Below are 144179 nucleotides of genomic sequence, written 5' to 3'. Positions count from 1 at the left end.
GTCAAGAACATTATAGAGGGGGCAGACAGATCTTCCTTGGACTGATTATGATAATAATTGCTGCCATTTATTAAGCATGTACCTCATGCCAGGTGTTCTGTGATGCCTGTGACATATCATCCAAGTTCCATCATCTTTCATCCTGACTCGTCCAATGGTCTCCTGACTGATCTTCCTGTTTCTAAACTTGTCTTCCTGTAGCCTCTTTTTCACATTACAGCCACAAACATAATCTTTTTAAAGGCAAAAATCAGATCATGCTACTTCTTAAAATCCTTCAGCAACTTCTCACAGTCCTCAAGTAAGTTTACCTTTTCACCATGACCTACAAGGCTCTATGCCATCTGGCCCATGTGTCTCCCTCTGACCCCGTTCTGTACCACTCTGGCTTTCCAGTACTCAGATGCCACTGTGTCAGCTCAGATCCTTTGCTCTGGTTCTCTCTGACTGTCAAGTCCTTCCCATAGCTTTCTGGGTGGGCATTCATCTCATTCTTCTTCCCTCAACTGATATATCACATCGACAAGTAAAGCAAGTCCAGCCCTTCTCTCCATGAAATTAGAGATTTTGTCAGTCTTGTCCATCACTGGACCCATCCCCTAAGTATGACTAGCACATGGAAGCTCCCAACTGTTTTGCATAGTGGGAGGACTTTATGCTGGGTTTGTATTCCAACAGACTAAGAGACTTGCAAACCATGTGATTCTGGGAAAGTCACTTAACTGGCCTATTCCTCAGTCTTCTCATCTGTGAAATTAGACTAATACTAATAATTCCTGTCTTGTAGGGTTGTTGTAAGAATTAAATTATTCACATGAAACATTTAAAACAGTGCTTTGCATGCACTATGCAATCATCAATGTTAGCTCTATTCACCTGTTAAATTTTTTCTCTAGTCCAGTAATTTTGAGAGTGTGGTTTCCAGACTAGAAGCACTAACATCACTTAGGAATTTCTTGACAATGAAAATTTTGCTCCCTGCCCTCCAACACTGAGTCAGAAACTCTAGGGTTGCGGGTCAGAAAGCTGTAGTTCAACAAACACTGTAGGTGACTCTGATGCCTGCTAACGTCTGCTGTCATCATCCATGCAGTTCTCCTCAGACTGTTGGTAGGATTAAACAGACAAATCTGTAAAAGGGCCTTAACATGATAACCTGATAAATGGTAAATTTTTGATAAAATGTAGCTGCTATTCTTGTAATATGATAGCTTTTTCCCCCCCAAATCTAGAGAATCTGCAGTTAAAGGGCAAGGGTTTTGTCTATATTTTTACTTCTGAATCTTCAGTTCCTGGATGACTATCTACCACATTTTAGATGAGTGATTAGATGATTAATGAATATCCAGTGAGATGCTGCCTAGAGGCAAATGTAACAAAGCTTAGGTCTTTGTGTGTCTTAGCAATAGTTTTCCTAACTTTTCTTATTACAATTTAGAGGGCAAGAGGGTAAATTTGCATGAGATTTCTCAAGAATTCTTGGAAGAGAATAAGTTCCAATTCTTGTCCTCAGGATTCAGACTAAGGAAGACTGGTTCGGGACAATCAAGGTTGCCAAATGGCAGGCTAAACGTGAGGGAGTAAGAGGCACCAAAATAAAAGGAAATCTAGCCTATTGACCATCCTTTGATGCAAGAAACTAAGTGTTCATGTCCTCTCATGATCTGTGGCAGGTGCTGAAACCCTTCCTAAACCTGCTTATTCCAGTGCACTGTTCGAGCTTGGGAAACAATGGCCTTATTAGTTAGAAAAGCTATACCTTCAGAACTCAAGACTGAGTCAGGAACTTGAAACTTTCATAGCAGGGCTAGAGCCCCTGCGCAGCCAGAAGCCTGGGACCCACGCAGGACACTCAGGAGGTGTTTGCTGCAAGTCATGGTGAAAGTTCCCTGCTGTGCATGTGGAACTGCATGACCCCACCAATGTGGACAACTGGTCCTCTCCTTAGGTTCAGACACATGGCTCTTCCTTGGGCTTACCCTCTCCTTGAATAAAAGTCACGAGTATGGTCCAACCAGAGTGAAGGCCTCACTGAGCATTCTTGCTGGCATCAAGCTCAACAAACCAACAGGAGAATTTTAATAATGCAGAACCATTATTAAGTTGCCTATAGTAAGCGGTTTCTTCATTTGAAATAGCCCAGTATGCAATTTCTGTTAGAGACTGCATTTTAAAATCTTAGCATGGACTTCTAGAAATTACTCCAGAAGCCAGATTTCACGATCTTCAGGAACAAGTCTACCCTGAACACTGAGAAACAGTGGCACACAGAGCTGGAGCAACTGGAGGCAGGTGGGGAGTAGATGTCCTGTCAATGTGGGGTTTATAAAAAATATAGGGAATTTCAACCAAATGCCTTATTGATTTCAACTTATGTCCTTCTCCTGAGCTCAGAATATCTAAATTCTTTCTCTGTGAAGAGTGGTCTGGGGATTAGACCAACAGTCTGGCATTACCTGGGAGCTTGTTACAAATGCAGGGCCTCAGACCCCACCCTAGACCAACTGAAATAAAGTACTCAGTTTAGTAAGATCCCTGGGTGGCTACATGCACACTAGAATCTGAGAGGATCTGTTCTAGGCCAGCACTTCTCACTGTCAGTTGCACTGGAGAATCACCTGGGGAACTTTTCAAATTCCTATGCCCAGGCCACTCTAGACTGATTAAATTAAAATCCCCAGATGGGTTCCAGGCATCTTTTTTCCCTTAAAGTATGCCAGACGATTTAGATGATTTCAGTATGTGGCTAAGATTGAGAACCATTTTTCTGAATTAAGAATTCCTCCCGCTTTTATACTATCTGTAAAATTATTGTGATTCACATGCTATATCTGTGACAAGAGAAACGTCACCCATTATTTCAGAACCTTGTTGATACAAAACGAAGTATATAAGATAAACACATATACTCTGTTGTATCTACTTTGTCTATTTCATATAAACTGTAACTTTTCACTTTTATTTTTATATAAAAAGAAAAATAAACAAATACAAAACATTATTTCAGCAAATGTAATGTGTAAATGTTCTCAAGGACTACATTCTTGTGTTGTTGGTTGTACAAAAATATATTGAATGGCTAAAAGTTGATCATTGCTATTTTTCAGGTAACATCACTGTGTTCTTTCCACCTGAACATGGCTGCTGTGGGCATTTTTCCACTCTAACTCCACTCCTGAATAGACACCCAGCTGAAAAGCGCTGAATAAAAATTTACTTACAACCATTGTAGTTCACTGAAGGGATGTAGCTTAGTTGCTAAAATGTCAGATGCATCCCCGTAAGTGGGTGGCTTTTAAAAATCTCCCCCGCATACTTACCTTCCTTCTACCCAGCAATTGCATTAATAGGTGCTTTTAAAAGGTGGCTGGTCCTCTCAAGATGTTGGCTTCTTTTAAAATTCTTTTAATCAAGACCTGCCTCTAATGCTCTTCATTTACTTTCTTAAGTGAAAGTATAACATGAAAGCCAATTCCATGCCACTGGGGGTGAAAAATAACTGCTACAGGGGCTGGACCGAAACAGAGACCTAGTGCCTCCTCTTTGAAGTGTGGCCACCTGTGAGCTCCTATTGATCTTGGGCAGCCAAGCTTCAAAGGGAAAAGGCTGCATTTCTCCCCCACCTGGCCACTGTGTGTTATAACACTTTTGAGTCAGCAGGGGCTACTTTCAAGTTAAAATTTGGATTAAAAAGCTAAATTGTGAGTGGTGAATAGCTCATAAGGTAGCTTTTAAAACAGAAATCTGATTTGAGATTTGCTCAGCAGTATCTTCTCCACCTTCTTCTTTTGCCCTCTTGTCACCCTCAGTATTTCAAAGGTCAGGCTTCTTTTAAATTAGTTTCTGAATCAGAATTTAATGAAGTCACTAACATGAAGGTGAATAGTTGATAGATATAGAGCAATCAGGAAACTGAAAGGCCAAAATAGCTTCCCACCTACATCTGTTGACCTTGTAATGAAAAAAGGAAAGTTGGTGGAGAAGCTGAACTTTTTTCTCACTTTACTGCTGGCTGCAATGGGAATGGTGATTTATTTATAGATATAAAACAAAACTGGACTGCTGAATTTTGTGATTCTACATATTTACTAAAGTATATGTATTGAGACTGTTTCTAAGGCATGTTATAACCCTAAAGGATTCCCAACTCGTTACCAGGTCTGTTTAGTATGTGATAGTTGAAGGAGAGGAAAGTGTAATAAGAAAAGACTGCAATATTAAGGTTTAGTAGGTGAAAATACTTTGCTTTGAATTCACTGAGATTAGTATATAGCTAAGAGCAAAAGACTACTATCTTACATCTGTAATAGTAGCATTTTTCTTTAAATTGTATTATTATGTTAAACACATTTTAAAATATGTATCCATTAAGAAAATACTAACCTTTTAAGTTTTTATTTCCATTTTAAGCCTCAGAAAATGACTGTTCTCATGTAACTATGATTTGAATGGATTTTTTTTTCCTCTGGATGTATACCTTAACCACAGAGATTGTGTATCTGGTATAACATCAAAGTTCCCCGACTTGGTCACTCGGAGGTCCCCAATTAGAAGAGTCCAGATCAGCTTTAGATAAAACCAGAATAACCCTGAAGACTTGGTTCAAATCAGTGGCCAGAAACAAGTCAAAATTGTATACAAATCTATAATCTGGTTCCAAGATTAATCATAATTTCTTCTACTTTTTCATTAGAAAAGTGGACAAAATCACCTGAAATTGTTTGTGTTCTACAATAGGGCAGCTGCTATTCAGAGTTGGGGAGATTATAGCTCTAGATGAAAACATGGGAGATAAGTGGAAAAATTAGACAAAGGAAATACGTAGAAATCTCGCACTCACTTTTGAGTGATGGCAAGATACAAATGATAGAAGCTACCAGAAGCTGTACTATTATGCAATTTATGCAATTTGCAATTATTTATATACTTAACTTATCTATAGACAAAAAGCACTCTTACATTTTGCACTTTTTATACACAAAATGTTAATAAGAGTCTGCACTTTTCGAAGGGGAAGAACTGTCAATTTTATGCTGTGGAAGTAACATTTTACTTTTGCCAACACTAGCAAACTGCAAACTATGAAACAAAGACCTCATTTTTTTTTTTAACATTTTAGAGTTATATGGCAATACAGGGTTTTGCTTAGTCTCTGATAATAGAAATAATGTCAGCTATGCATTTGATATGCACAAGTAACATTTACATGAAAGTTCTGCACTGTTGCTGCAAGGAGGCTTGCTCCTGATTCTGTGTGATAGGGTAAATGACTGCCCGTGTACTTTTCTGATTAAAGATCTTGGCAGGACAGACACAGAAGAAGGCCAACCCTCTGCCAGTATTCCTTTAATCTGTGATCCTCTATTTATTGCTTTTATTTATTTGAACTACCATCTATGACAAGTATTGTAATTGTGAAACGTACTGCTGCCTGAAACATAAAAATAAATTTTTTTTGCAATCACTTATTGGATGACTATTTTTCCCCAGTGATTAAGATTTAGGGTATTTTTTGTGAGGTAAACACTGCTAGTTATCAAATATCTTACTTATCGGAAAACGAACCATAAGTTCATGAAATATAGAAGATACTGAATTTATGCGCTGATTTTATTTTAAGAGCCAACATTTCAAAGCTTAAAATATTTGTATTAAGTAGAAGACTCTTACAGAAAAAAAATCTAAGAAAAACTTCTGACAAAGGAGATAGAATTCTCACTAACTACACGGTACACTAAAGTACAAAACATTGCTTAAAATACATTGCAGTTGCAAGTGATGGGTCACTACTAAAACCTCCTTTAGCAAATATGAAAAATTAAGAGGCCCCCAGAGGAAGGACTGAAAAATGTAGTTGAGGATGAACATACATCACCTCCCACATGTCTTTATTTTGTTTAGACTGAAATTCTCATTAGACATTTTTGAAAACCACAAAACTTATGCACTAGAAAATTATCTTAAGTAATGATTTAGTAAAAAAAAATCTATGAGCACTAAAGCATAGAGAAATTATAATTACAGAATAATTTGGTTATTTCAGTGATGCACATAAGAAAGCCAATCTTTTTTCTTCATATTCATATCCAGGGTGGTATTTCTTTATAATCCAGGGAAATGAGTGTGACACACAAAATATTTATTCACAATTAGAAATTATTTTCTTCTCTTAATAATGCCTGCTCATTATACATAGCTGAAGGGCTACTTCTCAGTTTAAAAGAGGTTGTAAAAAATAAGCACTACGGTTTCAAAAATAGATGATGCTTTATGTTGCTGCACAGGAGCACCATACATCTTTCATCTGATTTGAAGAAAAATGAAAATGATTTAATCTCACAGTGTATGATTGTTATTAAATGTAAGAGTAATATTGTTACATTACAAATACTTTATTTTCTATATACTTTTTTTTAATCCCAGAAGATAGGAGAATAAAACATTAAATTAGCAGTTTTTCTTCTTACTGTCCTACTAGCAAGCACGTAGCAAATGACAAGGGACTTATTTGCTTTTTCTCTTCATTCTCCTAAGAAACATGATCTAAGGAGAAAAAAGACTCTATAAGTGGGGTCTAATAATTCTTTGAAGGTAGGAAGGACAGACAGAAAATCTATTCCAAATAGGAAGTACCCATCACTGTTGCTGGGGTCCAAATAAACATGAATAACAGCTAGAAATAACTTGAGATAATATTCCCCCAGCACCAAATTTCCACTTAAGCAGCATATCAATATTATAACCACCAAACACAGAAGCCACATCTCTTGTTCAAGGTTCTGATCACCAGCCTGACCTTTGATTCTGCTGAGGGAGTTGAGCAGAGGTTGTAATCTGCTTTGTGTTGGATGCAGGGTGAAGACCATGATGGTTCCCCAAATGAAACACAGAGCTTGACGCACATGAGATTTATAGAACTTTAGCAATAATTCCACAACTCCCAGGTTGGAGAATGTTGATTGCCCAACTTACTAAGTAAAATTAATGCATACTTTGTTCATCTTTGTTACTCATATAATTTTTAGCTTCAGCAACTGGGATACTTTTTATTTATATGTTCCAACAAAAAGTATAAAAAGATCTTATAATAGATTTTCATATTTTTGATCTTCTTTAAAATTTCTGCCATGTGCTTACTTATTTGATGAGCCAAAAATGGGAGGGGGTGGGAGAGAGAAGAGTTTAATATATTGTATTTAATAGGATCTTCACCTCCTTTTTATGTATATGTTTATCATTCTTAGCTCTAAAATATGTTTGATGCTTTCTTTGAAAGATAAAAATAAAACTGAGATAAAAAGATGACCTTTACTATTTTTCAGTCATAATCCTTGAGTTACATTAAAACAACAAATAAATATTGAACACCAATACAGCTTTTTTCATAAGACAAATCTCACACAGACAAGGTTTTATGGGGCATATACAGCAAGCATATCTAACCCACTCTAGAGATTTAAGGAAATAATTTTGGTGAAAATGATGTTTAAGCTGAGAGATGAAACTGTAACAAATCTTAACCAGGCAAAATTGAGAAAGGCAACAGGACTTGTTTGAGTGGAAACCAAAGGAGGAAATGAGCAAATCAAGTCTTACTATTTTTGTTTTTTTGGTCAAATTTTTCCAATTTTCCTCATCTTATTCTCCACATTGACTCCGATCCCTTTTGTTTCCTGTTCTGTTCAGAATTTTATAAAGCAATTTTTAATATTCATCAATAATAGCTTAATTAAGTCTAACATTTTCTGGATTATTTAGGCCTAATTATTCCTCAGGTATATTGAATTTTAATTATCTTATGTTCAAAATTCTAGTAATTGGAAAATTATGCTGCAGCTGGGTCACTATTTTGCACAGATATAACACAGCACAAGTGATGAAGTCACTAACTAAAAATGATAAAAGCAGACACATTCCTCCAGCTAAAAATGGACTTTCCCCACACCTGAATTTGCTACCCATAAACACTGGATACTGAGTATCGACCATTTCTAGTCTCCACTGCCAGGTTAAATACTCTTAATCATAAAAGAATCGACTAATGCTATGTTTCTCCCGGTTCCTTCTATCTCATCTGAAAAGTGAAGCTCCAGTATCACTCTCCCAAAACGTATTCCCCTCTCAAAAAAACTTCAGAAACATGAATACGGAAATCACGTCCGGTAATTTCGTCTTCTCCCAGGGACAACTGCCTCAAAATCCCTGGAAACTGGATTACTTTAAACTGGAATCTGTTTAGAAGCAAGACTCAAAAGTGTGACTGAAGTCTTTAATATATTATATATGGGGGGGGGAGATAAAGAAGCATATACCATGAATCTTTGGCTATCAGATTGACAAGCCACCTTAAAGGCTCTGTTTGTCACGGGATCGTGATATTCTTAAAAATGCTATGGATGTTCGTCAGAGAAGGAAGTCCCTGGTCATCAACACAAATACCAAGATCATCCACAGCGCCTTTTGAAACCGTTCTTAACTTTTCAGGGGGCCAAGGGCATCTGTTTAAATCTTATTACAGCTCTGAGCCCTCCCAGGGAGCAGCTCCCAAGTTTTTACTGTAGGAAAGTCTTGGGGGGAGCGACCTTATTGGGATGAGGGGCTGATGAGCCGTGGGGCAGGCTGATGAACGAGTGAGGTCGAGCTCTCCAGACTCTTCCTGGGCGCCAACAGTGGCCCTTTGACCTGAAAAACGTACAGACCCACGCAATTTTCCAAACAGCATCAAGGAGGTTGAAAACCATTAAGCAATCTTACCTTTACGGTCGCAGCCTCGGGAAGAAACAAGCATTTCCAGCAATCCAACAGGCCCAATTTTCGGGCGCACACCGCCATGTTTCTGTGGCAGCTGCGCGTTATTTCAGGGCCGAAGGGGATAGTCTTAGCCCCCTTTTTCCGGATGGCGAAGTAAAATGGGTGGGCGCGGCGGGGGGGGGGGGTGCTTCTTCCGCTTTGCAGTCCAAAATCCAGCTTCCGCCATGTGGGGCTGGTAACCCGTACACGGCCAGCAGCGAGAGGCGCTTTTTGCGGGAAAGCAGCAGGGAAACGTCTGGAAAGCGGAGGCGGGGGTGCGGCGCATGCGCCTTTCCCAGGGACGCTCGGGGCGCAGGCCCGAAGGCCTTTCCCGGCTCGCGGCTCGCGCGTGTGGGTCTCCTGGCAGAAGGAGCCGCTGAGGGGGCACTTTCTCCCCTCCGACATCCTCTGGCCGCACCCTAAGGCAGCTGCCCCCTTTCCTCCCTCGCCTTTCTGGCCTCTAGCATCACCCAGCGTCTCCCAGCGCCGCAGCCAAGAGCCAGGCCTGGGTCCCTCAGCTGCCCTCGACGGCGTCCTTTCACTGCGCTCCGCTGTCACCACAGCACGGTAAGTCTGGCGTGTGCACCTAATGGCACCCGGGCTTTGTTACAACGTACACGGGACTGTGTTGCCTGGCGCGCTTAGCACTGGGCCAGGTACATCCACAGGTGTTCAGTAAGACAATTTAAAGAAAAAAATGGATAAATGCAGGTTACCGGCAAGGAAACATCACTCCTTCCCAAACAAACACAAACAAAAACTCAGTACCCACCACAGGGATAATAGGGAGAGGGCAGGTGGAGGGAAATGTGATGGGAGAGAACTAGGGAGAAAGACTGAAAAAGCCAGTGAGAGAGGAACAAAATACGCTTTACTTCATCAGCTGAACATGTTCTGTTCCTTTTGCTCCTCTGACACCAGGCTCTCACCCTTTTCTTTTTCTTCTAATCATTTCTGTGTTCGTCATATAACACAGTTCACCATCTAAGATGCTATTCTCATTCCTAGGTAAATGTGTAATAGTATCTCCTATCCTGATAACACATCACAGGGTGAGTGTACGTAAGTTGAAGTTACTTCTTATCCAATTTGGGTTTTTATATACAGAATAGGAATTATTAATAATGATGATTTCCAATAGTGATGGAAACGATGAAAACAATTGGAAATTGAAAATGCAAGGATTTATAAATCTACCTTAAACACTTACTGGAGCAATAATAGTCATCCTTATTATTAACAGACTTCGCGTGTTTGCATTTTTTACCATCGTGTGTAAGCAGACAGCTAAGATGACACGTGCTTGAAAAAGAAGGTTACGTAACAGAACAGCAACGGAGGGACTCCCCGTGTGTGTTTGTGTGTGTGTGTGTGTGTGTGCTGATTTGAGATTTTTCATAATGCTCATGAGATTTTTCATAAAGCCTCAGAAGTGCTTTTCTTATCAAATTCTCTCTCCTCTTCATCAGTTTCAAAGTCCACACACTTTGTCATCCACAACATCATCCATTATCCATTTTTCTGCCAGGCTGAGAAAACACTGAAGGATGAAAACACTTTGGACTGACATTGGGAGAGCTAAATAACACCCCAACCAGGCAGGTGTCTGGGGACTTGATTTCTTCCTGGGGTGTAAGTGACTGATGCCACGCTGTGCGGTAGATTGATAGAGAGAGATAAGGGGGCAGAGTCACCTACTTCCCACCAATCTATTTCAAAGGTGACTGGACCTTCACGACCCTGGAAAGGACGTTTCTGTTTTTTCTTTCTTTCTGTTTTGATAGGAGGCTGTTTAAATATTAGTGAAGAGAACTGTTGGAAACATTTAGTGGGATACAAAAGAAACAGTCTTAAAACGAACACACTGATTTAGTTGAGTGTGGAGAGCCTACAACAGTCAGCTTTTGGTAGGTAGAAAATAAAATGTGATGTTTCTGTGAAGCCTGGCCAAGTGGAATTTGCCCTAATTGAACAAGAATGTATAGTAATCATTTCTGTTTTCAAAGTAACCACTGTAGAGCAGCACGTGAAATCAAACAAATGTGTTTAAATTTGCCGACATTTTCAGGCTTATTTACCCCATATTGAATAATGCAAAAGAAAATCTTACAAGAGGTACCGTGATATTTGAGTTGATGTCAAGTCTGTCATGAAATATTTTATGAAAATTGTTCATTTTAAAATGGAAAGTGAAAGCCCCTGTGACTTTGAAGTTCCCAGGTATTTGATGTTTTGTTTGTATCTTCTTAAAAGATAGTTTCAAATTAAAAAGCAGAACTGCATCTGACCAAGAAAGGCATTGCAGCTTGACTGTTACTCTTCAGTTTGTAATCATATTAAAACAATTCCTTCTTACTGAGAGTCAGAGCAAAGTGACTGTTGAATATTTCTTTCGGTTCAATAATAGAGTCTCTCCAGGAAACAACAAAAAAGACAAATCAATACACCAAAATGGTGCAAATAATTTTCCTTTGAATAGCAGGCAATAACACAAAATGTCTGAATTCTGACAGACTCTCAAGTTATTAAAGGGATTTTATGTCAAACAGTTTATATTGTATATCATTTGGAGAGCGCTACAAAATTCAAAGGTGTAGTCAGGAAAGGAATATCAAATGTAATACCATCCAACTTTCAGCCCACCGCTTCTGATAGTAATATTAACCCAGCCTTTCTGAGAGGACGTTGTTTGTTTTTCTAATTTAGATAAAGGGAAGATGAACATTGGAGTAAAGTTTAGCTATATAAATAAATCTTTTAATGTTCTAATAATGCTGATGAAAAAGCTATTTTCTAAAATTATTTTTATGGAAGTGGCTGATACTTGGTACACTTTTATAGCCTTCCTCCCCTAAAGAGAGTGAAACAACAGAAGTTTAACTTTAAAATATTGAGCCAAATGTCATTGGAAAAAATAAGTAAATCTACTACAATTCTAGAATATATTGAATATGGTTTGGAAACTGTTGATATGTAATTCAGTAATTCATTTGATTCCAACCTGTTACTGTTAACCTTTTTACAAGTCTAAAAAACAGGGTTCAATATACATATTGCAAGCCGTTTTCCTGCTGTTGTAGTCTGAGGAGTACATGTTGAGTTTGGGTGGAGATGAACAGGGAGTGAGTGGGCATTTACTGTGATAAGAGCTGGCTTTTAACCTGCCTCTGTTTTGTGTTACTGATGTGTAATTACAGGCTGTTTTTATTTTTTAAAATCAACCGAACAGATCATCTATTAGTGTTTGAAAGCTTATAAACTAACTGTAAAGTTAATTATTTGGGTCCAACTTGATTAATTGGAACATCATTATAGGCCATTTGTTTTGGCACCAAATAAGGTCTCTCTTTCTCATCTCTCTCTCTCTCCTCCCTCCCTTCTATCCTCTTATTCCTTTATTCTGTATCTTCTTTTTCCCTTCCTTCTTCCTCTCCCTTCCACTTCCCCTTTCCTCTTCCTCCTCTTTTTTTTTTTTTAATTATTCTGTCTGTGTCTCTTTCTCATGTGACATTACTCAGAACTCAGATATGGAGAGAAGAACACAACCAGAGTGATGGTCCTGAATACTTTCCCAAATCTAAAGTTGCCAGATTAATCTAAATTCATGTAAATTTTAAATATATCCGTTTCTTTATTAGGGTCATTTCAGTCACAGAAAAGGAGTTACTTAGTTTTTAAAATGTCCATTGGTAGAGAGAAAGATTTCTTCCAGCTTTCTTTTCACGTTTTCGTTTCCCCAAGGAAGACTAGCCTTACGAGATTCACATGTCCCTTTGTTTTTCTTGTACTATTTTAATACTGTTTCTCTTATGTCCTGAAGTTAAGATTGAAATATCTCTACTTTGTCAAAATTTATTTGACTTCCTTCATATCATTCCACACTATAGAATCATCTTCAATATTTGTTTTCAAAGGACAAGAACAATTCAGAGTAATAAATCTAATTCTGCCAAAATCTACTTCAGCTGCAAAGCCAAAACATACTCTTGCTCCATGATTTCTGGTTCTCACTCCATTGTGCTGATCTAATCGCATGTTCATTTTCTTTCATCATCCAAATCTCTGCATCAATTTACGTTTTTACATGCAGTTACTTCATTATACAGTTCTTATATATCCTCCTTCTCTTCCCTTTAAAAAATATTTGATTTAGGTAACATATACTGTCCACCTCTGAAGAACCTTAATCCCAAAAGTGGTTTCAAGTTTTTTTTTCTTTGAAAAAAAAAGATGACAAAACATATATGCACATTGTGTGTTATATTTGAGTGCATGGGATTCAGGGTACCACCAAATAATCCTAACAAAAAGAGTGTTAAAATGGCTCTCTGGTGACAAAAATTAACTGGGTTAAACAGTTTATTCCTTATAATTTTCTTCTTCAACTTGTGATATGTTGTGGGACAATTCTGCATGGGTCCCTTTTGTTTCTGTACATCTTGCAAGAAGGGGGTGGGCACTGACTGCCCTTTGTCCCAGACGATCTTTTATGTGATATTTTTATAGAGAAGAGGCTTATGGGGGAGTTAGTGTTTCCCTCTGAAGCAAATAACAGATTTTCTTAAAGCCCTGTTAGATAGATAGAGATGATCATCTCTTTCTAGAAAAAGAGATAACTACTCACTGTTCAGTATAAAATTATTCAGGTTACCTAAGCTCAGAGCTCTTCTCCTGTCATACAAGGCAGGGACCATATGGCGCAATTCATGTCGCCTTGTGAGAGCTGGAGATCAGAAAAATGGTACAACTGCTGATACTTTGGTACTGCAGTTGCAATAAACTAACCTTTATCTCTGCCTCAGGAGTCTCATATCATCTGCCAGCATCCGTGAGGCTTGGCAGACTAACTGACCTCTCAGAGATTTGTTGATGGTTTTTTGGCAACATAGATGATATGCTTATAGGGACCTGCTTTTCAAAATAGGAAAGATGTGGACCTCGTGGGCTAAGTAATGGGATTGGAATAAAATTCACGGGGCTCAATAGTGACATGTTGACAAAACTGTCTAGTCAACTGGGCAATAAATGGTCCTCTACTGGTGTGTCGGTTGATGAGGAAGAATTGGGGAGGTGGTTGCAAGATGAGTAACAGAAAGCTGGTTCAAATACAGATGCCCAAACGCTGTCTGAATGTTGCTAAGTGTCCTCTCAGCTGTGGGGTGGGAGAGGACTTCCTTACCAACCTGGCTACCAGTCAGCCTCAGGTCTGCCCCATCACAACAACTGATACTAAGATTTGTTGAGAGTGGGGGAGAGCAGATGTGTCCAACCCTCTTAAGAAAACAGTTGCAGAGATGTGCACCCACACAGGTGAAACAAGGGATATTCATGACCTCTGTTGCAGAAGCTGAGCAGATCATTAGAATCTTGGCTGGTTTGCTTGGGAGATGAAGAAGCCAGGCGCATACGACTTGTTAAGAAGGGTGGTAACAGCAGAGCTGTCTTACAGCTCAGCCCCTCTTACAGTCTATGCTGCCAACCTTAAATTCATCAGGCCTCAGGGTTTTTTTGCAGTGGATCCTGGCTGCTATAGGAGAACTTTGACACTTTCAGGACAATTCCATGACAGAGATACGTTCCCTTGGCAATTCACAGGTAGGACATTGACTAGTATATGGACTCATACTGCCATGGTTGAGTTTACAATGCTAATAAAGGTGACCCCCTAGAAAATAAGAAACTGACTCAGAGGAATGTAGATAAACTAATTCAATCAGCCTTGCTCTCCTGGAAAACTTCCGAGAGTAGAAGCAGCCCAAATTTAAGTTTTGTGGGTGAGAGAAACAAAGATGAAGTGTTAAAATGGTATCAGAAAAAAAATAAAAAAAGAAAAGAAAGAAATTAGGTGAATATTGCAAGGCTAGAATTCCTTAGGCTAAAAGAACTTTCATATGAAGGGAAAAATAATAAAAAGTCACTCTTCCTACTGAGAAAACTTTAAAGATACTATTCTTGTAGTAACAGTGGATGCCAAGGATTAAGATGGTCTCCTAAAAGAAGTTGCCACTATGCCTGAATCAGTAATACAAACATCATGGGCCTAACCAGAAAGCAATGTGAGTGCTGAGATAGGAGATCCCAAAATTGATAGGATTGGTAATAATGACCTTGTTACCCTAGATAAGGCTTTGGATGAGCTGAGAACATCAATAGTTTGTTTAGTTGAGTCAAAAGTCACTGTCATGCAACTCGCAACTGGAAGTAAACACAAAGCCTTTCTTTTTGGTTCAGAGTCCCTCTCTTTCTGTGTCCTTGGTTTTCTCTGTTCTTGTACCCTAAACTTGTGCACCCATACTCTGGAACACTAAATATATTTTAGACCTTCTAACTCTTTGTCTATACTTCTTAAACTCTTTCTTGTGTTTTCTACCCATTTTTTCTCTCTGTGCTCCTTTCAGAATTCTTTTGGCTCAGGCTCCATTTCACTGATTCTCTCTTTCTGGTGACTAACCTGGTGCCACACTCATTCATTGAGTTTTAAATTTCAGTTGTTATAATTTTCACCTCAATAACTCTAATTCTCTTTCAATACTGTAATATAAAAAATAATTTTCTGTTACATGCTGATCCCTTATTTTTAAAAAATCTAATAATGAAGTAAGGCTGTTTTATCTTTTCTTCTTTTTTTTTTTTTTTTTTAATAATCTGCATCTAAATTTGTAATCCAAACTCTTTTGTTCTGTTTCTGTCTTCTGTTGTTTCGGATAGACTTTATACATGTTTCCTTATTATCTCCCTAGCTTGGTTATTTTAGAGTTTGAGTTTATTGTCATAAAAATTTTCTTGCAAGCATCCACAGAGGGCTAAAATAGAGATGGTGTCTCCAGAAGGTGCACATTCGTTTTCTTCCCAGCTGTCATTGGCACGAACAGTCCAGATCATGTTAAATTAAATTGCAATTTGTGATTATTTGGGGGCAGTTTAATGAGACAAGTGGATCTCTAGGAGGATTATGTCTGTTTACAGTCAGTCAAGGATGACTCCTTCCCTACTCCCTTGCAAAGAGATGGAAGCTTTACTTTAGGTTCATCTTACTTTAACAGTGTAGCCTTTAATGTCCCAAATTAATGTTGTAGATTCTCCAGTCAAAGTCCTCACCCTGGGTGTCCCTAGGTTTTTCGGAACCCGTCCAGGCCACAGCTTGATTTAGTCAGAGCAAATGCTTTATGGCAAAGTGGGTTAGAGTCTTCCTCTTCTCTCTTGTCCCTAGATTGCAGGCTGGGAATTCCTTAATATTTCATCAAATCTGTGTTGCGTTCATGAAGATTATTCTTTTATTCTATCCTTTATTTTTAGTTAGCTTTAGTAGAAGGTTGGTGAAAACAATCCACTTTTACTGGAAAGTGGTGATCAGAGATGTGAATATTTTTACTACCACAACTAATTTGATTGCATAATTGTCAGAGAACATGGTCTATATGAAGGCTTTATTTATGGTCTAATACATAGTTATTTCTGGTAATATTTAACTTGTTTATCAAAAAGTAGCTTGTTCTTTAAGTGAAATGTATTTATAAAATAACCTTGTTAAAATGGTGAGAAAATGTTCAAACATGATTTGACTTTTGCTAAAATAATTAAGAAGGAAGATATTTCAGTAAGGAACTCAGCAAAACATTTTCAACCATGATTTTTAGATAAAGCCACTGTATTACTAAACATTGCTGTTTACAGATTCTTGCCTTGATGAGTAGATTCAATCACAATATTATTTTGTTAAACAGAAAGTATTTCTTTACTGTCCAGTGTGTTTTTGGCACTTTATGAGGGGATGAAAGCTATGGGAAAGTATTTCACATAGTCCTGATCTTCTGAGAATAGACAGTTGGCTAAAAAACTTCAAATTTCTAAAAATTAACGAATTGCTATAGAATATAATGCCTAATAGTGCATAGCAATTTCCAGGATGACTGCTATAAGACATGAGTTCTAGAAATTTAATTAATGCTGGAGAATTTAAACAAATTATTATGGATTAAATAAATTGGGCCTCAAAATGCTTAGACTTTGGGAGCAGGCAGAAGAGAGAGTAGTCAGAGAAAGGGGAGATAAGGAGCAATTTACCTCAACTTCCTCTTAAAAATAATGTAATTGAATATCTATGCAGTTATGTTTGCTGAAAAGCCCCTGAGCTTGCATGTTATTAGAATAATAAGAAAATAGTTTGCTGAAAATATTTTATTTTCTCTAAAGTATAATACATAATAAATTTCTTTAATAGATTATTTTTATTACTATATCAGTTACTGATCATTAATAACTTATTAACATTTGGTTTAATCAAACAAATGTTGTTAAGCATGGAGCCACATGTCATATTATTAAGTCCTTATCTGCTAAAATTTTTGGACTGCTTTAATTTTTTAAACTTTGCTCCTTATTCCAAGTATATTTTATTTAAAATATCTTACAATGAAAAAAATAGAAATGCAACTTAACGGATGATTAAAATTCAAGAACCTTGTTAGAAATAAATATATCTAGGGACTATTTGTAGCACTACTAAACTTACAGGCTTTATTTTCTGCCACCCTTCATTTGTCTTATGGAGCTAAACTACGTCTACATAAAAATACCCAAGATTTCAGTGAACAATAAAGAAGGGTATAATATTTTTCACACACTCAAGGTTGAGGAAGAAGAGGTCCTAATTCTAACCTGAAGAGTTTTCTTGCTATGTTGACAGTCAAGCTGGCTGAAGGTGACTAATCTTCACCACCGTTGAAAGTAATTATTTTTGACTGGAATGATTGAGAAAGCTCTTGAATTGCTAGAGTCTTTAGTGGGAAAAAACTGCAGAATAGGAAAGAATTGAGAAGAACTCAAAATGATGTGGTGTAATCTTTGTTTCACATTTTCAAAGAGTTATAGTAATTGTAATGTCTCTTATTATTAGGAGTGAGTTTCTTTTTTTTTTAAATCAACTTTATTTTTTAGGACAGTTTAAAGAAAAATTGAGAAGATAGTACAGAGCATTCCCATATACCGCACATCCAGTTTCACTTATTGTTAACATCTTATGTTATCATGATACATTTGTTACATCTAATGAACCAATACCGACCTTGTTGTTAACTAAAGTCTGTATCATTCAGTGTCCCTTAGTTTTACCTAAGGTCCCTTTTCTGTTCCAGGGCACCATTCATGATACTAAAGTGTAATTTGTTGTCATCTCTTTAGAGTCCTTGTGGCTGTAACAGTTCCTCAGAATTTCCTGGTTTTTGGTTGCCAGTTTTGTGGAGTACTGGTCAGGCATTCTGTAGGATGTTCCTCTGTTGGAATTTGGTGTTTTTCTAATGATGAGATTGGGGTTACAGGGTTTTAGGAGTAAGACCACAGATATAAAGTGTCATTTTCATCACATTGTTATCAATAATACATACTGTTAACATGATTTATCACTGTTGTTGTTGACCTTGATCACCTGGCAGAGGTCAGGTTTCTCCTCTGTAAAGTTACTAACCCCTCTCTCCGTACCATACTCACTGGAAGGAAGTCATGATGCACAGCCTACACTTAGGGAGTAGGAAGTTATGTTCTTTTCCTCTAGGGCAGAATGTCTCTTAAATTGTTTGTAATTCCTCTGCATGGAAATTTTGTTTCTTCTTTCCTTTCCATTTATTTATTCAACCATTTATTATTATTCATATGGACTTACAGTTATTTATTTTATACTTTGAGTTTTAATTCAAATACTACTTTGTGTATTTTATTTATCAAGTTGTTCCTGTTGGGTCCACTGAGAGCTCTTTCAGTGAGCTCCTGTGTCCTTTTGATATATGCTCATCACTGTGAGGTTTTTCTGAGGATTTCCTTACTTTTGGGCTCTACAAGATGCTTCAGACTTATCTTGTCTGTTTCTTGCCCCGGTCCTAGAATTAGCTATTTATGTAAGGTTTGCTGGTTTCTTTTTTGAGAAAGGTTTTTGAAACCAGGATCTGTGTGCTAGGTATGCTCGTTGTTACTGTGATGTCATTGGTTTCAGGCCCTCTTAGTTGACAGAACAAAAAATATACATGTGTGTACTAACCTGTGTATATACACATATCTGTAAATATTTCTGTTTGTAACCATCTATATATTAAGCCAAATATGAGTTCATCCTGATGTCTCCTAGTCTGTTACCACATGGATCAGTATAACCTTCTTCCTTGCTTATGTGTAAATTCCTGCTTGCACAGTAAGAAATCTGATTCTCACCATCCACATTCATTTATATAATTGTTCAATTCCAGTATACATGTAGAGCAGTATTATAATTGTGAACTTGTGCCTCCAGGGAAAACAACTTTAACAAATAGAAGGCAGTGTTATGTTTCCTTCTGCCTTCAAAGAATGCACTCATTTCCAGCTATGTATATCATCAACTTCCCCTGCCCCCAACTCCCTTAGTGTGATTTGTTCATATTTTGTAAAAATACAAGATTCTCTGATAACGGTCTGCAGTCCTTTCTGAGATTCACCAATCTCCTAAAGGATTTTTGATATGTTAAGTTTCACTCTGTCTATAAAGTTCCGTGAGAATTGACCAATGTGCAATACCGTGTATCCACCAATGCAGTATCACAGGGAATAATTTCACCAGTGTGAGAAATCCTCTGTGCTTTATTTATTCAACACTTCTCCACCAAACTCCTGGTAATCATTGATCTCAGTTTATAATTTTGCCTTTTTCAGAATGTCATAGAACTGGACTCATCAATATGATACGTTTTTCAGATTAATTTCTTTCACTTAGCATTATACATGTAAGTTTCCTTCATGTCTTTTCATGGCTTGATAGCTCTTTTTTTCTAATTGCTGAATAATATTCCACTATGTAGATGTACACAGTTTGTTTACCCATTGATATTGGTTGCCTCCAGTGTTTGAAATTATGAATAAAGCTACTATAAACCTTCACATACATTTTTTTTGTGGACATATGTTTTCACATCAGTATGTAGGAGTATGTAGGAGTGTGACTGCTAAGTCATATGGTTAAGACAATAATGTTGAATAGATTTGGAAAGAAGAGACATGCTTGACTTATTCCCAGTATTAAGGGAGAACATCCAGTTTCTCACCAGTAAGTATAATGATATTAAATGACAATTTGTTGTTGTTGTTAGTTTCTTTTTTAATAAATGTCCATCAAGTTCAGGACTTTTCATTTTATTCCTTCTATTCCTACTTTGCTGAGAGTATTTATCATGATTGGGTGTTTAATGTTGGCCACTGATTTGTCTATATCAATTGATGTGGTCATATGATTTTCTTTTTTTAGCCTGTTGATGTAGTGGGTTACATTATTTGATTTTCAAGGATTGAATCAGCCTTGCATACCTGAAATAAACCCTTCTTGATTGTGGTGTATAATTCTTTTTATTTATCATTGGATTTTTTGTTAATATTTTGTTTAAAATTTCTATGTTCATGAGAGATACTGGTCTGTAGTTTTCTTTTCCAGTTATGTCCCTGTCTCTTTTTTTCTTTTCTTTTCTTTTCTTTTCTTTTCTTTTCTTTTCTTTTCTTTTCTTTTCTTTTCTTTGTTTTCTTCCTTCCTTCCTTCCTCTTTCTTTCTTTCTTTCTCTCTTCCTTTCTTTCCTTTCTTCCTTCCTTCCTTCCTTCCTTCCTTCCTTCCTTCCCTCCCTCCCTCCCTCCCTTCTTTCGTTCTTTCATTCTTTCCTTTTTTTGTATTAGGGTAATGCTAGCCTCATAGATAAGTTAGGAAGTGTTCCCTCAGTTCCTATTTTCTGGATTAAATTTTTGGGGAACTGACAACTTCTTCCTTAAATATTTTGTAGAATCTGCTAGTGAAACCAACTGGCCTGCTCTTTTCTATTTTGGAAGGTGATTAATTATTAATCTAATTTCCTTAATAGGTATCTGTCTATTCAGTTTATCTGTTTCTCCTTGTAGTTGTATTGATTGATTGTGCCTGTCAAATAGTTGGTCCACTATATTTAAGTTATATTTGTAGGCATAGACTTTTTCATAGTATTTCTGTATTATCCTTTTAATGTTCATGAGGTTAGTAGTGATAACTGCTCTTTCATTTTTTTGATATTGACATTTTTTGTTTTTGCTACTTTTTTCTTGGTTAGCCTTGCTAGAGGTTGTATTATTTTCTCTGTAACAAGGTACCTCAAAATCAGTATGGCTTAGCACAATTTAAATATATTGTCTCACTGTTCTGGAAGCCAAAATCTGAAATCGAGGTGCAGTAGAGCCAGGCTGTCTCTGGAAGTGCTGGAGAAGGGTTTGTTCTTGGCCTCTCTCCTAGCCTCTGATAGTTTCTTGGCATGTGGTAGCAAAGCTCCTATCTTCCCATGTCATTTTCTCTATATAAATGTCTGTGTGCAAGTTTTCCCTATTTATAAGGACATCATTCATACTGTATAAGGGCTTACCCTACTCCAGTATAACCTCATCTTAACAAATTACATCTGCATTGACCCTATTTCCACGTAAGTTCACATTCTGAAGTACTGGAAGTTAGGACTTCAACTATGAATTTTGGTGTGGTGGGGCAGAGGGTGGGAGTTGGAGGGCAGACAGTTCAGCCCATAATAGAAGTTTATCAATTTTATTGAACTTTTCAAAGAACTACACTTTGAGTTTGTTTATTTTTTCCTACTGTTTTCTCATTTTCAATTTTATTGATTTCTGCTCCGTTTTTATTTTTCTTCTTTACGTCTGCTTTCTTTAGTTTAAGAAGGCTTACATTATTCTTATATTTCTAGTTTCCTAAGATTTAATAATTTATCTTTCATATTTTCTAGTGTATACATTTAATACCATTTATTTCACTCTAAACCCTACTTTTGCTGCATTCCACAAATTTTGATAAGTATTACTTTCATTTTAATTTAATTAAAATATTTAAAATTTTATTTTGAGACTTCTTCTTTGACCCATATGTTATTTAGAAGTGTGCTGTTTAATCTCCAAATATTTGGGAATTTTTAAGCTATTTTTTCTGTTATTGTGTTCTATTTTAATTTCAAGTGGTTGAGAACACAATTTTCATGATTTCTCTTCTTTTAAATTATTAATATCTGTTTTGTGGTCCAGCATGTGACCTGTATTGGTGAATGTTTCATGTGAGGTGGAGAAACATATGTATTCTGCTCTTGTGGGATGGAATATTCTATAAACATCTATTATATCAAGGTAATTGAGTGTACTTTTCAGATCTACTATGTGTTTACTGATTTTCTGCCTGCCTAATCTATCAATTACTGGAAGAGGGGTATTGAAGTCTCCTAAAACAGTAGACTTGTCTATTTCTCCTTACAGTTCTATCATTTTTGCCTCATATATTTTGATGCTTTGTTTCTAGGTGCATACACCTTATGAATTAATAATATCTTCTTGGAGAATTGCCATCTTCATCATTACATAATATTTCTCTTAATCCCTGATAATTTTCCTTGCTCTGAAGTTTGTTTTGTCACAAATTAATGTAGTTACTGCACCTTTTCCTGATTATTGTTAACATAATATAACTTACTCTATCTGTTAATTTTTAACCAATTCAAATCTTTATATTTAAAGTCGATTTTTGTACAGGTACACATTACTACATGTAAAATAGATAAACAACAAGGACCTACTGTATAGCATAGGAAACTATATTCAATTTCCTGTAATAACATATAATGGAAAAGAATATGAAATATATACATATATGTATATGTATAACTATCACTTTGCTGTACACCTGAAACTAACATTAAAAATCAAATACACTTTAATAGAAAACAAAATTTAAAAGAAAGAAAGAGGGGTTTTATAGACAATATATAGTTGAGTCTTTTTCTTTTATCCATTCTGACAATCTCCATCTTGTGATTAGTATATTTAGAACATTCATATTTAAAATGACTGTGATATAACTTGATTAATATCTAATATGTTTGTAACTGTTTTCTATTTGTTAAAATTATTCTTTGCTTCTGTTTTATTCTATTTTTCTTCCTTCTCTGGTTTTAATTGAGCATTTTATGTGATTCATTTTATCTCTTCTCTTAGCATATTGATTGCACTTCCTTTAAAATTTTTTTTAGTCATTGCCCTAGAGTTTGAAATATCCATTTACAACTAATTCAGTCCATTCTGAAATAATGTTATATCACTTCCTAGGTAGGACAAATACCTCATAACAGAGTATTCTCAATCCCCAACCCCATATACCTTAAGAAATTGCTGATACCCATTTTACTTATACACATGCTATGATCACTCAATATATTGTTATTATTATACTTTAAACAAAGAGTTATCTTTTAACATGTCTTACAGAGCAGATCCAGGGGTGGGGATTTTTCTTGGCTCCTCATCATGAGAACCTGGTGGGATTCCTGAAGGTAACCGCCCCCCCTCCATGTGTTTGGCTCCTGTGACTGTGGCCCCCCAGTAGTTTCTCACTCTCATACTTAATCTCTAGCAAATTGTCTCCAGCAATTACAATTTAAGTATTCCTACTAATTTATGATTTCTGCTCCAAATAAGCAAATCTTGGCTATTATTCACCCATCTCTCCAGATTTTCTGGTGGCTGGTGATTTGCCTTGCAATCTCAGTTCTTTGATAGGTTTAAGAAGAGCTATTGGTTTTTGGTTTGTTCAGATTTTCACTGGCTATCAGAATGGCAGTTACAATTTTTAAGCCATTTACATGTCAGAGCTGAAACTGAACGTCTCTTGCTTCACTTTTTAACTGATTTTCTTTCACATATACTGTGGTAAAAAGAATCTATGTGTTCTCCTAGAACAGTCTACTCAAGCAATACAAATAAAAGCAAGAATAAACAAATGGGACCTAATGAAACTTACAAGCTTCTGCACAGCAAAGGAAACCATAAGTAAAACAAAAAGACAACGTACAGAATGGGAGAAAATTTTTGCAAATGAAACTGACAAAGGCTTGATCTCCAGAATATATAAGCAGCTCATATGACTTAATAAGAAAAATGCAAACAACCCAATCCAAAAATAGGCAGAAGACCTAAACAAGCAATTCTCCAAGGAGGACAGACAAATGATCAATAGGCACATGAAAAAATGCTCAATATCACTAATTATCAGAGAAATGCAAATCAAAACTACAATGAGGTATCACCTCACACCAGTCAGAATGGCCATCATTCAAAAATCCACAAATGACAAATACTGGAGAGGCTGTGGAGAAAAGGGCACCCTCCTACACTGCTGGTGGGAATGCAGTTTGGTGCAGCCACTATGGAAAACAGTATGGAGATTCCTCAAAAGACTAGGAATAGACTTACCATATGACCCAGGAATCCCACTCCTGGGCTTGTATCCAGAAGGAAATCTACTTCAGGATGACACTTGCATCCCAATGTTCATAGCAGCACTATTTACAATAGCCAAAACATGGAAACAGCCTAAATGTCCATCAATGGATGACTAGATAAAGAAGAGGTGGTATATTTATACAATGGAATACTATTCAGCCATAAAAACTGACAACATAACGCCATTTGCAGCAACATGGATGCTCCTGGAGAATGTCATTCTAAGTGAAGTAAGCCAGAAAGAGAAAGAAAAATACCATATGAGATCACTCATATGTGGAATCTTAAAAAAAAAAAACAAACAAAGCATAAATACAAAACAGAAATAGACTCATAGATATACAAATACAAACTTGTGGTTGCTAAGGGGGCAGGGTATGGGAAGGAATAGACTGGAATTTCAAAATTGTAGAATAGATAAACAAGATTATACTGTATAGCACAGGGAAATACATACAAGATCTTATGGTAGCCCATAGAGAAAAAAATGTGACAATGAATATATATATGTTCATGTATGACTGAAAAATTGTGCTGAACACTGGAATTTGACACAACATTGTAAAATGATTATAAATCAATAAAAAATGTTAAAAAAAAGAATCTGTGTGTGTGCAGGATAAACTTTTTGTTGATGAGATAAATCAACTAAATTATCAGAGATTTTCTTAGCAAATGATGAGCTTGGAAAGGAAGATTGGTTTAATTCATGTGAATTTTACTAGTATTTTTTTTTATTAGAAAACAAATGCTCAGAACTTGAGTCATTCAGAAGGCTATAACTATATTGATTTAAATAAATTAGTTAGAATGTATAAATATGTTGCTCAACAGGCCCTGTTATTCTTGCTGGTCAGTAGAGTGTTACCAGGAAACTCAGCGAGCAGTTCCTGCCTCCCTGAGAAGTTATTAGCTCTATTTTTCAGGGAACTAACAGGGCTTTGTTTATATCTTTATAGTAGCACTCAAATCAATCTACTATAATTATCTCTTTGTATATATTTTCCCTATGAAAATAAGTTCTTTGAAGATATGGATCATATGTCCTTTTTATTTTTGTATTTCCAGCACTTAGCATATTTCCTGGCCCATCATAAGTGCTCAAGAAATGTCTCTTAATTGATTGAATGAATAAATTAATGAATGAAAAATGTTTTCCATATAATCATACTGTGAGGGTTATTCTTTAGGAAATTTTAATGCAAAATTTGAATACATTTGTATTATTTTGGTGTTTCTAGTCTGAAAGTTGTCCACTGAAATGTTGGTGTGCATATTACTGTTTCTTAACTGCATTATCTCAGCTATGTCCAAAATATCAAAATGTTTATTATCTTTTTAAGACAGAAAGCATGTGCTTTTAGAAAAAGAAATCTTATATTCTCAAAAGCTTGATTAAGTTTATCAATGTTAGCATTTATTTGTTGGTGTTACTATTTTTGTGACTTCTGTGTCACTTAGCACTGCTTTAGTACATTAGTGGTAATTAAACCTTTCTGTGGTTTCTGAGTGGGAAACTAGCAATAAAATATTATTAAAGAAAAATTCTTTGTTGTTCTGCCAACAAAGGTATCACGGAGGGCAAATGGTGTCAATAGGGAACTGGGATTAGCAAGAAAGAGACCAAAAGGTCTAGAGGCTCTAAAGAGGGGCTTCATTCATTATCTCTTGCTGCACGATAGTACATTCAGAAACATGTTGTTGTCCACATCCTGTAAGAGCAGATTTATCTTTCAGTGGTAGACTGTGTTTAAAAAGTTCATAACGTTGATGGATCAAAGCTATAATGCTAATTTGCAAATACAAAATAATGATCATAAAGACAGGAATTAGAAAACTTACATATACTGAAGTATTAATGTTTCCATATATATGTCTACCTACTTGGGACACTTGTCCAGAGAACTGCTTGGTGAACACAGTGTCCTAACAAAGAAGACTAGTGTATTACTTTGTTAGGGCTGCTGTCCAATTTAGTGGCTTAAAACAGTGTATTCTTTCACAGTTCTGGAGTCTAGAAACTTGAAATAAAGGTATAGGCAGGGCCACCCTCTCTGTAGGCTCTAGGGGAAGATTCTTCCTTGCCTCCTCTTAGCTTCTAGTGTTTGGCAATTCTTGATACTCCTTGGTTTGTAGATGCATCCCTGACGTTTGCCCAGTTGTTACGTGGAGTTCTTTCTGTTTGTTTCTGGGTCAAAATTTCCCTTTTCTTATAAGGAAATCAGTGATATTAGGGATAGAACCCAACCTAATCCAGTATGATCTCGTTTTAACTTGATTACATCAGCAAGAACCCTATTTTCACATATGATCACGTTCACAGGCAATACAAATTTGGGGGCCACCATTCAACTCAGTACAGGAAGTTAGATAAATCCAGTTATTTAATGGCTCTAGGATAAGATAGGTTAGTAGCTTGATACAAACATCTACAACTAAGGACCATTTTGTCAAAAAGGCAAGACATTTTAAGTCATTTTAGGACATTTCAAGGGTATGACGACTCAGCCATTTCAACAATCTGGCTGACTTTGCCTCAAGCGTCAGAATATTTGGGAATGTTTGGACATCAGTGCCAAACTTTATCTTCCTCTCACTCTTTTTTGAGGCTTTCCAGGCTGTCCAATGCCCTACTTGATAGATTGATGTTTTCTCTAGATGTGTTAATAAATCCCTTCAGTTTTTCTGAGGAGTTTTCCCCTGCTGAACCAGTAGTCCTCTATTTTGCCATCCCTGCTGGGATCTATTATTTTTTATTTAGAAACTTCAGTCTATCAGCTAATTGAATTTCCTTGGGTGTAATGGGTGGCAGTGGGGATGTTGGCTACCATATGGTGGTATTTACCACCATAATAACCACAAAAATAACAAAATAGTATTCATTTATTGAGAACTTAGGGCTATAGGACACATCTCATTTAAGACGCATAGGTGTTTGATTTATAACAAATGAACACAGGATAACTTAGCAAATATCATTTCCCTATTTTACATATGAAAAAAATGAAACTTCTAAGTAATTTGCTGACCATTTGTTAGCTAGTAAGTAGTGGATTAGAAACAAGTTTGTCTTTATTACTCCAAAGTTCTACTTTGATACAGTAACCCCAAACTAGTAACCAGTAGATGTGCTGGGATGATTGCTGAGTCTGCTTTTCCTCTGAATTTTAAACAACATAACGTTTTGAAATGATTATATATGTTTGCCTCCAAAGCAGAGTATTACATTTTAGCTTATGTGAACAGATAACATGTTTCCTGGAGAACGTTTTCTAGAACTGTTGTTTTTTGAACCACACTCTGGGAAACACTACTTTGCAAGCTTCTGATCAGCATCTACTGTGTTTTTCTCCTTCTGTACTCTTGTCACAACTTCCTTACAGACAACATGTTTTCATTACCAAAACATTTTCTCTCATTCATCTTCTGCAAAGCCGTGAGAGCTGAGTTTACTAAACACTGACCTGCTCTAAGAGTCTGTTAAGACAGTGAAAATAACTGTTAGAAAGGTCCCGTTTATAATGATGTCATCTGGAAAAGGTAGCACAGAAATGAATCAATTGATATAGTTGTATCCATTAACCAGTTGCTTGACTTGGCTTGCCAAAGAGTTGGCGCAGCCCTGTTGGAGAAGAGCACCCCGAGTGGTGCAGGTGTTGGCATGGGACGGGTTAGTGCAGGTGTTGGCATTTACTGATGTGGGCTTTGGGACAGGCTGAGCCTACTGCAAAAAATCATGTAGATTAGTGTTGGGACAGTATTTGGTTGGAGGATGTGTTCATTTCCTAGGGCTGCTCTAATACCACAGACAGCTTGGCTTAAAACAACAGAAATCTGTTCTCTCACTGTTCTGGAGGCCAGAAGCCTGAAACTAGCAGATTTGTGTTCCGCCTTCAGCAGCTCTGTGATCTCTCCTGAAGGTTCTAGGAGAGAATCTTTTCTTGCTTATTCCAGCTTCTAGTAGCTCCAGGAGTTTCTTAGTTTTCATGACTTTATAACTTCAATCTCTGCCTCCATCTGCGTACCACGTCTTCTTTTTCTCTGTGTGTCTCTCCTTTGTGTGTCATGTAAGGACACTCTTATTGGATTTTGGGTCCAATAATCCAGGGTGCTCTCGTCTCAACAGCTTTAACTTAATTAGGACATCTACAGAGTCTTTTTCCAAATAATGTCACGTTTACAGGTCCCAGGGATTAGAACATAAAACATAGAACATAGGCCTTTTGGAGACCTTTGTTTAACCCACTACAGAGGGTAAGGGTAGCACATATTTCACTTAATTACAAATGTTTCCTAAGGCTAACGTGGCCACTATATCCATGAAAATTTCAGGCTAAACAAAACAAAACAAAAAATGATGATTTGATCTAATCACTCAAATAAAACTTATTAAGGCTCGGAATTGCGTGGGGAAAGGTAGAAATCTGAACAGTATTGAGATCTCTTAAGAAAGGAAATGAGGTGACTAGTTGGAGGATTATGAACAGTGTGTGCTACTACAGCTTCTACGTGATATTATTTGCTCATTTTGCTCCCTTTTTTGTCATAGTATATGTAGGAACTTATATCTATGTTTCTTTCTACTAGGAGATCCAGTTTCATATCCAGCTATCATGAATGTGAGTACAATCAACACTACCACAAGCTTGCAGAAACATGATTTATTTTTTCTTGGAATGATAGTATATTTAATAGTGTATTTATAGAATTGTTTCTTATCCTATATTTTATACTTTTCAATTTTGCTAAATGTTATAAAGTATTCTCTGATTCATGAATCCACATGGCTCTTCACTTTTGTTACCATAATGTTAGTCAAAATGTATTGTAGTTTCATGTCCCTGGCAGATAGTGAATGGGCAGTAAATATTTTTTGTATTAATAAATATTGAGAAATAAAGACAAAATGTGACTGAATAGTTTATCTAAAAGTCATATGTCTTTATTCATGGTAAAAATGCACCTGTATCATTTTAGTCCTAGTCTGTTACTGTAATTGTTAATAAATGAATTGAGAATATCATTAGTATGTTATATATTGTCAGTGTGTTTAAATGCACTGACACCTGGTGAAGAATAAAAGGGTAATTAAATAATACATGTTGAGGATATGGTGGATAATAAATATGACAAATATTTATTGATTCATTATTCCAAGCAAAGCCTTATGCTATAATCTCTGAAAGGAGGAGTTGGGAAAGGAAACAAAGGAGAATTTTTGTGGTAGCAGATTGCTAAGGTGGCTTCCAATGATCCCTGTCTCCCGTGTTCACAGGGTTGTGTAATCTCTTCCCACCTGGTCTGTGTGAATAAGAGAATGTGGTAGATCCTGTCTTTCATGAGACTGGGTTATGAAAAGAACATGGCTTCCCTCTTGGCTATATTCCCCCTCTCTCTTTCAGCAGCTTGCTCATGGTGACGCTCCTTTTATCATGAGCTGTCCTGTGTAGAGGTACACATGGTAAGGAATTGAGGCCTCCAACTAGTGAGGAATTAAACCAGCACAGGTAATAACTTCAGATGGCCAGAGCCCTGACGGGCAGCTCTGTTGAACCTCCAGGAGACACACTGAGGTAGGCTCCCAGTTAAGCCACTGCCAGATGCCTGACTCTCAAAAACTGGGTGAAACAATAAACTTTGTTTTAAGCTGCTAAGTTTGAGGGTAATTTGTCATGCAGCAATAGGCAAATAGTGGAATTTTCATGATAATGAAAAGGCAGTTGTGAATGTCTGATACCGACACATGTAACAAGATAACTACCAGTAGCTGCATAAATCCTAGGTTCTAAACAAGTGGCCTGCAAAATAAGTCCTGAGGAAAAATATGATGTTCAGCTCTGTTGTAAGGGAAGGCTTTGTAAAGAGAGAAGAATTGAGCCAGGTAAGGTTTGCATGGATCTTCTAAAACATGTGCATAAATCAGCGCACAGCAGCTAGAGGTGAATTTTACGTATGCTTTGTGGAGACCATTGCATCACTTTATTACTGAGGCACAGTAATCTATGCCATCTCTCATGCATTCCCCCAGGTAATTAGTTTTCAGGACTGTTGCTGGGTGGCGTATTCAACTCTTGCTGCTTTGCAGCACTCTGGGAAATGTGTGAACTATAGGACATATAGTTCTACCAGAAAGTTATACTAAGAGATTTAATCCACAGAAAATAGATAGCATGTATAATCCAATATTAGAAATGTAAATTGTGTAGTGAAACTGAGAACTCCATGGGGACTGTGGTCCCCCTCGCCTGTTGACTTCTCTTATGGCACGTAATGCTTCCTTTTCTTGCACGGATAGAGGAGACTTTAGGGTTTAGCATTCTTGACCTTTCTGGAATGTTTAACTGCCCATGCAGAATCTTGAAAGAGGCTGGAATTTCCGTTTTGTTGTTTCTTGAATTGAAGTGCCACCTTTCTTTACACACTGAGCTAATAATGTCAGTTCTGCCCCGTAGGTAACACCAGTCTGATCTCTTCACAGCCTGGAAAATCCTCTTTGCTCTAAATGTAGCCTGTCCTAGCACACCTTATACTCAAGCCATGAGAATCCTGCTGCCAGGAAAATCATTAGGAAGTTATATCTTTCTGCAGTGGTGCAGAAAGAAGATGGGGTGGGAGGAGGTAAGATGTAGTATTGATCCTTTTACTTGGAAACAGGCATCTTGTTTTCAGGCATTCTCCGGGTCCTGTTCTCTTTCGGCCAGAAGATTGATCTATGGTCCAATTAGATCTTCTAGGAACTGCTCTCTGTCAATTAGAGCTGTCTTCTCAGAGTCATAGTAAAATATTATGACACTGTATTGGGTTTGTAGGTAAAAGTCACAAAGCTCTCCAAACTTCTGTTAGAAGGAACTGAATTCACTAGTAAAACCCTGTATAAATGAATTTCTCTAAATTATATTTAGAATAGTTGAGGTATGCATTGTCAGTTAGACAGTGTAATTAACATGGGCACCTAGTCTAGATATTCCAAGATAATATATATATATATATATTACAGATAATCCTGTAAACCGTGAGGAATATATTTTCTTTATAAACTTTCAAAGGCATTTTTTCCAATTTATTGAATTCTCCAGTTTTGATGATGAACGTGTAAATAAAGCATGTGCATGCCCATCTGTTGTCTCTGGTGTTTGGTTCACTGTTGTGTCACCTACTTAGCTGGGATGGTGTTTCACTTCTCTGCCTGTGCTGCTCTACTAGAGAAGGGGAAGGAGAGGGAGAGGGGGAAGGATACAAAGAGAAACAGGAGGGAGGGAGGGATACAGAGAGACAGACAGAAAGGAGGAGGAGAAGGAGGAAGAGGAGGGGAGAAAGAAGAGAGGGAGAGAGTGCTTTAGAATGTATGAAAGAAAAAGCATATTGATGAGATGATTGGATATTTTTAAATGGATCTCCTATTAAATAGTACAATACTCCACAAACTAAGTTCCATTAGAAATCATAGAGATAATTGAATAAACGCTTCCTAACTTTAATAATCATCATGTTCTTTATTGGTGCTTGTTAAGAATTAATCAGCACATCAGTGCTGGGAGAAGTTTTAGAGGTACATTTGACATCCTGAAAAATCCTTTTCATCCATTAGGGTCCTTCCAATTTCAACAAAAAAAAAAAAGACGGGGCAAAAAGCAGTATCTTGCTACCATTAGAGGATGGAGGAGGGCTCTTCTGCCCTCTTTTTGGCTTCCTATAAAAGCGCTTAAAGCCTTCAGTCTCATTTTTCCATTCACTAGTAGACGGTATTTCAAAGCCCCCGCTCAGGGAATTGCCGAGGAAATAGCCGCCTAGCAGGGGGAAAAGAAGCTCACTGGTTAGTGTGGCATAAACATTTCTGTTTAGCAAAAGTAATTGTTTGGTCTCTGCATTTGTCTGCATGGTTATCTTGCACTTGACTCGTTGCTTTGTGGCTGGAGCTTGTCATCCTGGCTCTCAGCCAGGGCACTCATTACCTCTATTTAGGCGTCCTGTGTACATCCCGGGAAATGCTAAATGCCCCAGCTTCTTTGTGTGCCTTTGTTTATCCATGAGGCAGCACTCAGTATAGAATAATTTATAGGAGGCGAAGAGAGAGAAAGTCCTTCCACATCCTTCAAAAAATGAAATTAGTATACTGTGGGAGAAAAACACATGATACAGTTCTAATATGTGTTCTTGACAATTGGTCTTTTCTTTTCATGAAGGATATTCTAGAAGTGCTTTGAGTCTGCCATCCATTTTCCATTTCTCATTTGCTGGTCTTTTATTTCTTTCATCTGTATGCTCCCCTTCCCACAGATTCCTCCCTTCTCATCACCCATCTTCCATCTTTCAGTGAGACAGCATTCTACCAAGCTCTCCTTTTTTTTTTTTTTTTTTCCATTTAAACAGGACTATGTCAAGAAACTTAAGCTCCAGATCTGGCTTGGCTCAATATTACGATCAAAAGTGAGACCTCCTAGATTAAAGCTCTATTTTTCAAATATAGTACAGGATTTCTCCCAGGACAATTATGACATGCACACTGATGGCTTCTGTTTATATATACCTATGAAATTCTATGCAATTGCAGTGACTAAATTAAGCATCTTGTGTGCAAAAACACAAGCTTCATTTTTAATGTCATGTCAACTAGGAAGGCCAAATATATTTCAAATCACTGAAATAGTTTATTAAATAGATACCAGGATGCATTACATGAATTTCCCCCGTCCTGTAGCCTCATCTTTGCTAAAGAGGTCAAAAAAAGTTTCAGATTTTATACATTTCCCTAAACTTGATAGAAAACAAGAAAGAAATCAAAATAGGATCAAAATAGCTTCAGCTTGTTAAGGACCTCTGTTATTGGTTGAAGTGTTTCTATACATTATCTTTTGCACAAGATTTAATCAAGATTTTATACATTCCTTTGTTCTGACATGACTCAGTAATTAACATGTTTTATGACTCATCTATTTTAGCTGACCACAATATGGAAAAAGAGGTGTATTTTGACTTTTCATAGTTTGGATTTCACAACTGATAACCTTCTCCAAGTTTTCTAAAAAGAACCCAAGAAATCTCTGCTTAGTATCCTGTAGCTTTGTGTAGTTGCTACTAAGGAGAAACAAAATATAAATTAAAAGAACATATTTGTGTATCTGTCTTTTTGATTACATTTTCTAGACGTCTAGAACCATTTATACACATATTTTTGATAGCTCATTGAGGACAATGAATAAGTATATGAAGTAAATGCGCAATAATTAATTGCAGTTTTGTTTCCATCTGTTTATTTGTCCTGGATAGGCAAGATAAATTTATTGGCTGCGTTGTTTCTAACCTGTTAAACACAAAGGGGAGTTGTAGAATCATTGTTTCTTTTTGCTCAGCCTTCCTTGGGATCTATAGCTTCTTTATAGGTGATGAGCTGATAATTTCCAGCTTATTTTTTAGCTCTTCTTTTTCATGCTCCTTCGATAATTCATAGTGTAAACCAAACTCTGAATAGTTGACTTGGGAAGGATTTGTGCGTGTGTGTCTGTATCCTGGGCATTTTCTTTGCTCTATATCTTGCACTTATTTCCCTATGAGAAATTGGGAGGCCAGCTTGCTTTATGTGCTTCTGAAAGCCTGGCATTGTGAGCCTCCTTTGTACATAATAACTGCAGGTGCTTTCTGGCGCAGAAATGATCCTGTGATCTGATAGCTGTTTTTCACATTCTGTGATCATGGCCAGTTCACAGAATACAACAAAGGTGGAAGATTTTTGTTTTCCCCTGGGTTGCCTAAAGTTACAGTGCTGATCTCTTGACCCTTAATTTCAGCAAGTTTGATTGCTCAGGAAACCCTAGTGTGCATATTTGGAGCTGGTGTGGCATTTTGCTGTTGAGTTGATTGTCAATATCCTAACATGCTCATAGTATTTAGAAGAAGGGAGAGAGAATCTTTTGTGTAATTGTCTTGCATTTTAAAGAGTTGAATGCAACCAGTGTCACAAACTACTACTTGGCCTTGTCTAGTGGAATACCTTAGGCCTGCTGATGTATTTCGGCAAATGATTGCTGTGATTAGTGTCACTGCTTTTCCTCCTTGTGAAGTATAACACTGCCCGCCCTAAGGCTACAAGGTCACAAGAGAAATGCAGTCAGTCATCATTGGAATGAAGCCAGTACACAAATTCCGATTTTTCAAAAATGAAATTATTTTAATAAAGGATTTTTTAATAAATAATGCAACGTGTTATCAAAAATTGCTAATCTTGCTTCATTACTAATCTCGTGCCACATTAAAATGAATTGGTTTTACTAAGTATTTTAATTGTTTCCCCTTCTGATTTTCATTTCCTTACTCAATCATCAGCATCTCTCATCAGCCCAAGTTTAAAATATTCTCTGTCCTTATTCATCCCATGGAAATTGATCAGGTATTTAAACTATGAATTAGTTTCTCCATAATAACCAGACTTGATTCTACTTGCAAATCATTTAATTGAAGACCCATGTTAATTTTTGCCTTGCTAAATGCTACCTTGTTCTTGATTCCTGCTTTGTTTCTCAAAAGGTGACTTAGCTGATGGAGTCAAATGCCTTTTAACCACTAGAGGGAAACATACCAATCTACTATGAGCAATGCAGTGTCTTCAAATGGCAAATATCCTCCTGAAACTGCAGGTCCTGCAGTTTGTTTTGTGTTGCTCTTTTCCCTCTGAATATTGACAGCATTAGAATGAGGAATAAGCAAAGGATATATATTGATTAAAAATTTAGTGGTGATAATTTCCTTGTTATTGAATAATTTGGGACCTATTCCTTGCTGTGGTAAGTTTATTTTTGAAGTGAATAAATATCCCCAGGTCACTAAGGACATGCTTCTATGATGCAAGCATTGCCTCGCATAATGTATCTGGAAAGCAGTGTTCTTTAAATGTTGATGTACTCTACTCAAACAAAACATATGGAGTGAGTAAACAAGCATTTACTGAGTGTTGCTTCATCATTACAGGGAAACATATCTTTCAGACAATCGAGATTGTTTGCATCCTAGAGTCATGATGTTAAAAGCACTTGTGCAGATTGTCCTTAGTATTGTTCTGGCCCATCCATACTTTATTTCTTGAATTTATTATTTTTTCATATTATCTGTTTTATTTCATTACTTATGCTCCAGGGCTCTTGATATGAACCTAGTGGTTGTAACAATAGGCTTCATAGCAGTTACACAGTTCCATCTCCTTTTCTTATAGCTTTATGCAAATTTGAAGCAGGAATTTTGGTAGATCAGGTAAAACACTGAAGGTTGGGGCTTTTCATACCGATGCCAGATGAATGGATTTTAGGAACCCCATACAAATACCAAGCTGATTCTATGACATTGAGTAGCTGTCAAAAGCGAAGATACTGAAACAGGTGAAAGCAGTTAGGGAAACTGTGGACATGTGGAATATTTGAATAATGTATGAAGTATTCCTACATGTGTCAAAACCAAACACTTTTCAAACCATATTGCAAAATGTCTTGTTTTACTTGTTTTTAATGTGAAGAAACAGTGCAAGGCGTTTATGGACTGTTTTATTCAATCTCAGTTTGTTTCTGTATCAGTGCACCTAGGAGAATAGTCAGGCAACTCATTCAAGCAGAACATTAGGCACCTATTGCTTTTGTCTGCCCAGTGTTCTGTCTTTTTCCATGTCCAGGCAAACTCACTCTCCCATTCAACATGGTTGCAGGAGAGCTTCCTTTCTTTTGGCCATAATTGTAAGCATAGGCATTGGCAATTCACCAGAGTTGGCTCTGGGCGCATCACTGAAGCTTGGCCAAGTTCTCCCCCTGGTAATCTTGCTATGGATATCAAGACAGAGAAGGGATGGAGCAGAGATGCAGAAGGAATGGTAACTCTAATGATACTGGAAACCCTGTTAATCAACTGCACCCGTGTTCTCCATGCATAAGACCTGAATATATGTAAATACATTTGCATTTTGGATCAAGCTTGTTTCAGTTGGATTTCTCTTACTTGTGATTAAAGGAGTCACATGCTGGTAGGAAGCAAATTTCCACTGAGAACTTCTCTACTGTGAACAGGCAAAGGAGATTTTTCAATAGGCAACTATCTTTCTTGTTTAAAAGTAGAGTGCAGATTTCTGTTGAAAAACATGGTTGCCTTCTATATGCAGCTAAATTTTCTCTAGTTCACTAGGGCTCATTCCAGGACTCTGGGTATCCAGAGAGGAAAGGGAATGAGAATTCCCCCAGGGAGAGAAATGAAAGTATGGTTAGTTCTGAACAGAAATTTTTTTCACCTTCTACCACCTCTAACCTCTTACACGTTGGAACAGAAAGTAGAACACGGAGTCATAGTAGATTTGAAAGGTCTTCTCCCCACTCATCTATCCCTTTCTACATTCAACCATTATTCTCTGAGCTGTGCTGCTATTGGCAGGCCCTGTTCTAGCACCTAGGGGTGCAGAGAAGTTTTATGTTTTATTTTATTTTTTCCTGAGGCCTGAAAGAGGAAGTTAGGAGTTTATAAGGTGAAGAGTTAGGTGAGATACCATCTAACTGTGTATTCAGCCTACAAAGAGGAACACAATTTGTGGCCCAGCCATGGAGCTGAGATCAACATTAGTTTAGGCTCCAGTGGGTTCAGTGTGTATTTGATTCATCTATAGTATTTTTAAGATTTTTTTATTGTATAAAATACTTAATATGAGACCTATCCTCCCAACAGATTTTTAAGAGTAAATACAGTATTAATATCTATAGGCACAATTCTGTACAGTGATCTGTAGAACTTAATCATCTTACGTGCCTGAAATTTTATACCTCTTGATTAGCAGCTCCCCATTACCCACTCCCCCAGGCCCCTGGTAACTATCCTTTTATTCTTTGCATCTGTGAATCTGACTGTTTTAGATACCTCAGATAAGTGAGATCATGCAGTATTTGTCCTTCTGTAACTGACTTATTTCACTTAGCACAATGTCCCCAAGTTCATCCATGTTGTCGTTGTCATATAACTGCGGGATCTCCTTCTTTTTTAAGGCTGAATAATATTTCTTTGTATGTACATGCCACATTTAAAAAATCCATTTACCTGTTGATGGACATCTAGGTTGTTTCCACATGTTGGCTATTGTAAATAGTGCTGCAGTGAATATGGGAATACTAATATATCTTCAGTGTTTTGATTTTAGTTTCTTTGAATGTATACCCAGGAGTTGGATTGCTGGATTATATAGTAGTTCTATTTTTAAGTTATTGAAGAAACTCCCTACTGTTTTCCATAGCAGATACACCATTTTGCATTAACACCAACAGTGTCCAAGAGTTCAAAATTCTCCATATTCTAACACCTGTTGTCTTTCTTTAAATGAGGGCCATCCTAACAGTGTGAGGGATAGCTTCGTGGTTTTGATTTGTATTTCCCTGATGCCTAGTAAAGTTGAGCATCTTTGTGTATACCTGCTGGCCATTTCTATGTCTCCTTTGGAGAAATATCCATTTAAGTCCTTAGCTCATTTATTAATCAAGAATTAATCTGTTATCAGGTCAAAGATGTTCCTATATATTTTGCAAACATACATTTTGCAAATATTTTCTCCTGTTCCATATGTTGCTTTTTCTTCTATTGATTGTTCACTTTGCTTTGAAGAAGCTTTTTAGTTTGATGTAATTGTCTAACTTTGCTTTTGTTGCTTGTGATTTTGGAGTCATATCCATGAAGTTATCACCAAAACCATTGTCATGAAGCTTTTCCCCTATGTTTTCTTCCAGGGGTTTTTATAGTTTCAGGTCTCTATTTCATTATGAGTTGTTTTCATATATTAAGTAAGAGTTCAGTTTCATTCTTTTGCATATGAATATCTAGTTTTTCTAACATTATTTGTTGAAGACACTATCTTTCCCCATTGCATATTCTTGGCATCCTTGTTGAAGATCAGTTGAATGTGTAAGTACAGGTTTGTTTCTGGGTACTTTCATATGATACTGATAAAGAATTAGAAAAGTGATCTAATCTATATATTTTTGTCAAGAAAATATAGAATGGGCTTCCATTTTTTTGAACTTTACAAAGTCCAACACATTGCAATCACTCTTTTTCTTCTTTAAGGAATGCTAGTTGGTGGGTATGATTCCTTTACCATTTGCCTCTAATCCTTTGTGGCTTACTTAATTTGATCATTTGTTTATTGGATTTTATTCATAATGCAGCCCATCTTCCAATTCTCTCATTTATTATTTCTGTTTCACTTGAAACCCATGAAATAACTTTTACACTAAAGATATTATAATTTTTTAATTGGCTTGGATATAACAGGGCATGTGCTTTTTCAAAGTTGATACTTGTTCATTTGAGCTTGCAGTAACTTCTTTTATGGTTAGCACTGCAGAAACATCTTTATAATTTTCTCAGTGCAGTGTAGTACAGTAGAACTGTCTAAAATCATGTCATTGCTCAATGTAGTCTCTGACAGCCATATGTTGCTAATGGCTGTCATATTGGAAAGAATAGATCTAGGATATATGATCATTTAAAAAATGCTCTATGTGTGCTTACAAATAGGATAATTGTTGGATTTGGGTTTGTATATATATACAATCAAGTTTACGAACAGTGTGATTTATATCTTTTATAGCCCTATAAATTTGTTTTCTGCTTGACCTGTCAGTTACCTGATAGAGTTGAATTTTAATTCCATATGGTGAAGTTTTCTATTTCTTGCTGTAACTATGCCAACATTTTATCTATACTTAACTTGTTATGTTATTTCATGAATCAATGTTGTAATATTTGTTTTTCTATTAAACCCACATTTTATCATTATATATTTCTATCCTCTTTGTGATTAATAATGTGTTTTTTTCCTTAAAGTACATTTATATGATAATAATATGGTGAAATAATTCTTTTTTCTTTTGGATCTAATTTTTTTATTTTACTTTCAACCATAATATATTCATTCATCTTAAGTGTGTCTCTTTTAAACCCTCCTATTTATTGAGCTCAATGTTATGTATGAATTCATTTCTACTATAGTGTTTTATACTTTCTATCTGTCCTGTTTTTTCTCTGCTTCTTTTACATTTCACTGTTCTTCCTTTTTATGGATTAACTGAATTTTTAGTTACTTTTTTTGCACTCAGGGTAGAATTATACACACTATTTTTATAGGGTAAATACCTGAAAAATATTAATATACAAATCTTACTTTAATCATGATGAAGATAAATCAATTACCAGACCTTCCTTTTGAATGATCCAAAGTCATGAAAGGCCTTCTCTTTGATTAAATATCTTCTTCATTTTTACATTGTTGTCCAGTATAGTAGTTTTATTGGTGTTGTAACATCACAAAATACATATTGTCATTATTTTACATATTGTTGATTCTTGTTTCGATGCTCTAACTTATTTGCTTATTTACTTTCAGACATTCATTCTGTAATTACTTTTCTTGTTAAAATACAGCTTTTATTAATGATATGTTAGTGATAAAATACCATTTTTTTAAATAATATATATTTAGTACTTATCCTCTAATGAAAATGAAAGGTAGTTGGTGGATGATTATTTCCTCTTAACACCTTGAAAATAATTTTCATTGACTTTGAAGGAAACTTACTTTCTTTTTGGAAGCTTTGAGCTCTTCTTTTTGTTTTTGGTGGTCCATAGTGTTACCAGACAGGTCTTGTTACAATATTTTATTTTCTTTTTTCTACTTGCTTCTAGTTTACATATGTCCTGACTGATTATTCATTTCTTTCACTTAGTATTGAAAGATCTTAGGCTTTATAACATTGAGAATATATCCCCTTTATTCTTTCTATTTAATTATTTTAATTCCTATTTGATTTTGTTGTATTTTATTTTATCCCTTTAGTTTATTAATATATTTTCAAATATTTCACTACTTAGTCTTTCTGTGTTGTATTCTAGTTGATTCCACAGATGTCGTTTCCATATCACAAATTCTCTTTAACTTTAGTCTAAACAGCTGTTTATCTGATCCACTGAATTTTTCTATATTGATATTTATTTCTAAAGCTTCTGTTTGGTTCTTTGAAAATGTGCCTGTTTTTCCCAGTGGTATGTGCTTTCTTGCTCACTTAAGTACATATTTTTTCCTATTAAGCATACTAAGCATACAGTTTTATATTCAAGGTCCTGGAATTCAAATATCTGCAGTCATGAGGATTGAGAATCTGCTTTTATTCAATTGATTTTCCCCACTTCTTCACTGTGACTTGTTTTCTTAGGTATTTTGTAATTTTGGATTGTGAATTCAAGTTTGATTGAGTTTATGTTTGGGAATACCAAGACTTGTTTTGAGGGCATATCCATTCCAGGAAGAATGTGAGTTTCTTTCTGTCAAGTGTACAGAAACTCTACCAATTCAGGATCAATTTAATTTAAATTAATGTTTTTCTTGAGGTCTCTAAGACCAACATTCACATAGAATATATTAAAAGCTAGCTAGCATCTGTGTGAGAGCAAGCCTGGGGTTATAAAGTCTTAGAGGAAACTTTCTCAGATAGAGAAAGTAAATCTCCCTTTGCTCACAAGTGATATTTTATCCAATATTCTTTTTCCCTAAAGGTGTATACTTTCAAGGGTCCTGGCTTTATGCAGAAGCCTCTGTCACAATTCCTCAAATTATGGGAATGAAGGGCTTATTTCCTGACCCCAAGCAGCCATGAAACTCAAAGCTCTAAATTTCTGATATCAGCAAACACCCCTTGGTCATTGTGACTTGAGAATCTATTTATCACTGTGCAATTACACTTTATGTTTGGTTCCTGTGGAGTTTTCTTTCTGTTTCGTGAGTACAAATATACACTTGCATAATATTTTGTAATGCTTTATTTAGAGTTTCTAGGTGCTTTGTGTTAGGAAGATTTTACAGAATATCTAATCTAGGTTGCAGAACTTCCTATATTTAAAAAACAATACTTTATCTAATTTATTCTTAGTAGCTAGAGGATATACTGTAGCTATATGGATTTCTCCCTTTCTATAAATATTCCAGTCTGATTTAATTGTAAGCTTCTCTGAGGAAAAGAATAAACTTAAATTTTCTATCACTCCAAATAAAACAATGATTAGATGAAAAAGAGAAATAGCTTATAGTCTTCATTTAGAATACTACCAAACACATACATATTTTATTCAGAAAATTGATATATATATATATGTATGTATATATACTTATTTGTATACAACTATTGAAAAAAGCAGAAAAGGTCCATATATTCCCTAAACATAGGTACCTCTTCTGCTAGAAAGGTTTTAGGCAAATATAAAGGCAAGTTATATTCTTCTGAAGTTACTTACTCCTGTTATTTCATAAAACCTGCTTCATATGTTCTACTTTTGTCACATATCCTCTTATCATTGATTATCATTTGTAATAGAGATATTATTTTGTTATATGTTAAATTATGTCTCTGCTTTTGGCCTACATTAATAGTGGTATGCCACATCAATTTCTGCTTTGGTTTAGTTGTTAAGTTATACTGTCTGTTAGAGGCAAACAAAATTGTTAACCATCATGGTGCTCCTGAAATCTGATTGGTTAATTACAATGAAGCTTATTTTCTTGTGAGTTAATATCTGACACTATATATTTCAAAATATATACTTCTGGTGAAATATCACAACAAATTACCCTAAAAAGGATCAAACATTCACAAATTTGATATTATTCTCTATATAAATGATTATCAACTTAGTAAGGCATTTCATGTGAAATTATAACAAATTAAGACTAAAACAGGATGCAGCATAATCATAAGCAACAAACACTGCCGTGTTGTATGTATGTACCTCAATTTCACTAATGTTAAAATCTAAACACAAATGTTTTGAAATCAGGGAAGTACAGTAAATGATTCCCATGGTATACTGTATAAGCAAATTAGAGACATGTTCACATCCAGTGATAGTATCCTATAGCCCAGAGGTAAAGTGGGAGGGTTTTCACCTTTGTTGAGTGAGATTTTTCACATATGATGCTGTAAGGTAGGAATGTAAAGACGTTTACATACTTGTTCTAATTCTGGTGACTAGTCATAGTGCCTGGAGTTAATTGTTTGTGGAGGGTTTTGCACTGAATCCAGACTCAAGAAAGAAGAGCTCCCTGGTCATAGATGCACAACAGAGGACTGATGGCATGAATACTACAGGTTTGCCGCTTATGTCTCCAGGAATTGCCTGTTCACTTTATGGTAAAACTAATTCTTCTACATCTTCCATATGCCCAGTTGAACAGTGAGAGTTGCCTGATTTTCCATATAAAAGGATAGCAAAGTGTCCTTATTCTTGTACTGGAACTATTCTAGCCCTCCCAGAGATTTGCATAAGGCGTCCAGTTACACTCCATGGTGAACACCCATGGAATTTGTTTGTTAGGACTAGAAGAGAAGGGACATTGCGTTTGACTCTGGACCATGCTGACTACTAGGTAGTAATCACAGTATAATTCAGGGAAGAAGGACTTGTTTCCCCTGCTTATTCCTATACCTCCCTAAATCCCAAAGAGAAAATCAAATTTAATGCTTGTAATTAATATTAATGTGCACTAGGCCATAATTTTATGAGGTTGGCTGTGACATGGCTTACATGGCTTCGTTTTAAAAAAGGTGAAACTACTAAAGTAACTTAAATCAATATTGATCCTGAGTAGAAACTAAATTGAAGCTTATATGCTATTGGGAAAAATAATTAAAAATTAGATTAATTTTTATGCCTTTGGAAAAGACATAAATCTCTTGTACTACTGTGAGACAATGACATGTGGGAAGATATAAATCAAGAAGGAACAATACTAGCCAGTGCAGTTTCATTTAATGTAACAGAAACAAGAATGACGATGATTATTGATTCTGGCAAATGACATAGCCTCTTATAGATTACTCCATGTGCCTATCTTAAATTTTATGCTAAACTAGAGGTGAAATATTTAGCTCATTTATTCAGAAATTATTTAGTACCTTTAATGTGACAGGCACTGTGCCAGTCTCTGAAAACACAGAGATGATTAAAAAACAATTTCAACCTAAAACAGTTCATAGATTAGCTGGCAAGACAGATGGGGAAATTACATTAAAGCAAAGTAGTGATGGAAGTATGGAGGTTCCTTTTAAAAATTACAGTGTGCAGGTAAGCCTAGGGGAGCGGGGGAAGCTTTTACAGCAGAAGCTTTGATCAAAGGACACATAAAATTAAAAAGCAACTCAATTTAAATGAGTTTAAAGGGAAGAAATATAAAAATTTTAATGTTATATAAATGAACACTAGGGAACACTAGGAAACTTAAACGGAAATTGGCCTCATTCATACATTTGAGGGTGAGAGGTTGGGGAGCACATGAGTGAGTGAGTATGCAGAGGAAGGGAGGAACAAATAGATATAAAACTTAGAAGAAGGAAAAGTGGGGAAGGAAAGAAGACACTATTTTTAGTCGGGAGTGAGTCTGGGCTCCACACCTGCCTTTCAGTGTTCAGAGTAGCTTGTTTGCATCATCACTTTTACTCTTGGATCTGCATGAAGTTAGTGCCCTCATCACTCCTCTTGGTGAACAGTCTTTGATCTTGCCTTTTTTTCCTGCATGAAAAGTAGAACATATCTCATATTCTTAATTATAAGTTGAATAATATTTGGAATCCTAAGACTTGCTCTTAAAATTCTTCATTATATTGGCACAGATTTGGCTCTGTTACTCCTCTGAAGCTCTGCTACAGACAGATGGGTCTCTTCATTGTTCTCTGCGCATGTTTTTGATTATTTGAGGCTTATGTCTATGTCCTGCATGGGAAGTCTTTTTGAGGACTTTGCTATTCCCAGAACCCATGTGCTAGACTTTTTCAGATTACTGTGGACTGGTAATTCAGATTACTTTCACTAATGAGGACTTTATAGAAAAGCATGGACAGGGAAGAGAGGCAGAAAGAAATCTCAGCAGATTCAGAACCAGAGCTCATTGATAACTAAGACTTGCAGGATGTAATGGCAGCAACTCAGCCTGGGAAGATCTCAGATAGCAAAGCAGCAATGTTGTTGGTTTGTGTCCTGAGAAATGGGTGTCCCTAATTTACTGTCCCACCATTGTCCTGCCTATGTTTCTTCTTGACTCTTGATTCTGTTTTTCTCAACATCATGCCTCTTTTTTCTTTATTTTCTGAATCACTATTTTTACTTACTTCTCTCTTTTTTGTATTTTTTCTATTTTGCATCACACTTTTATATACTGACTCTTCTTATAATATCACAATAAAACTCTTCCAGAGAGAAGATTTGATTGAGTTCATACATCACCATCAAGAATACAGTAATTTGGGGTACTGTCTTAAGTTCTGTAAGACTTTGACTCAAGTACTATAGGTTTTTAAACATCCATGGCCAAAATAGTGAGGTTATGGTAATAAGTAAAAATGCTTGATGTAAGGAAATACCTACCATAAGGAGGGACTTTGAGAGTAGCAAGTGTTCAGACTTTACTTTTGTCTAGATTTCAAACCCTATGTATATCACTAATTTGGCAAATTAATTACAAATCATTTTATGATATCAGCTCTCCTCTTCTTGGCTGTAGATCAACTTTTATAATATTACATCATTTTTATAGGTTTAGGTCTTGTTTTTTTAAACTAAATTTTAGGATCTTTGAGGGCAGAGAATTTTAAAATTTTAGTATGCGTTGTGACTGGGACCTGGTGACGTCTTCACACTCAGTGGGTTGCATTACGGGAGAGGAATTCAGAAAAAACTTTTATAAGGAAGCTGCTGGCAAAACGGCTCAACATTTGCCCCAGAGGGAGACATTATCTTTATTATCCTGGACAGCAAAAAATTCTTCTCTCTTCCCTAGAGAAAGATGGGATTTTTTTTTAACTTCCAAGGCTGTTACTATACAAACATTCCTAAAAAGGTAATTAATCCAGAACACAAGCTGCCACAGCCTTTGCTCAAAAGATTTGCAGAAATATGAGGCCTATGGAACATTCTTTCCCAAGATGAGATAGATAATTTGAAGCCCTAAGTTATGGATGGGAAACTGTATTTCAGAACATTTAAGAGACCAATTGTATATCAAACAACTTGTGAGGAGCAGAGGAGCAGAGAGGTACCTTGACCTTGTGTCCTGTGACTCCAGGACTTTTCACTTGATCATGTCTCTTAGATTGATACTACTGACTGCTAACAGAGGTGCTGGTAATCTAGCCCTCATCTCCTTCTCTGGTATATCACATATATTTAGAAATCAGAAGTTGTTTCTACATTAGCTGTAGGCCCAGTCATCAAGAATGTACTGTTTTTGATGGTTTTGGGTTGCTTCTAAGTACCAGTGTTGTACCTTAAACAAATGAGGACGATCACTTTACGCAGCCATTGTAAACAGAGACCTAAATGAACCTTCCCGTGTCTGTGTAACTAAAATGAAGAATTTGGCCTTTCTTGTTAAAAGCGTACTGATTTTCTCAAAATCACTTTTTTTTTTTTTAAAGGCAGACATTGACTTTATTCCAATTAGAACTGAAGGTTACAAGTGTTAATCCATCGATGTCACAAGACCCAGGGTTCATACTGGGGAGGACTTCTGACACATGTATTTGTAGTCATTTCTCATGTAAAATATAGCAGAGTGTTTTTGGAGAGAAAAATGTGCCTGGATTATTTCAGCAACATAATTGACTGTTTTTATGTGTGTCATGGCATTTCTTAAAACTTTGGCTGGAATTGTGGCATTTCACATCACAGGAAAGGAAATAAAGCTGTGTTGTAGTTTGCTTACATCAGTATGTAGAAAAAAATTCCAATTTCAAAGGAGCAAGGGTTTTTTTCCTTGTAGAAGCAGGGGTCTGGGTAACATTTTCATTTCCTGTCTCTTTGACTTCCAGTGCTCCCCTTCAAAAAGTTCTGAATACAGAAAGCAGAACTTGCCTCCAGCGCAAAACCAGAGCCCACTTTTATTACTGTTGTTGTTTCAGGGCTCCTGGATCTCATGCTGAACCTTAAAATCCTATTCGCAGCCCAGCTGCCAGCACGCTGTGAGCGGGGCCGTGAAAAGTGGAAGAAATAACAGGCTTCACCGTGCAATCAAGTAGTTCCCTACTGAAACCATATGTCATGCATGGAATCCGGGAGACTTGGAAAGTCTTGAAAAACTGTGGTACCACTAGTGCTCCTAATGGGACTTAGTGATGGGCAAGTGCCTGTCAAAGGGCTTAGAAAAATAGAAATAACTGAGCAAAAGGACAGCTGTCATTGGCTTAGAGAAATGATCAAAGTAATCATCCTCAATGGATTCAATTATTAAGTGATTATACCTTCTGTCTGTGAAATGCCTCTTGACCCCAGCAATCAAATGCTAAATGCCGAGTGCTAAAGAGTGCTAAAGAAGGGACAAACACCCTTACTAGTGATCTAGCTCTGTGTCAGAGTAACAATCAAATCATTTTCATAACCACTATAATGAAATTCTTCCTCTCCCACCAAATGTTGTTTTTAAAAGGTAGTATATCAGGGTGGTTAAGTGCAAAGGCTTTGGAATCAAGGAGAATCAGGATGAAATTTTCACTCTGTTCCTTCTAGTTATGTGGGCTTGGAAAACGGTGCTCTGAGTCATAACTTCTCATTTGGCAAATGGGAAATAATGATACTTACCTATAGTTTTGTTTTAATGATTAAATAAGAAAAATAGTAGGCACAGCATTCTACAGGGTCAGGCATACAGAAATATTCAGTAAACAGTGCTATTAATAATTACAGGAAGAAGTGCAACTGTTTTTAAATATTGCATGTGACAATTTTCTTAAAGGAATAAAAATCTATATATATAAGCTACTTAAACTCAGTATCTTGAGTGTTCATTAAAATCTGACAACTACCTAGTTATGTTTTTTGTGTGACAGAAAAATATCTTACCCCTTACTTCATCTAAGGATAGTTTAAATTAGTGCTAACTTAATAGAATTTATTAGCTTTAAGTGACCCTAATATTTATCTCTATTTTCCTTTTTTAGTGTATTTTTAAAGTGTGTGGAAGATATGAAATTATTTGTAAATTTGAACTTTTGAAAGTAATGGTCATAATACTCAGTGTGAAATGAAAATTGTCTTTTGTGTCAATGATAATTTCTAAATAATCAAAGTTTATCTTGTATTATGGGTAAGAATGAAAACAAATTCAAATGTGTAGTCTTGGTTAAACTATTAATCTTTTTGAATTGTAATTGTGATTACTGTACCAGCATTTAAGTACACGGATAAAGATACAAATTTCATTCTTTTTTTTATGTTTTATAGAAATTTATATAAAGCAAACAAGTTTTCATAATACACACCCACACATACACTTGGATTTTTTTGAAACTGAATCTATACTTCAGGCAATTTAAACCTGTAATTGGATTGTGTTTTAAAGAGTTATTTTGAAAAAATCCATTATTGGGATTTTAGAACCCATTTTCTCTTTGAAATAATGCTATAAATTATACTGGAACTCCCTGACCAGCTCTGAAAAGTCTTTTAACCTATCATGTTTCTAAAATATTGTGTTAGCTGAACCATTCTGAATATATCTGACCATTATACAACAGTTTTTGATAGGAAAATACTTCCTAATCCTCTGTTTTAGACATGGAAATGTACTTTTTTTTTTCTTTTGGACATGGATATTGTTCCCACAGCTGTGAGTCACTGTTTGGAGACTAAGGTGAATTATTATATTAATGTTTTATGTATAATATAATACTATATATAAAAATAAATTATAAAAATAAAATATATAATGGATTATTTTACATGTCTGTTATATATTATATTAAAATCTACTTTCTGCATTTATGATTATATAGAGAAGACAACAAGGAGCTGTTGCCTCTGTGAGTTAAGCCTTATAGGGCTTCAATAGTCAGCCAACACTGTTTTTGCCAGTCATTCTTAAGAATGGATCGTACATTCATTAGGAAGATTGATGTCAAACCAAAACCAAGTTCATTTTACATATGATTGCTTGGTGCACAGAGAAGTGACATGAGTATTATGTCATTTCAAGAAGTATTTGGAAATGGCATTCTATCCCACCCTGGTGAGTAAGATGTTTAAGTATGAATGGGTGAGAGACCCACGATGTAGATTCACAGACGTGTGAACAGCTGGTTTAGTAAGAGGTGATTAGGGATTTGGTTTCTGCCTCGAAATAAGGAGCTGGTAATGTGCCATCTCCCAGTACTTTTCAATAATTGCATCAATAACTTGGGTGAAACACATAGTATCCACTTTGCAAATAAAGAAAAATTCAAAAAGATGCCCAACAAAATGCACATTCCAAACTACGTTGGAAATGAATGAAAAAGGGTGAATTTTTCACTAGAATAAATGTAAATTCTTTCATGTAGATTCAGTGAATATACTGTTTAAGTATTAATATTCTTTGTACCAGAGCAATCTGTCTTGGTGACATTACAGGTGAAAAAGTGTGATGATTTTAATCGATCAGTTAATATATGTCCAATATTATTCCAGACTGGGCTGCACCCTCCTCATTTACCTACACCAGGTATATGTGAGGCTAGAGTAGCTGTTGGCCGTCCCATTAGACCAAAAGGTACTTAAGGAAGAGACTTTTATTTTTCTTGTAAATGCAACATTAGTCCAATATGTGGTAGATCTTCAGTGAATATCTATAATGAATGAACTGAATTCATGATGTGGTTAATAAAATGGTAAGTATATTCTTAGGCAAGATTAATAGACTTATAATGCCAAGACCATGAAAAATTATGATTCAATAAATTGATCACTGAGTGCATCTTGAATATTTAGCTCTAAGCAAAACATTTAAAAATAGAGTTGACCAAATACACATTTAAAGTACAAAGATCAAGAGAGCAAGGGGGCTAAAATTATATTTTATGAGAAGGAAGAAATAAACAAAATGATTCTGATAACAAGAAAAACATCTGTAAATATTTTCAGGATTCTCTTATAGAGTAGATGGACAGATTTATGTTGTCCCCAGAGGCCAGACCAACCCAATGAGCACATGAATAATGGACTGTGGCCTCACGAGGGAGCTTTCCAGAGAGTGCCATAGTCTACAAATAAAATATGCTGCCTCAGAGGTGGTCAATTCTTGTTTTTTGGAAGTATTTAACTGGATAACATCCGTCAGGATGCAGCAGAGGGAACTTCTCAGTGTGTATGGATCTCAAAGGATTTTTTATCCCCAGCTGCCTGTTCTTTTTGTCTACAGTTGCTCTCAGCAAGAGCTATGCCTTCTTCAAGATGGTAAATGTGCAGTAACTCTTGGTTGAATGAAAGGAATGGAGTGCCTGCAGAAAGAACTTTCTGTGAAAGGATTTCAAACTCATTCCTGATATATGGTTTGGATGGTTTTCTTTCTCTTTTTTCTCCTCCTGCTCCTCTCTCCCTCTTCTCCCGCCTCCTGTTACTGTTGAATGTTGTCATTCTTTCCCTCCTCCCTGCCCCACTTCTCCTCCTTGTTTCTTCCTCCTCCTCTTTCTTCTTTGCCCTGTTCCTCTTTCTCCTCCTCCTCTTCCTTTTATCCTCTCCCCTATTTACTCCTCCTCCTCTTCTTGGTAAATGTCAGTTATAAAGAGAAATAATACCTAGTGCTTTCTTCCAGGGGTGTAGTTTTAACTAGTAGTTTTGTTAGATCGTATTTTCTGTTATTTTTCTATCAATTTACATACCTTGTGAGATAAGATGTCTAGTTAAACTCGTTTAGTCCATCAAAGCCTCACGTTGGGAAGTGTTGCTATTTCTAAGAGTAGAAATAACACAATTTGGAGATTGTGATACACACTTATAAAATCCCAGGGCATTGCAGAAAATATTCATAAGAAAAAAAAAGGAATGGCCGGTTATCAAATATAGTATGAATTTTTGAAATATATTGAAGTATTATTGATGAAATTGTGAGTGCTTTGAAACCCGTGTAAATGAAACCAGCAGATTTGGTATTCCTGATTCATTCATATGGCTATGAAATGATAAGTGATTTTTTATTCTTTTCAAAACTATAGACATCAAGATGCTGTGCAGCTGTGCTAACATGGCAGTCAGCAGCCATGTGTGGTTATTGAGCTCTTCAGGTGTGGCTAGTCTGACTTAGGATATGCCGTCAGTGTAAAAATACAGTTCTAAACACTTAATACTAAAAAAAGGAATATAAAGTATATTGATACTTTAACATATTGATTATATGTTGAAATGATAATATTTTGAATCTATTAAGTTAAAAACAGTAATAAAATTACTTTCACCTTTTTTTTCACTTTCTATAATGTGGCTACTAAAAAGTTTCATCACATAGGTGGTTAGGATTTTTGGCTCACATTATATTTCTGTTGCATAATTCTGATCTATAATGAACTGAAATTAAACTTTCACAGAATCTTAGAATCTTAGTTTTGGAACTTGATGGGAACTTAGCTTGATCAGCCATAAAATAATGAGCATTCAGAGACATCAAAATAAAGTTAGTAGCTAAAATGGGAATAGTATCAGCCTGCATATACCTATACAGGACTCTTTTTGAGCACCCATTAGATACTTGTCCAAATCTTCTGAATGCATGTAAGCATGACCTCTAACTCCTCATCATTTAAAAAAAATTATGTGCCTTGCTCAATGAGGTCTAAGTACTTTTTTCTGTTTTTTATTGTTGTTGGAGTAATTTATATTTGGCTTCTATTATAATCTGACAATGCAGTAGTGAGCTCACCATATTCTTATTTCATGAGGATGGCATAAATGTACTATTCTCTTTTTCTCCCTCATAAAGATTATTTCGGCATCAGTATTTCCATAGGGAGCCACAAACATAATGTGTATCAGCTCCAATTCAACAGGCCTTGCTCTGTTTGCTATCAGCTCTCTTTTCCTCAATTGCCCTCCAAACAGAAACAACAGCAGAAATGCCTACTGGCACCAGGAATCTTCCTTTGGCAATCACGTTCCCCAAAAGAAGATGACGTTAAACAGAAACTGCAAAAAGCGAGTGCCTAAACTCTGCAGACAATTTCTACCAAGCAGAGCCTAAACTTACCAGAACAGTGGTTACAATGCTCTGCTCTCTTCTCTTCAATCTTTACATCCCCATTCCCTTCCCAAAGTGTTCCTTCATAGCTTGAGTACAAATTGTAAATATTTCATGATATTTGATTTCATCTAAAGTACTTGGGAACAAAAGTTTGAATGAGATCCTGAGGGCCTAGATTTTTTTTTTTTTTTCAAATAGCTACAGTAAAACAATAATAGAGCCATTCTGCCACCTTAGAAAACGGCCTGGAGGAAAAAGGCCTAGGAAGATCATTTTACTGGTTAGACATGAAGCCCAAAAGGAACGGTAACTTCATAAATTATTCTGTGGGTATTGCTGAAGTAATTCTTCAGAGTTAGGCATTCTAGTGAATCTGCAGTTGCACAGGCAAAGGAAGTTGAGAGCTGGGACAAAAACCTGAATAATTTAGGCCTCTTGGAAGCTTATGCTAAATTCTAGAAAATAAAATTCCTATAATTAGAGTAATTGCATTGTCAGTGTATAAAATCTGCAAATAAAATTTTCTGCATAGAAGGTGAATTCTCCCTTTTGCTTGGTTTACATACAAGATACAAGAAACTGCCTCTAGTATATTAACTTCTGCCAAAAATAGTAATTGGACAAAGTAAATAGGGTTTGCTAAATAGTAAATAGTACCCCCAAAATTGAAAACCATTGTTTGATTAGCCATTTTATTATTTGTGATTTATCTCCTTTCAAAAAGGAGGGCAGTGGTTGATCGATTAACCTGTATCTGGGTGCATAGATAAAGCCTTTTTCAATTTGTTTAAAAAGTGTAAATAGTACTCTTTGGCACACCGAAAAAAAAAAACAACCCAAAAAACTCAGTCCATGTAGTTTTTCAAAAGGGTTTACTTTATCCCAGGGTACTTCCAGTATAGCCTAGGGAAAGTGGACCTGTTCCAATTCTGATGTGCTTTTTTCTAATTCTGTTGTATAAACTTGCAGAGAAGATAAATGGTATCTCTTCAGAGATAAAATATTAAAACACAATAACCTATATATTATTGAAAAATTATTGCATTCCTATCAGTGAGTTATTCAGATCCTCTAGAAGACTACTTACTATCAAATGTATTTTAACTAGAGCGCACTATTTAAACCACAAAAAGCCTCTTATAAAACACACACCAAAATGAAAAGTTGTTTATCTTAAGCAGTAGAAATTATGCTGTGTGCCTAGATAATCAAGTTTACTTCTTCTCTTGGTACAGGGATATTCCCAGACTTTCTTCAGGTTGGGTGAGATGATGTGACTACATGCTGGCCACTCTAACTTGGGTGGGAGTTATGCATGCCACTTCTAGACCTGGTCACATAAAATCCCACATGCAGTCCCCAACTTGGTCTCTTTTCCCACATCTTCCAACTGCAAAATTCACAGGGAAATTAGGAAACCTGATGGGATAGCTGAACCACTATATAGAAAGAATCTCTGCCCCGAATCAACATGTTGTCATCTTGTTGCCAGACATTGTATTTAGATTGAGATATAAATAAGAAATAAACTTTTATTGTGTTCTCTGTTATTGTATTTAGTCAATTCTAACCAGTATATCTTGTTTATAAAAAATATTCTGATTATAGATTACTTGCTGCTTGGAAGATACAGTTGTCAAGTCGTCACTCAGTGGGGATGCTTAAAGACCATTGGAAAAGCTCAGAACTTTATATCTGGCTTTACAAAAGTGATCTCTTAAGCACAGAGCAAAATAGAAAATAGCTCATCTTCTGCTTGAATAAATAGAAATATGAACACAAATTAGCATAAATGAGTATTTTGCTAAAATGTATACTTTTCCCAGCTTTATTAAGATATAATTGACATTGTGAAAAGTAAGATGTACAATATGTTGATTTGATATATTTATATATTTAAAAATGATTACCACTATAGTGTTAACTAACACCTACATCACATTGCATAATTACCATTTCATTTTGGTGATGAAAACACTTAAAATCTACTCTCTTGGCAACTTTCCAGTATATAATACAGTTTTATTAACAATCACTATGCTGTACATTAAATCCCCAGAACTTACTCACCTTATAGCTGGAAGTTTGCACTCTTTTACCGTGCACTCTTTTACCAACATCTCTCTTCCTCCCTCCCCACCCCAGCCCCTGGTAATCACCATTTTAGTCTCCATTTCTATGAGTTTGCCTTTTTATGATTCCACATATAAGTGAAAACATACAGTGTCTATCTCTCTCTGTCTGACTGATTTCATTTGGGCAAGATGTTCTTCTTTCTCATGGCTGAACAATATTCATACACACACACACACACACACACACACACACACAACCTCTTCTTTATCCATTCATTTGGACAGACAGGTTGTTTCCATGTTTTAGCTATTAAGAATAATTCTGCAATGAACATGGGAATACAGATGTAGCTTTGGTATTCTGTTTTCATTTCCCTTAAATATTACAGAAGTGGAGTTGATAGTTCCTGTGGTTCTATTTTCAACTTTTTGAGGAGACTCCATAATGTTTTCTATGATGGTGGCACCAATTTACATTCCCACCAACAGTGTACAGTGATTCTCTTTTTTCCACATTCTCATCAGTGTTTATTATCTCTTGACTTTTTAATGATAGCCATTCTAACAGTTGAGAGGTAGTATCTTGTTATGGTTTTGATTTGCATTTCCCTAGTGATTAGTGATGTTGAGCATCTTTTCATGTACCTGTTGGCCATTTGTGTGTCTTCTTTGTACAAATGTCTATTCAGTTCTTCTGCTACATATTGGAAATATGAAAATTGACAAGGCCTTTGTTCTTATGGCACTTACTGTGTTGTATCCCCAAAAAAAGAGACCCAATAAATGTAATAGTAAGTAAACTGCTGTGAAAAAGTTTGGAGTGTCCTAAAAAATTAAAAACGCAGCAACCATTCATTCAGCAATCCCACTCCTCATTATTTACCTAAAATAATTGAAATCAGGATCACAAAGAGATATCAGAATTCCAGTGTTCATTGCAGCACTAGTCACAATAGCTAAGATGTGGAAACAATCTAAATATCCATTGATGGATGAATGGATAAAGAGAATGAGGTTTATAATACAATGGAATAATTTTCAGCCTCAAGAAAGGAGGAAATTCTGCAATGTGCAACAACATAGATGAAATTTGCTAAGTGAAATAAGCCAGTCACAGAAGGATAATAAATACTGCATGATTCCACTTATCTGACAAATCTAAAATATTCAAATTCTTAGAATCAGAAGTTGAAATGTTGGTTACCAGGTACTAGAGGGAAGAGAAAATGGGATTTACTGATCAATGAGCATAAAGTTTCAGTTAGGTAAGATGAGTAAACTCTAGAGATCTTCTGTACAATATATTATCTAGTAAACAATACTATATTATACAGTTAAAATTTTTTCAAGAGGATAGATGTTGTGTTCATTGTTCTTACCACAGGAAAATAAAGTATTTTTAAAAAGAAAGCATAAAAACAAAAGGTGAGCAAATTCAAATTTTTCTGCCTTTCTTGTTAATATATAGTGCTGGGAGAATTGATTAATCATATGTAAATACATTAACAGAGATTCTTACTTCACACCATACATGAAAATATATAACAAGTAGATTAAAATTTAAATAGAAAAAATTATAAAACTTTTTGAATACAATGTAGGAGAACATCTTTGTCTTTTCTGTGTAGGAAATATTTTTACTTCAGTAAAATTAAGAATTCTTTCCATTTAAAGACATCATAAAAATTAATAATATACAATAAACTGATAAGATATTTGCACCCTATATAACTGACAAAGGGTTAGCATATAGAGCACTGCCAAGTCAATGTAACTCAAACAAAGAACCCAGCAGAAACAGCCTTGAGTAGTTATTTCACACAAGGTGAAACTCAATAAAAGGAAGAAATAATCAGTCAGCCTGAAAGGAGTTCATACCACTGGCTGGTGCCGGGTTTTTGTGAGTGCTGCCCTAGGTAACCTCTGCATCGCCTGGCTCTAGTGACCTGTGGGGCTTGTGCTTGTGGGTTCCACAGGACTGTAACCAAAGGAGAAAATAATTCATAAACAGCTACCGCCCCCTGGGCACAAGAGACAAAATAGGAACTTGGTCTTTCTGTGAGGGAGGCCATTAGCTACTAATCATGGCTGTGACCTGTAGGCAGGCTTCTAATTAAACCGTCATCTAGGGCCTGACTGTAATCCTTTGCAGAGACAGAAGAGGACAGGAGCCATCTACAGATTAACCCTTTGCCGCCTTCCAGAGTGCCAGTGTCTCTGGAGGGGAGCTCTGCGTTCGTCTGCTATCCTGATTTGTCCGCCTGGAGCCCTGGTTTTTGCTGTTGCCGCCAAGGAGATGCCCCTTGATCAGCAGGCTCTGGCGGCTGAGGGGGCTGGGCTTGCATTTCTGGGTCCCAGGGGGCATGGAAATCAGAGAGAGAGTTCTTGTAGGCTCCCACCCTGAGGCCACTACACAGACGGCTGACTGGAGCACACTCCCCAGTCTTTCTATGAAGGAGGCCTCTTTGTCTTGGAGATTCAGCCTGAGGGCAGGCTTCAGGTCTAGCCCCGGGCTGTGGAGCTGCACTCAAGGAATGTAGTCTCTGGACACTATCTTGGTGATCTCCCCCTGCCACATCTTGGCTTGAGAAAGAAAAAAAGAAAGGAGGAAGGAAGGAAGGGAAGAAAGAAAAGGAGGGCGGAAGGGAGGAAGAACTCTGGCATATTCTTGGAGTGGTTTACTAGTCAATAAAATAATGGATTAATTTCAACTGTAAGAAGCAACATGGCTGGAACTAAACTATAATGTTGAACATAAAAAGCCAGTCACTAAAAACTGTAAGCAGAAAGATTCCATTTATATAAAGTAAAAAACTATGTACAAGTAAACAGTATATATTAATTAATACAAGTATAGGTGGAAAAACTATAAGGGAAAACACAGAAATGATTTATACCAAGTGTAAGAGTATGCATACTTGGAAGAGGGAGATACGGGGATCACTTTGGGGAGGGACCCACAAGCCATATAAAAGGGAACTATAATATCCTTTTTTCTTAAACAGTGTAGTGAGTCAGTGGCTTTTTATGGCATTTGGTCATATATCTACACACACACACACACACACACACACAAATACTTTTATCAACTTAACATTCAGTAACTATAATTTTTAAAAGAAAAAGCGTAATTGTACCTTCTAAATAGTTCTTCTGTTAGGATCCTGTTTCATTGCTCCATGGTTTTATCTCTCAAGTGTAAATTGCCTCTGACATCAAGAAGCAGCATGGCATCGTGGCAACCTGGGATAACAAAGCCATAGAGAGACCTTGGCAGTGGATTATGGGCATTTCAGCACAATCAGGTGTCTACATGAGCTAGTTATACTTTCTAAAGTAACTCAATCTAGGGAAAGGATAATTTAAAGTCTTAAAATGACAATATACAAACTTGAAATATTCATTTTTTGGTATCTCCTTTAAAAAGTTTGATACGGGTTGGACTAATGAGTTGATATAGGATAGGAACAGCTTTGCTACTGGTACTTTCAAAGTAAGCTTGATTTTTCTCTTATCCTCTAGGCATCTATGATGAATCATAGATGTTGAAGATCATTAAGTTTACAATTACAGAATAATTTTCAAATGCTCTCAAACTAATAGGCTGACACAAGAAATGCAATTGGGTCCTAGTAAAAAGAAGGTACTTTATTTGTTCTAATCTCTCAAACAGGCTACTCACCTGTTTAATTTTAACAGGAATCAATGACTTGACTTCTTCATGAATTCTAGAATGTGGAAAATTTATCTGACTTCAAAAGCATGGTGAAAATCAATTTTGAATTTTCCCTTAGATCAGGTGAATGTATTACATAGACACTGAAGACACATCTATCTGTCTTTTTTTTTTTCCCCCTGACTTAACCCAACTGAAAAACAAGCAAGTTAATTAAATTCTGAGTTGGGCAGTGAAAGAGAGGCTCCTGTGGTATCGAGGATTATATGAAGCTCTTTCTTTTTCTTTGGGAGCCTTGGGGAAGTAGAAACCCTTCTATGTTAGCAACTTTTCCTTTAACTATTCCTTACATTACTTACAAGGTCGAATCATTTATCCATGAACAGTATTTGATCTGGAACTCTATTTGCTCAGTGTCTCCAAATGCATCGCAGCCACAAACACTATGTATTGCTGATAATGATACTGGCATATTTAAAATTATGCTGTTTGAATGTGCAACATTATTTTTAACCCCCAGCCTTGCAGGTAAATCAAGATTAAATTTCCCTTCCATTAGATTGAATTTATAATTAGCCCCAGTAAGTATAGCCTTGCTTAACATTGTCACATATCATTGGGAAAATATGGCTTTGGAGAAGGGTTGGGAGCCTATGTTTTAAGGCAAAAAATGGATTTGGAGACATGTTATAAAGTAAATGTAGAATATATCATAGGATATAACCATTTCATGTTAGTTGCTAACTTTGCATCACCACCACCCTCCAGCAATATTTAGGTAGTTGTAGTGGGAGGCCAGGATAAGAAAAGGATTTTCCTCTGTCCTGTGTATTTAGGTTGCAGAGACGAAACTACATCTTTATGATAGTAGCCAAAAAGCTACTCACTGACTAACAATCTAAAATATTTTTCCTGGAAAATATTTCAAATTCCTTAATACACATTAGCCCAATTTTTTAGTTCAAGCCACTTTGACATTTTAGATTATGCTGATTTTGGTTTGTTTCTTAAGAATTTTTCAAATAGGGTTTAGGAAAAAAGTTATGCTGAGAGCAGAGTAATGATGAAAACATGGAGTTTTTAAAAAAAATTGCTTTAATTTTGCATCACATGATTTTTAGATGAAAATCCAGATGCCATGGGTTAAGGAAAAAACTGACTTTGTAATAATGTCGTTAAAAAAATTAAAGTACTCTCTTCTCTTCAGTAAGAATATGCCAAATTGCCTACAGGACTGATTTCCTGAGAAGTTTTCAAAGCTTGATTAATCTTGTCCCATCTTAAAAGTTATGTTTGATTTGTTATATTTGTTAAATAATTTTCACAGTTGTTAATGAAAATATGCATTAGTCACGCGTGTGTTTACCACTGGAAAGAGTGATAGTAACTCAAAGACTTTTCCCCATTCTCTCTTAGATGAACGAGTGTAACTGGATTTAGATTTTGACTGAACCTATTGTAAGTAGCACTCTAAGCCTGGAGACAATTAGGTAAAAGTCAAAAAAAAAAGATTTTTAAACATGATTAACTACTGACAGACTAGTAGACTAAAAACCAAGCCAAACACTGCAGCATATTTTGTCATACAAGTCTATTATTCTAAGTCAACAAAAAAATGTTTTATCATATTGATTTTATTGTGAGTAGGAGCCACAATCACTTAAAGACTCCCAGTTGGGAGCATTATAGTTAATGTTGGGCTCATGAGGATGTGAGAGTGATTGCATTTCTTGGGCTTCTTTGTTTTGCTAGAACTGTGTCAGCTTAATAATGGTTCTATACAGTTCATTTTTTTACTGTCAGGTAATGACTTAGATAATCATTTAATTCTTCAAGTTTCTTATGCAAGATATTTATTCGTGATAACACAAACATTACATTGGTTCTTGTTTACTTGTAGTGCATGGTACTTGGTGATAATCATGTAAGGAAACAGATGACAAATGACTTAATCAAGGAAAACAGATTATTTCAGGGTTCTTAAAACTGTGTGTTATGTATACATATGTGTGTGCATATGAAATCAAGTTCATTAACTAGTTTCCAAAGATAATGTATGACCAGCACATACTTTTTACACAATTATGTCTAACATTAAACTATTCCTAAATCAATTAGGTTATAAATAATAAAGCTTTAATGAGAAAGAGATAAATTATGATGACTCAAAGTGCTGTGATATTTTAGTCTACTACCCTAAATTTTCAGAAACAAAAATCTCTCTTAAACGTTTATCAAACCGAAGCAGGCTCCCCTAACTTTCTAAATTCCAAATGTAAGGCTGCTCCTAGCAACAAGACTTTCCTTATTTGACCCATATACTGAGTCTTACTGTTTCTCTACAAGAACTTTTTTAAAGATGTGGTTTGTTATTGTAGCATTTTTTACAATGAAACTATACTTGAACAGTTCCAAACTGTACACACTGTATGAAACCTCTCCTCTCAATGAGTCTCTTATCTCTGTGTGGAATTTTATATCTTGCAGTGTCCTATAAATAGAGTTTAAATTCACTCTTAAAAAAAAGTCCCATTCTTCAGAGTGCTTTTAATGTACTAAGGATATTGGTAAAGCAAGAACTTCTATACGGATTCTTTTGTGTAGAAGAGTCTCTTTAAATAGTAAATTCCAATGTTTTGAAACAAGGTAGAAGCATTAAAAGATAGAAAAAATACTGGAATTCATTTTGCTGTTAAACTATTGTTTGTCCAGCATTGAAGGGACTATTTTATTAGATCATCCTTTTTATTTTAATAACTGCTGATTATATATGTACGCTAATAATTTTGTTCAATAAATACAAAGAGTGTTGGCACAAATGCCTTTGTTATCAATATTATCAACTAACAGTGCCTTTAATGCCCTTTTGTCCCTTTGCCACATTAAGATGCATGTTAATATATGCATAGGTATGTAAATGAATGCCATTATAGGAACGTCAGTAAGTGGTTTTGTAGTTTAAATCTTTTAAAAATATTCTGCTCCTGGCATAGCTCAATGACAGCTAAAATCTTGGTATCTCCCAAGAGACTGGCAAATTTTCATATAAGCTGATAGCAGATTCTCCCTTCTTAGGCCCTTTGTTTTCCTCAGAAACATTTTACATTGAAATACAAATCATATAGGGAAAATGCTGTATGAGTTCAAACAGTCACAAATTCTTATGAGCCTTCATCAAATTCATTGTTAAAATTTGTAATTTTCTAAAAGTATGGAGACTAACATTTAGATATGATTAGTAAGGCAACAAAAAGAACTATCTGCATCCAAATGTATTTAGGCTTCACTTCTTCACATGTCTGATATATGTATTTTTAAAAAACCATGTCAGTCTGAAAAAACATGAGAAATATCACTGGATTCAAATGAGGGTTTTATTCTGTTAACACTTAGCCGTGTGTCAGTAACAATGTTCTCCAGCCTCCTCAGGCCATCGTTTTCTCATCTGTAAAATGAGAGACTCATACTCAACAATTTCTTAAATCTCTTCTGGCTGAAATCATCGTCTAATTCTGAATTTTGTGTTCGCTGGTTGTAATACTCAATTGGACTAAGGACTAGATATTTTGCTTAATATATAATGATAATATCACTTCATACCCCAGCATGAAGTTTGACATCAAGAAACAGTTAAGTGGTTTCCAGCAGTTGACATTTTGAAAAGACAAATGTAAATTACTAACTAACAAAGGAATCGACCTGACTGTGAAGCTGACTGATTCACAGCATATATTTAATAAAGTTTGAATGAAGGCTTCTGTTACTCTGTTTCACAAACAACACAGACTGAGAGTTTTCATGCCCTGAGGCCCTCATGTTTAGCAAAGGGGTTCCAGGGCTGCCTTACCCGGTAAAGCCCAGACTGGGCAGTAGATTCTGGGATGCGCCCAGCCTCAACCAGAGAAACTCCATCTTTATTTGTTCCTCACAACAGCGTTCTGCATTCAGTTTTATGTGAAGAGTGCTAAGGATCCTGAGTAAAAAGTGAATTGATGTTTAGAAATTATTTCTGTAGCCAGTATCCCAGTCAGGTGAGTGAGAAAGCCTTTGCTGGGAGTGTGTTGCTTCATGCATTGGTGACCACCTTTGTTGATATTCTTTGAACTAATTTTATTTACCTTTTAGCCATGAATTTAGTGAAGATATCCAGGGCATCTATCCAACCGTGCCCAAGACATAACTCTAGGAAGGGAATCGCAGAAGTATGGGCTGGAGAATCAGTATCCCAGCAGCTCTCAGGCAGTGTGGACTACATCTAGTAAGATGAGGTTTAATGAAGCCATATTTAAAGTTTTGTTTTTCAGATTAAAAATACAAAATTAAAAACAGATTATTAAGAGAACCTAATAGTACCAGTAGACAATGAAAGAGACTTAACAGCAGCACTATTAAAGCAAACTGCAGGACTGCCCTATCTATAAGGTTGCTAAACCCCTAGCCTCTAAGGGAAAAGGTAAACACCAGCTGCCAGTGTTTTGGTTATACAACAAGAGGGCCTGGGCAGGTAGAACCCTATTTTCTGGATTGGTTCCATCCATGCTTTTCCCCTGAAGTCAGGATATATCTTGCTAGTAACTGGTTGCTTCTTAAAGTTGTTGTTGCTGTTGTTGTTTTCAGTTGGAAAATGCCTCTGGCTACCCAGCACTTTATGAGTTCAATATTAAAGGACTTGAATTGGTCTGCTTGCCTCCAAACACACATCTCTGATTCAGTCTCTAGATCAGGGGGTCTTAGGGACCATTAGAGCTCATTGTAGTACTCTGTGCAAAGGACTGTCCACACTATGGAAGAGAACCCCAGCAGAGAGAACATCATGAAAATCTGGAAAGATTACACTATTGAAAATGTCATTGTTGTTTTAGAAAAAGATACGAAAACCATCAAGCTCCAAACAATAAATTCCTGCTGGAGAAAGCTGTGTCCAGATGTGCATGACTTCACTGGATTTATCACAAAGCCAATCAAGGAAATTGTGAAAGAGACTGTGGATATGGGAAGAAAAAAAAAAAGAAGTGGAAGGTTAAGGGTTTTAAGATACAGATCTTGAAGAAATTCAAGACTAATCGACACTACGCCAGAAGAATTAACCAAAGACGACTTGGTGGTAGAAATGAGTGCTTCTGAACCAGTGCCAGATGAGGAGGAAGAAGACATGGAGGAAACAGAGCCAGAAAGAAAAAAAATGGTATTAGACAATCTGGCAGAAGGGTTCTGATTATTTAAGATTGCTTTTGACTTCTTTTATGATATGGACTCTTCAATGATATGGGCACTGAAACTAAAGCAAACAGTGGAAGGATTGGTACCATATAGAAGCATTTTTAATGAAATGAAAAAGCTAGGAAGTTAGAAATTATAATGTATTTCCTTAAATTTACACTGAGGATACCTCCCTCTCCTACCTCCTGTCTACCTTGTCCACCCCTGAGACAGCAAGACCAGCCTCTCCTCTTTTCTCCTCCTGTACAGACTACTCAGACATCCTCCACTTAATGAATGTTAAATAATCATCATGCCACAGTGGTATAAATAAACATCAGTGAAAGTGCAGTATCTAAGCATGATGGTGGGGAAAATCTTGTCAGAAACACTTAGAACATACTATTTCTTTCCAGGAACAAGACTTTAGGAGAAATATTGATATGATAAAAACAGAACTCTATTTAAATTTACACAATCAGGCTGATGAAGGGATCAGACACCACCAAACCATTCTAGAGATCAGGGTATTTATTTTTTCCCAGGGCACATATTATAACTTTCTTTAAATATTTTCAGGTTTGACCTAGAAATAGAAAATAGAATTGTTCTATGTAACTATGGGGTTGGACTTCACCAAACACATTAAAATATCATGCAAAGTGAAAATACTGCCCTTCATACAAAGAAGATATTTTTAATATTCAGAACTTAATAACAATAAAACACATTTTCAGAAAGATTGGGTTCCCATCTTGGAAACAGGTGAAGTTGGAAAGTCATTGTACATAATATTTAAAGCAATTTATTATTCTGAAATTTATGATACTATAAAATATTTTATTAGATTTCAAAATTTATGTATTTTTGCCTACCACCTCAAAGAATTAGGAAACTTTTCCAATGTTTATTGAGAAAAATTACATCGAAATTTCATCATTCAATAGAATTGGGCAAACTTTTTCAGTAAACATGCATTGCCATTAAGAAATATTTGGAAAACTAATGACTAATTTGTATGACACTGAAGATTACTACTTTTTGAAGCCAGTAATTAGAGTAAGCAAAACCCTCATCACCAAATGTCCAAATATTATCATTGCCATGGAAGCGGGACTGATGAAAATGGTGCAAACCTCTGTCTTCATTCTTGAGAACTACAGCTCATTTGCATCTAGTGGGGAACTTTGTGAAGGAGTGGGATCACCTATCATACCCAGTCATTTTTTCCTGAGCACTGGAAGTGGTTCTCACCACTGTAACTAAGGCTCATAGAATCACATTTCCCACATGTTAAGGACCTGAAAAGTATTTTATGAATAAAAGAGTTCAGAACATCTACACTCTTGACATTAATCCTTGAAATTAGATTCTGTACTAAAATGAGGGTGACCAAGGAATATATATATATGAAACATATAACATCCCTTTTAAATTTCCCACTCCACTCACCCAAAGAAGTGTTTCTGTGTGAAATATGAGTTTTATATAACTTTCATGAGGCAACATGGTGGGTGGGACAGGCAGAATCATCTCTCCCCTCCCTGCCCTAGCAAAGATGCCCATATGCTAATAACTGGAACCTGGAAGTATGCATGTTACATGGCAAAGAGATTTAAAATCGCAGGTGGAATTAAAGTTGTCAATCAGATGACCTTAAAGAGATCCTCCTTGATTATTTGGGTGGGCTCAAAGGTTCTTATGAGTGAAAGAGGGAGGCAGAAGAGTCAGGGTCAGTATTTGAGAAATACTCCATTGACCGTTGCTGGCTTTGAAGTTGAAGGAAGAGAGCCATGAGCCAAGGAATGCAGGAAGCCTTCAGTGATGAAAACACAAGGCAATGGACCCTCCTTTGGAGCCTCCAGGAAGGAGCATAGACCTGCTGACACTGATTTTCGCCCAGTGAGATCCGTGTCAAACTTCTGACCTCTAGCTCTGTGAGTTAATAAATTTGTGTCTTTTTGAGCTCCTAATTTTGTGGCAATTTGTTACAGGAGCTATTGGAAACAGTGCAGTGGGTAGTAAAAGCAGTGACTTAGAGGTTTTTTTCCTTTCTTTCTCCCACTTTGATTTTTTTCTAAGAGTCTCTCTTAAGTATTTTGCCGTAGCCTTTTTACCAGTGATTCACTTGACAGCAAGAGAATGTTTTACAGCATGGATTGTCTACTAAACAACCTAATCAAAATATTATTAAACAATTACACTGCAGTAGGCTGTTTAATGAAGTGTTTTCAATGTGGTTTGAACACTAAAAACAGTGTTAAGCAGCTTTGTGCTCTGTGTATCAAAGAGCTTGTAGTAATGTGAGTCGACTAAGAGCCAAATAAATCTTGAAGCACCTTTGACAGACAATATACTTGTGCCAGTCTAAATCTTGTCAGGTATTGTTATTGTGCATGAAAATGGGGGAGGGGAATCCCATAAGACTATCAAGAACCTCCACGTCCTGTATATCATGTTAAACTCGCTGATAACTAGGGACTTTCCAAGCTTCCTCCCAGCTGATGACTTGTCTGTTGGCTTGATCTGAATTTGAATCTGAGTATAAATTTAAAAGAAGAGTCTAGAGTTAAGCCAAATACTCTTGAACTGCTCTCTATGACAGTGTCTAATTTAGAAGCACTGGTCCTCCTGATGGATTGAAAACAAAAAAACCTTTTAGAATTGAGGAAATGAAGTATAATATGATTAATGAGTAAATCTAAATGAAAACTAATGCAGATATACTTGAAGATACAGTAACAGTGTTGCTTTGACGGGTTTTTAAATGGAAAATTTCCATCTGGCCAATTACATTTTCTTTCTTCTGTGCTTCCTTTCTAAAAGGTTCCAGGTCAGAAAGCCTTGTTGTTGTGTTCTGTTCATCAAAAAGATCAAATATGAATTTAAAAATAAGCACAATACTGAACACTATTGATAGTCACAGACAAATAGAAGTAGGGGTTGAACTGAAAGTTCATTCAAGTGGCTTTGAAATTATGAACTAAATTTCTCTTTACTCTGGTTCTTCTGTTTCCCTGGTAGTTAGTTCTCTTTATGGACAAGAAACTATATTAGTGTTGTTACCCCAGAGACAAAAAACAAAAAGTCCTTTCTGATTGAAAGGCACTTTCTCTCTCTTGTAGTTGTTCTGAGGATAGTGACTCCTTAAGGAGATGACAGTTTAGGAATATGGTTTGAGGACATAATTGGATTATAGATCTTGGGGACTGAAAGTTCTTCCCTCAGGAGCGATACAGACTGGTGCTGTCCTTTTCTCATATTGCCTCATTACCACACTCCAGCCCATCAGAAGAGATTTGCCTACATCCTTTACATTTTCTGCATCCACTGGTTCTCCATCAAAATGGTGGCCACCACAACCACTCCCTGCAATTTATTTGCTATGTAACAGTAACAGGAAATAACTGCGTGGAGCTGTCAGTTCTCTCTGTTTGGCCCTCTTGATTCCTCTCTTATGAGATGTTACAGCCCACTCTGCGGCTCTCCAGACATTCATCTCCACCTGTCATGGTCTCTGTTTCCACTTCTATTGCCTGTCGTCTTCATGCGGAGGTATTTTGTTAAGTGGGATGAAGTCCCATTAGCTGTGATTATCAGAAGTGGACAAGAGAAGTTGAAGGCAGTGGATGACACGTGATTTCAATTTTACTCTCCTCTAATTCATATCTATCAAGCAGATCTTCGAGTGTTATCCACTCAGCATTCTCCAGATTGAGTCATTTTCCCTAATAGGCTCAGTTCTGCTGATGTTTCTCTAAGTTTAGATGATTATTGAGGATCGAGGATCCAATTGTTAATGTGTAAGAGCTTTCTGTTTTGAGACTAGTGGAGAAAATTTTTGTGTATTTTTCAAATCGGATGGCAAACTCTTCCTATTATCCTCCATATCCGTCGGGCTCAACTTTGCTTTTTTAAGTAAATGTTAAGTTATGAATCCAGTAACACTTTCACAGCTTCTATTAGTAATGGGAAAGCTATTAGAAGAATCAGATTATTCAAATATCCTTTGATGTTTCACAGAAACAAAAAAACAGCTTATTACTAAATCTGAGAATTCAAGCTATCTACCTAAGCATGCTCAGTAGTATCATCTTTCTAGAAGAAAATCAAAAGAAACCAGCAAATTTATTTTTAAATGAAAAATAAACATATGTTACCAGATGCTGAGGTCTGATATATTTTGTTTAGGTTTAAAAATATTTACTATTGCTCTAAGGGACTCAATATTTACAAGTTCTTAAAATATATAATATAAAACATAATTAAGGAATGCCAAAAACTGAATGTTTCTTTTATGTGTATATTAACTAAATGCAATTAGGGCTTGGCGATAATAGGGTGTCTTTTAATTGCTCCTTCTTCGCAGAATTTGGTACTCCATGAAATCACAACCCAAAGAAAAGCTTCTTGATTCCCAATCAAATATTTTATTTAAAGTTTTCCATGTATACATATAATTTCCTTTATTGTTACACAGCTAGTCAGCGTGTGGGCTACACTTGAAGACAAGCAGAATTCTCCTCACTTTATGGAAATGATAATGTGTTTAAAACTAAAGATATCATTACACTGTAATGAAATTCCATTGATCTCTGATCTATTCCTGATTACGAACCAAAAAAAAAAACTATGTTAATTTGAGTAAATTTATTTTATATATTTGAGCCTTAGTTTCTTTATCTGTAAGATGATTTGTTTAGAATTGCCCATTCCCTATGTCACTTCTAGCCAGAATATTCCAGTACTTTTGTTAAAGGAAATTAGAAATGGGGATGACACTTTAAAATATATTAATAGAAAACAAGAAAGATAAGCTATTCTTTAAAATAAATAATTACTTTTACTTAATCATTTTTTGTGTATTCATATGTTAAATGGAGTACAACCCTAAATACATAAATTGCAAATTTTTTGTAAATTGTGTACTGTAGATTGAGTTCTTTGTAATATAGTATGATGACATATTATAGCTAATGAATAATTACTACCAAGACTGCAGAGTCAGTGGTAAATTCAACATTCCAGAAATGGCTTGGATTAACTTGGATAATAAGGCTACTACTCTGCAATTAAAATCTTGTTTAGGGCTTCATAAATCTTGTCATATCCCTAACTTATATAGTGAAAATTTGTTTTAGGCTGTGAAGGTTAGGATTAAATCTTTTAAAAATGTATTTTGCTATAAAATCAAAATGTCTCAGTTTTGTCTCTCTCTAAGTATATATTTGCTTTTAACATACAACTTTAGGAACACTTTTAATTTACAGACCTCTTTGAGAAACCACCAGTTTTCTTAATGAATTTATAGATTTCCTTTCTCAACTCTCTATGGAATCACATGGCCTATTAATCTTAGGTGATTTTAGTATCCATATTGACAATGTTGAAGATGGGTTTGGTGTAAATGTTATTTTCCTCTTTAATTCTCTTGGCTTCACTTAGCCCATCTTGCAAATGACTCTGTCATGTGAGGGACAGACCATTTTCAACATTTACATCCGCTCACATTAACTGAGTGCTATTTACAAGTAAGACTCTCTTCAGTGCTCTACAAGTTCCCCTCATTTTATGCATTGTATTTATCCTTGCAGTTTCAAGTAGGTTTATTTCTTTAGCATAGAATATTTATTATTCATTTGATTTCACAAAAGCCCATCTCACTTATTGACATTTCAGTCCGAAATAATGGTTAGTTTTCCATGCCGTCCACCCTGATTTGTTGATAATCCCCATTGTGCATTCTAACAGGGATGCAGTATTTCTCACTCAGCACCTTTGCTTTGGGAAGAAAGCTCAAGTCATTTCTAATGCTATAGGTATTTATGCAATTATGTGCTTTAAATTTGCCTAGCCAAATAGAGCATTTTGTTGGTAGCTATTAAACTATTATCAATTTGACATTTCAACTTTCTAATAGAATAATAGAGATGTGCTTGAATTGTCAGGAGAAATGGCAACATTTTATGTTAATTTTTTATTACAGTGTACTTGTTTCTACATAAGAAAGGTCTCTTACATCCATTTATTAAGGGGTGTGTGTGTGTGTGTGTGATTTCTTTTCCACATGTAATTATGGGCTCATAAGTTTGAAGAATTTTCAGTGGTTCTGTTCCATGCCCACAATAGAAGTCCTGATGGATGAAAACATAATTTATTGGGTGACTGATACTCATTTTAAGGGAAAAAAAGTCTTGATATTAATACAAGTTAATCCTTGCTAATCATTATTGTTAGTAACTTTTTCCATTTCAAAAACTCCTTAATTAACATTTACAACCACCATTGTCCCTTTATTGTTTTATTTATATTATTCTTAAGGTTCTTCTTAAGATGTAGAGAACAAGTAAAGATTCTAAGTCCTATTTCTTTATCAAGTATTATCATCTTAATACTACAAATGGAAAATTCAGAATATTCAGGTTCTATTCTTGTTTTTCCTTCCAGTACAATTTCTAATGTACTAATGCTGTGGAAATGCTTGATTTTTATTTGATATGAAGTATTAGTTCATTTATATGTATTTGAATAATGTGATAATACTTTCTATTTATAATAAAGATCATTTCCCCCTGGAGACTGCAGGATGAAGTTCAGTTTTCTCATTTACCCTTACAATATCTCGTTGATGTTAGGGACTAATTTTTATTATCTCTATTGATTGGAAAATGTAGTGCTTATTATTACTAATACTGTGTACAGAAACAAAATGACTGTCTTACATAGGCAAGTCTTTAGGATTGAAAATGAGACATTTTTGTGATGACAGTTAACTGAGAATGTAAAATGTATATTTGTTAGAGTTCTCCAGAGAAACACAACCAATAGGAGATCTCTTTCTCTCTGTCTCTGAATATATGGAGAGAGAGAGAGAGAGAGACAGACAGAGACAGAAAGAGAGAGAAAAATTTATTTAAGGAATTGGCCCACGTGACTGTGGGAGCTGACAAGTCCAAATTAGGAAGGGCATTAGGACGGGCTTGGAAACTCAGGTGGGAGTTGATGTTGCAGTCTTGAATCTGAATTCTGCTGGGCAGCAGGCTGGAATTTCAGGCAGGATTTCTATGTTGCCATCTTGAGAGAATTCCTCTTCTTTGAGAAACCTCAGTCTTTGCTCTTAGGGCCTTTAACTGATCAGATGAGGCCCACCCACATTATGGAGGGTAATCTACTTCACTCAAAGTATAACTGATTTAAATGTTAATCCCATCTAAAATATACCTTCACAGGAACATCTGGACTTTCATGGAAAAAAAATATTTTTCAGTACTTGACTAAACAACCGGGCATCATAGCCCAGTCAAGTTGATGAATAAAATAAACAATCACAGTATGATAAGTTGTAAATTATATTTTCAACTTTGTGATGTGTTTGGCATATTCATATGGTCTTTACAATTAATTGAATAATGTTCTTAAAATGTCTATATGGTATGCATCTTTACATTTATGCTATATTACTGTGAATGTATGGTTAAAATGCATGTATATTTGTGAATTTGTAAGGTCTCCCTTATCCATGCAAAACGTGTGACTGCCATTTTCTCAGTCCTGGTCATCTAATGCACAGTTTTTGAAAACCCGGTCCTCTACTAGGAATAGGAGTGACTGTAGTTAGTAAAACGGATGCAGTCTTGTATTCATAGACCCTGTGGCTTGACATTCAAATTCAGAGTAGTTGCTTATATAAACATGTCTGTGATTCACTCCTAGAGACTTTTTTGAAGACTGGTCACATTCTAGGCACTACGAGGTTAATGTGTTTGGGTATGACCAAAATAAGTATCTTAAATATGTTTTTTAGGTTGTATTAAATAAGCAGCATCGAGAAGGGAATAGATGTGTTTATTTAACAAATAATTAGAATCTGTGTCCCATAGTTGTGGTCTTCTTTAATCATCAGGCTCTCCTTTTATTAGCAGATGTTTTAACCAAGGATAATTAGACAAAGCATCCTTCCTGATTTTTTATGTATGTATATCTCCTGTGTCTTAGCCCTAAGTTATCTGTTTCTTGGACCATACTAAGAGCTTTGCTGCTTTACCACTCATATGTCTGGACTGCTTCTGCGTTCTTTGGGTCTGCTTACTACCCTACCACAAAAAAACACCAGCCTTGATGGTTATTGCTGCATTTACTGTCCTTACTCTGCTGTCCCTGGGCTTCCATATGTTTGTGTATTGCCTTTCACTCTGACCTTTTCAGAACTTTACTAACTACTGCACTCGCAGTCAAGAAAGGTACAGGTTAAATAATTAAGGGTATAGTTCTGGTTTTGGTCACATCGAATAGTGCTCTCAGCATCCTCTGTTTTCCTTCTCTCCTACTCTCTGTAACTAAGGGGATGAATTTCAATTAATACTGGGGCAAAATAGAATCATCAGTACATGGAAAAGTACTCAGCTTCATTAGTTATCAAGAAATCACCCTTCCCACCCCCACTAGGATGGCTGTGATCAACAAGATGAGAGTGGGCAGCAATTGAAACCCGCAGACACAGTTGATGAACATGTAGAATGGTGCAGCTGCTTGGACGAAGTCCGGCAGATCCTCAAAAGAGCAGACAGAGTTGCCGTATCATCCAGCAAGTCTATTGCTAGGTGTATACCCAAAAGAATTGTGGACATATGTTTACAAAACAAAACAAAACAGAACAAAACTCTTATATGTAAACATGGGAGCATCATTTATAATGGCCAAAAATAGAACCAATCCGAATCCCACCAATTGATGAATGGATAAATAAAATACAGTATATCCATACTGGAGTAATATTTAGTGGAAAAAAATAAAAACAGTCCTGATAACTCACAGGCCATGAACAGACACCTTGAAAAACATAATAAACGAAAGAAACCATCACGAAAGACCAGATATTGTACAGGTCCATTTATGTAGACTATTCATTTAAAGGCAAATCCTTAGAGATAGAAAGTAAATTAGTGTTTGCCAGAGAAAGGGGGTGAGGGTGAATGGAGAGTGATCAGTAATGAGTATGGAGTTTCTTTTTGTGGTGATGGTTGCACAATTCTACAAATATACTAAAAACCATTGAAGTTAAGTGTACACTTCAAATAGGTGCTTTATATGGTATGTGATTTCTTAATAAAGCTGTTCCAAGAAAAAGAGCTATAGCACTTCGGATGTGGTGTAAGAAACTTACAGTAGTAGACTTCCCCTTCTCTCCTCCTGACCTGGTGATACTACTGTCATATATCTTATTTATACATGTTATAATCCCTGTATTTTTTAGTGAAAGATGTAAAAATAAATGAAAGGTTACCTATGTAAGCTGATTTCATTTTAATCACCATCAATTTCTTGCTGTCTATCTGAGCCCATTCAGGCTACTGTGGTAAAAATATTATAGATTGGGTGGCTTATAAATAGGAGAAATTTATTTCTCACAGTTTTGGAGGCTGAGAGTCCAAGCTCAGGGTGCCAGCATGGTGAGGTGAGGGCCCAGTTCCAGGTGGCATACCTCTTCTTGTATTTTGCAGTGGTGGAAGCAGCAAAGGTGCTCTCTTAGGCCTCTTTAAAACAAGCACTATTCCATCCATGAGGGCCTGTCCTCGTGACCTAGTCACGTCCCAAAGTGTCCACCTCCTAATGCCTAACCTTGACCATTAGTTGTCAACACATGAATTTGGAGGGAACACAGACATTCAATCTACAGCATCATTCATTATACATTCTACAGAGACACAAAAAGCCCTTTTCAAAAATTTTTATTTTATTTTTTTATTGAAGTATAGTCGATTTACAATGCTGTTTTAATTTCTGGTGTACAGCATGGTGATTCATTTATACAGATATATATTGGAGAGAACACAGACACAGAATATATTAATTCAAGTGAAACATATCCTTTTTTAGCCTCCATTGTAGCCTCATTTTTAAGGCAGCTACAAACCTGAGCATGATAGCCTTTTAATCCATAAAACAAAAATCAGCAAAAATACAGGTAAAGCCCTTAGATTGTATCTAGAACAATTTCTGCATAGAGTGATAACTCTGCCTTGTGACAATGGTTTGACAGTAGGATTACTCCTTACTGCTTTACTTGCCATTTGAATTGTCTTTGTCATTCATTTATAACAATGAGGTTGACTTAAATATTTAGTTTTCAGAGAGCCAAGAAGGTAATTGTCAATTATAGCCTTTGTTGAATTGTTAGTTGCATGATTTTAATTGATCAGACAAATGCCTTTTCAATGAAGATGTTGAGCAAAGACAGAATGGTTGGTTAAGCACCTTCTTAAGGGAACAGTAGATTCCTGGAAGCTCTTCTGCTGATTTTCTTTTTTCTTTTTTTTTCTTAACATTTTTTATTGATTTATAATCATTTTACAATGTTGTGTCAAATTCCAGTGTTCAGCACAATTTTTCAGTCATTCATGGACATATACACACTCATTGTCACATTTTTTTCTCTGTGATTTATCATAACATTTTGTGTATATTTCCTTGTGCTATACAGTGTAATCGTGTTTATCTATTCTACAATTTTGAAATCCCAGTCTATCCCTTCCCACCCTCTACCCCCCTGGTAACCACAAGTCTGTATTCTCTGTCCATGAGTCTATTTCTGTCCTGTATTTATGCTTTGTTTTTGTTTGTTTGTTTGTTTTTGTTTTTGTTTTTTAGATTCCACATATGAGCGATCTCATATGGTATTTTTCTTTCTCTTTCTGGCTTACTTCACTTAGAATGACATTCTCCAGGAGCATCCATGTTGCTGCAAATGGCATTATGTTGTCGGTTTTTATGGCTGAGTAGTATTCCATTGTATAAATATACCACCTCTTCTTTATCCAGTCACCTGTTGATGGACATTTAGGCTGTTTCCATGTTTTGGCTATTGTAAATAGTGCTGCTATGAACATTGGGGTGCAGGTGTCATCCTGAAGTAGATTTCCTTCTGGATACAAGCCCAGGAGTGGGATTCCTGGGTCATATGGTAAGTCTATTCCTAGTCTTTTGAGGAATCTCCACACTGTTTTCCATAGTGGCTGCACCAAACTGCATTCCCACCAGCAGTGTAGGAGGGTTCCCCTTTCTCCACAGTCTCTCCAGCATTTGTCCTTTGTGGATTTTTGAATGACGGCCATTCTGACTGGTGTGAGGTGATACCTCATTGTAGTTTTGATTTGCATTTCTCTGGTAATTAGTGATATTGAGCATTTTTTCATGTGCCTTTTGGTCATTTGTATATCTTCCTTGGAGTGTTGCTTGTTTAGGTCTTCTGCCCATTTTTGGATTGGGTTGTTTATTTTTTTCTTATTGAGTCATATGAGCTGCTTATATATTCTGGAAATCAAACCTTTATCGGTTTCATTTGCAAAAATTTTCTCCCATTCCGTAGGTTTTCTTCTTGTTTTACTTCTGGTTTCCTTTGCTGTGCAGAAGCTTGTAAGTTTCATTAGGTCCCATTTGTTTATTCTTGCTTTTATTTCTTCTAGGAGAAAATTTTTGAAATGTATGTCAGATAATGTTTTGCCTCTGTTTTCCTCTAGGAGGTTTATTGTATCTTGTCTTATGTTTAAGTCTTTAATCCATTTTGAGTTGATTTTTGTATATGGTGTAAGGGAGTGTTCTAGCTTCATTGTTTTACATGCTGCTGTCCAGTTTTCCCAACACCATTTGCTGAAGAGACTGTCTTTATTCCATTGTATATATTCTTGCCTCCTTTGTAGAAGATGAGTTGACCAAAAGTTTGTGGGTTCATTTCTGGGCTCTCTATTCTGTTCCATTGGTCTATATGTCTGTTTTGGTACCAATACCATGCTGTCTTGATGACTGTAGCTCTATAGTATTGTCTGAAGTTTGGGAGAGTTATTCCTCCAGCCTCTTTCTTTCTCTTCAGTAATGCTTTGGCAATTCTAGGTCTTTGATGGTTCCATATAAATTTTATTATGATTTGTTCTAGTTCTGTGAAATATGTCCTGGGTAATTGGATAGGAATTGCATTAAGTCTGTAGATTGCCTTGGGCAGTGTGACCATTTTAACAATACTGATTCTTCTCCCCTTTAAAATAGCACCCAAAGTAATAAAATATCTGGGAATAAATCTAACCAAGGAGGTGAAAGAATTATACACAGAAAACTATAAACCATTGATGAAGGAAATTAAAGAAGACTTTAAAAAATGGAAAGATATTCCATGCTCCTGGATTGGAAGAATCTTCTGCTGATTTTCCAACACTCACTAGATCATCTGGCCAGGACTGGATGCTTCTCAGGTTATCCTTATCATCGTTTCTGACACCACTGAGCGCTGATTAGTATGTATTGTGAGGAAGGCACTGTGGCAATACTTTCAGAGTTATGTGTAAATTAAGTGGTGCTCTGACCACCCAAAATATAGCCTATAGATAATAGTTGATCAAAGTTTCACATAAACTATCTATAAACCAATAAAAATTCAACTCATAATAATGTATGAATTTTTCCACTATCTGTTTATATTTGACCTCAAATGCTATAAAATTGATATGCTTACATATATAATTGTGAGAAAGGTTATCTGTACAAGAAAAAAAGAATCTTGTATTTTTTCTTATTTTTCTAGTAACAAATAACAATTGTTGTTTTTCACTTTTTTTCAATATGCAAATATGGAAGACCAAAAAATATCACTTTATTCAACAAAAACTAACTACATTACAAGAGATAACATATGTGTGAATGTATATGCCTATATATAGTAGTTGATTAGTATTTGCTGAATCCACTAGACAGAGTCTAATACAATATCTCAAACAATGTCTGGCATATAACAGGTACTAATTTTTAAAAAATCAATATAAAAAGAATAATTATCTTCCAGGAAATAATGATTTTTATATTATTAGACTGAATATTAATTTTTACCTTCAGATTGTCAGTGATCATTGATACAATTATAACAATATTCTGATTTTGGTTTTCTCAGAAGTATGATATGAGCTCTAAAGAAATAAAAAAGAAAATACTTTAGAAGTAGAGCTAGTAGCATAGCATTAATATTTGAAATGGGATGTTCTTAGTTTTCCTCCAGTGCTACGGTACAATATACTCATTTTTCCTTGAATGAACTTAATGAAATTCTGTAGTATGAATTAAAAATTTGTTTTTTATAACTCTCAAGATATGATACAGAAGTCATAGATCTTCCCATATCTAAATCATAATTATTTAGCTTCCTATAATGGTAACTTCCTAATGATTAGAATAAGAGCTGACCCTGTGATGAATATTTCCATATCTTCAGCAAACCTGTGGTCAAGGACATAGTGGTCCATTTGTTATTCAGTGAATTTCCATGTGGCATATCCTTTAAACACCTGTGAAAATATCCATTTTTTTTCCAGAGGAGCTTACAGATTTTCTTTGCCAGACAAGGATCACAACACATCTCATCCCGTTTTCCTTATATCTTAGCTACTGGGATAGCGCAATGGACTGAATTGTGACCTCCCAAAATTTATGTTGGAGCCCTAACCCCCAACTCAATGTGACTATATTTGGAGATAAGGCCTTTAGGGAGGTAAAGTTAAATGGGTCATAAGGGTAGGGCCGAAATCCAATAAGGTTGGTGTCCTTATAAGAGTCACCAGAGCAGTCTCTCCCTCTTTGTCTCTCTCTCCCTCCCTCTCTACGAGCATACAGAGGAAAGGCCACATAAAGATGCATACAGAAGGTGACTGTCCATAAGTCAAGAAGAGGGACTTCACCCGGAGCTGAATCTGCTGTCACCTTGATCTGGTACATCTAGCCTCCAAAATTATAAGAAAGTAACACTTCTGTTGTGTAAATACATCAGGGTATTTTGTCATGACCACCCAAACTGACTAGTACATTGTAGTCACATGGAATTTAGACCTCACCTTTGGTTCTTGGCACCATCATTTCTTCTTTCTAAATGTTCTCTATCCCATTTTACATGTATTTTTTTTTAAATGTCCTTTCTCTATGTGTGTGTGTGTGTGTGTGTGTGTGTGTGTGTTTGAATGGTATAAACCACTTAGTAGGGATGGGTAGGAGATTTTTGTGTGGCCCTAAATCTTCCCTGTTTTATCTGTAGGAGTAATAATAGTTCTCATAATATGGGGTGTTTGTGAGACTGGAGATAATCATAAAAAGCACTCTCTGGCTGGGACAAAGTAAATATTATACTAGGTTGGTATTTTAGCAGTTGTTTGGCAAAAATAATGTAGTATTTCAAGTCATCATTCTTACTAGCTTCTATGATTGAATTTACAATGTAAAAATATATTTTGGACAAAAATCCAATCCATCTTGAATTTTATCTGTTTTCTGTTTGATATGTTTTACACCAAAATTCTTCTTATGAAGATGAGCGTAGATGATGCCCTTTCTCTCCCACATATACACACATACACCTTAACGCTTGAGAAGAAAGGTATCTTTATGTTAAAATCAAGCATTTTGGAACCAGAATGCCTACATTTGAAATACATCTCTACTGTTTTCTAGCTATGTGAGATTGCTTAATGTCTCCATCTCAGTTTTAAACTAAAGGAGGGATAATAAATAGTACTTGCCTCTTTGGGAGTACTAAATGAATTAATACCTTCAACATACTTTGCAGTACCTAACTTACAACAAGCACAAGAAACATTAGTTACTCTTTGCAAGTAAAAGTCCTGAGATCTTTTTATGTACTTGGCTCTGGAAGGCATTTAGTTCATTTACTTCTGACTAAATTTCATTAAACTGAGTGAATAACACACTGTTTTAAAAAGTGGAAGTTCCCTTTTGCAGGAGTTACTGACGAAACGTATTTTATTTATGAACTCGAAGGACAAAAATAATTTTATTCTAATGCATATCTGCGATACTGCCAACTTGTAATGTTTGCTAATGAATTATTCCAGAATAATGAAAAATACACAGCAAGGGCCTTGGTCTTTGCCAAATTCCCAAGGAAAGCATTTTGAGATCTTTCTATCTGTGCAAGTATTCAGTGTAAGGGCATTTGCCCTGCCTCACCCTAATTGAGGCTCTGTTGTAGTGCATTTTCTAAGTGTGACTATGTTGGCCCTCCTTGATTATGTTAAATGAATTCCAGTCATCCCTCTGGCCTTAATGTTACTTACTGAAAAGAGAGTGACCTAATGGTTATAGTGAATTGTGTTTAATTGCACTTATTACAGTGCTTGTATATAATTTGCAATTACTGAGGGGTTTTTATTGTTGTTATTGTTTTTGTTGCTTCTGGCAATTTAAGGAACAGGCTCGCCATGTGAAATGACATCGAATTGTCCAGATGTTATTTTCTGTCTGGATGTGGGGATAGCGGAAAGTAGGTAAAGACGGGGGTAGAAAAGATTCAGTGAACAGTAAGAAGAAAAAAACTGACTGTCAGAAAATTTTACTGTGGTTACCTGTAATAAGACAAAGTTGATGACAATGATGCTTATTTGGGGGAAAAAGTACAGATAAGGCAATGAATTGTTCAATAATAGTCAAATACAGTGGCTTCCTATCTGCACATGCATTTAGGTGAAAACTGCTGAATGTAACTATTTTAAAACACTGAAAATTAAAAAAAAGTTTAATTTTCTTTTAAACATCTAAGAAAAGTTATTATAAATATAGAGCCATCACCATACCACAACTACCATCAATGCCAGTGGTGAATTGACTATTTTATGAAAGATGCAATGTGAAATTTGCAGAATAACAAGAAGCAAGATAAACATGATAGCACTGTTCTTTGGGAATTTCGGCCGCCAGAGATAGCTGTTTTCAGGTGAAGTGGCCAGATATCTTCAGACTGTGACTGAGAGACAAAGGGAAGAAATCTTCACCCACAAATGTCTTCAAGCTTTTGAATAATCCTTGAAGCTGTAGGGTAGTAGGAGTTCTGTTCTCTTGCATTGGAAGGTCAGAAATACTTGTCAGTTGTTGAAAAACTGGTGGGTTTCTCAAGGGCCACTCTTTCCAAGAGAATCCCTCAAGGATTTTCCCAAAATGGTAAAAGGTATAGATGTTTTTCTTAGGTAATTAAAATAGAGCAAGTTAGTAGTTTCCTAAATTTTAATGGTAATGACACATTTGTACTCACAAACTTTGTAGACTCCTTTGTATTTGTTACAAAATTTCTTTCTGAAAACTCAACTCTTCACCATGGCTGTCCATTTCATAATTTCCCCCTGTGGTAGAATGTCTCTAGTGCTATTAGGTCATTGAATTCAGGTGTAAGTTCTGGCACATAGGATTTGGGCTAGAACCATGGAAAACTCCAGTGAAGCTACCTCTACTTAGACTCTATATTAAGAAACATTGAATTACATAAAGAAATGAATTTAGAGACATTCAGAAATAGAAAAATATTCAGAAGGATATTTTTGAATTTCAAGTTAAAATTGGTTTTATTATACGTTCATTATGGCAATATTAAGTTATAAGTTATAATATAAGAAATATTAAGTTCTCAGATAAGATCTTCTGACATAATGTATTAATAGGAATTCTCAATGAATTAAATAAATGTATATCTCTTCCCCTTCCATTTGTTTCCTATTTAGTGTTTTACTTCCCAGTCAATTATAAGTGTTTTAGTTTGTTTTATTACCTAAAAATGCAATGGTTTAAAAAACTATAATCTTCAATAATCCTTAAAGAATTAAAATTATAGAATATCATATTCACTATATATCTAGTGTGTATATGTATATATATGTGTGTGTGTGTGTGTGTGTGTATGAAAATCTTCTAGGTGTTGTTCCTTTAGGATTGAAAAAATAAACATGCAGCAAGAGTAATTTTTATAATATGTATTTGCATATAGGCAAGTTAAAAAGATTATTCTTACATTTTGAGTTTAGTGGCATGAAAAATGATACTAATGAAAGAAATGAGGCAATTCCAGATGATCTTTGGAAGAAGGGATTAGAAAATATTGTCTACCTACCAATAGGGTAGTTGCCTTCAAGGTCATTTGATTTATGCTTTTTTTCAACTTTCTTGCTGCTCTCTGGATAGGGAATTATCTAGTGGATAGGAGTGCAGCTTGGAGAAGAGAAACATTGTGAACCAGACAGCTGCTTCCATCACTGCTGGGAAAGCCCTTCAAGTGTCCAGATTTATATGATGACATTGGTGCTGAATGCCCACCTCATCTCTGTGGCCTCATCTCCTGTTCCTCAGGGCACTTGAACTAAACCCTCCATGATTCTGGGGAAAGCAAGCCTCACTGGGCTCTGGCAGCACCAGCTGATTGTCCTCTGCTTTGCAGTTTCCTCAAATTTGGGGCCCCTGGGACTTTCCTTCTGGAAAGCTCATCTGTGCATTTTAAAGATGTTTCTTATGTTTCATCCAGCTTTTCTAGGCTTTTCTTTCTTTTTTTTAATTTTATTTTTCTATCACAAATATTTATAGGTAATCTTTTTTTTGGTATTATTGCCAGAATATATAGCTCTTTGGCCACAATTTTCTCAGCCATCCATTTGAATATAAGGAGTGGTGGTTTAGTCCCCATCGTTTCCATAAGAACCCAACCTCTAATTTTTTTACTTACTTTGAGAGGACATGCCTTTGAGTGTCTGCGCAGAATGCCCGCAATCCAGGTCTTTGTAAGAGAATATAGCCTTGAATTACTTTTGCCTGCTTGGAAGAAACAACATTCAAGGATGAATGCACGAAAAGTAATTCAGTGTTCTCAAAATTCAAAACTTTAACCACAGTTCAAGTCAGACCATCAGGGAGTACAAATTCGAAACTCATCATTTCAGCTTTTATGACATTTGATTTTTATATTGTGTTTTTCAGTTGCATCAACGGACACTATAAACAACTGCATGGAAATCTTTACTTTTGATACTGTAGGCAGGATGTTGAGGTTATTTTCCACAAGGTCACTCTGTATGTCTTTTATGATTATTCAAGAGAAATGTGTCTCTGTGCTTGGAAAATCTTGACTTTTGCTGAGCAGTTGGTTTGCTGTTGCCTCATAGATACTATTAATCTTAAAAGTGATCATATTTTCCTTATTCTTTGCCCAAAAGGGGATGCAACCTCTAGGCCTTATAAATGCATTTATACATTACAAAATTATCTTTTTCCTATTATAAGTGCAACTTTTAGTTATCAGTTTATTAATTATTAGTGCTAATATTTTAAATTATTTTATGAACAACTTCAAATACTGCATAAAATGGAGTAATTGTAAATAAATTAAGATATTGACATCATATAATATCACCAATTTGAGTTTGTTGGGGAATTATAATCAAAAACAATTATCTTTTCTAACCCAGAATTCCTCTCCACAAAGAGAATAGAGGAAAAAACCAACAAGACATGTTTACTATTGAATTAGCATTAAATCAGAATGTGGTGTGTATCACAGACAGTCTAATAAGAGACTGTAAAATAGAAGGATTATAAAGACACTCCCTTATATAGACAAGCAGATACAACACATTACCTAAATGTTTCAGATAACCATAACTAGTTCTCAGGTAAGAGGTCTTGACAGCACCAGTGGTCACACAGAGTTGATCCTAATTTTGCCTGGTAACTGTTAGTTAATTGGCTTTATCCAGAGGGAAGACGAAGATCTCATGTGTTTATGACAGGAGGTAGTCATGCAGCTTGTAGCAAGAAGCCCACCATAGTTAGGCTCCTACCCTCCTTCAGAAACTGGAAGATGGGAGGTGGAATCTATCTTCCTGGGTGTCTCCATTTTAAAGAAATTGCTCCCAGGTCCTTGAGAAAGACATTCCTGGTTCCTAAAGCTGACAAAACCCTATCTCGTCTTCAAAAGGATACCTATATTTCAAAGAGGAAAAAGTACCTATGCATCTTCCAAGGTAGGTGCTCTAAGAAAAGGAAGATAGGGAACTATCTTTCTTTCTTTGTTTTCAGCAGGGAGGATTAAGCCTGTTTTTCTTTTTTAATTTGTATTTTTGCCCTTACAAGTTGCTTAATGAATACATTAAAATAAATAAACAAATAAAAAGTAAATACATATTTTTTCACAAAACACAGTTAAATATATTATTTAAGTAACTATCACACAATAACAGATTGCAGATAATTTCACTGTCATTACTTCATAAAAAACCCAACAATGATCACATAATCATTAAATTGTCTGTGAACATTGGGCATGGTTTTCACTTACAAATAAGAGCATAATCAATTGATTGGATCCCAAGCCAACCCAAAGATGGTCTAATCTACAGCTTGAGTAGATTATATTGATAGCTCCAGTTCAGGTCCCTAACAGCAGAGGTAAATGCTACAGTGGCCAGGTGACAAGAAAACGAAACCCTCCTTATTCCTGAGTATAAGACTGAACCAGAAAGTGTGACAGGTAGAAGTTTGTCATGGTGTACTGCTGTTTGTCTTTCTGTGTTCCTCTGTCACTTTGTTAAAAGATAAATTGAGGCATATTAACATTTTAAGAATTTATTTGAGCAAAAATCTATTTGAATCAGGCAGTGGTTAGAGCACTCTGTGGATGGGAACTGGGGGAAAACTTTTACAAAGAAAAAGCAGAAGAAAGTGAAAAAAAAGAATCACTGGTTGGCTATAGCTTAAAACCTAGTTGGCTGTTTGTGATTGGTTGTCCTTAGGTTTCAATTTCATAACCTTGAGATATTTACAGGCTTAGGTTTTTGTTTGCTTGCATAGATGTCATGGTATTAGAGCCACCCGCGTGTGATGGCCTCTATTTGGTTTAACAATTCTTTTTGTGGCTCATTTCAGTACCCTGTATCTTGTGGTTGCCCAAGGACATATTATGTGGAAGTCAGTTTGCGTCCTGCTATCCCCCATTTATTCATTTACATAATATCTAAATATACCTGCTGCCCTTCTCTATGTTAAATCTTTCCCATTTTTTTCCCTGTGCATCTTCCTAGGCTACGTATGAAAAGGAATGCAGTCTAATTGGACAAAGTCAGATACATGTGTGAATGGCTGAAAAAAAATCTGTACTCCTCCTAGACACATTTTTACTTTCAAAAGAGAGGCTTATTATACCAAATGAATCCTTAAAATGTGGCAGTATATGAAAGGGATGCAGATAATTCAAGATTTGGGTACAGTGGTGTTACCAAGAAGACATACCAACTCAGTTTGGTGTCTTATCTTGTGTTAATTTTGTCTAAAGTATTTTTTACTGTCCTGGCTTACAGGCATGTGTCTACTTCCTTCCCACGTCCCTGAAACACAGACTTGCCCAGGATTTTGCTTATTTGTTGATTTCATTGTTACTTCAATGGAGTGGCAAGGCTTGTGCAGTTGGAAAGTAGGGCAGAGCAGAAGTGGTTATTTGTATGAGTGCTTTTTTGGTAAGTGACTGTGAGTAAATGACTCATCAAACACATATCCAAGAAAATGAGTTTCCTCTCAAAACATGAGGAAATACTGGAAAGTATTTTTTCCTAGAAAAATTAAATACTGTTTGTCCTCTGTCAAAATTAATTTAATTGAAGAATACAAAGCATTGCCCTTCAGTTCCACTTTAGAGTACAAAAAATGGTAACTGCCTTCCTTTGTAATTGTCTTTATCACTCATGTTGCAATTAGTTTAGCCCAATCCACCTCTCCCTTATTAAGAGTGGATATATTACAAGGCAGAGCGAAAAGAGCGCTCATGTGTTGAAAAAATTATTATGTATGAAATTAACTGTCTAAATTTAAATTCACTTCTGTTTTAATGAAAAAAAAAAGCTTAGATTTCCTTTATTTCCAAAGAAAGGGAAAGATGCTTCTGAGTTTTTGGAGGTATATCAGAGGCGAGACTTCATTTACTTGACAGTTAAAAATATTGTGGTGGATGGAGAACTATGCTAATAATGTTTCTCTCCCCTTGAGGCAAGAAAGTGGAAAAATTAGTGCAGGCTAATGAAAACAAGATTTTCACCTTTTCTTTTCCCCAACACAGTTTTTGTACAGATTAGATGCCACAGAATAAAAGTTGAACTACAGCATAATTTCTTTCACTATTTTAAATTTATGGTATTTTAATAGTTATAAGTTTAATTGAAATCTATATATTAAGGCTCTTTCCTCTGCATGAGAACTGACCCATTTTGGTATATTTAAAAAAAAAAAAACCTCTATTAAGATGCACGTTTTCCACTTCTTACTTGTTTTAAACTTTTTCTTAGAGTCTTCTAAAAAGATAGACTGAAAAATAACTATTAGAAGAAGAAAAATGTTTATATGTGCACTAATCTGTGTCTTTACAAGATAAATTTTATGTGAAATTAGAGATTTTACTTTAAAGTTTTTTTTTTAAGTTCTGACCCATGGCTTATGCAATCCAATGAAAATAGTTCAATGCCTTTCTTTTCTCCTTAGAACATCTTTTATATTGAAGATGATGATGATAGGAGCTCTTTATTAAGACCTTCTGATGAGCTGGGCATATCATTTGAGCTTTTTCTACGTATCTTCAGAAGCAACACTTAGAAGTAGATGTCATCTGTGTCCAGAGATGAGAAAACTGAGACAGAGGAAGATTCAGTCACTCAAGCAAAGTGACACTAGAAAGGAGTAAAGACTTGAATTTGAAGACTTGTCAATTTATCTTCAGGGTCATTATTTTCTACTGCTTCCCACAGACTGGAGCAGCCAACATGTACCTGGGATGTTTTTCTTCCAGAGAAAAAAACATTGAAGAGGCTGAAATAGGAAGAAGACAGGTGGGAGTGGCTTAGGTGGGAAGGTAGGGAGGAGGGTTTAAATTGTATTGACCATAATATTATCTGTAGAAAAAAATTCACATTATTCTATTGCTCACTTAAAGGCAAACACAGAACATTTTAAGAGGCCAACATTTATTTATCCTTCTTTCATTCGTTCAGACTGAGTGGTCTCCTTGTCCAAGACCTTCCAACCCTGGAGGCTAGAGAGGTAACAGGGCAGACTTGGGTCCTGTTGTCAGGGCTGTTCTATTGAAGAGCATTGATACAATGTCAGCACACTGGTGACACTGAGCTCTAGTGTGTCGCTTAGCCTGATCTCCAGGCTAGGATGCGAGCATAGAGGTTCAAGCCAATACTGCATGTTCTATATTTTGAACTTTCTAGCAAATGCCTGACCTGCATAAATGGATAGCTTTCCTTTCAATGGTAAAATAATGAGAAACAAATACAAATTAAAAGATGAAACATAGAGCCCCTAGAAGGATTCTTAAGAGATAGTAAATATTGCTCTGAATTTAGAGAAAATAAAATTCTTCAAAAATATTTTCTTTTGGAATTACATGGACAATGCCCGATAATGTAGGTTTTAGGACAAAGGAGGAGGGAGAAACTATAAGAATATAAACTAATATTAAAGTAAACTTTAAGCATATAAGACATGAAAGAATTTGCAATGGAAATGATAGATACATTGATATGAAAATTTTTAAATTATATACATAAAAACATTAATCAGTCATATATACCTTACTATATGCCAAGCATTGTCCTAAAAACTTTACATCTATTAACTCATTTAATTTTCACAACACTATTAGCAAAGCACTGTTATTATCCTCATTTTACAGCTGAGAAAACTGAGGCAAAGAAGCATCAAATAAATCGCCTGAAGCCTGTAGTTATTAAACAGTGGAGCTAGGATTCAAGTAGAGGCAGTATGTATGGCTCTTGATAACAAAAGAAATTAAAATTAAAGCAATGATCATCTAAATTTTTCATATAACATTTTGGTAAAGATTTAAATAATAATTTTTAATGTTTCTGCTGAAAATGCAGGGGCAAAACTCTGATGAAAAAAGTAATTTGAATCAAACTTTCTAACAAGCAATTTGATAACTTGTGTCCTACCTCAATCACAATTCTGAAGATGCAGAGATTCAGAGATACCGTGATAAAATTTATGTATCAAGATTGTTCCTTATGGAATTATTTCTAATAGGAAATCTGGACATACACTAAAAACTCAATAAAAGAAGAATTTGGTAAATTATGATTTATTTATATGATGATAGTTGCATAGCTATTATAATTATTTCCTGAAAAACTGTCAAGGTAGAATGTTAATAAACAGCAATTAAAAATTGTATCTTTAGTGTCTTCCTATTTTGATAAAATTGCTAAGATATTTATTTGTATGAATTTATTATGTGTAAAACTGGAAGAAAATATAGAACATAAATAATAGTTATTTATGATAGAATACGAATTTTTTAAAAACATAATCCTCTTGCCTACTCTTCTAACTATAGGCAGGGATCAGTTATCAGGGACAAAAGTGTAATTTTAAAACACAATTACATTGAAATGTTGGCTTTAAATGTTAATTTATAGCATGACTTGGATGCTTTTAAATATTTTATAGTGGAAAATACAGTTTAATTTTATAGATAGCAGGTATAAGCAAGTCACTTTAATAATTTTGACTAGCCTATTTTTAAAAAGTTACCTTTACCTACAACATACAAACCACTGTGCTCGGTGATATAGAGATTACTAATAGGATTATAGAAAGATCTTGCACCTGAACAGTGCCCATAGCATAGCAATGCTCAATAAATAATTGAGGAGAGATGGGTGAGGGGAAGGGGAAGAGGGAGTTAAAGGGAAAGAGGGTAGGGAAACCTTGTATGGAGTTTAAGATATAAACCACAATATTTAGATAGAAGGCAATAGATGCAATAATTGAAATATAAACAAAATGTAAATGTTGATTACAGTTTAGTGGCCAGGTTATTTTTATGGACTGTCTTATGAATACTGGGTTTAAATTTTAGAAGCACAGGTGAGAGTGCTGGGTGGTTCAGACAAGCACATTGGAGAACACAGGATGGCTTGACCCATGGAGTGGCTCCATGGATCTGCCTGGTGTTTTGACTTCTAGACTTGTTCACATCTGCCCACATTGGGCAGAATACCTTTAAACAGAAATTGGATTGTATTTCTTTCCCATAGTACTTCAGTGGGCTACTATTATCCTTGTAGTAAAATTCTCTAGACAGTAAGACCCTATGTGGTCAGCCCTTACCAACCTCTCCTTCCTACTTGCAGCACTCCTTTTTCTCTGTACTCCCACCACCCCATCCACCCTCTTTCATTTCCTCTATTAAGAGCTTTGTAGATTTCCTTTCTTTGTTGTAATTCTCTAGCCATGCTCTTTGTTTGGCTTTCCTATTTTTGTTTAATTATCGTTCAGCTTAACTTCACCTCCTCAGAAAGGGGATAAAACCACTTTCATGGCACGTACCACCATTTGTTGTCATTGTATTTGCTCAGTTACTGATTAATTAGCTGATTGAGAAATTAATTTTTTTCCTGTCTCTCCCACAAGACATTTGGCTCCATAAAGATAGGCAACATCTCTGTCTGGTTAGTTCAACATTTAGTTCAATGCCATCACATAGTAGGGTTTCTAGGGACAGTTGAAGATTTGACGACCATTGTATTTAACGAGTGAAGACTTAGGATAGAAAGAAGTTTTAGACTTCTGCCCAGTAAAAAAGTTTTCTATCTAAGACAGAAAATGACACTGGGCATTGAAATGAGAGAGACTTTAGAGAAGCCACCAAGACAATACCTAAAAATTCAGCAGTTATTGCCTGAAAAAGAAGAGACATAGAGTGTGATCCAGTCATGTGGCGAGTGTCTGTAATAAAGACAGAGATTCCAGGAGAATGAACAGGTTTAACTTACAAAGATGATGGTTGCTTTTCCTTTTTTAAATCAAAATTGAGATTCTGGCAGGAAAGCCAGGTCGAGATATCCACAGGTGTTTGGAATTAGGAGGTAGATGCTTGTGTAAGTGGGTAAATTAGAAAACTGGAAATTGACACAACATTGTAAACTGACTATATTTCAATTAAAAAATATGAAACAAACAAAAAAACTGAATATTGTGTGTTGAACAAGTGAAATGCCCCTTAAAGGTAATTACTGTAGTTTAATGTGACTTTATTAGAGTTCAAGAAACACTGCCCATTGGTTATATAACTACAGGCTTATAACATTTCTGATCCAGTTGACTCAGACTCTACAAGTTATGTGTGTGAATGTGTATAGATGTAAAAACATCACTCTTTAGGATTTTGTTTTTGTTTTTTTTTTGCATTTGCTTTGGCAGGGCATTTGAGAAAACTGAAATATTTATGTTAGCTATTCTAAAAATTTGGACTTCAGTTTAGAGGATTTGGTTTAATGCCACACGTATCTTTCTTATTCCCATTTGCCAGTCTACAGATAAATGCATTACTGTTCAAAACTTCAAAAGCTGAATGCAGCACTTGCCAAAGAGATAAAGACAAAAGACTTAAGATGCTATGTTATGCATTCGTTACAAGGAAAAAGCATATGTTAATAGTAAAATTAGTAAAATGTAGACACCGTTAAGGGATAATTGAGGTCAACAAAGGCAGCCTGCGTCAGAGCATGGGAAGGACTTGGGAGCTGGGGCTCCCTTGATGGCTGCATTCTGAAGAACATCAGGTTCAGGAAGAAAATTCTATACATTTTGAATGTTCTTACAACTTGGCAAAGTCCATTTTCTCGTGTAGTGCAACTCTGAGTCCTGCTGAAAAAAATAACTGTTTAAGATAGAGGTTCACTGAAAGAGCAGTTTAAGGAGCAAATTGCAACAGAAGAGGGTGGAGCAAGGGAAGATTTGGCACACGTGGAAGACTGTATCTCTCCTGGGTAATCTGTTTTGCACCAGCTTTCTTAAAACTAGATATGCCACATGTGATTGGTACATACAGGGATGGAAATGCTGTTTGTATAATTCTCTTAACATAAAACTAATTTTTGTGCAGTCAAGCGATACAGGGCACCTGCTCACGTTTATTAATAACGTGTAACTCATTTGGATTTGGGAAACATAACATTTTCTCTCTTTCCTTTTTAGACTTAATAGCTCAGGTCCAGAAGAATGGTCTTATTTGTATTCTGTGCTAACTTGCCAATAAGCATGAACACACCGTGTGTTGTGTTTATCCTACCTGACTTTTTTTTTTTAATAACCAAAACTCAGTTAAGTGATTGTGGTTTGTTTGCCCTTTCTTATTACTGTGAAGAACTTTCTGCCCTTGACTCTGTGAAAATATTTTTCTCCTAATGACTCTTCTCTCTTGTATCTAGCATATCTCTCCTGTGTATCTGATAATTTCATTTTTTTCCTTTGAACTCGCAACTCTAAGGGTTGGAACCCAACTGACCTGCATTAAAGGCCGTATTTTCTTTGCCCTTCTCATGTGTTACATCTGACAGTAATTCTGTGAGGCAGTGTGAAAGCACCTTGCAAGCTATTTAAGCTCAGCTTGAAGATAAGCTATAGACATAATTTTTCTTTACTCTACAACTCCTTACTTTTTTTCCTTCTAACTTATATCTTTATTTCATTATCTTACTTTTCCTAAAGATTAAGTCTACTTTATTTTCTTACTTTTCTTAGAGATCAAAACCTTTGGAAATCTGTATTTTTTATTGTTACACTGTTCAATTGTACAAGCATTCAAACCAAGGCAACTTTCATCCTAACCAACCCATGTCAAATGGAAACAGGAAATATTCTTCCTGGGTTTGATGATTGATTTATATTTAGACATACAGGGAAAAATAGACATCTTTTGGAGAATCTTAATCTAATTCAGTTAACCAAGTTTTGTACACTTATTTGGCCTATGTTCAACTTTATCTCTCAATGAGCAAATTCTAAGTTGTCTTCAAGAAAGTCCCGAAAATCTCCATACTTGCTGCATAAAGAAATCCAGGGCTCTTTTCTGAAGCTAATAGCCCCAATGGGTTTCATATTGTTATTATAATAAATGTTTTGTTATCTTCATCATTTTTCAATCCAGTTTCTTTCCACAACTGTTCTGTTTTCTCATCACTTTATTGTCACATTATTTTTCCACAGTTAACTTCCTGGACAAATAAACGTGGTGGATTTATGCAATTGTGCTTTGGAGCAAGACTGGCCATTTTGGCTATAACTACACTCACTCGTCATTCTCTGAGAAATGGAGTATTCTTTGGCAAAGGTTTCTGAGGCTTTTGTGATTCATCACTCTGACTCAGTATGGTCTCCATCACCCTTATGGTTTTTTGAATGATATAGAATGTTGAAATGGAGAAAGAGATAACTAGAAAAAAAACATAAATTACAGAACCCTGCACAAAAGCCTTATGATTACACCTTCATATTTATTATCACTCAATTAAGAATATTTTACTAATAAAAAAATCTTGTAAATGTGGTCTCAGTTGGAAAATGCTTTCAGTATTTTGAAAAGTCTTTGGTATTATCATTATGTAAAGAAAAATTGACCAGACCACAGATTTAGGAAATAGAGTGTATTCCATTTACATGGTATAAAGATAAGACATCTGCAAGATCATTTTCTAGTTTTCTTGAACATCATTACTTGAGACCCTGCCAAGCTTTAGTATAAATTTCCTTTAAGACAGAGGGACCTTAGCTCTGTGTCAGAAAGACATAAATTGGTCTACATCACTTTATAAAAAGTCAAGAAATATTTTTCTATTCAAATCCATTATCCATCATCATGGGTTTGTTTTGATTTTTATCTAGTAAAGAAAAGGCAGTCTTTCCACAAAGCCGGACAGATTTCAAAACATTGCAAAGTGATTCTTCATCCTTAATAGGGACCTGAGAACATGTATGTCACTGGAACTCTGACGGTGACAGTTGGCCCTGTAGGAAAAGATTAATGACACTAGAACCCACCAGTGTGGTGCTTACTGTGCATTTTCTGTATTAAGGTACAAACGGTTTGTTTTCCCTTTTGCGTCACTCTCTGCTGCTTGATTTAGTTGGCAGCATAACGAAAACAGAATTTTAAATAGCTGATGTGACTACCATTCTACCTTCGTGACTGATGTTCAGTAAAACAATACTTACCCTTGAAAGGAGTAAACCAATTTCTACTCACTAGGATTTTTAAGAACATGTCTCCTTTTCCTCACTTATAAACTTGATCTTTGGTAATCTCTAAATTAGCCTTTAAAAGCAAAGGAAAAAAAAATGAGGCTAACCCTATACTAAAATGCTAGACCCATTCTAGCCTTCAGTAGATGTAACCAAATGGGTTTGTGTCCCTAGGAGAGTGCCTGTGGAAACTAGTTGTTTCTGTGCTACACTAAAAATAATGTGGGATACAAAGGGGTTAATAGGAGCAGATGATTACTGGAAAGAAATGTGGAATGTTGAGTTGTATTCATAAAGTTACAGGAGATGCTCTTTGAAACATTCTGCTTACTGGCTGCACTCACGTCTAAAACAAATGCTGGTCCATTTAGCCATATATTTGCACTTGTAATGGATTTGGTGAGTGAAACAGCATTCCACCTGTATAAACTGAATAGCTTGACAAAACACTGCACACTTGTCACTAACCACCCTTCAGAATTGTAATCGGGAGGGAAGGTTGTAAAACCAACATGACTTTAGATGTCTTAACAGCCAGAGGATGACTGAGACATACTTTATAATAAAGTGTCATCTTCCAAGATACATAAAAATCAGTTGTATTTACTGTGCACCAAATGTTTTTTTCAGAACCAACTAAATGACAGTGTCATGCCTGTACTGCTGCATGCATAATTCAAATCATTTTCCACAACACAGTACACTAGTCAGCCTGAGGTGGGTGGTCCCTGAGGGAACACTGCTGTCTGTTTGACCTTGGTCATGAATTACCTATCAAAGGTGAGACTTGATATTTTAGCAGAGATTATGAAAGGTTTTCCACAAATAAGATCTGGAGAAATCGAAACCATACCTTTGCATTTCTAAAGCTTTCTGTAAATTGAATTTGGTATTAATCAAAAGGATCATCAGCGCTCCTAGAGATAAACAAGGAAATGCAGCGCTCTGGGGAATTTTTAATACATATATGAATCACGTCGAGTATCAGTGGCCCGTTTAACTGCAGAAAAGAAATTGGAAAGGAGTATAGCTCACCTTAAAATCATTCTGCTCATTTCCTTGCCTTCTCATTAGTCACACAAGAGAGTGGGAAATGAAAGTAAGCCAAGTTAAATGACCAACAGTGTTAAATGATGCAAATAGTATACTTCTAATATAAAAGTCTACTGCATAAAAACAGAGGATTTTCATTGATATTCTTTATATTTCAGCTCTTTAAAATTGTATTTGCATTTTCAAAAGTGTGTAGTACAAATTCCTGTTGTTCCTGAGTGTTAATTAAAGTGGTGATGACATGTAAACACTAGGTACCAGAAATTCTACAATTAAGAGGTCCCAACTTAACTGTAATTTTTGATGGGTGTCTACTAGCAATGTACTACCAGCTCAAGCTGTATTTCTTAATGTAGGAATATGTAAAAATATGGGGTCAAATATTCACTGAAAATGAAAAGAATAGCATTTTGTTTTTTTGTCTGAAAATATAATATCATATTAAAATTTTCAGCTAAGATATGTTGAAAATAATTTCCAAATATTTTTAAGTACTATGATGAGGTCCTATCTGAGTACAAAGATTAGAAGTTATTGCATCTATACATGCTTGCCAGATGATTGATACATGCTTTAGTGCCAATGTTGATGTGAGTACCTGTTCCATTGTTAATAATTTTATTGGCTGGAAAATACTCGTATGGATTAATCAGTACAAGATTTATGCTTCTGTGGTTAACAAATTAGGTTTTGTTAATGTAACAAATGAAGTAGTATTTAAAAGTTCAGATTTGTGCAGAAGAAGATACCATGTGAAAAGCTGCTCAATTCCATGGATTATAAAGAAAGTGTAAATTAAATTAAGGCAATGCTTTTACTTGTGAGGCTTTCAAAATGAAAAAAAGTATATACATATATATATATATATATATATATATATAGATATTTGTACCCCTCCCTAAAATTCATGTTGATGATATTAAGAGGTAATATGGATTAGATGAGGTCATAAGGATGGAACCCTCAAGAATAGGATTAGTGCCTTTCTCAGAGTCTTGAGAGAGCTTACTTCCTCTCTCTCTCTCGTTAGGGTACAAGAAGTTAGCCATCTGCAGCCCAGAAGAGAACTCTCACCAGAGCCTGACCAAGTTGGCACCATGATCTTAAGACTTCTAGACTCCAGAACTGTGAGAAATGCTATCTTAATTATGTTTTAGATTTCTTAGTTTTAAGTAAAATAATAATCTTTTCACATTTTTTTATGTATTAGTATTCAGTTCTCTTCATTTTGACCATTTTTATATTGAGCCTTGCTTATAATTGCTAAATGTTTTGAAAATTTCTTTTTATAAAAGAAAACATCTAGAAATACCCTCTGTCAGATATACACATTTTTCCGTAATACTAAACTTGGATACATCATCTGTTCCGTTCAGAATCTTTATTTTTTAAAGAACATTTTTATTATAGAAAAAATTCACACATGAGAAAAATAATGTATTGTGTTGTATTAATGATGTAATGTATAACTATGTTCCATAAAACTTAACCTATGGCTAAATTTGTTTCACATATCCTCTCTGGTACAAACCCTTTCAAAACTATTCCAAACAAATTCAAAATATCACATTCTTATACTGCCCCACAAGTATATTTGGTTTGGTACTCTAAGTGGTGGGGATTCTTTTTTGTTTGTTTGGTTTTTTTTTCTTCTTTTTAGCACAACAATAACATCAGAACAAAATTAACAGTAAATCTTCAACATGATCAATAGACAGTTATTGTTTACGTTTCCCAATGTCACATATATCGATATATATATGTGTGTGTAAAATCTATCTATGCTTTCTTATTGAGCTTTAAAGTTCTTTATATATGCTTGATACAACTCTTTTATCAGATACATGATTGATAATTTATCCCCCTGTGTTATTGTCTATTTTTAGCATGCGTCAGTTTTGTTCTGTTTCAATTGATTTTTTTTCCTCCTCATTATGGGTTATATATTCTTGTTCCTTTGAATGCCTTGTAATTTTCATTAGATGCTAGACACTGTGAATTTTACTTTGTTGGGTGATGAATAATTTTTTGTGTTCCCATAAATATTCTTGAACTTTTTCTGGAATTCATTTAAATTACTTGGGAAGAGTGGGACATTTGGGGTCTTGTTCTTAACAATAGTCAGAAGCAGAGCCATGTCCAATCTTCAGCTAATTATTTTCCACTACTGAGGCAAGACCCTTTAGCATACTCTACCCAGTTATGGTTGCTGGTGACAGGCATTATTCTCTGTCCTTGTTGATCTGTATACTTTTAGGAGAATATGTGGTGATATTTGGAATTAGGTGGTGTTCATTGTTCTATGGGAACATGGATATTGTTCTGTGCTGGAGAATATTGATTTACAAAATCAATATGAAGGTAAATTTTCTTTCTGTGCAGTTGTGTTGATATAAGCAGGACAGACTATATTTACAGTAACATATGCACAGTGGGATGCATGTGATTCCTTGTGATTTCTAGAAGTTGCAATTGTACAAGTTTAAAGATAAATAGGTTGTGTTTAAAAATGTATATTGCATGTGTGTGTGTGTGTGTATAAATATAAATGCTTGTCTGTCCTCATGTAAATAAATATTAGACGGCACTCTCCATTCTGAAAATGAGACACATGTATGTGGTTTCATAAGCCTAAGCAATGTTTTTTTTTCCCCCCCAAATCTTTGGTAACATTTTAAAGAGTATTTCCTTTTAAAAGTCATTAGTATTTAAAGTTCTGAGGTGGTATAGATCCCACCAATTTGTTTGGGAGATTACTGCATTTTGTTGAGACAGTTTGTGATATCCAGCCTAATTTTATCTTAATTTCTTTTGCAGAACATTATGCTACCTCTGCTATCATAAATCATTCTGCTCCCTGCTGAGCACTTAATGCTTCCAATATAGGTGAAAATTATCTTCTTAGTTTCAGCAAAACTAGTATGTGTTGCCTTTTCACTTGACCGGCAAGCCTAGCACCTTAATCTGTATCTTGTGGCAGTCTAGGTTATGATTTACATGCCGTCTGCTTCGGTTTTATGTCTCTATTTTTTTTAAGTGAAATGCTCAATTAATAAATGTTATTTGATTCATTCATAATCCTAAAATTTTGTTTTCATTAAGTAATCCACATATACACAGATTTCTATTTTTATGTGAAATTCAATTTGCTGATTAGATTACCTACTGGCATGAATATATTAATCTCTGGTTTATGACTAGTTGCTCTGAATTGTTTACCATAATTATATTACACTGTTATTTTAATGTCAGCAAGCACATTTTAAAGGTTTTATGATAAAGTAGTTGTATTAGTGTTCTATTGTAGCAGTTAACAAATTATCATAAATCCAGTGGCTTAAAAGAACACAAATTGTTCTTTTAATTTTATAGTTTTGTAGGTTACTAATCCAAAACTTACCGGGATAAAATCTTACTGAAATAAAATCATGTGTTAATAAGGGTGTTTTCCTTTCTTGAAGCTCTAGGAACCAATCTGTTTCCTTACCTTTTCTACTTATTAGAGGCCATTGCATTCCTTGACTCAGTAGGACCTTTTCTTTTCAGTGTTACTGGCAGTAACATTGACTCTGTCTGATCCACCTTCTGTCATCACATCTTCTCTGACCCTCTTCTTTGCCTCAGTCTTCTGCTTCTCAGGACCCTTCTGATTATACTGGGCCCATCTTGGAAATCTAGGATAATCTCTTGAGTTTTAGGTCAGCTGATTAGCAACCTAACTTCATCTGCAATCTTAATTTCCATTTGCCATGTAGCCAATTTGCAGGTTTCAAGGATTAAGACATGACCATTGTGGGAGGCCACTATTTTTCCTACCACGATGACAAAATAGAAAATCCCATCTGAGGAATATAGGTGAGTCAGGAAGCAGCCTCTGTGTAGCAACTCATGGGAGATTAACCCTGTGGGGATTTCTTTTATATTTATTTATTTATTTATTTATTTATTTATTACTTATTTTCAGTTTAGTCCTTTTATGAATGGACTCTCTTGTTTAGTGGTTTATGAGTCAGCTATATCAGATCAATTCTAGGTATTAAAAATCTTAACGTTAAAATAGAATTTCGATGAGTGGAGCTTAATTTCTCAAGTGGTTCCAATGTGTGGCCAGATTTGAGAATTTGAGAACTATATGGTAAAGAGTATGGTGGTTCTTCTCTATTTATTCAGCTTTACCCATTGGATCAAAGGGCAAATAATAGCATAAGTAAACAAATGAAATACATTATGATCCCCAAATGTATGGAGTAGAGTTAAAATTCTGCTGAAGGCTACTCATCTAACTCTATCCTGATGTATGAAACTAGAGAGTTTGCTTCTGGGTTTCATGAAATGCCTCAATATGCTTTGATAATTTGTGGAGATGAGATGAAGAAGAATCACAGTTGAAGCATAAACCTGAGTGAAGAGAATTTTTGTTTGTTTTATGGGTCTGTTTTCTTGAATCATTGAATGTTAGTTGGAATTTCAGCTCCATTCATGTATTTTCCTTACTCAGGAATCTTTGCTTCCCAATTTAGAAAAAAATTATCCACCAGTGTATCTAGTATTTCCTTCCTTGTTTGACAAACAATAAGGAATTAAAGATGCAAATGTGAGTCTATTGTAAATAGAGGTCTCTGGAAGCTTTCAGAAATCACACATGCAGAATAGGATATATATGGTTCAAGACAAAAACAGGCAGCCTAATACTGGCAGCCAGGATAGCTGGCAGTCCAAATTCTCGACTGAATGGAATGCAGTGACAGAAAATCTTGCCTGCGGTAGACAACAGGACAGTTGGCAGTGAAGCCAGAACACCACTATGTGACATGATGGGGAAAGTATGTTGCCTCTGAGGACAGAGAGTCTTTCTTTACTTCTATTTCAAGATTTCTTATAACACTGAGTGTTTTTATCTCCTATACATAAAGGGAACTAGGAATGGGAATTTATTTCTAAAATATCTACATTTTAGCAATCTTCAAAATCTGTCTATCTGTTTATTTCTTACAAATTTTTGTTCAGTAATTTAGGTTTGCTTTACAGCTCAATGAACGTATTCAGTCACTTACGAAAAAATTTTTTTTCTGTTTAAACCTTTGTATAGTTACGTGAATGCTTGTACTTTTCTCCTGATTTTCTTCATTTTGAAATTATTATTGTGCCTTCTGGGAATAAGTTAGATTTTAATATGTTTACTTTTCCTACAACCTTATTTGTGTGTAGCAAGCACAGAAGTTATTTCTATAATGTAAGGAATTGTTTCTCCCATGAGGTTTATGACAGCTGCACTCACCAGCAAAAAGGTAGTTGAAATGTTCTACAGAATAAATAGATATATGTTAGTGTTCTGCACATATCTTTTCTTGGTATTGAAAAACCTACAGGGATGAGCTAAAAATGTGAGAAAGGAAATGTGAACCCAGGATACCCAGACACAATAGGCCAAGCCAAAAGCCCAAACAAACAAATTAGCAAAGGTTATATACATTTTCCTCCCTATAAATATCTGTATATGTCTGTACAGATGTGTACCTGTGTAGGTAGATAATAGAGACTAATAATTTCCTAGCTGAATATTTCTTGTTCTTTATGGGTAACCATATTCATTTTCCAGTTACACAATAAGACATTAAAAATTAATGTGCAGTACTTATTATATATGACCCCTTGCTTAACTTTAGATGCCATCTTGTGGTCTCTTAGCTTACCTGTTGTGAACCACCTTAGTTCTTTCCTTTCCTTTTATATCCACATTTTTCTGACCTGGGCTCTCAGAAAAGACCTAAGATCATCCCACTCTCCTGACCCCTTTTCTTGCTTCAGTGAGAACAGCTCAGAGAGTGAAGTGAGGAATGCAGATCTCCATTTCACTTCAACAGTTACTAATTTCCCATTCCTAAAATGGGGAGTATTGTGCAAAGAAGATGCAGATTCAGTTAGAATGCCTGCAGCTATGGGTCAGGTAGGGTTATTATATTAATATTAATACAGATTGGAGAAGTAGATAGAAAGCTTGGAGCTGAATGTCAAAGAAAATCTATCTGAGTATAATTCTAATCATCACTTTTTACTCATTGCAAGGAGAACATGGTTTCTTTAGGATTAGAGGCACAGTTAGTAATGGAATTCTGAATGTCACATGTATCTCCATAATGCTAGCTTTGTGTAATCTCTTTAATGGATACGTGGATGGGTGGCTAGAGGATACATAGATACACAGATAGATAGATATTAGTTATGGCTAGCTAGAATGAAAGTTGGGGCTTTTATGATGTGCAGTACTTATTATATATGACCCCTTGCTTAACTTTAGATGCCAAGCATATTTTAATATATTTTTTAGCCTTTAAAAAAGTTAATTGGGTTACAAATTTTTCTCTATCCTATTACACATATAGTGATAATTTTATACTGTCAATGATCAGGAAAGAAAACACTTTAATCTCATTGCTCTCTTAGTCAAATAATGTGAAACTTTGAAGAAATTCACATTTTTCTGTGGCTCAGTTTTCCTACTGTCAGCAGTTTTTGGACTGACTAGAATTCACACATGATGAATAGAAAAGCTTTGGTTGTTATTAATAGACATGTTTGGGAACCATCCTCTCCTCTGCCTGAGCTGTGAGCATCTTCTGTCCCTTTCATCAGACCTCAGCCTCTCCTGGAATTTCTGGGATGCCATCGGTACCATGAGAGTCAGGGAGCAGGTCTGCTTTCAAGGGCATCCTTATGTCAACCTCTGTGCCTCGTCTGGAGAAGATTCCCTCACTTCTTTAGAATGCCTTGGGTCATATCACTATCAAGGGGGAGAAAAGCCTGTAAAAATCTCAGAAATAAAATGCTTACACCTTTCTAGAAAAAAAAAGAAGTATTTCAAGTATTCTTACACTTTTGTAGTCCAAGCTGATCTTTAGAACCTAACCATGTCTAAAACTATGCTATTTTTAACGAGTGGGTTCAGGTAAGAATGGATTTCGAATGAAATAAATATGGATAAGAAAATGATAAATATTTTCTTAAGTAACCATGACATGCTATCTATATTTATGCAGTTTTCTGAAATTTTTGGTTCTCAGTTTAAAGCTGTAAATAGGCTCTATGTGAAAAATTGACTTACTGTGAAAGTAGTAAATATCTTTTAAGTGTATGTTGCCTTTCGAACTCTATTCTGATCTTAATGTTTAAGCTGTGCTTTTGTTGGATTCTGAAATTAACTAGAAAAGAAGAAGCCAATTTTAGAAGTATTTGTGTAAGATTAGTATATAAGCAGCTTGGGAGACATAACATAAGGTCAGCTTGATCATTAGGAAAAAATCACTTTTGAATCTTCAATAAACTCATTTGTCAAGAAAATGTTCATTGTTTGTGGCCCTGCATGCCAGGAACATTACAGCAATGTCTAAGAATTCGAAATATCACATTTTCAAATTTAATTAGAAGCCAGTGTCGTTTCCTTTCTCTACTATTTATATAAAGTGTCCTCAATTTTGTATTATTTTTGGTTCTCATATCACACATATAATCTTCCAATATGTCTTAAAATGTTCTAAAATGCTTTTAGCCCTGATATTTTTAATTTCATTTTAGTTATTTTTCAGTAGCCCTTTTAGATATTTCTGGGATCATCATCCTGAAGGAAACAAACCATCCTTAAGGAAACCATTAGTATGCTCTAATAGCATGAGAATTCCATGTCACAAACAGATATCAACCAGAAGTTTTTATGGATACTTGGGAGGAATTGTGATTGAGATAAGACAGCACCACAAAGAGGATAGCAATCATCAAGCTTAAGACAAGTGGTTTAACAAATAAACCAAATTAAATGGTTTTATTTTATTCCAAATTTGGTGGAAGAAAAGAATCTAAATGTCAATAAGTACTTTTTAGTGTCCAGATCTCTTTACTAGAGACATCTTTTTAACTAATGTTAATCATCTGAAATCAAACAAGTGTTTCACTAGTGAATGTTATTATTCATAGATATAATATATATATAAAAGCCAACCATATATTTTACTGATAGTAGAGAGCAATTTTATCTTTATAGATAAAGGCTATTATATTTATGTATCATTTTATGAACCATAGTAGCATTCTATACAGTGCTAGAGTTCCAAGCAAAAGGTTTATTCTAAAATGATTATTCCAGAGGATTTACTATACTGTGCTTTAGAATTTTTATTATCTGGCTTAATACTCAAGGGAGTGAAGTTGTTACCTTGTGCTATCTACACTTGCGGACAAATTCAAGATTTATGTAATTATTTAACTGCTGGGTTTTTTCCAAAAAATTATCATCAGAAATAGTTGTTGAATGCTTGTTTAGTTTCTATTTCTGTTAGGAAGCATCTTTGAACAGCAATGTTTTCATTCTATCCTGCACATTGATTGAGATTTATAAATGTGACTATATCTCAACATTATTGCTGTTTCTCAATGAAATATATTTTAATGGTAAATCTATGCTGCAAAATGTCAATGGCCTCATCATATGCTTTTTGATAACACTAAAAGTGAAAGAAAAGAAGCTCTATTTGTTGTGTTCAGGGGAAAATGCATTAATTCATGTCATATATATTTACAGGACATTCAGCATGCCAGGTGTCATGCTAGGTGCTGTGGTGATGATTTATTTCATCCAAAAACTTGAAATCAAATAGAGCTTTTGAGATATATATGCAAATAATTATAAAGTAGAGTAATGTGTTAAAGATGATGTATTTGTTGCACTGAAATAAGTTCAGAATCAGCTGAAAGAAAACAATCTATGAAGGCTTCAGATGGGGGAGGCATTTTGTCTAGACTTTGAAAGATGAGTGGAATTTATGTTCGGTGTATTGTGTAGGAGTGTAGTGTTGAAGAAATTAAAAAAAAATGAGTGTGAAGAAAGACATGGAGATAAAAAAAAGTTCAAGCCCTGTCTGAGGTTAGCAAATAGCTTGTTTAGAGTGGGGGACTGTCAGAAAAAAGGTTAAAAATTAGACCTGCCATGTCTGTCCTTGAATGTCACATACAAGATGTCTCTTCCTGAAAGTCATAGTGAGTCACAAGTTTTCAAGGAGGGGAATAAAGTAATCAAAATGATGCTTTAGGACAACCAAGCAGGTGGCATCATGTAGTATTAATTGGATGGGATGAAGACTTCAGTCAGAGAGGCCAGCGAGGGTAATACTGTCATAACCCAGATATTAAACAATAACAAACAAGGCTAAGATAGCAGTAAGGAAGAATGGAAGGAAATTAATCATAAACGCTGATCATGAGGGTAGAAGCTCAATTTTCACACTTTGTTTTTGTTTTGTCTAAAGAAGAAGGGGTTGAGAAGGGGCATAAATGATTCATAAATCTGTAATCTGGTTGCAGAATTAGATTAGAAAGCACTTTATACTTCATTGAGTTAACTTTCTCTTTTCAATAATAAAAAGGAAGAAGTTCAGTGGCATTCCAGGGTCACACAACATATGCTAAAGGTAGATCTGAACACAATCTTACTTTTGAACACAATCTTCTGGTTCTGATTTTAAGGTTAATTTCATTACACTACAACATTTCCCAATGGTGAGAGTAGGCTAAAAGTCAAAAAACTCAGGTGGAACTATGAAGAAAACAGATGGAAATACTGACCCAGAACTTAGGAGACATCAGGGATGAAAAGAAAGATTTTGTGATGACTCATAGGAGGTGAAAATGACAGGATAAAAATTAATGGCAACTGTAAAAGAATTAGCATAGCAATATATTAATAATAGCAAGCATTTGTGAAATAACTCATATGTTTCAGTTACTAACTTAGATTAGTTATGTACATTATCTCTCAGCTCAGAACACTGCAAATCATCAGCATATCCATTTTAGTGACAAACAAATGTAGATTTTGAATCAGTATATATAGCAGAGGCAAAGAGCTTGGGCTCTGGAGTGGACCAGAACTGCAGTTCAACCTTGACACATGCCTCCTTCCCCGTAGTGTTTGAGTCATTATGTGTTGGCTCTACATTCTTGGATGTTGCTCCTCCTTATCTTTTAACCCTTTTGTTTTTAATTTTTAAGAGTATTTTTTGTTCTGTTTCTTTTTTCATAGCATTCCATCATTATTTTACGCATTTTGTACCCTGAATTATTTCTCTTACTGTCATGGAGAATTTCTGTTTACCTCTACCTTTTCGTTTCATGCTTACTTTAGAGTATAGAGTAGCTAACATGAAAACTCGAAAGGTAACCTTGAAGAATAACTCCAACAATACAGAGAGGTCGTCTAGCAAAACACATCACAGCACTGTGTCCCTATGTAATGGGAAAAAGTACTTGCAAATGATGCAAAATATACAAACAGCTTACACAACTCAATATTGAAAAAACAAACAACCCAATCAAAATATGAACAGAAGACCTAAACAGACATTTTTTTTCCCCAAAATTGTCATACAGATGGCCAACAGGCACATGAAATGATTGATGCTCAACATCACTAATTATTAGAGAAGTGCCAATCAAAACCACAGTGAGGTGTCATCTCACATTGGTCATTATGGCTATCATCAAAAAGTCTCCAAATAATAAATGCTGGAGAGGGTGTGGAGAAAAGGGAACCCTCCTACACTGTTGGTAGGAATGTAAATTGGTGCAGACACTGTGGAAAATAGTATGGATGTTCCTTACAAAACTAACAGTAGAGCTACTATGTGATGCAGCAATCCCACTCCTGGATATATATCCAGAAAAAATGAAAAATCTACTTCAAAAAGACACATACACCCCAGAGTTCATAATAGCACTATTTATAACAGCCAAGGCAAGGAAAGGACCCAAGTGCCCAGATGGTTGACTTAGGAAGATTTGGTATCTATATATAATGAAATATTACTCAGCCATAAAAAGAATGAAATAATGCTATTTGCAGCAACATGGATGGATCTAGAGAATATTATACTTAGTGAAGTAAGTCAGGCAAAGACAAATAGTATATGACGTCACTTACATGGGGAATCTAAAAATAATATAAGTGAATCTAAATAAAAAACAGAAACAGACTCACAAACATAGAAAACAAACTTATGGTTAACAAAGGGGGGAAGGACAAAGGGAAGGACAAATTAGGAGCATAGAATTAACAGATACAAACTACTGTATGTAAACAGGTAAGCAGCAAGGATTTGCTATATAGTACAGGAAATTATATTCGGTATCTTGTAATAACATCTAATGGAGTATAATCAGAAAAAATAACTGAATCACTATTTGTACACCTGAAATTAACACAATATTATAAGTCAACTATACTTCAATTTAAAAAAAAAGTATGAAAGAATATTTGCCTTAGCATTTCCTTTAGCAGCCAACATTTGCTTTATCTTTTAGCTTTAACATAAGGCCTAAACAAGGGAGCCAAAATGATAAAAGTCTACCCAATTTCTAATTAGAATAGCCAATCTGTCTATAATTATTCAAATCCAGCCATCCTTTCCAACCTTCCACAAAGAAGAAAATTAACATATATCTGAAGATGAGCACTACAATGTATGATAGACCTTATAAGAAAAAAAATCATGCAAATAAGTATATTTGGTTTTCTTTACATCTTTACTCAAAATTAGCTCATGAAATTTTCTATTATTCAAAAATACAGATCAAAGCTTGATCTAATGTTTTCATGAAAAATAGAAGTCTCATTGATCTTAATGGCTAATAAACAATTTTGCTTTTCAGAATAAGTATTGTCCATTTATTGCCTCTCAATTTACATTACTTGCAATGTGATGGGTAGTCTCTAAAACAAGCAGAATAAGTGCATTTTAAAATGTTAAATATGAGAGGTGATTTTCTATAATGGCTGAATTATGAGTTCTTTTAATTATTTTGCTTGAGTTGAGTAATTCATTATGGATCCCAAATAGATTAATTTAACTTGTTTATATTTCAGAGTGTGGTAAAATTATAGATTCCTAAATCTGAAAGAAAATTTATGTTAAAAATAATTTGTCTTATAGTCTAGAAAAATTTTAATTCCAGATTGTCAGTCAACTTAAATTTTCAGTTTAGTTTTGATGTCTAAAATATAAAAGATACTGAAAAAAATTAAGTAATTTCAGTCATTATTCAAAATGTCATTTAGCTTTGTGGTAGATACAGAGCTCAACCACCCAAACTTTAAGACTCTACTGCAATGAAGTCACAACAGAATTGAGACTATTTGGTCTCATTTGGGTGAAACAGAGTGTAAACTAGTAACTTCATAATAGGCCTAGAAATCAGGTTCTTGGACTTTTAAAATTATTTTGATTTATAAAGTAATATATGAATATATTTTTTGAAAAATATTCAAGTAATAAAGAGGCATATTGAGAAAAAGTAAAAGCTCAATTTTACCCCTTTCTCTTGCATATAAAACACGTGCAAATACATATATATATACTCACACACACATATAACCTCCCCTTTCCTCCCCATCAACACACATCCTAGAGGCAATAACATTTGTTACTTTGGTATGTATTTGTGTATGTGTGTGTGTATGTGTGTGCTTTTACATGCATTTACATGACAGAAAGGGAGGAATCACAGATGACTCATAGATTGTTTTGATACGAGCAGGATGGGAATGTGTGATAGAGATGTGATAGTTCTATTTAAACATATTATGTTTGAAATGTCTTAGAAATCCATGTTGAAATTGCAGTTAAGTATTTGGATATACACTTTTGGCTTTCAGGGTAGAGATGAGGACCAGTGATATAAATGTTTAGGTTATCAGCATGTGGATAATATATAAAATTACAGTCTTAGATGAGATGACTCAGGGAAGATATGTAGATACAGACAAGAATGGGTGCATGACAAAGCTCCAGTGATTTACAATATTAACAGATCAAGCAGTGGAGCAGAACCTACAAAGGGAACTGAAAGGGACCGGCCACTGGAAAAATAAGGCAGTTGGAAGTTGGGGGTATAAGTAACAGAAACCAGCGGGGAAAAAGATTTCCAGAAGAAGAAAATGTTCAACTGTTTTTGAAATCTCTGGAAACACTAAGTGTAGTGGAGACTGTGAATTAAAGATCTGGTTTGTCAGTATAACAATCACTAGTGGCCTTGGACAAATTATTTCACCTCCTGTGTCTCATTGTTTCACTATAGTATAGAAGTAATAACATTCTATGTTACTGACACAAGGCATTGTTGACATCTATGGCCCTCATAAAGTTCACATGGGTGAATTTGTGTAAAATACGTAGAATAGTCCCTGGTACATAAAACTCACTAAATGTCAGTGAAAAGGAGGGGAAAGGAGAGGCCAGAGGTGTAATGACAATGCATATTCCTATCTGTAGAAGGAGTCATTAGGAGAAAGGAATTAGTATTCTTAAACATTACAGGCTTTGTGTTCTGTTACCAACTTGGACTTCACCACTAAGCTACAGACAATACTAGTATGTGTTCTCCTCCTGAAATGGAGAAAATTAACAAAGTGTGGGGAGAGCTTTTCTCCTGCCTTCATGAAATGCTTCCATAATACCAACTCTTGTTCAATAATATCAAGGCCATATAGATTTTGGCTTTAGGAGACTTTGTTATGGGTCAAAAATATAGAGTTAATTAAATTACCCAAGGCTGAAAAATCCATTCCCTAAATATGTTTCATCACAAATTGTATCCAGTCATGTTATCAGATAGAGCCTCTCGGAGATACTAAGAAGAAATTAAATGACAACATTAAGATACTTCAAATGCATAAAGGCTCTTCAAAAATAAAATTTTAACAAAGTAGATTGCTTCAAATTCAAATGTAATGTCTTCAAATTAATTCCAGGAAGAAAATAAAGTTCAGAAATTAAAGTCTTTTGAGTTAAAATCCAAAAACACTAAAATCAAAGGAATTGGAGTCTGAAATCATATACACTTGTTCTTATAGATTAAAGTTCAAAGAAATTAAAGTGCAAAATTCTTTATCCCAATTTCTTCTCTTTTTTAATCAAAGTGATTTGGGATGCCTGGGTTTAAGTTATCCTTTATAGATATGTGCATGATTCCTTCAGGCTCTTAGATTTGTATTGATTCAATATCAAGGCATCAGTCAATGAGGTATATCCAGGACCATAAGAGATGGAAGTAAGTGGTATAATTTGATGTCATAAACTTTGAAACTTTGCAGTTTTTGAGGAGAGTTTCTGGGAAATGGTTTGAAGGAAGTACGGACCTTCCACTGCAGGTCCTGAAATTCTCTGCTTGGGAATTGAGGAGTAAAAGAGTCATTACTCCAGGAAACTTCAAGGGAAAGAGTCTCCTTGGGAGATAGCCAGGTTTATGTCATGGAACAATGTGAAAAAAAGGATAAGAGTAAAAAGATTAACTGTGAATTTCAAAAAGCATGGGACAGTAGTTTTGGAGATTGAAGAAATGGAAGATGGGAAAAAGCGTTCAGGTACCAGTGATAATAGGTAACTGGGAAATCAGAATGGGAGGCAAAATGGGATTAGATATAACATGTCTTACAGGAAGATCAATAATTACCTAAACTCTAGGATTTGTCGGCATTGGTGAACATAGCTCTTATTTTTCCCGGGACAGCCTTATTTTGTGTTTATTGTCAAGATTTCCCATCCTGTTTAACATTTGTCTAGATTTTTCATTGTTTAAAATTCATTAATAGTTTTATAGAGGTAAATCAGAATTGGAAATGGTATTTTGTATTTTCAGTTTCTGCTATTGTCTCTTCTATGATGTGAAACGCATTTGCAAAGGACAGAGCACTTACTTTAACACATGATTAAATCTGAAAGACAATCAAAATTAACCTGTTTCTCTCCAATATTTCCCAAATGTAATTTATTTAACTTTTCCCTTCAAGGATAACATTGTAAAGTGTCCACTGATAAAATGAGTGGTCCTTGAGCCCAAGTGGCTAAAGAGAGTGAACTGTAATGTCAGGTGATGATGGAAGAAGCCTTAGGCACTGCTATCCCTGCCAACCACTTGATATACTGACCAATAGTGCCATGACCCATACCTTGCTGGGGAGATGCAAGAAGCCTGCAAGCAGGGTCAGTTGTAAAACAATCACTGGTTGAAGGTATGTGTGAAGCAGAGGCTGAGCAGGCTTCCAACAAGTGCCTGTTGACATCATTGAGCATGTAACACTCAGAATGCAAAAATTTTATAAAACAGCAGCAACACTACTTTAAAACTTAAAAGTTAATAGTTATTTTAGGGCCATGCCCAAAGTGGCCGTCAAAAATGTGCAGCCGCCAGTATTTCACTCTGTGATGCATGACTTTTCATTTAGACCAAACGACTTCATACAAATTAATTTTGTTCATTTTCAATTCCAAGTTTTCTTATACATGTGTGAAGAGCAAGGCAACAACTGTGACTAAGTTGTCTCTTTTAGTAGCAGAAGAAATTCATTTAAATATACCAGCAATTTTATGGCATCAGATGCTCCAGAGAAACCAGTTACATTACTTTTGATGATGTGACTTTTTAACTTAAATTATAGCATTATAGCAAAGCTTTTTTGAAATTAATTCTGTTGAAAGTATTTATTGAAATATTTTCTTTCCTAATATGCCTTCCTGTAGAATAACACCTGGGTAAAACCATTTTACTATTATTGGTTTTTCTTTCCATTTTTGTAATTAAACTTCTTCATATGGAAACATATCTATTTTGTAGTATATTCTATAGTGTTTTGGAAATAAAGACCACAGATGCATTTTAAGAATTTTTTTGCCTCTAACCTGTATATAAGAAGAACAAAAGGTGAAGAAAACATACAAGGGTTGCTCAATTCCCCTGTCTCATATGTAACTTGAAGTTAAATACTTTATACAGATGTAGATTAAGTAGCTTGAGCAGAGGGTCAGCTTCTCTATGAAAATTCTCCTTGTAGTCAAGGATTTCCTTTCCTAATAATCACTGCTTCCTTTTTCTCTTGTTAGAGGATTCTTTGGCTGTGGGAAATGTGAGACAACACTGGACATACTTATCATGGATGCAGAGGGCATGAACATTTCTGGAAAGAGAAAGTTGAGAGGGCCCCCTCATCAATGTTCATTACTACTATTGTAGTCAGTGTCCCATTTTATCGTCATTATTGCAATAGTTTATTGGACTTAAACCAAAAATATCATCTGTAAAGAACAGATACTTTACTGAGACTGGATAAAATTTTATGTTATAAAAAATGTCATTTGCACTTATCATAAGTTGATGTGGAATGCCATGTTATTGTTTTAGAATAGACAGACATGTGTTTTTTCAGTATAAAAAATTGACTTGCTCATCCCTGTGCAATATAGATAAATTGGTCCAGGATCATAAGTCCATCAAATTGGTTGAGTTACATTTGTCTCCTTGATAGCTACATGACTAGACCCTGAAAACACTGATGTCCTCTACAGTGATATATACTGGTTAAATATTATCCTTCCTTCCAATTCCTTACTACTGTGTTCATCCAGGCTCGCTTTGCAGGACAATTGTAGCTTAGTTATAACTTAAAAGAGTTCTGGATAACATGAGTAGAGTAAATTTGTATTATTGTCAATGAAAATAAATGTGCAAGCAGTAGGATTTACAGAATGTGCATAAACAACAAAATGAGTTTTAATAGCATCCAGAGGAAGCCTTTTTAGTGCCGTAAATCTAAGGAGCCTGTTGGATATTTTGTACAAGAAAATCAATTGTATTCAATACTTCACCTTAATTATTTTCATGCTCAGGTATTAAGAGTTCAGAGAACTATTCCAAAACAAAGTATAGCAGCAGATTTTCAAACAATTGTGCTACACTTATTGAGCGATCAGCTAGTATGAGATATAAAAGAATATAACCAAATTAGACACAGCCTGGAAGACACAAGGTAATACACTTGGGGAAAATGAATCTAAAGGAAAGAGCTCAACTGGGGCTTGAAAATGGTAGATACATAATGATACAGATGAGGCAGTGAAAATAGTAGATAGCAAATTTGAAATGAACGTGATACATGGTGACAATAAAGGCAGTGCAATTTGGAGCTACAAAAGGCAGACACAGCCTACCAAGAGTTGAAGATAATAGCTTTGTGTACACAGCATCTGGAGTGTTGGCCTGAATTAAGTCTTAACCAACAACTGTAGACAAATATCTAATAAGTGTGTGGAATCCACAGAGGTAGAACAATTGTTACTTAGGGCTTGATCTAGAAATGGACAGAGTGGCTTTTATGATGGGCTTTAATCAAATGGAACACACTAAATGTTTGCTTTTTCTCCTTTCAAACATGCGATTCTCCTCCACTAACTCTATTTTACCTATTTATGGTCAGACTTGATCATAGCCCTCACTGATTACCTTTGAACTATTATTAACACACAGATATTCATTTTCCCTGTGTACCTAAGAGAGACTTGAATACTTGCTAAGTAGTAAGTTAAGTATTTAGTAAATTAATTTTACTAAATATATTTCACTTACGTTTTTTGACCTAGGACTTTCACTTTTGGGAATTTATAATAAGGAACTAATTTAACAGTAGAAGAAACTATATCTCGAAGATGTTCATGGCAGTGTTATCCAAAATTTCAAATAAATTGGAAATAATTTGAATAACAAATAATATAAAGAAAAGCTTTGTAAATTTTACAGTATAACTTTATGAAAATGGATTGAAAATCTGAAGGCATAGATTAAAGTTGAAAAAATAAGCGATGCTAAAGTGATACTGTGTTCATTTGTAAATGCCAGCTTTAGACATTTTTTAATATTATTAGATTGCATTTTTTGAAAATATACCTGATATTCCATTATAAAAGTAAGATATGCTTATTTTAGAACTGGAAAATATAAGAATAAATGAAAAAATAATACAGAAAATTAATTACTTACTCAGAGAAAACGGTGTTTAACTTCATAAATAATAAATACATTCTTACATGAAGTATAATTTGGATCACTTGTAACCACCTTATCATTTAATATTTTAATTTTATGATTATACTAGTCAGATGGATTTAAATGACACACCATCAGAATTCATACCATGACGTATTTATTTAATCCCTTAATAGTTTGTTTCTAATATCTAGGTATTGAAACATTTCACATGAGTTAATTTTCATATCTCTGATTATTTCTATAGGAGAATGTCCTGGAAATTGTGTTTTTTGATAAAGGGGTATGCATTTTAAAAGTTCTTACTAGATATTATCTGATTGTTTCCAGAAAATCTACATCAATTTCTATTCCATTATGTGAATTATAAAATATTTCCTGCCTCATTGCTAACTACAGATACTGTCCTGGAAGGGAAAAAAAAAAAGATCAATTTAATGGCTGAAAAATCATATCCCATTGAATGTTTTTCTTTTATTAATATTTAAATATGTCAAATCATATACTTATAGCTCCCTGAGTTTTATAAAGTGAATATACCTGTATAATCACCATTCAGATCAAGAAATAGAATGTTACTAGCATCCCAGGTGTCCCATCCTGCCATTTCCAGTCATTCCTCTGAAAACGAATGACTGTTCTGACTCCTAACTCCATTAGTTCCCATTGCTGTTAAACCCAAAGTCATATAAAAAGAAACTATACAGTGTCTCTTTGTGTCTGGTTCTTTCACCCAACATTATATTTTGAAATTCATCTGTGTTGTTACATGGAGCAATAGAGAATTGAATACAATTTATTTATCTACTATTAATGGACATTTGTGTTGTTTCTGGATTTTGTAAAGAATTATGATGCTGTGAAAATTCTCATATGCCATTCAGTGAACATATGTGTAATTTTCTGCTAGTGTATATTTTAGAGTAGAATTGCTGGTTGATAGGCTACATATATGTTCAGATAAACTAAATAATGCCAAAGAGTTTCCCAAAGTTCTGTAAGCAGTGTATGATGATTGCACATGTTCCACACCCTTGTCAACACTTAGCATGGTCTGTTGCTTTCATTACAGACATTCTGGTATGTGTGTGTGTGATGTGGTACCTCAGTGTGGTTTTAATGTGGCTATCCTATAACCAATGAAGGTGAGGTTCTTTTCAATGTGTTTATTGGACATTTGAATATTCTCCTGTATGAAGTCTCTGTTCAAACAAATTTCTCTACTGGATTGTTTGCCCTTTTAAATTAATTTATAGGAATTTTTTGTATACTTTAGATATGAATCTTGTGTCAGTTACATCTATTGCAAATATCTGTCCCTTTTTATGGCTTGTTTTTTTCTTCTTTTCTTTCTTCCTTTTTTTTTTGTCTTTTTAAAGAAGTCTTAACTTCTAGTACACGAAGATATCTTTATGTTTTCTTCAAGAAAACCTCTTAATTGTTATACTGTTCACATTAGATTTAATCCATATGTAGTTCATTTTTGTGTACTGTGTCGGATAGCTTGAGGTTTATTTCTTTTTTTTATGTTTGCGAGGATATTGTGGTGATTAAAATTTTAAAGTTGGTCCAGCAACACTTATAGAAAGTTCCATCCTTTTTCTACTACATCATCCTCACTTGGTAAAAAAAGCAAACAAAAAAACAGGTGATTGTTTACTTGGACCTTTTTCTGTTTTATCTCTTTAATTAACCTGTTTTCCTCTCCTTGCACTAGTACTGCACTGTCCTAATTAATACATTCTCGAGTTAGTCTTAATACCTGGGAGCAGAAATCTTAAAGTTTTGTTCTTTTTTTAAAGATCGCCTTGGTAATTGTTGCCTCTGTGTATTTCTATATGAGTTTTAGAATCAGCTTGTTAAGTTATGGCTTTTATTGTTTATGTTGAGAAGTCAGTATTACTGCTGTTGTTGCTAACTTGCAGATAATATGCTCCCCCACCTCTACCCCCACTGCCTGAAGCTCTTCGTTTTGACTTTGGTTTTCAGGAGTTTTACAATAACAAACTTATTTTTTTTTTAGATTTGCATTTATTTGATTACTAAAAAAGCAAGCAGTTTATAACTTCTGTGTTCATTTGTATATCTTTTATGTGAATTATCTATTGAGATGTTTAATTTTTTGATACATGGGAATATTGTATGGTGACTAATAGACATAACAATATGTTGGAAGTTTTCTTTTTGTATTTTATTTGTGCCTAAGTTTTGCCTAAGAAAAATACTTAGTTATAAAATAATTTATGCTTCATATAAAACTACTCAACTATGTAAGAAAATGTAAAGGAAAGAAAACAAAAAAAATCCACAAACCCACCATCCAGAGATAATTATCATTAACATTATGTGAACATTATTCCAAGCATCCCTTTGTATATAAAAACAGAGAGAACATAATACAGAAAGAGGTCCCGGGGCTGGGTAGTGTTACCCATTAGTTCCTACTACAGAGAAAACCAGGGACCCCACATACGTGACTGAGCATCTGTGTAGGGCTTTTGGATTTTCAAATTACTTTCAGAGCTGCCATTTCATTTAAATTTTACCATGACATGCAGAATACGTGGGGGACTCGTTATTATCATAAGAACAGAGATGTTGCATCCGCGACACGGGCAAGTCGGTTGCTGGTCTCTGGTCAAGCAGCAGAGTCGGGGCAGATCTGGGATCAGAGTCCAGTGTTTTGGTTTATGAATCATGCTCCTACACGGAACATGTTCTCAGAATGTGAAGGGCAGCAGATATGCCACTCTACAATATATTGACTTATTGATTATTTTGCACTATCAGCACTTGAAAAACAGCAAATGCAGGGAGAGGTTTTCTGTGAACTCCCTTTCTCTGCCTAAAGACAGAACTGATTTAACTGCATTTAAACACAAGAGAATGTGAACTTTTCTTCCCTGAGGTAAGCAGATGGGGACAGACAAACTGTCCGTACTTAGGAAATAAATTATTGTTGGAAGTGTCACATTTTATATTGTAAAATAACCATATATACAATTTTGAATTTAAATGATGCCGTTTTAGTGCTTTCTGTTTTCTTCTTGGCTTGATTAAAAATTTTATCAAGTTCCTTATAGTAAAAGGAAGTCTTTGTAAAAGATTATTTTCATACTGAACTTGGGAGTTTTATACATTAGGGCAGCCTGAAATTTAAGTGACTAAAAAGATGATCTTTTAAAATAATCATACTCCTCTTAAAAATAATCTTTCTCCTTAGGGACTGCCCCGAAGCTTGCAGCAGTACTGGTAGAACATAAATAATATTAATTTGAATTTACCCGTGAAGGAAAGACCCATTTCTGGGTGGAAATATCAGGAACACATTTGAGACCTAGTGGAACAGAGCAGTGGCTATTGGAAAGTAAAATAATAATAATAATAATAATAATAATAATAATAACAACAACAACAACAACAACAACAACAACAACAATAAGTAGTAGTAGTAGTCGTCGTCGTCGTCGTCATAGTCAGCTCTCATCTCTCACCCCAGAACACACAAAATAATGTCAAAATACGAAGGGATAGCAGGACAATGAAGGATGAGTTTCATTCAACAAAGATATGGTTGAGGCAGCTTCAGCAAAAGAGCTGGTGGTAAGCATTAAATAATGCGTAATTGAGAATCGAAGGCTATTTTAAAATAAATGTGGGCATAAGGATGGGAGAGTAATATGTTCCTTGCTGTATAATCTAACAGAAATATTGCAATTAAAAAAGATAGGAGGAAAAGAGAGAGAAGAAGGGGAGAGCAGAATTAGCTGTATTTGACTGTCTCAGAGAACAATGGAAATTAAAGGAAATACTTTTAAGTTGAGAAAACAAGTAGAAGGCTAAAGTAAGAAAAAGAGGTCGACAAGCTTTATGTAAAGACTTAGTGTGAAGGTGACACTAAGATAAAAATATTAACCTTCTTAAAACCAGAAGAAATTCCAAGAAAAGTAAAGACATTTACCAAGAAAAAGAAAAAAGAAAAAGGCCCATAGGGAGAGAACCAAATTAAAAATTACATGAAAGGACAGAACAACACGAAACTTGAGACCAAGAATATGCATCATATAAATAAATATAATTGACTTAACACTCCTACTAAGGAAAGGATTACAGATTGAGTCAAAAAGCAAAACCCAGCTGTATGCTTTACACCATAAATACAACTAAAAGTGATTTCAGAAGCCTAGAAAAGAAGAGACGAGTCAAGGTCACATGATAATGAAACAAACTGAAACCAAGACTTGTGATTTTCATATTTGACATGGCGGAATGCAGCACCAAGAGCAATAAAAGGGATAAAGAATTGTTTATAATGTGAAAATAAAAGCTTATTTTCAAAATGAAGATGTATGACTTGATGCATCTATACACCAAATAACATAGTGGCCATCTTAATAATAACGAAACCAACGGAAAGGCAAGGGAAAATGGAAAACAAGCTAAGACAGGACTTTGAAATACTTCTCTCAATCTAAGACAAAACAAGTGTATAAAGGTAACAGAGCATGTGGAAGACCTTAATAGCATAAAGAGTAAGAAAGAGTTTTATGAACATAGATATGCTACTGCTGTTGGGGAACAGCAAGGCATATGCCCTGTATATAAATATATATTCCCATTTTCAAGTGTTCATGAAATATTTGTGAAACTCTACCATATTTAATGTTCTATGAACCTATATCTATGTCATGGCAAAAAGGAAACTTCAATAAGTTCTATGGTATAGAAATTCTACAAACAGCATTCTGATGGCAATGCAATTAAATTAAAATAAGAAATTAATAACAACAAAAATATATTTTATTCTGGCAATTAAAAAACTAATGTCTATTAAACGTTGCTTGAGTCAAGGTAGAAGACAAACCAAACTTACAACATTTCTAGAAAATAATTATCATGCACTCATTTATATGTAAGAATTATGAAACAGCTAGAGCCATGCTCATAGGAAAATATATCAGTTTAAGTAATTATATTAATAAATATAAAAGACTGAAATAAACAGGTTAAGCATCTAATTCAAAAACTTATGAAAAAAACAAAGTCAGCAGGAGCCAGTATTTAAAATCTGAGCTCAAAGAGGTTGAAAATATAGAAAAAACACAACTAATTAAATAAAACACACCTAATTAAATAAAAAGCTGAGGTTTTGAAAAAGTAAGCAAAACAAGAAAACCACTAAACTAATTAATGAGAAATAAGAGAACAAATAGAGGAAACTGAGAAATAAAAGGAGATGACATTTGAAATAGAGCAGCTGAATTAAAATTACAAAAGTCAACTTTACAGTTTTATGAAAGTAAATTTAAAAGCCTGAAGAACATGGATGACACTGAGTTGGTGATAGCAGACAGTGGCAGACTGGAACCAGGCGAAGAGCACAGATGCAACTGAGGGTTTTCTGAAAGAATTTTATACACTGCTTTTGACCTAGAGGAGTGTTTCTCATGAGAAAACATGGAAATCTTAGCATCTATAATTGTAAGTGATTATAGCTAACTCTGAAACATTGAATACATAAAATTCTGTGGGTCTTGGGAAAGATTCCTAAAAGAGAACTGAGAAAGGTTATCAATGAACGCCTTGAGCCAGCTAAGCCTGAAGCTAGATACACACTCCTGAATTTTTTAATTATGTGAGCTGTTATGTTCTGTTTTCATACTGAGCAAATTTGAATTTTCTTTTTTTAAATGCAACTTAGAGTTTAGACTGATTTGAGGGTTTATTTTGATAAATACAGAATTGTATCTACATCTATCATCTTCATGTATTACATTTATATGTAGAAAAAATGATTACCACAATAACAGTTTATTATTGTGAACTAAAATAAATGTTTAAAAGAAGAATATTGAAGTATTATGTACATACATATAAACATATCTGTATAAAGACAGTTCTCGAACGTTGTATTGTTGCACCCAGCTTTTCACAAGGGAGAGATTTTCACCAGTACCATGCAATTCCCTGCAGTTTCAACCTATGCCTGCTCTGAATAGCTCAGTGTTTAAAGGTATTTCACAGTTGACATTTAAAAGCAGCTAATGGTATAAGAGACGTCAGCAAACGTGGTCAATACTAGTAGATTTTTAGAAGATAGATTTCCCCAGGGCATACCTTGTGATTATCATGTCATATCAAAAACTAACTCTAGGTCCAATTGCTCCTTCTATAGAGGTGTCTGCACAGCTAACACTAAGAAGTTAGTCCAGGGATCCTGCTAAGGAAGTAGAGTTTGAAGTTTCAGCAATAAATGTAAAATATGTGGTTGCCTGAGCAGCTGTGTACCTCAGAGCAGTTAACACTAATCGCTCTGGGTAGAGGTAATAACAAGGATACGTGATGGAAACGTTCAGACACTTACCACCACTTGCCACCCAAACCTACTCTTCACAATACAGTTAAATAGTGGGTAGTGAGCAAAATTTCCCTTTTTTCCCCCTTCTCATGTGTTAAATCAATTAATTTATATAGGCAATGGAACTGTTTTTGCTCCATTTCCCTTTCAACGAATGCTTTGCCTGCAACACTCCAAGCAATTCCAGCCCTGAATTCCTCCTGAGAATATAGTTCAGGCTGAGAAATAACTGCATTGTCTGCATGTTCAGTAGTAAAGAAAAATAGATACCAGAGTCCTACTGAATCATTGGATTAATATATGATATAAGTTTAAGCTGCAGAAGGTCCCAAACTTTAATATGAAGCTGCCTTTCATAAATACAAAATAGAATAATGCAAGTAAAACCTGAAGTTACCATTGATAGTTTTTCCCACCTCATTAAAAGGTAGTGAGGTCATTAGGGCCATTATCTAGTAAGAATTGTACCCATAATAGGAAGGGCGAATGAAAGAGAAAAGGAAGGAAGGAGGGAAGAAAAGAAGGAAGGAAAGCAGACAGGGGGCTGACAGGAAGGCAGGTGGGCAGGTATGACAAAGGAAGAAAGGATGTAAAGCAAAGAATTTTGAAGTTCTTAATTCCTTCCTTCCTTCCTTCCTTCCTTTTTCCCTTTTAAGATAGAGATAATAGTAGTACCTATCTCCTGAAATTATTGTGAAGATTAAATGAGTATCTGTTTAGTTTTAGTACAGTACATGGCATATTTTAAGTGTTTGAAAAATATCATTCAATATAATTGTTTCCATCATCATAGCCTCATCTCTGGATGTATGGTTATAAAAAGCCTTTAGGTAAATCTGTCTCTAACCTCATGATTCTTTGTTCACAATAGATTTTTCTTTTTTTACCCCTGCCCTAAGCTGATTCATTTCTTCAACTTGAGAGTTTATTCTTTCTTTAGCTTAAGCGGAAACTAAGTGAAGCTGTCAAATAAGCTCACTATAGAAAAACATTTAAACAATATTACTTTAATTTTAAAATTAAATAAATCATTTAGAAAATAGAAGCTCATAAATTAGAAAATGTCATTGTGTGGCAATAAAACTTTACTGGGTTGTTTAGTTTTTATAATATATGATTTGCATAGTATCATCTGCTGAAAGCTTTAGAGTAAAATCATCACTTAACTTGTAGAATGAAGGACTGTAATGAAAATTCCCTATCAAATGATTTTTATTATTCAGGTGTGTCTGAAGTGCCTTTACAGGTCTTAGAATCACACTCCCAGGGATTTCAGAATAGCCAAGTAACATTCGAACATTCTATGCTTTTTAGAAATAGGTTTGAAAAATTGTGATTCTTTGAACCTTGAAGTGAATTTTGATGCCAGCAAGACTTCCTTTTTCAAAAGAATAAGATTTCCTGGTTTATTCTTAAAGACTAAATGATATAAATGTGAACATGTAGCTGCAAAAATCATCCAATTTTATTCCTCATGTTACTGCAACCAGTTTGTTTGAGGATAAGACATAAATTAGTGACACACAGTTCCTTTGCAAGTGACTGGTTGAAAGATGATAGTTCTATTTGTGATTTAATCTATAAAGAATATGGTAGGTTGCATTTTGCAAAGGCCTAAAAGATTATTTACTATTCAGATAACACCCTCAGTAATGCATTTTTGCTAAGTTTCCTAGGAAATTGATAAATTGTTCATGTCAGATTTACGACATTGTTAATGTCAAAGATCTGAGTATTTGATGTTGTAGAATTCTCCACTGTCTTTTGACTGTCTAGGAGAATTCTATTCTAAACTATTACACTGCAAATAAGTGACGTTCTCTGGCATGGTAAAGAGCAACAGAATATTAACTTGATTAAACATTTATAGCACACAACTATTTTCTTAGTCTATAGAGTCATCTTTCCTGAGCATCCAAGCTGTAACAACTACTTTGTGCAGAACAATTCTATGATGTCCCTAATAGAGTATATTCCTTCACTTGAAAATGTCATTATTACCCATCCATCAACCCTAGTGAAGTTATGAAACTTCATTTCACAAGAGGCTCTGACATTACATTGCTCACTGTTTGTTCTGCTTGTCAGCACTTTATGTCACTAATGGACAGGCAGTGGAATCCAAAATCTCAATTTTTTTCTTAATGGGGATTTTTTTTCCCATTCAGTCATCTGCTTGTGCGGTTCATAATATGCCTGAGGGTGCACGGCCAAATCTAGGTAATAAGGTCTGTTGAGCTTGACTGAAGAATGGTACTAGCTGATGGGGCTAATTTCTGCACTCCTGATAATGCATTTTCTGTTATATTTATACTGTGCAGTTAATGAAAAAAAGAATCTGCAGATCAGATCCTGCATTTTAATATCTGTTAATTTACACTAAGAAGTTATAAAAGCAAAATTATGAATTTATTTTGTGTAAAGAATTTGTATACATTGTGAGGAGAGTCATTTTATTACTGAATGTAAATGGATAGATATTTAGAAGGATAAAAATCTCCAAAACTCCTGCTATGAAGACAAGTGATATATAATAAAATCTTAAATTTTTTTTAATATTTGAACTGTTTTATGGCAAAGTAAGATTTGTATTATAGTTTAAGAAATCAAGAGTGAGTGTGGTATACACACACACACACACACACACATTCATGAGGTGTCTCCTCTGAGTATCTGAATATTATTTTGATTTTACGTGACTAAGATTCCATGCGCATTCATATTTTACTTTAAGACTTATGCTCAAATGTTTTCTTTTGTTTTCTCAGTTGAGATTAAGTATGTGATTTGAATTTGAAAAGCATAGGAGGAAACAGGTATTAAAATGATGTAGTAACCATCAGTAGCAATGGTAGTTATCTTTGGGGGCTGGGGATTATGGGTGAGTAATTTTTACTTTATGCTTTTACCTGCTTCTAGTTGTCTGCAATGAACATGTATTACTTGTAAAGTAAGAAATAAAACAATAAAAGTCATTAAAAATAAAATTAAATGACGTATTAACAGTGACTTAAATAGATTATATTTTCAAAACCCTCTACATTTTAAAGGGAAAAGTAAAGTTTCTGCAAGACATGGTGAGAGAAAAGTGATATAGAGAAGCCTCATAGTAATAATAAAACATAATTTCATTTCAGATTGTATTTGAATGTTTCTATTTGCCCACTGGCCTATGTGTAAGACAAGTTTTATGTGTGCAGAATTATGGCTTACATCATTGTCTTATCCAACACAGCCTGGATTTTTTTATATGTCTTTTGTTTTTGCATGTGTTATTTTGGAAAGAGAGGAAAATGAAGATGGTGGTGAGGATGGTGGAGATGGTAGTTGCTGATGGTGGGGATACAGTTATTGAGTACTTTCCATATTTTGTGTTCTAAGTATATCAACTCAATCCTCACCAAACCTTAAGAAATAGGAGGTATTATCATTCATTTGTTTTTACAGATGAGAACATTAAAGTGCATAGAAATTAAGTAATTCATTTTCCTTCTAAAGAATCTCAGCATCACCACACACACACACACAAATCTTTCCACCTACTGTACAGCACAGGGAACTATATTCAATTTCTTGTAATGCATAGAATGGGAAAAGAATCTGAAAAGAAAAATATATGCATATGTAAAACAAAGCTTCCCTGAACATACTTTAACCACATCTTATACACCTTAACAATCTCTTCTGCCTTCAGTCACCTACTGCATCAGTCTGAAACTTTCCCTTCTCTTTTCAAGTTTCTCCATAATTTGGTTTCATTCCATATATTTAAATTTTTCCTACACAACTTTCCAGCATGCACCCTCTGCAGACAAGTATCCTTGAATTTTTCTTGTTTATTAATTAATTCAAAGTATGGGATATACAATTCTTTAATTTCATGGTATACACAGACACACATATGCATACGCACAAAATGGAAAAAATGTGATGTTAGAAGAAAGCTTATCTGGAAAAATGGTGTGAGAGTTGTTTGTCAGGATTCATTAGAGAGATGTCTTTTCTTAGTTTGACACAGACATGTCACACCACGTGAACCTGTCCTCCCGTGCCATATACACCACATACTTACACAGTCTTTTACCCTAAGGCTCATATAGGATGGCTTGGTTGGGAGAGTTTCCAAAATGATCCAGTCTTTATAACAAGGAGTTCTCATTTACAAAAGCGCATACCCTGGATTTGCATCAGGAGGACTAGGACAGTCTTCCCACTCTTTCATGGTCACTTTTCTTGGGGAGTGGAGGAGAATTCTTGTCCTGTTTTGCCACCTTTCCTTAGAAATGTTACAAAGTATTGATACTCAGAGGAAACTGATCTTGACCATACTCTTAGAGGCACCCAAGATAAATGTGCACAAACAAAAATCATGGGGATCTGTCCTATTTTATCTACTTGTCATAGTTGACCCCATGCTTTTCCCAAGGCAAGGAGCAACTGGATATGCCCTCTTCTCCAGAATGCCCCTGTTTACATTGTTTTAAATCTATAGAACTGAAAAGGGACAAGACAGATAGTTCCAGAATAAATAAATTCTTCTTTAATATAATATCAATGTGCTATAGAGAGAAAAAGTTCAAAATTTAAGTGACCAGAAGAGTAGAGAAATAAATATACAGATAATTGATAGAGACTGAATATTATTAAATGATTGGATTAGAACAACATTTCATTTTGGAACACTTACCTGTCTTTACTCAGTTCAAGATGTCCACCTCACAGAGATGACTACACAGGGATGGGCCAAAGAGGCAGTGGAACTTGCAAACAGCTCATTGCTCATTGTACTCAGAGGGGTGATTTTACAGAAACTTTAAATATGAAATTAAAACATTTATAAGGGAGAAAAAGAAATAAGGGGTTGATTGGTACAATCTGGTGAATCTGTGAGCATGGAAGGAAATGGGAGGGGGTCTTCTTTAAAGTCTTCTTGGCGGTGGTGTTGATGCTGTGACATAACTCCCCAACTTTCCCATTTCTCAGAGTGATTCCTTTCTGTTTTCAGATCCTGTAGTGTCAGAGTCTGGGATGAATCTGTAGATTCTCGCTGAAGGGGATATTTCAGCACGAGACTATTTATCTCTAAATCGTATCTAGTATGCAAGCTAGGGCGCCTCACAGTGGCCACCCTGAGGTTTTTCAGCAAAAGGATCACTTACCTAAGCTTCAAGTAACTTAAATCTCACAATGGGAGATGAGCCAAAAAAAAAAAAAAAAAAACAAAAAAAAAACGGAAAAAATGATTGTCAAAAGGAAAGAAACCAGGAAGTAATTGTATCAAAAAAGGATATATATACCGTGCTTTCAAGGGCATCTTAGAGGAACAGAATAACACTCTTAGCTAATCTTCCCTGACTTTTGCGTGAGTAATGGGCAATGCTGGGAGAAATGACTAGAAATATTTTTCTTCTAGAATTGAGAATTGAGTTGAAGCTAATTTTCAAGCTTTCCCAGAAAATTCTACTTGGGTAACCTGGCGAAAAAATACGACACAGCACCTTCTAATGGCTCAACTAAATGACAGCTCTCATTTGGTTCATGGTTCATGGGCTAAATTTACCACGTTGGTTCTTTTGCAGGATATCAGAGAGAGAGAGACAGTATTCTTGAATCAGATAGGCCAGAAATTGTACAATAATTAAGGGCCTGTGCACCGTGTGATTGAACTAGACTGACTGTTAGGGAAGTTGGCTGGATGTAAGGAGTGACATATTTTCACAATTTACCTACATATGCTAGAGTTTAGTCAGTTTTTTTTCATAATTCATCAAAAATGAATGTGGTCAGATATCAAAAGTGAAAGAACAGAAAGAGGGTGTTGATAATGAATCATATAGGGTGTGTAGTGAGTTGACCACTGCAAGAAAGGTATACTCATGTCTTTACTCCTGGAACCTACAAATACCATCTTTTTGTAAAACGGGTCTTAGTAGATGTAATTAAGGATCTGGAGGTGAAAGAATTCTGGACTATATGGGCAGGCCCTAAATTCAATGATGTGTCTGAATAAGAGACACAGAGCTAAGGCCATATGAAGATGGAGGTAGACTGGAATGATGCAGCCTCAAGCCATGGGATGACTAGAGGCACCAGAAGCAGGAGGAGCTAGAGAGGGTTCTCCCATTAAGTCTTCGGAGGACAAGAGACCCCATAAAACCTAGACTTAAGACCATCTAGAATGCCATCTAGAATGATGACAGAAGAAACTTCTATTGTTTTAAGTCACCCAGTTTGTGGTCATTTGTTATAGCAGCCCTAGGAAACTAATACAGGGTAATAAGGTGACCACAGTTTATCTTCTCTGAAGCTCCAAAAGGGGTGATTGAGGGATCAAGGCCCATAGACACATGCACAATTGACAATCTCCTGGGAAACACAGCATTGTTTAAACACATGAAGTCTACCCAAAATGCATTCATGGTGCTTGAGGGTTTAAGGGGGTTCAAGAGCTAGACCAGTGTACATGGAGGCAACCCTGACACAATTTTGTGATAAGTTCCTTGAGGCTTGGATAGATAACAGCTTACAGTAAATGGAGATGTTGAGGAAGAGAAGGAAGACTATACATTTCCCTCTGCCAGTTGTTTGAATAGAATGCACGGGTTTTTCATATTTAGTGTGATTTTTGTCATTTTTCAGTCATTTCTGTTGTGATTTCATCTTCAGAATTACCAGATTAGGGAAGTGTGATTTGTTTTGCTTCTTGGCCAGATTTTTAGTGTCAGTTTTCACCTGCCTTCTATTATGGTCAAAGAATTTGGCCTGTTGTTATTTGTATTTGTTGAGAATTCCATTAAGGCAAAAATATGATCCAATTTTTGTATAATCTAAATGTTTTTGAAAATAGCATGCTCTTTCTCTTTGTTGAATATGGAATTTTATATGGATATAGCTTTGTTGTTCAATTCTCCCATATCCTAATTTTAGGAGGAGTTCCATGAGTTCACTTGGTCTCTGAGAGAAGTATGTAAAACCTTCCTCCATGAGGGCACACTTGCCAATTTCTTCTTGTATTACTGTTGACTTTTTCCTTCTAAGTTTTAAAGTCTAATTGATGATGCATAATCTAATTAATTACTTTATATTCTTTTACCTTGTTCCTTTGATCAATATGTGCTATCCTTCTTACTGCTTTCAATGATTTTTCACTTTGCATTTTTTTCCTACTATTATAGTATCATATCAGCATTCTTTTGCTTAGTCTTTGACTGGTATTTTTTGCCCCTGGAATTTTAAGTGTGTCTCTCATTATAAATCTATATCTAGATCTTTTAAATGTCTGATTTGATTGGTACCTTGTTGGAAATTCTAGTCAATTATTTCTTCAAATTTTGTCTCTTCTGTGTTCTTTCCTACATCTTCACTTTCTATATGCCCTCTTAGAAGGATTCTGAAACTTAGCATCTGTCCTTCATTTCTTTTTCTCTCTTCGGTTGTTCAGACTTCTTATAAAATTTCCTTATTTCAGTGTCCAGTTAGCTAATTAAGTTCTTCAAGAGTGTCATTTTGCTTTTCATGCCATCTATTTGAGAGTTTATTCAATAGTGTCTTTCTCAAAGCCTCTAATAGATTTATATTCATGATTATTTGTTCATTTGCATGTGTCCTCCTTATCTCTGATATTTTAATGATTATTTTAATGTCTTCTTATGATTTTTTAGTAACCTTTTAGTGGTAGTCAAATTTTCCTTCTGTAGGTTTCATCTCTATTTTCTGTAATTTTGTTTCTGTAAATATGTTTGATGGTTTGTTTATCTACTATGAAATGATTCTCTGACATTTTCCTAGGTAATTTTTGCTTTCTGACTTACACTTCTAATATTGGCTTATGGTTGTGGCTTTTCTTCTACTTCATTCTTTTAGTCATGCCTCTTAATTTCCTATGTAGTGTTTTTGGCATCACTATGCATTTATTGATTTTAATGTATATTTTCTAATACTTCTACAGATCTTACAGGAAGGCAGAAATTTTATTATAGGTTCAGCCCATTCATTGTCTTGAAATTTTTTAAGTGGTATTAACATTTGAGTTAAGGTTGTTTTCAGTAAAATAAATAAAAACACATATTCTAAAATACTATTTTTCTTTATTTTAACCCTTAGGAATTACTTAATAATAAATTTACTGCAAGCCAGTTGCTAGTGAATCAAACATTTTCTATTGTACTTCACTAAAAATAAATGTTTTAATGATTTTGCTCTTACAGTTTACTAAACCCAAAGGTTTGGTCACATTTTGGCTCACAGTGTCTCCCAATATTTATAATGGGACTCTGGATCAGGGACCAGGGAGACTGGCATCTCCTGCTTTAGCATCTGCTACATTGCCAGTGTGAATAAATATAAACTAGGAAGGTGATAGCATTAGGAAATGAATAAAAAATCAAATACATTACATAAAAAGTAGAAAGAATGCCCCCTGTATATATGATGTAATTGTGAATCACAGTTATATTTCTATTTATACTAACAGCAATCTCATTTTCTTGGCCATGAGATGAAGAATGCCAAATGCAACCGTTGTAAATGACACAGAGTTTCACGAGAGAATATTTATGCAGAATTATACCCTATCCTAGAATTACCATGCTTTTCTTAAAACATTTATTATCCCAAAAAGACACTGGAACTAGGCTGAGCTTATAAATTACACTGGCATAAAGGGAAAATGGGCTCTGAGAAACAATGTGGTACTACCGCAAGAATCTCAGCCAGAAAACCCTCAGAGGATGGAAGCACAGCCAGATAGGAAATGGATGCTTCTCATTCTGATAGTCTACTGCTTCCTGATGAGTAAACGGCATTGCTTCTGACAAACCTGAATACTATCCTATGAAAATCAAAATAAGTACACCAGGAAGTTTATGACTAGAATAAAGTGAATAGTTCTGCCAAATTAATGATGCTAAAAAGAAGATGGCCAATACAATGAGGCAGACAAAGTAGATGGGCCTTCATTCCCTCTCAGTTCCTGACCTCGATGGTCACTGCTGAGAGCCTGAGCTTTCAGCAACAATCACCACTTGCTCAGGAAACAAACAAAGAAGCAAGCCAATTGATGTCGAATAAGAAAGATCGAATGCACGGCTCCCAGGCGTGAAACAGAAGTGGGGGAGCCAGGAATGTAGGTGGTATTTTTACAGTTGCAAGGGTACAGCTGTTTAGTAATTTCACTCTCACTTCACTTACTGTGTGGGGCTTAGTTTTTTTTTTTTTTTTTTCTTAATATAATTGGGGTAAGAAACAAAAATGGATGATTTCTGCCCAGTGAAAGTTGCCCATGTTGAGTATTTTTCTTAGCCCCAGGGTATATAACATTTATTCTTAACTCTTAGCCCTTTAAGATTTCAACTGAAATCCTAAGGTATTTACCAAAGTCATTCTACCTTGTTAGAGTTCAAATTCCAGAATTTTGCTCAACAGCTACTGAAATCACTGCTCATCTCACTAATCTTACAATTGTTTTCTATTGGGTACTTGGAGTTATGCCCCATGAGTACAATTTAGAATCTCACCAATGATTTTAGGAACATATATATGCAGATTTGTGGGTTACTTCTCTATTGATCTCTTTTTTGATGGTACATTGCCTGTCAGTCCCCAGACCCTTCGCCAGCCCTGAACACTGTGCTCTTTCTACTGAGACTACTGCTTTTACTTAGGCTTTCTTTTATTGATCAGATTTGGAAAATGCCTTCAGATAAAAAGCTGTGATGGATGTGGAGCTGAAAACATATGCTTCTATACTCTAAAAAAGTATAATCTCTCTGGTTTTTCCTGAATAGCACTGTAGGAATGTTAGTCTGATTCAAGCCACATTGTAATAGTAATTGGAACAAAATTATTCAAGTGTAAATAACTGATACACTAATAAATAATTATTTTCAATACATTTAATAGATTTTCCTACTGTACTTATTGTGATATTATGTTCATAAACATTTTGCTCTTGTAGAGCTTAATTGTGAAATATACTTTTGCTTTTTTTCTACAAACTCTAGTATATAGGGCAATTTATGCTTAAATTCATTTTTTAAAGGTGATATGTATTTAAATTAGTTTACTTAGGCTTAAAAATGGATATAAAGTTGATGAAATCATGGGCAAAATTGTGTTTTCGATGCCACATAATTCCTAACTCTCTTGAACTGAAACAAAAATGAAGTATAAGTCTGCCTTAGAATTCTTAAAAAAAAAAAAAAGAACCAATAATGCCTGCCATAGTAAGACTCTCCTCCTAGGCCATTAACACACCTGCTGATAAATGCCCTCATTATTTGTAAATTAGATTGTGCATGGTATATATCTTTCAAAATTACTTGCACAATATTTGTTTATTGAAGAAATTTAAAGTACATAGAGAACACCCACACTCAGGATTGTATATGATGTGTTTTTTTATCCCACAATAGATTTTATGTGTTATTGGAATTGATTAGCATAGTGAGTGTTATTGGTCCTTGAAATGCTAGCTGATTTTTAATAAAAAAGACATTTTTGCTCATAAACCAAAAAGTCTTTGTATAAATATTTGTTTTGAAATCTCTCCTTTTACATTCTCCTGTCTCATACTTTCATCCAAATAATAAGCAATATATTGAAATAGGAAAATGACTTGAGTTATAATCAAATTATATATAGTATACATAATTACCTATAAAATTTGTCTGTATGTTTGCCTTTCTATCTATTTAGGTGTATTTATACTCACATATATGTAGGTACTCACACATATAAATATTTGTACCTTTGTCAATATATAACTTCACTGTGACCTTATTCATTTGTTTGGAAGTTCAAAATATATTTCTACTTTCCAGCTACATTTCTCTTTTTATACTAATTACTACTTGCCTAAATTCCCATATCCCCATTTTTGACAGATTTCTTCTCTTTTGCATGGAGCCAATACTTCAGGGAAAAAGTACCAAGTACTCAGCATGTTACTTGTAATAGTTAATCCTGCAGTCCTGGTCAGTGCCCCTCACCATTTTAGCCAGAACTAACGTGAGACATCTCAAGCCTAGATAATGCTTCCACCACTACCAGTGGTTGGTTGCTCTAGATAGATCCATTGTGCCTGTGTGCTACTAAGGTTAGAGCGAGTTCATTAACATTCGACTTTATTTTGACATCCATGACCATTATTCTTAGGGTGCAAAATAGAACCAGGGGAAACTATATGCAGACACATGTATTGATAACTTTAATAATAAAGAAAGAAGCCAACTTTTATACACATATAACTCATACTTTTTATCTAAATGGCAAACCATATATTATATATATATAACAGCTAACTTCTTTCTTCTTTTGCAATAGAATTATTTTCAAAAGTTGTATCCCATTGTCTTGAGGAGGACAATGGCTCCTAGCATCTTATTTGACTCTCACAGTTACCCCTATTTTCCCAACCAGCTATTGAGTTGAATTTGAAGGTCATAAAACCAAGAAATAGTTTATCAAGAGAGTCAGCTTACCTGAATGAAATGTAATACTTTAGTCAAATTGTCTTTCTGTCTGAGTAATTGTGTTCATTTTTAAAACTGAGCCATCCACAGTTACATTCATCAGTTGTTGAATTCCAGAGTGGTGAGAAGGTATAGGCATGAATGTATTTCCATAAGAATGGCTCAGGTGAATACTGAAAAGTTTGATCTGATCTGTTCACTGCAAAGAAAATATCATAACATAATATCTCTTAATTTCAAACCATTTGCTGTTTTTTAAAATGATGTACATATCTGTTAAACTGTATAATTAGTTTTGATTACATTAACAGGGTTTTGGTTGTTATATTTCCTAAATGGTAGTTACTTGAAAATCTAAGGCAATGTTCTAATGAACATTTGTGCAAGCATGTAATATGCATTACATGTTAATTTTAGGGACTTTGATTGTTAATGTAATGCTAGTGCCAACAGAATGTGTGTAAATGTGAATCATCTGTTGATATAAAATATCAAAGAAACTTAGGTCCTTAATTGGCATTGTTTATTCATTATTCATTACCAAATTCTCTAAGTCATTTAGAGTATATGATAGAGTATAGGTGATTTTAATTGTTTTATTGCTTCTGAGTGAACTCTATTAAATAAGTTCTAGTATCTTTAACAAAAATTGTATAGACTGTGATCTCATACTTGTCCATTTATTATTTAAAAAACAGTTATTAGTATGAACAAAGTCATTGTTATTTAATCCCTAATATTTTTCAAGGTTCTTAAAAAGATTTCTTTCTTTGTAATTTTGCCTTAATATAGTGTTTTAAATACTGGGGACACTGAATTTCAGCAATTAGCATTACATAGTGTTTTATTTCTTTCACAAAAGTATGTAAATATTACTTTAAATTAACTTAAAAATTAATTCCCACAAATTCCACTGAAATAACTGAAATAATAAATAATAATATATAAGGATGTGAGATCATCATAACAAATGGGTGTTTTGCATACTGTTATTAACTATTTTATTTTTATGAATAAAAGAACTTTTAAACTAAGCTATAGAACCAAAACTAAAATTATTTTTTAGTAAGTGTAATGTGAGGTGATTTTAATCAGCTCCTACTCTTGTCTACACATAGATCTTATCTAGGTTATCACTTTCTAAACCAGACCATGAAGATTTCCCAGTGCATATAAAAGTTATATTTACACTATGCTGTAGTCTATTAAATATGCAACAGCATTTTGTCTAAAAAAGTACATATCTTAATTAAAAATTTATTGATAAAAGTGCTAACAATCATCTCAGCCTTCAGCAAGTTGCAGAGGTAACATCAAAGATCACAGATCACAGCTCATCATAACAAATATAATGATAATGAAAAAGTTTGAAAAATTGAGCGAATTACCAAAATGTGACACAGAGACACAAAGTTAGCAAATGCTGCTGGAAAAATGTCAGTAGAGTTGTTCAACTCAGGGTTGCTGCAAGCCTTCAATTCATAATAAACACAATATCTTGAAAGCAGAATAAAGCAAAGCACAATAAAACAAGGTATGACTGTACCAACACCAAAGAAAGTCATTCGAAGAAACAAAACTATAAACCAGTGTATCTCATGAACATAGATTCAAAAATCCTCACCAAAATATTAGCAAAGCAAACCTAATAACATAAAAATAATTTTACAATACAACCATGAGGGACTTTCCCCAGGTATGCAAGGTTTGTTCAACATTCAAAAATTGTGCTTGAGTATAAATCTAACAAATATATGAGATCTAAATGAGAAAAACTACAAAACTCTGATGAATGAAATCAAAGAACTAAATAAAAGGAGAGATATTTCATGCTCACAGATAGGATGACAATACCATCAAGATGGCAGTTCTTTCCAATTTGATGTACAGATTTAACACAATCATAATCAAATTCCCAGGAGTTAATTTTATGGATATTGACATAGTGATTCTAAAGTTTATATGGAGAGGCAAAAGACCTGGAATAGCCAACAGAATATTAAAGGACAAGAACACAATCCAAAGATTGATACTACCCAATTTCAAGACTACTATAAGGCTATATAGTAATCAAGACAGTATGGTATTGGTGAAAGAATACATATAAACATATAAATGAAACAGAATAGAGCCCAGAAATAGACCCACATTGAATATAGTCAAATAATGTTTGACACAAAGTTATAAAGGCAATACAATGCAGTAGAGATATTCTTTTCAACAAATGATGCTAGAACTACTAGATATCTACAAGTGAAAAATAAATCTAGAAAGACATTACACACTTTGGAAAAGAACTCACATGGATTATAGACCTAAATATCAGAAGATAACAGGAGAAAACCTAGATGACATTACATGTGGTGGTGACATTTTATATATCACAGCAAAATCATGATCTTGAAAGAAAAAATTGATAACCCAGACTTCATTAAAATTAAAGACTTCTGCTCTGTGAAAGACAATGTTAAGAGTAAGAAGACAGGCCACAGACTGGAAGAAAATATTTGCAAATGACACATCTGATAAAGAACTGTTATCCAAAATATACAAAGAAACATAAAACTGGGCCAAAGACCTTAACAGATACTTCCCCAAAGAAGATAAATAGATGGCATGTAAGCATGTGTAAATGTGTTTCATATCATATGTCATCAGAAAAATACAAATTAAAGAAGTGATATAGCACTATCCACGTATTAGAATGGCCACAGTTAGCACACTGACAACACCAAATGTTGGCAAGGATGTAGAGCAATAGGAATTCTTTTTCACTGCTGATAGGAATGCAAAATGACACAGCCACTTTGGAAGACAATTTGGCAGTTTCTTACAAATCTAAACATATTCTTAGCATATGATCCAGTAATCAAACTCCTTGGAATTTACCCAAAGGAGCTATGAAAACATGTCTACATAAAAACCTGCACAAAGATATTTACAGTAGCTTTATTCATAATTGCCAATAGTTGGAAGCATCCAAGATGTCCTTCAAGTAGATGAATGAGAAAATAAACTATGGTATACCCGGATAATGTAATGTTATTCAATACTAAAAAGAAATGAGCTATCAAGCCATGAAAAGACTTGGAGGAAACTTAAATGTATATTACAAGTGAAAGAAGCCAATCTAAAATGGCTACACACTGTATAATTCCAATGAAATGACATTTTGGAAAAGGCAAAACTGTGGAGATAAAAATAAAAAAGACTAATGGCTATCAGGTGTTAGAAGGGAGGAAGGAATAGTCAGAACACAGATGATGTTTAGGGCAGTAAAGAATTCTGTGTGATACTACAATGTTAGATATATGTCATTATATATTTGTTAAAATTCAAAATGTACAACACCAAGAGTGAGTCCTAGTATCAGCTATGTGAACTTTGGGTGATGATGGTGTGTCAATGTAGGTTCATTGATTGTAACAAATATATCACTCTCGTGTGAGATGTTAATGGTGGGGAAGGTTTGTTGTATAAGGGGACTGAGGGTATATGGCAACTCTGTACTTTCTGCTCAACTGCTCTGAAAAATAAAGTTAATTTAAAAAGTAATATTCTATATATTTAAAGTATTATGTAGTTTAATCTAACAGCCAAGATTATACTTCATAATCAAATTCTAGAGCCTATCACTGAAAAATAATGACAAAGGCAACATCAGTCAAACAAATCAATAAAGGAATCCTTTTTAAGTAAAGAAAGGTGCTATCATTTTGCCTTCTATCTCTTAAGAAAACTGAGATATCATAAATAAATCGCGTGGTGAAGTTTCATAATGGATACATGATGTATTACCTTTAAATAGATGCCCTATAGAATAATCGAACATGGGAAAATTACCTTTTTCTTTGAATGCTGGTAATTTTGTGGTAAATAAAATTGAGGCTTTGTAAGTCAAACGCAGCTGGCCCTCTGTATACATGGGTTCAACTAACTAAGGATCAAAAATATTCTAAAGGAAAATCTAGAAGTTTCCAAAAAGCAAAATTTGAATTTGCTGTGTACTAGTAAATATTTACATTATTATTTACATTGTAGTCACAATATAGCATTTGCATTGTATTAAACATTACAAGTAATCTAGAGATGATTTAAAGGAGGTGCACAGGTGATAGGCAAATGCTTTGCCACTTATATAAGAGACTTGAGCATCCATAGATTTAGATGTCTGTGAAGTTCAGGGTCCTGGAACCTGTCACCCATGAATGATGTAGTGAAAAACAGAAGTCTAATTTTGTTTTCAATCTTGATAAAATTTTAAGAGAAAGCTTATTATTAACCTAACCCTCAACTTTCATATTTGAATTTGTACTTGTTGTGCAAAATAAAATTTAGGAATTTTTAATCTATCTATATTAAAGTAACAATGAAGAATCAGTAGAAATTGATCTATTAAAATATGAATACTAAAAGCTGAGTATCCTAAATCACATAATTTGGCCACAGGCGATGCCTGAAAAACACTTGAATTTTTCAAGGATCATAAGACTCTCATAAATGGTATCTATTATTTGAAACATTTTAAGTTCAGTTTGATGCTAAAGTATGGTGACAGTGAAATAATTTTGCCACATTTAATATATTCAATTAAAATTTACTCAATATTCATTAAAAGTTTACTCATTTAAAATACCTCAAAATCAATATTAATGTGTATTTAGTAATTCGTTTTTGAGGTGTTTGTATAGACTTTTCAATATAACAATAATTTGTTTTCATGACTAAACCAAAAACTATGAGCATGCTGTACCTAAATTTTAAAAAATGAATCTTGCTTTTCTCATAAAAATAATGAAAACCAGGTATACTTAGTGATATGACTGGTAGGTGAATGTAAGATACATTACCAGAAAACAAAAGAAAAATTCTGCTGCTTAATTTGTTGTAAGCATAATTACTTTTGCTCAAACAAATGATGAACAAGAGCAGAGGAATTGATGCGTTGCCAAATACTGCTTTTCCCCAAGATGAAAATAATTTTTTACAAAAAGAAATTACATATTCTAGGCTGCTTGACTCTAGCTGTGATAATATCAGTTATCCATATGGAGTAGACCAAAAGAAATGTGTTTTCTCTTTGTTGTTGTTGTTTCTAATTGGAAAGATAAAAGTTCACTTATAACACAGGAAGGCATATGTCTCTTTGGAAAAGCCTAGGTTATGACTTTTCAATGCCAAACCAATTGGATGAAAATGAATGATATAGTCAATTAACTAGTTGTTTCAACTGTGTGAACTCAAAAAAAACTACTTGTTTAATTTGTTGATTCAACTCATTACTTTAATTTCTGCTGTATAACTAAGGCTTTTGGGGAAAAAAAAATCACTGGATGCCATAACGAAGATATTTCAACACCCCCTGGCATAACTAAATTAAAAAAAGAGGGCATAGTGGCTTTTCCCTATAGCCAGCCAAGCTCCCCAGAAGTAATGGTTTTGTTAAACCATGCATAAGTTTCCCAGAAATGGAAACTTAGTGAACTCATTCCCAATTTTTCTATATTAACCGTCAGAAACTTGGACACAGAAGCTAAAAGAAAAAAAAGCAATTAGAAAAAGTTTTAATTAATTTGATTACTCACTTATAAGAAGCTACCACAGAAGGTGTATCTGTAGAGTTTTAAGTACTACCAAGATTCAGTAATTTGGGAATCTTTCCTTAAGGGAATACGAGTAAACTGTAAGGTAGTGTTAACAGTGACTCTCTGGAATCAGACTGTCCTGGTTCAAATCCTTGCTTTATCACTTACTAAAACCTGAAACTCTGGGAAAACGTTATTATCTCTCTGAGCTTCCTCAGTTTGGCCATTAGGAGATTTACAATAGAAGTATCTTCCATATAGGATTGGCTTAAATGAGATATTGTCTGTAAAGATACTAACACAATACCAGGCGAATGGAAAGTACTTCATAAATATTAGTAACTATTGTTATATTACACTGTCTGAAGCTGTAGTCAAGTATAGTGTAGTATATCCCAATGTAGTACTGTTTCATGATTATCTGTGGTGAGCATATTTTTTTTTGCATTCTAAATATGAACTCAGATGATTCTTAGACACAGTATGATTCAGTTGCATTTTTATTTATTCATTTGTTTCTTTATTTAAGTAGTTATTGAATGACTACCATGAGCCCCTTATTTACTAATTCTAAATTGAAAAGCAAATAATAGTCCCCTAAGAAGATCATACATGAGAAAACAAAAATCACCCAAAATTCAACTATACATTGGTAAACTGAATCATGGTGATAATCAAACTCACACACACACAATTTTAATAATGGAAATCATGGCACCTCATAGGTTTTTATCACATTTGATGTAACTATTTTATATAATTTTAAACGTGTTTAAAGGCTATATAGTCTTATGGAGATGTAATTTATTTAATTAAGGCCTTATGATTATAAATAAAATTTTATTATATCTCTATAAATTATGCTGAAATTTCAAACACGAAATATCTATGCAATTATTTTTTAAGGATAAAGTTCTAGAAAAAAAATTATGTACTAGGTAAAGAAAGCCATTGGAAGGACTTTGGTCCATAATGATAATTGAATTTCCATGAAGTTTTCCTTATTTACACTGTTACTAGTGTGGGAGATTACTGTCCACAATTATTCAGTCTCTCAGGAAAGAGTACTCTATACCCTTTGACACTGCCATGCACTATGCAATGAAGTATGACATGATCTCCATCATTAAAAGGGTGTGTGTGTGTGTGTGTGTGTGTGTGTGTTTTAAATATTAACATGATTTTGGTGTTTACCAATGGATAGTTATATTTTGGTTGATTCTTCCTTTTTTCACATGCAGTGCCCTTTCCAGCAGGAAGTATGTAATTTTCAAACCATTGACTTCAGACTTAGATGTGTCACTGGCTTTGGCCAGTGAAATGTGAACATTCAGTGCTGAGCAAAACTTTGAGTCATTGCCTGGCTCCCTGTTACTTCTTCCTTCTCGCACGTGAACATACCCCAGACAATGTCTGGTACTTTATCCTGTATCCCAGAATGGAGAAGCCAAGTAGAAAAGAAGAGAACCGTAATCTACATATAATACAAAGTTTGTAAGCCATTGAAATGTTGATGTAGTTACCACAGCATAGACAAGAAAGAGCTGACCAATGCACAAAGATTATATGACAATGTTCATTTTTTAATACCCTTGGCAACAATGGATATTAACATGTTAAAATAAAATATTTGCTTGGCCTATTATTAGCCATGTTTCTACTGTTAAACCTCTAGCTTACTTCTCTTTCCAATTTACCTCTTTAACCAAAGCTGAGACTCTGTTTTTTTAACTCGGATATAGTTTATGGAATTTCACTTTCATTTATATGTTTTGATTTTTATACATCGTGTGCTTTTCTTCTCCTTTTATTATTTATTATTATCATGACATTAGTTCTCAGTCTTCTTTTCTTCTTTCTTTCATTTTCTTTTCCCAGTTATCTGGAGAAAGTTATATCTTTACTTAATTCAACTAATGTCTACCTTAATAGAGTTTTAAAACAAATCCTACTTAATATTAACCACAAAACCCTGACACTATCTCCTTATTTTCTCCTAGCAGAACTGAGAATATAGTTATGCTTTGGATAGAACAGATTTTCTGAATTTCAGATGTTGGTAGCCCAAGTCTGGAAAAAAAATACTCTAATTCTCATTATATTAGTATATTTATTCAATAAATGTAATTATTTTGACAAATTACATTTTGTTTGTATCTATATTCATAATAAAAAACTACCTTCAATTCCACATTATTTCAATTCTCAGGATTGATCCGACGTACTGTTACTCACCTCCTCCTGATGTCTTTAATTCTGAACAAACACTTTTGTTTCAGGAAAACTCTATAGTTAAAGTTTACCTTTTCACCTCTTGTACGTCTACTGTTATCTTTCTTTGCTTTCCTACGTGAATTCATGTTAGTTATATAACTCTTGAATCTCAAACCTTTTTCATTTTTAAATGAAAGAAAGTCAATCTGATTTTTGTACTTTTCTGAATGACTTGATTAAAGTATTTCACTCTGATGTGTCTGAATTCCTATCTCATTTAATTTCATTTGATGATCTATAGTGAAGAATGTATATCTGATCACTCAATTTCCTTTCATTTCAGGAGAGGTTCCTCCTATAATATTCTTGATTATCATTTGTGTTCTGTTTGTTCTTGTCAAGGATAGCAATCATACTAATGTTGATTGATCTCTGTATTTCCTCTCCTTCATCTTTGATTTTTTCCAACTTTCTCCCACCTCTCACATCCAGGGACATTCTCCCAGCTCTCCTTATCATGTATTTAAATGTATGCATGCAGTTCTGATTTAACAATCCCTAATACAGTCAACAATTCAGTAATTGAGCTTTTTAAAAATGTCCTATACTTATATTTTCTTCTTCATTTTTCTTGCCTACCTCTCGTTCAACTCCCAGTTTCTCTAAGTCTGGTTTGTTTCCATAGCTTGGCTATCGCGAATAGTGCTGCAATGAACATGGGAGTGCAGGTATCTCTTCGGGATCTTAACTGCAATTATTTCGAATATATACCCAGAAGTGGGATTGCTGGATCTTATGGTAGTTCTGTTTTTAATTGCTGGAGAAATTTTCATACTGTTTTTCGTAGTAGCTATACCAGTTTACATTCCTGCTAATGGTGTACAAGAGCTGCCTTGTCTCCACATCCTCTGCAACACTTGTTATCTTTTGCTTTTTGATAATAATCATTCTAACCTGTGTGAGATGATATCTCATTGTGGTTTTGACTTGTATTCCCTGATCAGTAATAATGTTGAGCCTCTTTTCATAGAGAACTTTTTTGCTATTTGATATCTTCTTTGGAGAAATGTCTAAGTATTTTGTCTATTTTTTTTTTTTTAGATTGTGTTGTTTGTTTTGCTGTTGAGTTGAAGGAATTCCTTATATGCTTTGGAAATTAACCTATTTTTCAGATATATGGTTTGCATTCTGTAGGTCGCCTTCTCATTATGTTGCTATTTTCCTTTGCTGTGCAGACACTTTTTAGTTTGATATAATCCCCCTTGTCTATTTTTGCTTTTGCTGACTGTGCTTTTGGTGTCATATCCATGAATCATGGCCAAGACCAATGTCAAGAAATTTTTCCTTACCTTTTCTTCTAGGAGTTTTACAGTTTCAGGGTTTGTGTTTATATTTTTAATCCACTCTGAGTTGATTTTCTGTGTGGTTTAAGGAAGGAGTTCAAATTTAATTTTTTGTATGTGGATATCCAGGTTTCCTAGCACCATAGTGCCTGTAGGGAACAATATGATATTGTGTACTTCAAAGATGGTTAAAATGATAAATATTATGTAAGTGTTCTTACCACACACAAAATAAGAGACACAGGAAGCTCTGGGAGGTGTTGGATATGTCTGTGACCTTTGTTGTGGTGATGGTATCACAGGTGTTTTCATACGTCCAAACTCACCCAACTGCACGCAAGAAATTTGTGCAGTTCTTTGTAAACAAATTATACCTCAGTTAACTTGTTTAGTAGCAAGTTTGGCTTCTATATTCAGATTGTTTATTTTTAAATCTTTGCTTTATCACTTACTAGCTATGAAATACTGGAATTTTCTTAATTACTTTGTGCTTATTTACTTATATGTAAAGTAAATAAAATTAAATAATAATTAAATTGGGTATCATAAGTCAAAGTATTGGAGCCGAGCCAGGCAGACAGTAGGTGCTCCATACTGTTAAATCTTGGGATACTGATGGTGACACTGATGATAAGGATGCTCTTATGCTCCTCTGCTTTTGTTTGTATTCCTGTGTCCCAATGTCTCTCAGTGGCCTTACATGGCTCCCGGATTTTCTGTTGTTGACTTTTTTTCTGTTTACTCAGTCTTAAACATTGAAAATCTAGCTAGTTTTGGTAATTTTTCCTAATCTGGGGTAACCTCCAAACCCACTTCCTGCGAAAACAATGATGGCCAAATGGAAAGTAAGTAGAATAGAACTTGATCCCACTAAACTGACTGAAAAATCCATAAGAAGTGAGGGCCAGAAGGAGAGAGGTGGGAGGTATTCAACATGCAGCAATGTTACTATTGCAGATTAAAAAAAAAAAAACCACCAAAAAATACTGGGCTGAGAATTCAGATGTTAGAGTGACTATCCCAGACAAGTGGGTGACAGGTATGGCTACTGATAGCAACATGAACCTGGAAGATTCCATTAGACTCTTATAGCCCAAATGGTGGCTCTCAGAGTAGGTGAAACACATAAACATTTATCATATTAAATAGTGCATCCCCTGTATGTAAGATAAAGTCCTCTATAAAATGTTCTTTGCCTTCAACATAAGGTTTTAACTTTGAATCTATTTTCTGTTTCCCAAACTATTTTCATCTGTCTTGTCTAATTACCATTATAGTCCCTCTTGCTTTGAGACTAGTTTTTGACACTTGTCTGATCCCAAGGTCTTGAAAACATTAGACCCTTTATGTCTTCCTGGGACTGCTTTAATCAGAACCCAAACTTCACCTAGATTTCACTCTATGATTCCGTTTTGCTCATGACGACAACCAAAGGGCAGAGTCACTCTGTCTCCTGAACAAAGCATCACCCAGGGTAATCAAAGCAAAGGCCACAAGGTACTTCACTCCTCTGTATGGGAAACGTGGACACTTTTAACCAAGTTTATTTTTGCCAAAGAGAGATATGGGTTATAGGGCTACATTGTCTTCAGATGTGTGAAGAGTTATTAACTCTCGAGGAGAACAAGGTAATAGGGGTGTGACTTCAGGGTTTAATATGGGGGATACTTTTATTTTATAATGATTGGTATACTTTCAAAAAAAAAAAAAGAAATGGCTTCTCTTGTAAGGAGCCATGTCTCCTGTCCCTAGATGGTTACAAGAAGTAACAGTACAATTATCTGCCAAAAGATGTTTTAGAAAAGATCCTGAGCCGATTGGGCAAATTAGCCAGATCAACAGTCATGGAGGTGTGCTCCGGGGAACTTCAGACACCTGCTGCAGGAGATGAGGCCAAGCACACGCCTTCCTTTTAAACAAGAGCTGCCGTACTTTGCATCCATTTTGTATTTTGAAGTTACATATATGATGCTATTTGGAAAAAAAGAGTTCTGCTGGTGTAATTAAGCTATAACTCTTTGGGATAGATGACTTTTAAATGCCCTTTCATCCCAATATGATGATTTTTTAAAGTGTCCATGGTTCAATATGAAAATATAAAGTTACAGAACAATTTAAAAGGTAGGCTTGCTAGTGTCCATTTATTATTGATTAGTCCCTCATTTGCATAGTTTAATATAACACAAATAGTTAACAGAGTTTTGAGACAGTGTGGCAAATGCACTATCCAGGGTAAAGGAAACTTAGCCTAAATTTGCTTATACATCAACAGATATATTAAGATTGGTAAGAAGTTACCAGATCCATAGAGTACAAACATTATTCCCTAAATATGTATTTATATGCAATATATCCTGTAGGCACTCAATATAATACTTAAGATATCCTTTATAAATATTTAGACCCATTATGATTCAATTTTAAAGTAATGTGCTTGTTTTCAAAGAAACCATCATCATATGTGTGGTAAATAAATTTTCCTTATACTCTGAATGCTTGTAAATGATGCATTACACATTATATAACAGCAAGATTTGGTCTCACTTAACAAAGGTTGAAGTAATAAAAACTAGATTTTTATCCTGGTATACTCGAGGAATAGACATTTCCATAAAGCCATGATTGTGAATTTCGATATGAGTAAAACGCCCAGGTCCATAAGATGGAAACATCCAATTACTTAAATATATTTGTCATAAGGAAAAAATAAAACAAGAATTTAACTCAGTATTTATTGAGTGCAGATGATAAGGAGGAAGTATGGATGCTGGTTTCCATTTTCCTGTTTTCTGTTGGCAACATGAAACATTCTCAGTGGCTTTTCAGCTTCTGTGTGTTACAGAATTTATGCCACTCTGTGACTTCAGATGGCTATGAGAATCTTGTGGAAGTGAATAGCCTGTGTTCTTGCATCTTGTTCTTTCATTAACATTCTCCAGTTATGGTCTGTTACTGTCTTTGAATACCTGGAAGGAATGGAGAACAGATTAAGGAAGTAGCCATGTGTCCATAGACATAAAATTTCATCCTGTGACTATATACATATACGATTGCTGAAGCAATGAGAGTCTATGTCCAAAGTCAGAATCTCAATATCCTATTTCAGTTTAATTTCTGAAGGCTCAATGGTGAAATATCCATATTTTGATAGAAGTTTAAAGTGGATTTCTTTCATGAGAGATCCATAACTTTAATTAAGTATGGTGTTGTACTAGTATCAAATTTAAAAAAATAATAATTCTGGAACATTATATGCATGTTTTGTTTTAGTTTTTTTCCATTTCCATTTATGTGGAACCTTTGGAAATTTAGGGTCAGGCCACATAGCACCCTTAGTATAAAGACCAAAATAAGATCTGCTCAATGACCATTTAGTTTGTCACAGGTTGTTTTGCATCATCTTTCTGATACACAGTAAACTTGGCAAGACTGGATTTTAATATTGGTCATATTTGTCCTTCTGAAGCATACTTGTCCATTATGCAAGGTAGTCATATTACTGTGAATAAAATGACCAGTGACAATTAGTAATTTTATCACTTGTGATGACCAAATTAACTAACCACCCATCTGATGTGTCATTAATATGAACTCACCCAACGGTACACAAGAAATTTGTTGTAACTGTTGTATAAATACATGCATGCATGCAATTAATTTATTATTACATATTAGGAGAATGCTATATTCAGGCAAAATCTCTAGAACGTGTATTTATTGAGTACTTACCATATGCAGGGTACCAGATCATTACCTGTCCCTGAACATCATACTTCAATGAGAGTTTATAATCTTAGAAAACACTCAGATAGCTCATACAAGAGTAATAGGTGCTCTAAGAGGGTTATGGAAAACTTCCTATGAATAATTAAAATAAATAAATATATATGACTGCAGTAGGTTCAGATAAGTTTTTATGAAAGAGTTGACACTGGAATTTGGCTTTAAAGAATGAAAGAATTTGAAGAAGTTGAAAAAAATTATGAAAGATGAGTTGGAGGAAAAAGGATACTCTGTAGAAGGCATCCCATGAAAAAACACTGAAGAAGCAGTTCTCCAAAAAAAGTTATGACGTCAATGTCAAATGCTTCACTGTATCATCCACAAAACCAAATCCAATCACAGGCAGATAAGGGAGTTTCCAATACATAATTTTTAAATAGAATTGCTTTCTAGGATGATTTCCTGCCCCTTGAAAGGATCATCAGTACAATGTCTCCAGGACACAGCCTACTTAGAAAACACCTCACTGTAAATATGGCACCAAACACTGAATGCAGTACCCCAAACCTGACTCGAATATACAAATAAATCCGTTTTGATTTCATATTTATATGGAATTTGAAAAATAAAGCAGCATACTGTTTCAAAGAGTGAATACATAAAAATAAGGCTGTAAGCAATAAGAGAAAGCTTGCTTTCAGTAAGACAGCTATAAGCCATTTTGGCAACAGTGTCTCCAAATATACTAAATTCTTATGGAACAAAAGCACCTGTGGGCACCAGGACTGACTTAGCCAAAGCATAATCTTGATTATTCTTGGTAGAGGGGAAAAGGCATTAAGTGATGACACAAGCATCTCATTTAAGTGGGCTTTTGTTTTATTTGTATTTAAAGCTGCAAGTTTTATTCAGACATAAACATCTGAATTATATGGTCATGTACACCTATGACTCACAGGCTTTAATCCTATTCAACTTTTGCTGTCTCTAGAAGTACTTTAGACAATTAATCTTAAACTTTATGATAAAGGTCACCTTATCAACATATCTGAGCTTTCAGTTATTTAGTTATAATCAAAATCTGTTCTGACACATAAAAGATGTTCTCATTATGCCAAAAAAATCTGGACTGGCATATTAATTTGAAAGCCATCCAAGAATCTTACTTTCATGAATAGCGTCATTTTTATCCCCTCATAACTGATCCTGTGTTCCCTGAGTCGTAGTATACACCCCACATTTCTCTTTTCGTTTTTTCTTTGTTGTTCTCCTCACCAGGAGCCCACCAGGAGTTCATCAGTAGCTAGCTAGATCAACAGAGCACATTCTTTATAAAAAAGGCATTTCTCTAATAGAAACTAAACATAAACATCATTAAAATAATGTGTACATTTATCTCTTGATTGCTCGTAATTCCCTATTAGAATGGCAATTTACCTGTTTTTTTCCCCAAATTACTGAGCTGTGAGGATTAAAAAAAAATACAAATGATGCAAGAATAAAAACATTCAAGGGAGAAAAACAATGTAGGAGAAGATGGAGGGGAAAAAAAGGTCCCAAAATGATGCTTGCATATATTCTTTTCTGAGCAGTCTCTTTTGACTCATTCTGATTTACTAAATCTTTTAATTTTCTTTTAATGTTGAAATAATATTTGTCACATTATATATTTATAGCATCAGAAACATTAGTGGATCTTTATAAATGCACTAAAATAGCTATGAACTGCTGATTCAAAGCCATTCATTTACTTCTGAATTTTGACATCTTCTAAGACACTATTATAATACCATCCCCATGAATTTGGTAGATTGTAGACCCGATAACCACTTTGACTAATACAACTGCTTTTCTAAACAATAACGAGGGTAAAAGAAAGGAGAAAATTTCCATGTATAATGGCTTTCTGAAGATAGTTTTTTTTTTAATTACAGAAGACGCAAATAAGTAAATTCGCCACGACTGCTCTTGAAGGACATAAACCAAACAGAATCAGAATTAGTCAACTGCAGTCAAATGACAGCTGTTCTTCACAATAGTAAACACATGTTTATGCATTAAAAAAATTCCAGACAGGCATTGATTCTAGCTTATGTTTATTTTCAGTGAAAGAAAATGAGGCATGTTTCATCTTCAGAAAGAAATGCACAAAAATTAATAATATCTTTTTTTTTTAAAGATTCCACCAGTGGAACTATCCTGAGGTTCCATCATGACTCTGGTCATTGTTTCTCAACTCATTTTATAGCACAAAACATAAAAACATTCCATGCCCAGTCATTGGACTGAAGGAGATCAAGAGGGAGTACAAGATAGGGAAGAACCATCAAGGCAGGGCTTTTTATTCTGCTAGGAGATGTTGCCTACAGGTTATTGAGAACTTCCTCACTGCTAGACATGATACAAGCATTTTACATCCATGACATGATTGCATCTCCACAATAACATTAGGTAGTTACTATTATCATCTCTGTTTTACGATGATGAAATTTGAGTTCAGAGAGGTCAAAGATGCTCTAGGTCACAGAGCCAGTAAGTGGCAAAAGGAGACAAGATCCACACGCATCATATGTTTGCTCAGAACTGACCAGAGTTGCTCGCTCAGCCCGTGTGTCCTGAATAGAATCCTGGAGGGACAGGAGAGTAAATGTTGACACAAAGTTCCGTCCAGACCATGACCTTGGTCCTTGCGGGAGGCTCCAGCTTTCGCAGGTGATTTGGAATGGAGGGGAGGGAGTAAGCACAAGGATGTGGAATCAATTTAGACTACTAGGGGCCAGGATCAGACCATGTTAGTGCTCAAGTAAGTGGGCTAGAGGGACATGGCAGGGACGATGGATGCCTAATGCCCAGCAGAAGTCAGAAAGCCCATGACCCCTTTCCCAGCTCTAATCCAAGTAGTCTTCATCTATGACCAGAGATACAAAGATCTGTCCAACATTCTGACCACCCAACACCATAGTCTATACAGGCTGACAACGTTAGACTGACTGACCACCTCACATCCTACCTTACCCCTATCTTCCATATATAAAATGTTTAAGCATTTTCCCCAAAGTTCAACTGGGCATGGCTTTCTCTTGACCACACAAGCTATTGGGTACACAGGCTGCAAGTGTTATTGGCCGTCTCTATCTGTGAATATATCAACTGCTGGTCAGGTCATGTCCATGTATAAGGCTTGTGTGAATTTCTGAATTTATATTTGAACTTTTAAAAGAAAACTTAAAATTTGTACATGAAGCAATATAGATATTTTGAATTCAAGTGTACATTAAAATAAGTACTAGCATTATTTTCACTGAGGAATCTGGCAAGACCCTGATTCAAACAGAATCTGCTTATACCATCCCAAACCTTTATTTAGTCATGAAATTTTCCTTTTTTTGAAGAGTGTGTTTATTTAATTCCAGGCCATTTTCTGGGGAGGCAATTGAATCACTGAGGGATTAAGGGATTTTTTTTTTTCAAATGAAACCATAATTCATCTCAGCTTCCCTTTTGAAGTCTGGACTTTGAATACATGCTGTACTGGAAGAAGCTGTTGGCAGCGGGGGAAGATGGCCACTGCCACACGGAGCAGGCTGGGATGCACATGACAGTGCCCTAGAAGTGACAGTAGAAAAACTGCCTTTTGCAAAGCATATTATTGAGCTACATATTCTCTTTCTATTTATTCCTTTTTCTAAGCTCTAAGTAGTTCAGTTTTGTTTAAAGAATAAAATAGAAAATAAAAGGGAAAGCCACAATTCTGTGCTTGGGTCGGGATGTGCTGGCCTGAAGCCAACAATGGTGGGATGAAATTGATCATCACAAGGTGTCAAAAGAAGTCAAACCTCATGGGATGAGAGTTGGCATGCTCAGGTCCCTTCACTCCCCTTGTGAAGACAGTGTCTCTGAATATGGAAATATTTGAATTGTGTTTCATTATGAGAAACAGCTGTAGGGACCCACAGTCAGATTATTTATATGCCCAATGAAGCAGTAGAAAATAAACATGGAAATGTATAGATTTAAGGAAGCAAGAGTTTTCTAAATGGAAATAAAGCCTCCCCTGAGTGCTAACTTTGTCTTCTCTAGCCTCAGCGTAGTGAATCTAATAGTTCTCTGCTCCTCAGAGCTATGGACTGACAACTAAACTTAAAATACCCTTCAGAAGAAGTAAGTTGACACCAGGCATGGCGATTATTCCTGTATTCCCAATTTGGCGTATACCACGTGAACAAGCAGACAGAAAACTTGAGTGAAACCAACCAAAAAATGGGTCTGAATCATCATTCTTGCTAATAGTGGATCCAGAGACCAGTCTTTGTGGTCTCTCATAGCTGATCAGCAGTTTCCTTTCAACTCTCATTTGAGCAATCTGGGTTCTGTCCAAGTTCAGTATTTTATTATCTCACCACTCTTTTGGCACTAATCTCTTGGCTTCTGATCTGGCTATAAATCAGTTTAGTTCATAACTTAGTCAAAAGAAGATTTTTTTCACTTGGGTGTTACACAGAGACAAAACTAAACAAACGTTAGTCTGGAGGAAGAGAGGCGATATTTTCTTTATAATGAATGAAGAAAATGAGTAACATTAGCAATTCATATTTAGTCCCTCTTATGAAGCTATTTATT

The 144179-nt window shown here is 35.0% G+C and overlaps 1 long non-coding RNA gene across 1 annotated transcript; it reads left to right on the top strand.

Moving 5' to 3' along the window:
- The first annotated feature begins 28692 nt into the window (after positions 1-28692).
- On the top strand, positions 28693-92103 carry LOC140697667 (uncharacterized). The gene is made up of 3 exons (XR_012074853.1): positions 28693-28709; positions 83393-83736; positions 92040-92103. It is a non-coding gene; the product is annotated as an uncharacterized lncRNA (long non-coding RNA).
- The last annotated feature ends 52076 nt before the right edge of the window (positions 92104-144179 follow it).

This window comes from Vicugna pacos, chromosome 8, assembly GCF_048564905.1.
Source record: "Vicugna pacos chromosome 8, VicPac4, whole genome shotgun sequence".
Classification (NCBI taxonomy): domain Eukaryota; kingdom Metazoa; phylum Chordata; class Mammalia; order Artiodactyla; family Camelidae; genus Vicugna; species Vicugna pacos.
The sequence above is the reverse complement of the archived record's forward strand: the minus strand, read 5'-3'. Positions and strand labels throughout refer to the sequence as shown.